The sequence below is a fragment of the Chrysemys picta genome, chromosome 1 (genome assembly GCF_011386835.1).
Source record: "Chrysemys picta bellii isolate R12L10 chromosome 1, ASM1138683v2, whole genome shotgun sequence".
In the NCBI taxonomy this organism is placed as follows: domain Eukaryota; kingdom Metazoa; phylum Chordata; order Testudines; family Emydidae; genus Chrysemys; species Chrysemys picta.
The window spans coordinates 95,513,356-95,652,507 of NC_088791.1; the positions used below are offsets into that span (position 1 = coordinate 95,513,356).

The 139,152-nt window shown below is 49.4% G+C and overlaps 7 protein-coding genes and 1 pseudogene across 26 annotated transcripts in view; 5 read left to right on the forward strand and 3 right to left on the reverse strand.

Moving 5' to 3' along the window:
- Positions 1-104: 104 nt before the first annotated feature.
- Positions 105-15,045, forward strand: IL2RB (interleukin 2 receptor subunit beta). Its single transcript, XM_005302450.4, has 10 exons — positions 105-523; positions 1,726-1,834; positions 2,225-2,345; positions 4,214-4,289; positions 5,028-5,136; positions 5,914-6,062; positions 6,597-6,777; positions 9,162-9,273; positions 11,183-11,267; positions 12,026-15,045. Exons 2-10 carry the CDS (start codon positions 1,753-1,755, stop codon positions 12,854-12,856), a joined length of 1,746 nt encoding a protein of 581 aa, XP_005302507.2. The 5' UTR covers positions 105-523; positions 1,726-1,752; the 3' UTR covers positions 12,857-15,045.
- Positions 15,046-22,402: 7,357 nt separating this feature from the next.
- TMPRSS6 (transmembrane serine protease 6) lies at positions 22,403-59,285 on the forward strand. 6 transcript variants are annotated; one of them, XM_042843578.2, is made up of 18 exons: positions 22,403-22,423; positions 27,778-27,925; positions 28,150-28,292; positions 28,476-28,543; positions 29,889-30,073; positions 35,300-35,341; positions 36,152-36,356; positions 38,727-38,863; positions 39,960-40,072; positions 41,035-41,144; positions 43,019-43,164; positions 44,101-44,199; positions 51,490-51,603; positions 52,299-52,415; positions 52,919-53,087; positions 54,467-54,741; positions 57,136-57,272; positions 58,233-59,285. In XM_042843578.2, exons 2-18 carry the CDS (start codon positions 27,778-27,780, stop codon positions 58,389-58,391), a joined length of 2,367 nt encoding a protein of 788 aa, XP_042699512.2. In that variant the 5' UTR covers positions 22,403-22,423; the 3' UTR covers positions 58,392-59,285. The 6 variants fall into 6 exon arrangements, with proteins under 6 accessions (XP_042699512.2, XP_023955821.2, XP_042699513.2 ...); XM_024100053.3 differs by lacking the exon at positions 22,403-22,423 and adding an exon at positions 25,492-25,624; XM_042843579.2 differs by lacking the exon at positions 22,403-22,423 and adding an exon at positions 25,606-25,866 and having other exon boundaries at positions 54,470-54,741.
- Positions 59,286-60,044: 759 nt separating this feature from the next.
- KCTD17 (potassium channel tetramerization domain containing 17) lies at positions 60,045-70,380 on the reverse strand. 11 transcript variants are annotated; one of them, XM_065563749.1, is made up of 7 exons: positions 69,783-70,054; positions 67,689-67,797; positions 65,647-65,738; positions 63,804-63,899; positions 63,262-63,387; positions 62,375-62,497; positions 60,045-60,847 (listed from the first exon to the last, which is right to left on the reverse strand). In XM_065563749.1, exons 1-6 carry the CDS (start codon positions 69,996-69,998, stop codon positions 62,423-62,425), a joined length of 714 nt encoding a protein of 237 aa, XP_065419821.1. In that variant the 5' UTR covers positions 69,999-70,054; the 3' UTR covers positions 60,045-60,847; positions 62,375-62,422. The 11 variants fall into 11 exon arrangements, with proteins under 11 accessions (XP_065419821.1, XP_065419819.1, XP_042699515.1 ...); XM_065563747.1 differs by having other exon boundaries at positions 60,045-60,938; XM_065563753.1 differs by lacking the exon at positions 60,045-60,847 and adding an exon at positions 62,174-62,202.
- Positions 70,381-73,306: 2,926 nt separating this feature from the next.
- MPST (mercaptopyruvate sulfurtransferase) lies at positions 73,307-78,737 on the reverse strand. 4 transcript variants are annotated; one of them, XM_065563717.1, is made up of 3 exons: positions 78,468-78,737; positions 75,279-75,916; positions 73,307-74,117 (listed from the first exon to the last, which is right to left on the reverse strand). In XM_065563717.1, coding segments are annotated over exons 1-3 (939 nt in total). In that variant the 5' UTR covers positions 78,470-78,737; the 3' UTR covers positions 73,307-73,818. The 4 variants fall into 4 exon arrangements, with proteins under 4 accessions (XP_065419789.1, XP_023955841.1, XP_005302499.1 ...); XM_024100073.3 differs by lacking the exon at positions 78,468-78,737 and adding an exon at positions 77,242-77,382; XM_005302442.4 differs by lacking the exon at positions 78,468-78,737 and adding an exon at positions 77,058-77,307.
- Positions 78,738-82,552: 3,815 nt separating this feature from the next.
- Positions 82,553-89,175, forward strand: TST (thiosulfate sulfurtransferase). The gene is made up of 2 exons (XM_005302441.5): positions 82,553-83,233; positions 88,668-89,175. Exons 1-2 carry the CDS (start codon positions 82,639-82,641, stop codon positions 88,964-88,966), a joined length of 894 nt encoding a protein of 297 aa, XP_005302498.1. The 5' UTR covers positions 82,553-82,638; the 3' UTR covers positions 88,967-89,175.
- Positions 89,176-89,316: 141 nt separating this feature from the next.
- Positions 89,317-98,213, forward strand: CIMIP4 (ciliary microtubule inner protein 4). Its single transcript, XM_005302440.4, has 6 exons — positions 89,317-89,868; positions 92,097-92,172; positions 92,798-93,450; positions 94,071-94,221; positions 95,983-96,093; positions 96,316-98,213. The coding sequence occupies exons 1-6, from the start codon at positions 89,860-89,862 to the stop codon at positions 96,405-96,407; spliced, it is 1,092 nt and encodes a 363-aa protein (XP_005302497.2). The 5' UTR covers positions 89,317-89,859; the 3' UTR covers positions 96,408-98,213.
- Positions 98,214-101,254: 3,041 nt separating this feature from the next.
- The window catches only part of LOC101952438 (cytokine receptor common subunit beta), a 43,745-nt gene continuing 5,847 nt past the window's right edge, over positions 101,255-139,152 (reverse strand). Inside the window, exons 2-18 of one of the 2 annotated variants that reach the window (XM_042843589.2) lie at positions 137,551-137,644; positions 136,900-137,029; positions 136,723-136,788; positions 130,596-130,741; positions 129,451-129,620; positions 126,561-126,690; positions 124,258-124,442; positions 123,524-123,681; positions 122,913-123,084; positions 117,816-117,951; positions 117,565-117,725; positions 117,022-117,167; positions 116,744-116,915; positions 108,456-108,555; positions 108,105-108,174; positions 106,326-106,429; positions 101,255-104,863 (exon numbers count right to left, since the gene is read on the reverse strand). In XM_042843589.2, the coding sequence (XP_042699523.2) occupies positions 103,606-104,863; positions 106,326-106,429; positions 108,105-108,174; positions 108,456-108,555; positions 116,744-116,915; positions 117,022-117,167; positions 117,565-117,725; positions 117,816-117,951; positions 122,913-123,084; positions 123,524-123,681; positions 124,258-124,442; positions 126,561-126,690; positions 129,451-129,514 (2,856 nt within the window). In that variant the 5' untranslated portion in view covers positions 129,515-129,620; positions 130,596-130,741; positions 136,723-136,788; positions 136,900-137,029; positions 137,551-137,644 and the 3' untranslated portion in view covers positions 101,255-103,605. Of the gene's footprint in view, positions 104,864-106,325; positions 106,430-108,104; positions 108,175-108,455; positions 108,556-116,743; positions 116,916-117,021; positions 117,168-117,564; positions 117,726-117,815; positions 117,952-122,912; positions 123,085-123,523; positions 123,682-124,257; positions 124,443-126,560; positions 126,691-129,450; positions 129,621-130,595; positions 134,483-136,722; positions 136,789-136,899; positions 137,030-137,550; positions 137,645-139,152 lie in introns of those variants that run through there. The other variant, XM_008179336.4, reaches the window with a different exon arrangement.
- The window catches only part of LOC122172496 (cytokine receptor common subunit beta-like), a 36,281-nt pseudogene continuing 35,805 nt past the window's right edge, over positions 138,677-139,152 (forward strand).

The window sequence follows — 139,152 nt, forward strand, 5'->3', positions numbered from 1 at the left end:
AGTCTTAAACCGATATCAGCATGTCCACGTGTCACTGTGGGCGTGTTTGTGTGCAGGGGGCACACACCCAGAGATATATCTTTGTGCTGCACTGTGCACAGACCAGTCTCCAATTCAGCCTAGTGCTGCAGCCTCATACCTGATTCCTTCCCGCCCCCTCTCATCACCTTTACCGTCAGGAAGTGGACGTGGTTTGGGGCTTTTTATTCTTGGCCTCACTAGCCATTTCGGGACTCCGGCGCTTAGTCTCACTTTGACAGGGCAAGTTAGATGCAGCTTCCTGTGCTCAAGGTGAAGAAACGACAGATCGCTGGCAAGCCCTTTGTGCTTGCAGAACTGCCCGGCTCTAGCCCCTGTCTATTCCCACTAGCAGCGCCATGTGCTGAACTGGAAGCCACCCTTGTCTCACCCCACCTCTCGCCATTTGAAGGCCGGCGCCTGAGTTCCACTGGACGGACTGGTCCAGTCCCTGAGGGCCATCTCTGGCACGACTGCACAGCTAAGGAGGCCATCGCATAGGAAGGTAATGGGGCAATGCTAAGCAGCTCCCACACGGGGGTGGCTGAACTGAGAAGCTTCTTGGAAGGAGTTTCAATCTGACACATTTTTCTAGCTGTTGGCAAGGTCTAATCGTTTATTTATCTCCGTCTCTCTTTCTCTGTTTCCACATCCCTCCTTCTCTCATCGTGCCCCACATCTCCCAAGAACAGGACGGTTGTTGTTTGTTTGCTCTCTTTCTCTGAACTGAAATCTTTTATCAGAACTGGAATCTGACCGTGCCCCATGGCAGCCCTCTGGCAAGCCATCGCAGGTCCTGCCCCCTCCCACAAGGTCCAGGGTTTGCTCAAGACCCCGTCTCGTTTTGTACAACAAACCCAGGGCTTCTCTTTCGAGCACAGAGAGGGCTATTTCCCCACCACCAGCCTGGGCAAAACGAGGTGCCATTGGAGGAGCTACATGAGTGTGGGTGAAGCCTGGGACTGTAGTGATATGGAGAGTGAATTCTCCTTCCAAGGCAGGGCTGGGTGGGGCCCATCCTTGGAGCCATGTGTGGGGTGTAGCTCAGGACTGTCCAAACATGGAGACTGGGGTGTATGAGTATGCTGAAACCTAGATCTACCGAACATGAAATCCTTTCTATGATCCTAATTTTTCCTGTCCCAGTCAGGTTCTTCAGACTCTGTCCACTAATCCCTAGCCCCTCCACTAACACCCCCCAACACCCACAAGGCCCGTGACCCCACAGCTAATTAACTACAAGCACTCTCTGAAGTCGCTAGCACTTAGGGTTGAAAAGAAACCCCTTCATAATGTAAACTGGGTGTGACTCCAGCAGTCCTGTCTGCCTGAGTCAGCAGCCTCCCTGAAACAACAGCTCTGAGTGGTGTGCTCTCATATTCATTTCAAGAAGGCATTGACTTTGTTTTCAATTTAAATGCTAGCATTGCAAAGTGTTTCACTGCTGAGCAAAGCACACAAGGAAGGAGACAGGTCAGATTATGGAGATGGTTGCAATCTGTTGAGTGGGATTTCATCTGGGCATCAGGCGTGGGCAGCTTGTGGTGTATGTAGAGCTTCAGTTGGGGGCAGACCTTGGAAGTGCCTCAGACCCCTGGTAATAGCACCAAGGGAGAAGATTACTGCAGGGACCACCTCCACAGAGAAGCGTGGAACTTTGTCATCCTCACCTGTGCTGGTGGGGGGGTGTCTTCTTCTCTCTTCCAGTGTGGGCCCCTCCTGTGTACGGCAGGGATGAAGCCTTCTCCTCCCCTTCTGCTTTGCTTCTGGCTGTCCATCCTTCTAGATGTTTCACTGGCATCAAGAATCACTCAGGGTAAGAAAGCATCCCCCTATGTCCCAGCAGGAGAATTAGGGAGGTGTGCAGGTGGGGACACTATTTATCCTTATGTGATATGGGAAGAGCATTGCAATTTGAAGGTTTGTCCATGTCTTGCAACAGGGCAGGAAGCACTAAAGCAAAGCAGCGCAAGAGTGACACAATATACAAGTTCCTATTGGGAGTTCTTCATTTTGGGGCATTGAAGAAGTGAGAAGGACCATAGATTTCTTCCATTCTTGTTTGGAGATGTTCCTTGGATGTTTCTTCCGGGCACTAGCCAGGCTATGAATTGAGCACTGCATGGAACTGGATGAAATGATCATTAATGCTTAATGGCTTTGTCATGACAGGATTGATGTAATGGCATCTTTTCTCCATCCACAGGACCCTCAAATCTAACTTGTGTTTATGACTCGCGGGCGACTCTCTTTTGCACCTGGGCTCCAGACAGGAATCGCACAGAAGCACCGTGCCGACTTGACGTTTTTCATGACACTGATGAGAGGTACGTGGCTGAAATTATTTAGCAAAGCCAGTGAATGTCAGGCTCTAATTGTCATCATGGCTACCTTTGATTCTGCACAAAAAGAACGGTTTCCTTGGATGTAATAAATGTAGGGCCAGATCCTCAGCTGGAGTAGCGTGATTGATTGCAATGGAGCTGCACGGATTGACATATGCTGAGGAGCTGGCTCTGGGGCCTCTTCCCTTCTCCCACCCCTAGGCTAAGTAAGACCTAGGCCAGCTACTCAAGTGTCACCCCCCTTTTCAGTGGAAATCCAGCTTGAGTTCTTCTTCTCCTTTCTGTTTCTGTAATTGATTCATTTTCCAAAGAGCTCAACTCTTTGTGGGATGTCCTATTCCCAGGCCATAGAGCAGGGGTAGGCAACCTATGGCACGCGTGCCAAAGGCGGCACGCGAGCTGATTTTCAATGGCACTCACACTGCCTGGGTCCTGGCCACCGGTCCGGGGGGCTCTGCATTTTAATTTCATTTTAAATGAAGCTTCTTAAACATTTTAAAAACCTTGTTTACTTTACATACAACAATAGTTTAGTTATATATTATAGACTTATAGAAAGAGACCTTCCAAAAACATTAAAATGTAATATTGGCATGCGAAACCTCAAATTAGAGTGAATAAATGAAGACTCGGCACACCACTTCTGAAAGGTTGCCGACTCCTGCCATAGAGTGAGGGACACTAATAACTGGACTGGGGTCTTGCCGGTCTGCCGAGAGAGGGGTATAGTTTTAATGGGCCACTAGACTCTTCTAGTGAAGGGATGGGCTCCCTCATAGATGTTCTACCTTAGGCAGCAACATGTGGCATTCCTGGGTAAAATAGTCTCCCCCCACAATAATATCCACTAACCCTTTCACCCTTCTCACTTCACCATGCTTACCCTTCCCTATCACCTCCATTACCTGTTTTGCACTGCCCTTGGTGGCTGGCAAGGGCTCGGTGGTCTATAGCTATGGGATTGTTGGTCAGGTGAGGAGTCAGCCCCCCTTTGGTGGTTAGGTGGGTGCTCATTTGAGGAATAGGTCTGCTTTGGTTCTTGTGGTTGGTGGGTCTCCACTGACTGCTGGTGGCTTCCCTGAGACAGGGTGGGTGTGTCCACCGTAGTAGTGGGTTCACCATGGCTGATGTGTGGGGTGGAAAGCAGAGCAGGTTTCCCTTGCATGGGGACGGTGGGTCAGAGCAAATGGGCTCCAGGCACCTGCCCAGTACTAGGTCTTTGAACTCTGAGCTGGGTGTGGGACTGGGCAGGCCAGCACCGGTGGGGAGAGAGGCAGGTGGCAGTGGTTAGAGGACTCCCACTGAGTAGAGCAGCAGTTTGACTCCATCTCCTCCCCTCCTCTTGCAGTAGTACCTTGCGGGGTGTGTAGGAGGGACAATGTGGTTCACCTTCTCGATGCTCCCAGCAGCACTGGGGAGGGATGCAGGAGGCAGTTCCTCTGGCAGCAGCTGCCACAGCGGTGCTGGGAATAAAACAGAGTGGGTGGGTGGCTGGCAGGGTTTTGCCTGTGAGAGCACCAGGACTCTGCAACTTGCCCCCCTGCCTGGTCCATAATATTTGGAATCTGATGACTTTCTGGGCACACTGTCAAAGACATCTGTTTGAGATGGGTTTTGGAGAGGGGCTGAGGGTGTGCTCCCCACATCAGTGAAGGGTCTCTGTAGGTGGCTGGCTGAGCTCCCGTTACCATTAGTTTAATGCTGCTGGGATTTCGTTGTATTGTAGTAGCAAGGACGTCTGGGTGCCTAATGCCTTGGATGAGTGTCTGTGATGATTTCAAATCTAAATAAATAATTACATGCATACAAGCCCCTCCAGCTCAGCAGTATTCTGGTCTTCTCTCTGACAGGAATCTAACAAGGAGTTGTGAATTTCCTAGTATGGCACCCAGGAGATGTGAACTAGCCTTCGATAAAGACATTGATGTAGGTAACCCAACTGAAATGTGCTGGCTAATAAAAGGGGCTGGGGGTGATCGGTATATGGGTTATCACTGTAATAACAGTGTGACACACACAAGTGCTGCTACGAGATAAAACTTTATTTCCTGGTTCCAGACCCCTGACTTGGGGCAGAGTTCCAAGGGGTTAATACTCTGGCCCCTGACAGAGGTCAGTATCCAGTCACCATCCCAGCCAATCTGTTACAAATCCCAGGAGGTGACACTCTAATACTACAGTGTATTTAGCTCCCTTCCTTGCATCACCAGGCACAGCCCATCAAGAACTACGCAGGCCCCAGTGCCTGTTTCCATGGATCAGTCCAGAGCCCTGCAGCCTGAGGTCACCGGACAGTTACAGTGCCCACAGAGTTATGTCAGGCATGCCAACACAACCTCCTCAGGCGCTGACCATGTGTACTCACAGGGTAATGCTCTCTGAGGCTGCGTTGTCGTGGCATAAAGGCAGAGACGCTGTGACGCAACCTGATTATCGCGTCCTGCAAGACGGATGGTACTTAAGGAGCAGCCCCTGCTACTCCTAGCCAGCTTCAATCTGCTTTACGCTCCACCCCTTGTGGAAAAAGAGATAACACTTCTTGAATATTTAACTCAGAAGGAGTGATGGTCGTGCATTAACGTAGCCTGTGACGATAGAGGCCTTAGAAATGTGAACGATACATAGCGGGGGGACTAGTAATGCTAATAGCAAATTTCCCTGCAGTGTCAGGTCTTCACGGTTGTAGACTCACTTCACCTGACTGTGTCCTGCCAAGCTGGGGAAAACGGGACAACTGTGATTCAACAGCAGAAATTCGGACTGTGGGACAACAGTGAGTGTTAATCAGTGTTTGATCCCCCAAGGCTTCAATCTGTGGTTAGATCTGTCCCCTGTGCCACCTTGTCCTCCCCGGGCATCCTATTTACCCCATGCCTGATCTCAGGCTTGCCTCATCTCCCTGCTCCACTGCAACTGTATGCTCACTCGGTCACGCCGTGCCACAGATTCGCCATGCCCCCTCCTGTTGCTTCCAGCATGGCACTGCAGCTTCCCTGAGCATTGGCTCTGACATACTGCTTGGTACCAACTACCCTCTGCCCCCAGCCTGGGTGCATTGATCTAGGGAGAAGAGCTTTGGCTGTTAAGGTGTGTGCTTTGGTGGCAACAGTTGAGCTAGATCCTTTGCTGGTGTACATCTATGCAGTGCTACTGACTGCAGAGGGGCAGTGCCCATTTACCCCAGCTGAGCAACTGGCCCTCTGTACTTAATGGGGAAAAAAATCCTAGCAAGACTACAGATTGCTTGACTCTGATCCTGCTCCGCTAACGTCATTGGGAATTTTGCCATTGATTTCAATGGGGGCAGAAGCAGAGCGCCCTGGGGAACAGGAAAAGAGGCAATATTCACAAAATGAATTGTTCGGGACAAATGATTGGGGCGGTTTCACAGATGCGCACACCCAGTGGAACGGCCCAGAGCACATCCCCGGAGAGGGGTGTCTGCCAGTGAAGCCACATAACAGAGAGAGAGCACAAACCGCTATTGTAGCCTTTGCTTCTGTTTCCCAGGGTGTGTATCCCAGCGCCTCTCTCACTCTTCTCTTCCCAGTACAGCTGAGGCCACCTGACAACCTCCAAGTGGTAAACACCAGTGACTCCAGCTGCAACTTAACTTGGAGAATTCCTATTTCCTCTCACTACTTAAAAAATAAACGGGAGTTTGAAGTGTGGTGCAGAGATCGCTCAAAGCCCCAGGAGGTGAGTGCAGGATCCCAGACTAGCTTCTCCTGCTGATGGGCCTCAGGCCTGTAACTAGTGGAGGAGGCAGAACCGCCTTATTGCAAAGAGCCTGCTATTCCCGCTTGTGCTCGAGACCCTTCCCCAGATGGCTGCAATGCCATCGCCTCAGAGGAGAGGCCAAAGGGGGCAGTGACTCCTACTTCAGTTTTATCTGCATCATCCACTGCCAGCATATGGTGATGGCAGGGAAGCAAAGGGAAGTTCTAGTCTGCCCAGTGCTGGGATGAGAGGCATCAGAATGATGTCCTCCCAGTATGGGACAGAGAAGACTGTGGAGATGAAAAAGGTAGAACGGGCCTCCTCCCACTGTGGAGCAGAGGGGCTATGATGTGGGCAAGGGGTGCCCTCCTGGTACAGCATTGGATAACCGATATGCTGGCTGTGAGAGTCCCAGAGCCAACTCTGCTCTAATTGGACAGCCGAGAGGTGTGATGGTGTGGACTGTGTGTGGGAGAACATAGCAATCACTCTGTAACTTTTATTCCATCCCAGACTGCCATGCTCCTCCCTATCAAGCAGGACCAGGAATGGGTGAGGATTGAGAACCTTTCGCCTGACTCAGAGTATGAGGCTGAAGTTCGCGTGAAGCCAAAGCATTATGGTTTGTGGAGCAACTGGAGCAAGACGCTCACATGGAGGACAGATCGTAGTGATGTGAATCTTGGATATTCAGGTAATGAGACTCAGAGGAGTGGGTAGGCCAAGGCTTGGAGATAGGTGAGGAGAGAGCAGGGCCCGCCCTAGTCCAAATGGTGCCCCAGGCGAGGGGTGTCTTCGGTGCACCCCCTGCCCCTTTGTTAAACCTTTGAATACCTTATTTTGTATTGAATGTGTAGGGCATATCACAACTTTGATGCACGATTTGCCTGCATGATTTATCGCTGGCATATAAGACGATCTGCATGATTTATCGCTGGCATATAAGACGATAAACTTGCAAGCTAGGATCTATAAATCTGTATTTATTCATGCCATATATAAGCAAATACAAAAATTCATTTCCTCTGAGCTTATAGAAACTTTTTAATTTTAAGAATAACTGAAGTGTACTAACATCAATAAATTGAACTGTGCACCAACACTGCGTGGGGCAGTATTAAATAGTATTACAGTAGGTGACAGCCTTAGAATGTTAACTCTAGTCCTTTAGTTCAAAAGAAGTAACAGTATATTCTTTTATATTATAACTCCTATAGATAGGCGTTCAATAGATATCCCTGGTGTTTCATTAAATATGTCCATTATTAGTTGCTACTTACTCTCTTCAAGTCTTAAAACAGAAGTAGACTTTCACAATTACACAATAAAACAAGGTTCACAATATCGCAGTTGGGCTCTCACATCACTTCCCTTCTTTCTTATATCTCACTGACTGACTGGCAACGCCCCGCCCCTTATATATCCACGAGGGCATGGCTGACAACATTCTAGGATGTTCAAGGAAAATGTAGTTCTCAGAAAGTCTGGAATGTTCCATGAGATTTTTACGAAGGTCCAGAACATTCTAGGGGGTTAGTCAAAAATGAATCCCCATCCGGAATACCTGAAACATTTTACTTCAAACATTCTATTTTCTCTTTTGTCGCTAACAACAAAAACAGCACCCCAAACCCGGCACCCCAGGTGGTCCCCTGGGTCGCCTGTCCCTAAATCTGGTCCTCGGGGAGAGGTTCAGGAGAAAGGGGAGAACAAGGGTTGGAGTTATGTGGGAGCAGGAAAAGTAGGGAGTGGAGGGATGCACAAATCAAAGTACAATAGAAAGACTGGAAATAGCTTGAGAGGAGCCTTTCCTGTAATCCTAGACCCAGGTCAGGTGAGCAGGGCCTGCTGGTCCAAAGGACAAGAGCCCCAAAGTGAAAGCCTGGCCCCATTGAAGCCAATGGGAGTCGGGCCAGGATTCCAGTCACAGACTCCAGTGGAAGCCCTCTCCCTAAGTGCAGCAGAGCAACTCCCTGACCAGGGGAACAAGAGGCCTGGGAAACACTTTCTAGAGGGCCCCTGTAACTTAGGAGCTTACGTCCCATTTTCAAAAGTGACTTGGGCCCTTCGGGCTTAAGGCTCACTGAAAATCAACGGGACCTAGGCTCCAAAGTGCCGTGGGGCCAGATGTTTAAATGTCCTTAGGTGCCTAATGCCTATTGAAATTAATGGGAGTTAGCTGTCTAAACAGCTTCTGCAAAATGTTACCCCAGGACTCTCCCGTAGGCAGTGCAGAACAGGGCTAGCTGTCCAGGCCAGTCAGAAGCCTGTGCAGCCTGCAACCTGGGCAAATACCATCTCCAGCAGGGGTGTCTGGTGAGTCCTCGGCTCCTTTTAATTTTAGTTTCTTCACAGGAAGTAGGCAGCTCGTGGGTCCCCCCACACTGAGGCAGGTAGTGATCTAAACAGAGCAGCTATGTTTAGAAGGGGCAGTGTGTTGCTGTGGCAATCAAACTTTGATAGCATATGATGTCAGTGAAAAGGATTCAGCTACAACCAGTTGTTGTGGCAACTGGGAGCCAAAGTTACCTGAGGTGGAGGAAACAAAGGGATCTTAGTAACATCTCAAGGACATGAGGGAGAAGCTTCTCCGAAGGTGTCCCACTGTGCCTCTCTTTCCTCTCCCTCTTCTCTCCTCTGCATCCTTCCCCCTCTTCCAAGGGGCTCAGCAGGTCCAAAACGAGGTGCACTGGCAGAGGGGACACAAGATGAAGAGTAACAGGAGTGGGGCAGGATGGAGCTAGGGTGCATTTGCAGAGCTGTGTAGGAGAGGGAATAGCAGGGGGGCGGCAGGTCAGGGATGAAGTGCATGGTCATTGCAGTCAGGACAGGAATAGCAGAGAGAGGCTGTAGGTGAGCTGTGAGGTGCATTGGCAAGGCTGGGGAGTGGGGGGTTCAGATCTGTTCCTGATCACAAAGGCATGCTGGCTGGCAGACTTGTGTGGCCAGTCACCCACTTATCTGACCGGGATCTCAAACCTCTTTGTTTAGAAGTGAAATAAAACCCAACTGGAGTGACTGGGGTACCCACTTCCTCTGTTCTGGCTGTCACTTTCTAGTAACTCTCTCCTCTTGCAGTACTTCCCCTGGGGGACCTCCAGCTTACGATGCCAGCCCTTGTGGGGACCATCTGCACCATCGTCTTCGTTGTCATCATTGTCTTGATCATCACCTCACAGCCATTGAAAAGGTAAAAGGGACATGAATGGTCCTCTCCAGTCCTGTCCCAGGCCCAGTGTGTCTTTCTGTCCTCATTTTCTTTTTCTCAGATGAGGCCAGAGTCCCTTAGTCTGATTTGGAGCCGAGTCATTCCGCCTCTCTGGGTTGCTACTGGTATTGTCCCAAGGGACGGCCTGACGTTGAGGGAATTCAGTGTTTGCACTATGATGTTGAGATACTGTGACATAGCGTGATGTCATAACATCAACAAGCTCAAAATAGCCACAGGACACTCTCTCTTTGGGCCAGATTTTTAAAGGAATTCACATTGAAATCAACAGGAGTTAGGTGCCTAAATATCTTTAGAAATCTGACCCTCTAGCTGAAATTCACCTTTGGGTAGAGGAACCAGAACAAGGCCTATGCACCTCTTAATCTCTCAAAACAGGGCTAAAGTGGGACATGAGCAGTGCGTGGACTGCATGCAGGCCCACTGCATAAGGTTTGGATTTCACCCTCTGATTATAGGTCATGGGACAGGCCCCTGCAGTCAGGATAGTTCTACAATATTTTGGTGGGATGCTGATTTAAACTTCTTCCTGCCCATCATTTTTGTCCTAATATTGTTCTTAATCAATGCTGAACGTGCCGCACGAGGGCACCCGGTACAGTAAGATAGAGAATAGCCTGACAACATCATGGAAATTGAAAGTGGCTTCAGATTTAGTCACCTCATTTCAGAAAGGGACACAACAGAATAGAAAAGGCACAGAGAAAAGCAATCTAAATATCAGAGTGGGGAGGTGCTTCCATATAAAGATGGATTACAGAGGGGGACTATTTCATTTGTAGAGGAGGAGAGATTATAGGAGTGTGTAAAATGATTATGGGAATAGAGAAAGCCAACTGGCCTCTCCTGTTTGCCCTGTGTCATAATGCGAGGGCAAGAGAGCACTCCATTTACAACACATATAAACACAGCTAATCCTCTTCCCTCGATGTATAATTAACCGGTGGAACTCAATGATGCAGGATGATGCTGTATAGAAAAGGATTAGATGTGCAGGAAGGAAAATAGCATCTGCAGTGATGCAAGCTAGTATAAATGTACAAGGACTATCAAATTCTCCTGCTTCAGAGCACAGGGGTCAGGAGGAATTTCCCTCACCATAGATTATTGCCCAGTAAAGGTGCATTAGGAGACCTTTAGGCATCTGAAGGATTTGGTATTGGCCACCTTGAGAGACAGGAAAAGTAGACCGGATGACTTGGCTCTGGTATGGTCTGGCAATACCAGTGTAGCTTGTTATGTCATGATGATATAAGGCATCATGAAGTGGTGCTGCAGTGTGAATGCCATACAACACTGCCATGCTGCATCCTGATGACAGGGCACAGAGACTGTGGCATTGCCATCTCATGCTGCCATTTCATGAGGGCACTGCAATCTCTGCATCACTGTGATGGCAACCAAGTGAGGCACAATCAGCTCATGGCAACAGGCCTTGGAAACCATGCCAGCAATTTGGAGCAAAGATGGCGTCTCGCCCAGCTTGGCAGCTACTGAAAGGAGTGGACAGGCCTGGACAACAGAGAGAGCCAGGCAAGGATGCTGGTGAATGGCAGCATTATCAGCTCTGGGGAAAAGGCTGAGGGAAATAGCTTTTGCAATGCCATTTTCTCTCTCAGTTTCTGTGTCCCCAATACATCCATCAGCAAATGTGGAGATTTTCTCAGGCTACTGGTGGGGGATGGGGATAAAGAGCCCTGGGGCTTGGTTCTCCCTTACTTACACCACTTTTACACCAGCATAACTCCAGTGACTTTAGTGGAGTTACTCTTCATTTACACTGGTGCCAGGGACGGAGGGTCAGGCCCCTGGAAGACCACAGGTCTCCACATCATGTTCACTTCTCTCTCTCTCTCTCTCTCTGGTGAAGGCTTAAGAAGGTGCTGAAGATTTACATTCCCGACCCGGACAAGTTCTTTCCCCCGCTGAGCACTGTGCACAGAGGCGACGTTCAGGTACGGGGACCAGGGGAAGGTGGGCTGTTCGTGGGAGGGGGTCAGAGAAGGACAAGCTGGGAGAGGAGAGGACTGGCTGCCTCCCTCATGCTGCAGATGGATGGGAAGGACGTTCAGCTCCCAGATCTAGTGTGTGCATCACTGGACCCTCCAGCACTGGCTGCTGCTGCGGGATTTGCTTTAGTTTTATGTTTGACCTTTCTAAGCTGCCACTTCTGCTCCATCTCTAATTAGAGAACCGAGAAAGTGCAAACCACCAAACCTCAGACCTCTGCTCTGCTGACAGGAAGGGCTGAGAGAGCACACAGGAGTATAGGAGAGTTCAAGCCTCTTGGAGTCCATCCCACCCTGCCTCTCTGCCTTCTTCTTCGCTTCTTCTAGCCCCTCCTCCTGCCATTTGTCATGTTCTCCCTCTCCCTCCCTTCAACTCCTCTCTCTTTCTCTATCGCGAGATCCCTTTCTCTTTCTTCCTCCCTTTCCTTATGAAGATCACGCAGGGAAAGCTCTTGAGGCTGGCTCCTTATTTTAAAATGGCTCAGAGCCTGGTGAGGGATCCCCAGGGACCTATTCCCCATTGGAGATCCCAGAGGAGCGATGATAAGGGCGTATATTCTGTATGGGAGATGTCTGGAGTGTATTCATCATGGGCATGAAGGAAAAGAGACCCTAGGCCTCTGTGTCTCTGTTGTGAGAGTGTTATACTGCTGCCACTTTGAACATAACCATATCTCTTCTGTGTTTCCCCCCTTCCCCTTTAGAAGTGGCTCTCCTCTCCATTTTCCACGTCTCTCTTCAGTGTGAGCAGTATCTCCCCAGAAATCTCAGAGCTAGAGATAATTCAGAAGGAGAAACAGGACTCCCAGCTCCTCCTTCCCAAGGCCTTTCTCACCTCTGGTGCCCCGCCAGAAACCAGCGGGCACTCACTGACCAGCTGCTTCACCAACCAAGGCTATTTCTTTTTCCACCTCCCTGACTCCTATGAGATTGAGCCCTGCCAGGTGTATTTCACCTACGAGCCCTTCGCCCGGAAGAGCAGTGGCAGTGAAGATGGTGATTCCTATGGAGCACTCCCCTCCCCAGATCTCTGCATGCTGGAGGACGACCTGCCACTCTTCTCCTCCGGATTTCTTCATTGCATCGAAGCAAACCAAGGTTTCCAGAACAGTTCTTTTGTGGGAGAGATTCAGAGCACAACCAATGGGCTTGGGGCACTTCCTGAGGCTCTTCTGTCATCCGAGAGCTCCTCCCCAGCATTGGTATTGGAGCAGGATGAGAAGGTGAATGGAAATGACACAGTTTTACAGCTCTCTGAATCCCAACAGAAGCCTGGCATGGTCTTCTCAGATGTCCCAGGGCTGCATGACAACGATACCATTCAAACCACAGAAGAGGCTGAGGACGCAGACCCTCAAATCAGTTCCACTACTACTATGGCAGATGCAAGCTCTTCGTTTTCCCAGCCCATGCCTCTGAGGCAAGGTCAAGCTGATGATCTCCACAGGACTGCTTCCTCCAGCCAGGTCCCAAACACTGGGGCCTACCTATCTTTGAGTGAGCTCCAAAGCCAATACAACCATCATTCAGTCTAAGATCTGCCTCAAGAACCTTCTGAGCTTAAGGCCTTCTCTGGAGGGAGAGATGGACAAACAGACAAACTGTCTAAGAGAACAAGAAGTTGAACATTAGTTTTAACAAACCCAATGGGACTTATCTTTTGAGTAGCATGGAGAGAGAGACCCTTGTACTTTTCACTGTTGCAAGGGAATGGGACCTTGGTGGCACATGGAACGAGTATGATCCAAACCTACAACCTGAAGGAAAAGTAAAGGCCCTAATAGGTCAGCTTTGGATTGGGGATGGGTGAATGTATGAAGGGATGAAAATCTAAGAAAAAGGATGCTCAGGAGGAGAGATGTGTGCATGGATGGATTCCGTGGTACAGACAACACCATGGATAAGCTGACAGCTTGGTAGATACTGTGGCTGGATGGATACCATGGAAGGAGAACTAGATAGACGAATGGGTAGACAAATGGATAGAGATGAAATTGAGAAAGTCAGAAAGGGGCATTACAACTATTAAAGTACATAGAGCAAATGGAGAAAGAGAAATTGGATTGCTCTGCAACTCGGCGTGAAGATAGTACCAAACCCTGAGGCTGAGCAGCCAAACTTTCCATCCCTCAAGTACCAATTTACAGGGCATGCAAGCATCTACAGGGGAATAGAAATACTTGAGAAGGTGGAGGTGGTGAACTGCTAGTGAGTGCTGGGGGCTGCTGAGGATGGAGGTGATGGAAGGTGTTAAGGGTGGTCCTTACTGATTGGCCCAGGGTTTAGTTCATTTCCTGCATCCTTCCCACTCCAGTCTGTGTGAAGTTAATGTTCTAATGAGTTTGGTCCCAACCAGATATCTGGGTTTGGGCTTGGGTCTTCAAAGACAATTCAAAGCCAGAAATGAGTCAAGGGATGTGATCAAAAAAACAATCCCTACTATCAGCAAAAAAATACTAGGGAAAATTCCCCCATCTTATGAGGTGTGGGGGAAGCAAGTGAGATGCTAGCAATAACATAGAACACAACATTTCCCATTCTTGCTGCAATCTTTTCATGAAATCAAAAGCCTCTTTGCCCTACAGACCAAAACCCTGTCATTCGACTGTGATAAGATAATTGCAGAAGAGTCCACCCCACATCCTGTAGTAAGTGGAAATCATTTAATTGGTAATCCCCATTCCTTCCTTTGCTTGAGGGGAATCATTGCTCAATTAGCAGTAAAGGCAGATAAATCAGCTCCAGATAAATGACTTCAGATCATCACCGTTGCCTAAAACCAAAACTCGGTCCATTCATTTGGCTCAAAAAAAATTTTGGATAGCATTTTGTAGTGCCTCCATATTTACTGATTTGGGGCAGAAGTGCTGAAATAATCCGGGGAGGTCGGGGATAGGGGGAAGACTGTTGATGTTGGTTCCATGGTATCTGTCCATCCATCCGTCTGACCATCCTTTGTATCTATTGTATCTTTTTCTTGACATCTGTCCAGACCTGTCTAGACATGGGAAATACCAACCTCATGCTAAAAAGACCTGAGCTCTCTCACACGAGATTTCCAAACCAAAGAAATTTGGATAAGCATCCAAACTTTTGAGGAACATATCCAAACCTTTAGGATACTTCTGTAAACCTTCCAAGATTCACCCACATTTAGTTCACTGTTCCCCATTTCCACACTAATGTTGAGTTTCCCCCTTTGTCCTGGTACTCCTGTTCCAGCACCAAAATTATTCCCCCAGTTTCATTCTCCTGAGCTATTAAATTGAACGCTTTGCTTGTCAGATAAGTGGGTGTCCAATGGGTTTGATTTTGTCCATGAAAGTGCTGCTGATACTGCAATAGGATGGAACCTGGCCTGGTTAGCATTGAGAAGGTTGCAGGGAGCCAATCCTTTCCTGTATCACTTTCTCCAAGCCACTGCACATGTCTCAGGATGCCTGTCATCCCACCATCTCAGAGACTGGGGATAAAGAAGGGATAACTGCTTCCCAGCTGAGTGAGGCCAAGGCCACCCAGTGTATTTAATGTGCTATTGGAAGCTCTCAAGACGCACCATAAAGAGTAAGCACTGCCAGGCTGGATGCTAGCTTAGGTGGCCAGTAATCCCATCGCGGTTCCTAGGTATTTCTTCATAAGCTTCTTAATCATTCTTGCTGCTAAAACGAGTAACAAAAAAACCTGCCTTTTTGTCAATAAAATAAAAATCAATGCAGTGTCAAAATAGCACATTTTTCATTGCCATTTGGTAGGGGAACTGGGATATTAACCACCGCTACTGGTTGGATGGAAGTGAGTTCTTGATCACAGTTCAGGGATCAGGAAGAGGGCCTGAGGGGGTTAGCTCTTGGTCACAGATAGTCTGCTGCCTAGACAATGAGTTCGGGGACAGAAAGGGGATTTGCCTTTAGCCAAAGATTGTTGGGCATTGGTAGATTAGGCTCAGGGAGCAGAAGGGGGTATTTTAGGGCATTACCCTTCACTCATAGATAGTTCAGTCATTGGGCCTGATCCAAAGCTAGTCTCCTGTGGGCTGAAATCCTTTGATCTAATTTCAGTTGTTGGGTTTAATGTGAGGGTGTGGCTGATGTTGGTGGCTATATAGGAGGTCAGATTAATTGTGCTCCCTTCTGGCTGCCTTATACTCTATGACTCTATTAAAAGAATGTCAAGACTCCCATTGACTTCAATGGGCTTTGAATTAGACCCTTTGGATAGCAAATGTAGGGATCAGATAGCGGCTTCAGGGGGATGAACCCTCATTCACAGACAGTTGGGTGCTGGAGCACTGAGCTCAGGGAGTAGAAAGGAGGAATAGTTTCCAGTCACAGACAGCTGGGTAATTGGATAGCTGCTTCAGGGGAAGGGGAAGACATTTCAGGGGAATTAACCCTCAGTCACAGACAGTGATAGGGAGGGTGGAAGTAACGTAAATTGTATTTTAGAACCTAGTCACTATGATCCTCTCCAGATCGACTCAGGAAGTATCGCTGGCAGCAAAATTGCCGCAGGCCACCGAGAATCAATTGGCCGACTAAATATTTTCCCACTTCTGAAAATGCGAATGGTTTTCAAGCATGTAAGCTGCTAGAAGTGAGACAGCAGCCACTCTGGGGTGTGAATGTGTGATGTGCTGTGGCAGGAAGTGCTCAGCATAAGATCTGAAGATAACTGGACCTTTATTCCAGGAAGCTAGGTCATGTGGTCTAAAATTGCTGCAGATGTGAGATTAGTTGAGTTGTGGCATAGAAGAGCCATTGCCAGTTGCTTCACGACCCTTTTCTGCTGAGTCCTGAAGAGTCCTTGGAAGTGCCATGAAGGTCTAAAGGGCCCCAAGCTGATCCAAATGTGGCATGGACAAAGCCATGTGACAAAGCCACAAAAAAAGGGCAACACAGTGTCCATCAATTATAGTTTCCTTATTAAATTGAACTCCAGCACCAGTGAAAAGTGCTGGGCCAGCAGTCCTGGAGTAAGAGTCCGCTATTTATCTTGAGCACAGGTACAACATAGATAGTAGCAATGCAGGTTTACACACACACACGCTACCCTGACATCCTACCAATGTACCTCATTTCTGACCTGCGGAGAGCTGCACAACAGCCAGTCCCCATCCCGCACCATGGGAAAGTGGAAATTCAGGGCCAAATTCAGCCTTGGTGCAACTCCTTTGAAGTCAGATTTACTTTTGGATCTGTGTTCTTGGTTTATTCATAGATACCACAGTGATGAATGTGGTACTCAGATTGGTTAGATTAGATGAATGTCTACGCATACAGCACTGCAGCGGCAACGCAGTAGTGTGTCTCATGAAGATGCTCCATGCTGATGGGAGAGAACTTTCCCATTGGCATAATAAAACCACCTCCTGACATAAGGCTGTCCACAGCGGCGCTTATGTCAGTGAGATGGTTTACTCACACACCCCTGTGCAACATAAGTTGTAGTGTAGAAATAGCCTGAACTCAGTACTTGGCCTCTCTACGAAGACCATAAACAAAGGCGAGGCAATTGTTTTCTGGAAGGAAGGATGGATGATCTTGTACTGAAGGTACTGGCCTGGGAGTCAGGACATCTGGGTTCAATCCCACTGTCACAAACTTCTCACGTGACCTTGGAGCACAATTTTCAAAAGCATCCAAATCACATAGGAGCCTAAGTCCCATTTTCAAAAGGAATTTAAGTACCTAGGAGCCCACATCCCATTTACTTTCAATAAGACTTAGGCTCCTAAGTCATGTAGGGGTTTTCTAAAATTTTACCCTTAGGTGCCCAAGTGCCAGATTTGTAAAGGTATTAGCCAGCTAGAGAGGCAGATAGGCACTTAAATGCCTTTAAAATATGGCCCTAAATCACTTTTGAAAATGGGACTTAGGCTTTTAAGTCCCTTAGGCACTTTTAAAATGTTTATCTTTAGTCTCTCTGTTCCTCAGTTTCCCATTTGTAAAATGGTCGTGATAATAACCCTTCCCTGAGTCCCAGGGTGTAGAGAGGATAATTTCATTAATGGTGAGAGGTGCTCAGATACTACAGTGACCAGAGTTGGATAATAAACGTATAGTTTTGGTGATCTGAGCACTTGTCCACTAAAAACTGAGGTAAAGACACTGTATAGTAACAGGTTTCAGAGTAGCAGCTCTGTTAGTCTGTATCCACAAAAAGAACAGGAGTACTTGTGGCACCTTAGAGACTAACAAATTTATTTGAGCATAAACTTTCGTGGGCTACAGCCCACTTCATCGGATGCATGTAGTGGAAAATACAGTAGGAAGATAGATAGATAGATAGATAGATAGATAGATAGATAGATAGATATAGTGATAGACCCAGACCAGTTGGGAACAGCAGAGTAGCAGAAGGGAGATATACTGGCCACTGGATAAATAGTTTTCTATTCCCTGAGTGACCAGAGCAGGGGCTGCTCCAGGCTAATAGACCACCTGACTCCAATAAACCTGCTAAGAGTCAGGTGAGGCAGTTAAGCACCTGACTCTAATTAAGGCCCTTCTGATGCTATAAAAGGGCTCACTCCAGTCAAGCCAGGGGGAGCCAGAGGAGAGGACGTGTGTGAGAGGAACTGGAAGCAAGAGGTGTGCAAGAAGCTGAGAGTGAGTAGGCGTACTGCTGGAGGATGGAGAAGTACAAGTACAAGTGTTATCAGACATCAGGAGGAAGGTCTGGTGGTGAGGTCAAAGAAGGTGTTGGGAGGAGGCCATGGGGAAGTAGCCCAGGGAGTTGTAGGTGTCGTGCAACTGTACCAGGAGGCACTCTAAACAGCTGCAGTCCACAGGGCCCCGGGCTGGAACCTGGAGTAGAGGGTGGGCCCGGGTTCCCCCCATATCTCCCAACTCCTGATCAAACACAGGAGGACTTGACCTGGACTATAGCTTCTACCAGAGGGGAAGGTCTCTGGACTGTTTCCTGACCCACAGGGTGAATCTGTGAAGGGAGCAAATCTGCCAATAAGCGCAGGACCCACCAAGGTGGAAGAGGAACTTTGTCACAACTGGTGTTAGGAGTGGGATTTGGGGTGCACAGCGTGGCGGAAGAAGGAGGGTGATTTAAAAAAAAAAAGGGGGGGGGGGAGAGGGTTTATTTATTTTTTCACTACAATGGATGACGTAGTGCGGGCACTGATACAAGCTACGGCGGCCCAGCAGGAGGCTACCCGTGTCCAGGCAGCCACCCAGCAGGAGGCAGTGCGGCTGCAGCAAGAGACTAATCACCTGCTGATGGACCAGGCTGCTCAAGACCGAGCTATCTTGCGAGAACTGGTAAGCCAGGTAAAGACCCTTACAGAGCTGAACCGTGGCCATGATGGGATGCGGCTCATACGGGCCAGCCATTGGCTGCAGAAAATGACGTGGGAGGATGACGTAGAGGCATACCTTCTGGCCTTTGAGAGCGCAGCCCTACGGGAGGCCTGGCCTCGAGATCAGTGGTCTGGCATCCTTGCCCCATTCCTGTGTGGGGAGGCCCAGAAGGCCTACTATGATCTGCCTGAAGAGGCTGCAGCAGACTACCCCCAGCTGAAAGCAGAGATCCTGGCCAGATCTGGGGTAACGACTGCAGTGCGGGCCCAGTGGTATCACGAGTGGAGGTACCAGGAAAACAAAACCCCGCGGTCCCAATTGTATGACCTCATCCATCTTGCACGAAAGTGGTTGCAAACTGAGTCCCGGAATCTGGAAGAGATACTAGAGGTTCTGGTCATTGACCAATACATGACGGGACTACCGCCAGACCTTTGGGCCTGGGTAAGCCAGAACGAACCCTGAAGTTAGTGAGGCATCCAGAGTAGACTGTCAACCCCCAGTCTTCTCTGAAATATCCCCAGATTTGTTCTCCACTCCTAGACAGGGTAGAAAGACAAAGGGAAAGGAGGGCAGCTAAGGCCTTGGGAACCCGAATACTGACCCAAAGCCAGAGGGTCGCTCTCGTAGGTAGGCGGACCCGAGCAGCTGAAAAGGAGGCCACCCAGGAGGGAGAAGCACCCGAGTCTGACCCCCACCCTAACACTTCTGAACCAGTAGAGGCAACAGAGACTGGCCCCCTAGATCTCAGGCAGATAAGCCCCGGGAGAGGAAATTTTGGATGGGACCAGGCAGAAGACCCAAGGTACGACAACATTAGGAAGGAGGTGACTGAAATAGATGGGGTCCCCGTGGAAGGGAAAACCCAGGGACCAGGACCCTACTTCATAATGAAGAAGGATCTCTTATACCGGGTTGCACCAGTACAGGGGCAGAAGGTACAGCAGATCCTAGTACCTCAAAAACACCAGAATGCTGTATTAAGTCTTGCCCATAGTCATCTTTTTGGGGGACATTTGGGGGTAGAGAAGACCCTGGCCAGGGTCCTACGACGGTTCTTCTGGCCCGGAGTACATGAAGAAGTGTGGAGGTACTGTGCGTCCTGCCCGGAGTGTCAGCTGCACAGTCCCCGTCCCCACTTGAGGGCACCTTTTAGTACCCCTTTCCATCATAGAGGTCCCCTTCGAGCAAATAGCCATGGACCTAGTGGGACCTCTGGAGAAGACAGCCCGGGGCCACCAATATATACTTGTCATTCTGGATTATGCTACTCGCTACCCAGAAGCCATCCCCCTGCGAAACACGGACTCTAAAACGATAGCTAAGGAGTTGGTGGGGATCTTTGCCCGAGTGGGGTTACCAAAGGAGATATTAACAGACCAAGGAACCCCATTTATGTCGAAGCTAATGAAGGACCTTTGTACGCTGCTCCATATACATACCCTGAGAACTTCAGTCTATCATCCGCAGACTGATGGGTTGGTAGAAAGGTTTAACTGAACCCTCAAGGCTATGATAAGGAAGGTGGTAAGTTGGGATGGGAAGGACTGGGACACCCTACTACCCTACCTTATGTTCGCTATCCGGGAGGTACCTCAGGCCTCAACTGGATTCTCCCACTTTGAGCTGTTATATGGGGGCAACCCCCGAGGCATCCTGGACATGGCCAAGGAAATTTGGGAGGAGGAACCCAGTGAGGGGAAGAACATAATAGAGCATGTCCTACAGATGAGGGACCGGATAGCCCGGGTCATTCCCATAGTGAGGGAGCACCTAGAAAAGGCTCAAGAGGCCCAGCAAACCTACTACAAATCGTCAGTTTCAACTCGGTGACCGAGTAATGGTACTGGTACCACGGCCGAAAGTAAGCTGTTGGCCCAGTGGCAAGGGCCCTACGAAATAGTTGAACCCGTAGAGGAAGTAAATTACAAGGTGCGACAACTGGGACGTTGAAAACTAGAACAGATATATCATGTCAACCTTCTGAAACCCTAGCATACCCGAGAAGCTTGCACAGTGGTTCAGGAAGACCTACACCCAGGGAACAAAAACCCTGGACCGGTGAGGGTGTCTCCCGATCTAACAGCCCAGAAGAAAGAGGTAACTGAGATGATCGCCCAATATCAAGATGTATTCTCAACAAAGCCGGGTCGCACAACTGGGACATATCATCACATCGTCACGAACCCTGGGGCCAGAGTAACAATGAGGCCCTACCGGGTGCCAGCAGCCAAAAGGGAGGAAATAAAAGCAGAAGTCAGGAAAATGCTGGAGATGGGGATCATTGAAGAATCTCAGTCAGTGGTCCAGCCCAATAGTGTTGGTGCCCAAACCTGATGGCACCACGAGGTTCTGCAATGACTTCCAGCGACTAAATGAGATCCCAGTTTGATGCCTACCCTATACCCCGCATAGACGAATTAGTAGACCATCTGGGGAATGCCTGGTACTTAACGACACTAGACTTGACAAAGGGGTACTGGCAGATTCCCCTAGCTGAAGATGCAAAGGAGAAGACGGCGTTCTCTACACCAGAGGGTCTTTTCCAGTATACGGTCCTTCCTTTTGGACCACATGGGGCCCCAGCTGCCTTTCAGCGCCTCATGGACAAGTTATTACACCCCCATGCCAGCTATGCTGCGGCCTACTTGGATGATGTGGTGATTCATACCCCAGACTGGGAAACCCACTTGAAGAAGGTGAGGGCGGTCCTTGATACCTTCAGGCGAGCTGGCCTTATGGCATACCCTGTTAAGTGTGCTGTGGGGTTCACAGAGGCCAAATATCTGGCTACGTGGTAGGAAAAGGTCTGGTGAAACCTCAACTGAACAAGTTAGAGGCCATCCAAAATTGGCCACGACCAAGTAGTAAGAAGCAGGTTGGAGCATTCCTAGGGGTGGTGGGGTATTACCGGCGTTTCATTCCCCGTTTTGCCACAAGGGCAAGTCCCCTAACTGACTTAGTGAAGGCCCGTGGTCCAGATCCAGTCAGATGGTCCGACGCAGCAGAGAGGGCATTTGCAGACCTATGGACTGCCCTCTGCAGTAACCTCGTATTGATAGCCCCAGATTTCACCAAGGAATTCATCCTTCAGACAGATGCATCCGAGGTCGGGCTAGGGGCTATCCTGTCGCAGATGGCTGGGGAAGAGGAACACCCAATTCTCTACTTCAGTAGGAAACTCCTTCCAAGGGAACAAAAATACGCAGTGGTAGAGAGAGAATGCCTCGCTGTAAAATGGGTCATGGAAACGCTGCATTACTACCTGCTGGGGTGCAGATTTGTCCTCGTGACTGACCATGCCCCTCTTCAATGGATGCAACGGAACAAGGAAAAGAACACAAGGGTAACCAGGTGGTTCTTATCCCTCCAACCTTTCCAGTTCCGCATAAAGCACAGAGCAGGGAGTCACCATGGCAACGCCGATGGCTTATCACGTGTACACTGTCTGGCGTCCCAAGCTGCCCAACCCCTTGGTGTTGAGCAGGGGGGAGGGATATGTGATAGACCCAGACCAGTTGGGAACAGCAGAGTAGCAGAAGGGAGATATACTGGCCACTGGATAAATAGTTTTCTATTCCCTGAGTGACCAGAGCAGGGGCTGCTCCAGGCTAATAGACCACCTGACTCCAATAAACCTGCTAAGAGTCAGGTGAGGCAGTTAAGCACCTGACTCTAATTAAGGCCCTTCTGATGCTATAAAAGGGCTCACTCCAGTCAAGCCAGGGGGAGCCAGAGGAGAGGAAGTGTGTAAGGAACTAGAAGCAAGAGGTGTGCAAGAAGCTGAGAGTGAGTAGGTGTACTGCTGGAGGACGGAGAAGTACAAGTGTTATCAGACATCAGGAGGAAGGTCTAGTGGTGAGGTCAAAGAAGGTGTTGGGAGGAGACCATGGGGAAGTAGCCCAGGGAGTTGTAGGTGTCATGCAACTGTACCAGGAGGCACTCTAAACTGCTGCAGTCCACAGGGCCCTGGGCTGGAACCCGGAGTAGAGGGCGGGCCTGGGTTCCCCCCATATCTCCCAACTCCTGATCAAACACAGGAGGAATTGACCTGGACTATAGCTTCTACTGGAGGGGAAGGTCTCTGGACTGTTTCCTGACCCACAGGGTGAATCTGTGAAGGGCACAAATCTGCCAATAAGTGCAGGACCCACCAAAGTAGAGGAGGAACTTTGTCACTATATATATATTATACATACATACACACACACAGAGAACATGAAACAATGGGTGTTACTATACACACTATAAGGAGAGTGATCAGTTAAGGTGAGCTTTTATCAGCAGGAGAGGAAAAAAATTGTTTGTAGTGGTAATGAAAATGGCCCATTTCCAGCAATTGACAAGGAGATATGAGGAACTGGGGAGGGGGAGAGGGAATAAGCATGGGGAAATAGTTTTACTTTGTGTAATGGCTCATCCACGCCCAGTCTTTGTTCAAGCTTAATTTAATGGTGTCCAATTTGCAAATTAATTCTAATTCAGCAGTCTCTCATTGGAGTCTGTTTTTGAAGTTTTTTGTTGTTGTAATATTGCAACTTTTAGGTCTGTAATTGAGTGACCAGGGAGATTGAAGTGTTCTCCAACTGGTTTTTGAATGTTATAATTCTTGACGTCAGATTTGTGTCCATTTATTCTTTTACATAGGGACTGTCTGGTTTGGCCAATGTACATGGCAGAGGGGCATTGCTGGCACATGATGGCATATATCACTTTGGTAGATGTGCAGGTGAACGAGCCTCTGATAGGGTGGCAGATGTGATTAGGTCCTATGATGGTATCCCCTGAATAGATATGTGGACAGAATTGGCATCGGGCTTTGTTGCAAGGATAGGTTCCTGGGTTAGTGTTTTTGTTGTGTGGTTGCTGGTGAGTATTTGCTTCAGGTTTGGGGGCCGTCTGTAAGCAAGGACTGGCCTGTCTCCCAAGATCTGTGAGAGTGATGGATCGTCCTTCAGGATAGGTTGTAGATCCTTGATGGTGCGCTGGAGAGGTTTTAGTTGGGGGCTGAAGGTGATGGCTAGTGGCGTTCTGTTACTTTCTTTGTTGGGCCTGTCTTCTAGTAGGTGACTTCTGGGTACTCTTCTGGCTCTGTCAATCTGTTTTTTCACTTCAGCAGGTGGGTATTGTAGTTATAAGAACGCTTGATAGAGATCTTGTAGATGTTTGTCTCTGTCTGAGGGGTTGGAGCAAATGTGATTGTATCGTAGAACTTGGCTGTAGATAATGGATCAAGTGGTGTGGTCTGGATGAAAGCTGGAGGCATGTAGGTAAGTATAGCGGTCAGTAGGTTTCTGGTATAGGGTGGTGTTTGTGGCCATCGTTTATTAGTACTGTATTGTTCAGGAAGTGGATCTCTTGTGTGGACTGGTCCAGGCTGAGGTTGATGGTGGGGTGGAAATTGTTGAAATCATGATGGAATTCCTCAAGGGCTTCTTTTCCATGGATCCATATGATGATGTCATCAATGTAGCGCAAGTAGAGTAGGGGCATTAGGGGACGAGAGCTGAGGAAGCGTTGTTCTAAGTCAACCATAAAAACGTTGGCATACTGTGGGGCCACGCGGGTACCCATAGCAATGCCGCTGATTTGAAGGTTCACATTGTCCCCAAATGTGAAATAGTTATGGGTGAGGACAAAGTCACGAAGTTCAGCCACCAGGTTTGCCGTGACATTATCGGGGATACTGTTCCTGCCACAAGTACTCCTGTTCTTTTTGTGTATAGTAACAGATTTAATTCTCAACTGGCCCGAGGCTAGATTGGAACCACTGACCTCCCACTGGAAGGCTATTCCTCACCAGCTAATAACAGACTAGTGATCAAATTCTCCCATAGCAAGGGAGAGCTATATCAAGGTAACCTCTGTCAACTAAGAGGCAATTTCCACTAACAATTATCACTGAGGTGACTCCATTTACTTTGTTGCAGTGTTGTTGTAACCATGTTGGCCCCAGGATATTAGAGCGACAAGATGGATAAGGTAAAATCTTTTATTGGACCAACTTCTAAAGCTCGTCTCGCTCACCAACAGAAGTTGGTCCAATAAAAGATATTGTCTCTCACCCACCTTGTCTCCCCATTTGATTTGGCCTTTATTTATTTATGGTTAAAGTGTAGTTACTTCTAGTAATCAATGAGGTGCATTTACAGAGCACAAGGTGCATGTACAGTGGGGTCCCTGGACTATACACCAGAAGGTGAGTCGGGTGAGATGTATTATCAGAGCTGTATGGAGAGCCTGGGGCTAAAGAAATGGGATGCTCCAAACTGGAGTGAGGGGCATTGGCAAAGCTGCGTGGGAGCCTAGGATTGGATTAGTAAGGGTGCTATAAGGTGAGGGTGAGGAGAAATGGCAAAGAAGAGACGGGGGTGGCTCAGAATTGGAGTGGCAGGGAGCATTACGGGTCAGGACTGAGGGGCACTGATAAAGCTTTGCCTAGTTCTTACCAGTGCTATTAGTTTGGACAGTGCTAGCCCCTGCCACCTCCCATTGTCCCTCCTTTGTACAGCCCACTGCCTTCAGCAAGAGCCCCCTTTCCCCCCTCCCCCGTCTGAACAAGCCTTTTCTTCTCAGTGCCATTTGTGCCTTTTATCTCCACTGGGACCCAGGAGTGTAACTAAGACAGAAAGCAGTTGCTGAGCAACTAGTTGCCCCACAGAGGGAATCTGTGATCTGTCTGCACCTGCCTTCCAGGTTAGGCTTCTCAGGGGATGGGGGACTGTTACCCAGGCTGTTTACAGCATCATCTTTTCACAGCCTGCAGATCCTCTCTTGGCAAACCTCCTTCCCCTCTGAGCCATCCTCCATTAGAGAAAGCTGTGTCTCTCCTGAGCACGCTCAGCCCTCTCTGTAGGGCCGGACAGGGCAAAGGCCAAAACAAAGACACGGCCTCACATTATTGATCGCCAGGGAGGCCTTGGGCTTGAGTAAACACATGTCTACCAATGTGTATGCGCCCGGCCACACGCAGAGCTGGAGGTTTCAAAGGTAGGTCTGTAGCTTTGGGGGAAACCCCAGTGCCTAGAATTGATCTTCTAGCAAAGGGAGGCTCTTTTTGATCAGTCTGTGGTTCTTTATGCGGCTGTTGTTTTGAAGGAATCCCTTGAAGGTGGAGTAGAGACCCTCACCTCCTCCCTCCTGCTCCGGGGCAGGGGATACCCCTGAGGAACGTCAGCTGAAAGGAGATCACAGTGAAGAGCAACATCGGTGTATTTCGATCTCTACTGCATGTGAGAGGGTTGTAGGAGACAGGAAGTGGTGGTGTTAATGGATTCACTGTTGTCTTTGTGCCTGCTCTTGTTAAGTTAGATGTTTCCATTGAGTTGCTTTTTTTTTTAAACACTCTTTACATGTGTCTCTGTATTTGAGGAGCAAAGCTGAGGGTTGGGAGGAGCCTCAGTATCGGAGTGAATAAGGAATGCTGGCTGCCCTTGTTGTTCTCATATGGTCATGCAGCACACACGTTAATACAGACTTCCATGTGTGCACAAACATGTGCATCCACATGCTTCAGCCCCCTAGGGACCTCCTCTAACAGGCACTCACATGCACCCCTCACCCCTGCACTCTAACACACCCAGGCACAGCCCCATGCATACACATAACTCACTAACATACACGTGTGTGTCCTCCAGGCAGGCAGAGCACCATGTAAACAGGCTTTGGAACATGCTAACACACACTCCGGCACCCCCGCACACCCCCTCACATTCACATCCAGGCACACTCATATGTCGACATGCAAATCCTTTGGCCTCTACTAGTATGTTATTGGGTGACAGGACTTTCACAGGGCCTCTTAAGGGACAGTAGAGGGAAAGTGTCTGAGGAGGCCAGCCCAGGAGCATCCAGTCTTGGTAGGCTATGGTACTTCTTAGCAGAGAATCACGGGCGATTACAGGAAGGGGAGTAGGCAGGAATAAGTCAGACAATCAGGTGTTGTGGGAGGAGGGGTAAAGATGGCCATCTGGAAGGTAGACGGCTGAATTACCATGGGGGGGGGGTCACCACTCCCTAGTATCCATCAGTGGGGAGGGGGGAGAGGTGGGGTAGCAAGGAGCTACTTTAGAGTGGGTTATGCAGCATTTGAAAGCATTCCTGTTGCCTTGCAGACCCCTGGAGCTCAGCAGTCTGCATAGGTGATGCTGTTGCATTCAGTGACATTTGGGGGCAGACGCAGGTATGCTGGGGAATGTATTAAAAAGTTAGGACGTACAGACACTAGAGGCACAGAGCCAGCAGGAGGATGGATAGGGCATGATCCTAAAGGTCTCTCTCAGCTTCTGCCTAAGTAATGACTGAATAAATTCCTGCGGGACTTCAACAGGAGTTTTGCTTGTGTAAGCAATGAGCAAGGTCCTAGGGATTTGGCATAGCTAGGGCCCTACCAAATTCATGGATCATTTTGGTCAATTTCATAGTCATACGATTTTAAAAATCGTAAATTTCATGATTTTAGCTATTTAAATATGAAATTTCACAGTGTTGTGATTGTTGGGGTCCTGACCCAAAAAGGAGTTTTTTTGGGGGGGGGAACCAGGTTATTTTAGGGGGGTCACAAAGATATTGTGTGTACAGGGGGGTTGCGGTACTGCTACCCTTACTTCTGCGCTGGTGGTGGCGCTGCCTTCAGAGCTGGGCAGCTGGAGAGTGGCAGCTGCTGGCCGGGAGCTCAGCTCTGAAGGCAGAGCCACCACCAGCAGCAGCGCAGAAGTAAGGATGGCATGGTATGGTATTGCCACCCTTACTTCTGTGCTGCTGCTGACAGGGTGCTGCCTTCAGAGCTGACTACCCAGCCAATAGCCATGTTCTCCGGCTGCCCAGCTCTGAAGGCAGCGCAGAAGTAAGGGTTGCAATACCGCAACTCCCAGGCAACTCCCTTTTGGGTCAGGATCCCCAATTTGAGAAATGCTGGTCTCCCACATGAAATCTGTATAGTAGAGAGTAAAAGCACAGAAAAGACCAGATTTCACGGTCTGTGATGTGTTTTTCATGGCCGCGAATTTGGTAGGGCCCTATGCATAGATAACAAGGGGATGTACAAATAGGAAGAGGAGCATATAGATGATAAAGGACACATAGGAAGGGAGCAAGGGATGCAAAGATAATATAGCCTGATCCTTGGTCTGCTGCCTGACTAGATGCCCATGATGGAGGCTGAGGAAGATGCACACACCCCATCTGAGGATGAACCCAAGAGCAAGGCTCGCAACTGCCTGCGCTATGCACCCCTGTGGATAGTCCTTGTGGTGTTGGCTGGAGCTGGAGTGCTGACCTGGTATTTCCTAGGTAACAGTTCTATGGTGTTTTGTTCTTTATGCTGGTGTTCATGTGTCCTAGCAAGGAGGAAGCCGATTTAGATGCCAAAGAGAATCAGTGACTCCTGGATGGGTCGCCATGTGTCAACCATCTGTGCACTGATTCCCTAGGGAGCTAGCTAAGTTCCCCCACCCACCCAAAGAACCCTGTCCTCCACATCCATGGGTTAATCTACCTGTGTCTTTTGTTGTCAGACTACAGACCACGACACTTGGAATCAACCGTCCTGCAGTTCTACTCCGGCAGCCTCCGGATCCTCAATTGTCAGTACTCCCTGGACCTTGGACGGCCAGAATCCAGAGCCTTCTGGACTGAGTCAGCAAAGCTACAGAAGATGGTGAGGGTGGTTTCATGTGTGGGAGCTGAGGCTGAGTGGGGGAATGGGCCACAGGTGCTTCTGTGAATGGAAGACTAGGTGGGTTATACCAAAACAGAGGGGGCTGGAGCACTGGGTGGGTTCCATGGGAAGTTTGCTGTTGTACTCTTGCTGGTTAGTTTTCAGTTGGCATTCTTATTACAGCTGAGGGAACTTATTCGTGTCACGGACCTGGATCCATATTACAACTCCAGCACAGTATATGCCTTCGGGTGAGTGTTACATCCACATTTGTTTGCTTTTCAGGGCTCTGTCTCTCCTGTCCTATGCGAAAGTTACAGCTAGGTTGTGATCTTGTCAGATGAACAGATGGCTACTGAACAAGAGCTGCTGCAACCTCCATTCTTACTCCACCTGGGCTCTGGACTAAAGATGATTGAAAAATGGAATTTCCATCCCACAGGAAATTCCAATAATTCAACGTTTGTTTTCAGCCCAAACTGAGATGAAAAGTCAAAATATCGAAACTTCTTATGGAATGAAAAGTCCAGAAAAAAATTAATTAGGAAATGTCAAAAGGTTTAGTCTCAGCATTTTCTATTGAAAGACTGTTTTGACATTCTTGAATCGAAATGATTCATTTTGTACTGTCAACACACAATGAAACCCCACAAAGACCATGGTGCATCCTGGGAGATGTAGTTCTTCACAGGGCAGGGCACATAAGGGAGAGGTGGAGTGGGGGGGACTTGGAACTACAACTGCCTCATGGCACTGTGCTGGCTACGGCAGATGTGGAGATTAGTGTCAACATGATCCCAACATTTTGTTTTGATTTTCCCAATGGCAAATTACATCAACAGCAATCTTTGCCAACAGAATTTCTATTTCAGAAAAAAAAACTTTTTCCAGCAGGAAAATGTTTCATTCACATTTTTTCACTCAGGCCTACAGTCACTCCCCAGCTTGGGCCATTTTCTCTGTCATTCAGCTGAGAAACTACGGTGGTTGTGATCTCTTGCACTGTATCAATGGTCCCTGCACAGGATTAAAGGCTCATTCTGATCAGCTGAACAGAGTCTAGCATCAGTCACTTGTCACTACTGGGAGATGGGACATGGAGCCTTAAAGGTCAACATTTTCAATTTGTCAGCAGTGACCACAAGTCCTTTCCACCTGAAGCACATTCAAGTGGATTATAAAAGTTTAATGATCTCATTTTAGTTTCTAATGGGCAGGTGTCCAGATAATTAAACCCACCATTACCAGTGGCACAAGATGGCTTCCTCAGCAGAAAGACCAACTGAGGCTGAGGCACATTGGTGGGGCAGTGTGCTTTGGGACGTTTGCACTGATGTGTCTGATCTGTAGCTAAAGAGAGGAGGAGATCTGTCTCCAGGGCTGTCAGTGAGGTGACTCTAGGGTGACCAGACAGCAAGTGTGAAAAATCGGGACAGGGGGTGGGGAATAATAGGAGCCTACATGAGAAAAAGACCCAAAAATCGGGACTGTCCCTATAAAATCAGGACATCTGGTCACCCTAGGTGACTCTCACCAGTGCTGAACTCACTTGAAATGAAAAGGATGAAGGAAATTAATGTGCTATCTCCCTGCTAGGGAGGGGTCCCTGACCTTCTTCTTCTGGTTCACCCTTCAAGTCCCCGAGAGTCAGCACAAGGAGATGACTGCTGAGAGGGTGAACATGACTCTCTGCAGAGAGCTTCTCGCCAGCGCCAACAGTACAAGCCGCCTCTCCTACCAGACAGAGTACAAGGTTGATCCAGACTCTCTGGTTCTGCTGGGTGAGTATCAGCCACCCAAGTGTGACCTAAACTTTCAGGATTAGGGGCTGAGGCCTATAAGTTGCTGCAGGCAGGTTGAGAGGCTAGACTGAATGGCATTACTGAAAGGGAAGGAGAGAGGAAAAATAGAGGAAGGGTAGAGTGTATGCTAGAGGGAAAAGCAGAAGACTGAACAGGACAGGGGGATGAATTACAGGTGTTTCCTCCTTGTACAGGACACACTTTTCATGAAGTTTGCTTATTCCCCTGAAGAATTATAGACTCATGGAGTAAGAGATGGCAGTGACTGACTAGGCAGCATCTTGTCCTTTCCTCTGCCTCCTCCTTCAGCTTTGGCAAGCACAGAGTTGTTCCCTGCACTATATGCTTTGTAGCTTTACTCCAATGTCCCAAGCAACCGGGCTTCCATGACGTTCCTTGGGAGACTATTCCGCTCTCTGATAGACTGAGAACAGAACTGAATGCAACATACTTAGATTACAATTGTTTTTGCTTCATGATGCTTGTCATATTTCCATCATTTCAATTCCTTATATTGACTTCAAGATTTTTTTTAAATCGGTGCAAAAAATAGAGATCACGGCTTGTTAAAGTGTCCTGGGAATGAGGGCCTGGCAACTGCCCTTGATATTTCAGGGCTTTTATAGGCCTTGATCCAAAATCCATTAAGTCAGTGGAAAAAAATGCCATTGATGGCACTGAGGTTTGGATCAGGCCCATGGTGTGATTGCTCCCTCCTTGCTCTGTGATGTGATACCTCTGTGCACAGAGCCCACAATCAGGGCCAGCTCTAGGCACTAGCAAAGCAAGCACGTGCTTGGGGCGGCACATTTCCAGGGGCGGCATTCTGGCCATCCTTTTTTTCCTGAAAAATCCACCAATGGGCGGATCAGGCAGTGCTAGGACCTGGGGGCAGCCAGGCTGGCTCTGCACAATGTGCTTTGCTCGCGGAGCGGCTCCCAGCCCGGCAGAGCCAGGGGGAGTGGGTATGAGGCGGCGGAGAGGAGCTGCTTTGACAGATGTGGCTAGTTGCTGACACCCGGGCCAGCGGGCCAGGGAGCGCAGACCAGCCTGGCCGCTTAAAGCACAGTGGAGGGGGGAAGTGGCTCAGAGCAAGGCATGCCCTGGGGGGAACCAGCCCAGACAGAACCGAAGGGAACGGGAGGCAAAGGTGTCCCAGGGCAGTGGTGGCTGGCGGGGCTGCAGCTGGGTGGAGAGGGGGAAAGTCCTGCTTAGGGGGGCAGCCACTGGATTATTAAAAGACAGACCTGCCACAGGAATTGGCCCCAGATTATGGAACTCACTCCCACACAAGAGATGTATGACAACAGACATCACCACATTCAGAACTAAAGGTAAAACTCAATTCTTCAACTTGTTTTTCTTTCAGTAAGTTAATGGTACACACACGCCACACCCACTTACACTCAAACATATACACCAACAACAGTAAAGAACCCAGGAACCAACCAATCCTTCCTCCTGCTGGTTCACAAGGAGGAGAGAGATTATTTCTGTTTTCAAATAAACATCTGCCAGTAGATAGATATGTGGACTACCATAGCACACTTGTCCTTGGGGAGAAAACTATTGTCAGAAGCTGAACTCAGTAGCCAGCGTTGTTGGCAAGAACAGGCTGATGTAAGCACACTACACAGGACTCTGCACACACTATACTGGTGCACATTGCATTCACCATCCATTGAAGTTTTTCTGGTCTTTACTCTCAAATATCTTAATGGTTAGGCCTGAGCCATCTTTGAGCCAACTGCTCCCTTGTGACCAAGATCTCTTAAGCCTCATTTTTGCTAATGAAACTAACAGGAGCTGAAGGTAGACTTAGCGGTAACAAGCCCACCACTATGAAACTCCCTCTGTTTCACAAAAGCTGAGGATGACTAAAAAGTTGACTGTTTTTAGAGAAAAAGTGTAAGGCCCATCTTTGTCATGATATTAATGATAACTTTAAACCAAAATCCACTCAACTCTCACCTCCTCTGGCTGTGTTCAAAATGCTGTTGAGAAAAGCTGAAAGATTGGAGGCATTGCAGAAAGTTCTGCAAAGGGGAAGAGGGGAAAAAGAGTTCGGGTCTACAGATAGGACACCCATGCGGAGTAATGTGTTTGTGTTAGGTACTCAGATATGCGACGAGTGTGGCATAAATATTTAGCTAGGTACTTTTGGCAGAAAATCCTCAGGATATTTATTTGGTATGTGTTCCCAGCATGTGATTGGTAGGAACTCCCAGAACTGTAGAATTATAGGGATAGCTACTCCCTAAGCCAACAGATGGCAGTGTCAGGACTGCCACTCAACCTCCATGGAAATACTCATGTGAATAACATTACTCACGTGTATAAATGTTTGTAGGATCCAATCCATAAGTAGATCAATGAAATACTGAATTTATTTTATAGCCAAGGATTCCAAATTTTTTGAGGAGTAGTGGTTATTCCTTGGATTATAACTGGTGACAAAAGGAGTTTCTGCTGACTGCAGTGCTCTTGGTTATAAAATAAATTTAAGATGCTAACATTTCCAGTTCCTCAGGACTAGAGGGGCAGCCAAAATTTTTTTTGCTTGGGGCAGTAAAAAAACCTAGAGCTGGCCCTGCCCACAATGACTGTTTGTTTAAATTCTGCCCTATTGCATTGCAAACTCATCTCTAATTTGCTATCGTTGTTACTCCCGGGGTCTCTTTCACTATTGCCAATTCAAAGTTTCTCATTAAATAACATGTTTCCAACCATTTCCCCCTAGATACATTATCTGGCATTTTTCCCAAATTAATCTTATTTTGGTATATTCCTACCCTATTTCTCACTTCACAGGGTCCTTTTCTCTGTTCTCATGGCTGTTTTTTAATTTAGTATTGGGGAATGTCATTAAAATGCTTTTTACTCCCTCTTCCAGATCATTAATGAAGATGTTAAATAAGACCAAACCTAACGTCCCACTGAACACGTCTCTCCATTTAATAAATTGCCATTTATAATTATTTTTTATTTGCAGCTTTTCAGTTTCTGGTGCACTGTATGTGACAGGGCTCACATTCGAGCCAATTTAAATTAAGATTTCATGAAACACATGCCTAACGATTCACTAAAAATCAAGCTATATTGCATCTTCTGCTTTCCCTTTATCCACTAATTTAGTAATTCTATCAAAAACGCAATCAAGTTTGTCAGTACCATTATCTTCTAAAGGTTTCCAGTTTTTTTCCTTTCATTCCCTTCACATTTGTTCATTATTTTATTAGGGTCTAAAGTAAGATTTGCTCAATTCTAATTGCCATGATCATCTATTGGGGTTTCCCTGTTTCTCCGTGACATTTCAAAAGTAAATGGCTGTAGTTGAGTAAGATTTGATAGCTTGGGAAGAAGTAGGTCTAGTGCCTAGAGCAGGGGGCAAAAATCAGGATCTTCAGGATTCTATCCCTGGGATAGACATGGCCTTGGCAAATCACTTAATCTAGGTCTTTGTTTAGCCATCTGTAAAGTGGGAATAAAATGATAGTTAACAATTCCTTTACACTTTCCAACCTCACAGCTTGTTGAGGTGTAATTAATTGACAGCAGTAAAGTGTTTTAAAACCCTCAGCCAAATGCTCCTATGTGAAGACTCTTAATATTACTAAATTTGTTAGCTGCCTCTCTTTATCATAGGGTGCCTATTTTATCAACCCACTGATTTGTATGTGGTCAGATCTTCCAAGTCTTCCCTCACTTTTTTACTAATAGCTATTTGTAAGCCCACAATCTCTCTAGCCATAGGATTTCAGCCCCTTTTCTTTCAGGAACTCATTTGTATTTCTCTAGAATAAAATCTATTTAACACAGGTTCAAAAATATAATCACATCCTTTCACCCTGACTCAAGGTCCTTTTTTTTAGGAGCCAATCTATTCCCTATAGGATTACCCTCAGCAGGCCATCTGCCTAGGAATCATATATAACCTGGCCTCTTTCCCCTGCTCTAGGAACTCCTGAAACCACAATCTTCCCACCCACCAGCAGCCCTCCACTCAACAAAGCTCTTGCTGGCCTTTATGAGGACCAGGTGATCTACAAACTATCACCTGATCACTGCCTCTTAGCATGAGCTTGGAGGCAGCTGATCAGTCACAGGTGGGGCTGGGCCCAACTCCCCTAAATGGGCCAACCACACTCTGACACTATTTTTTTTTAAACAGGTTTGTGGATTGTCCTCTCTTTATGTTCTTTTTTAAAGGGACATTTTATAAAGCAGTTCAATAGTCCATCTATTGGACATCACTCATTGGAGGCTTTGTTCTCTCTCCATCCCTGTCTCTCTGAGACTACAAGAAACCCCAACTGTTTTCAATGGAAGTTATTCATATCCTGCAACAGGAAGAAGAGGACCCCAAATTTCTTAATTCCCCATAACTGATTTTCTTGTTAAAGAATCCCTTTGGACTGCAGTATTCTGTTAACCTAGTATTCACTGTGCCAAACTCACATACCTTGTGGTCACTTGTACCAATCCTCCCTGTTATCGTCACATTTTCAGTTTTTTTTTTTTCCATTAGTAATCCTCTTTGACAGCAGATTCAAAGCCCACTGAAGTCACTGGAAAGAATCTCCCTTCCTTGAGGCCCTGAGTGAGAAGAGCCCAATCCCCTTTGGGATTTGGATCCTTCTACCCCCACATCTCTGCTCACCCCAAGGGACTTTCTTTCCATCTAGAGTAAGAGAGAAGAAAGGAGGAAAGTGGGTTGGGTCACAGGCAGGTAGCCAGGGTAGAGCCTGGGAGGCGTGGGAAGCAAGGCGCTTACCTGGGGTACTAGTGCTTGACAATGAGCATGGTTAGGAGTGGAAGGGCCTATGGCCACGTGGGGTGTGGCTAAAGAATGGTGGCCTAGGTTAATGACTGACTTGTGTGGGAAGAAGAGAATATGCCTGGGAGAGGATCAGATGATGGCCAAGTAAACAAGAGAGGCTCATGGCAGGTTGGGGCATCATGGTAAGAGGGACAGGGCCCAGGATAGGTTGGACAAGGATGGAGGAATGGGAGATAGAGGAGGTGACCAAAGTAGATCTTGATAACAGGCATAGTAAGGAATGAAGGCACCCAGGGTAGTGCTTGATGGGGGGACCACTGGGCACAGAAAGGAGGAGAGGGGCCCATCCTGCAGCTTAGATTTTAGGTACTACAGATTCTTATGTTTTTTTCCCCCCTTTCTTTTATATATTTCCTTTCCAACAGAATCCAGTGTGAAAGACATAGTAGTGCTGAAATCCACTCTGGGTAGGCCATCCTTTCCCTTGCTTTTTGAGTTCATTTTGTTTGGGGGGATTTGGTGAGGGGCCAGAATTATTTTGTTTACGGTCCTGAGATGTGAGATCAAGGAAAATGAGGGGAAGAGGATTGTATTCATGAAGCACAGATGCTGCACACAGTGAATAACACTTTCAAAAGCACCACTGTGATTTAGCAGCCTAAATCCCATTGACTTTCAGATCCTCAGAGGCGTTAGGTATTTATCTCAATGGAAGTTAGGCACTGAAATATCTTTGAGGATCTGGGCTAAGGTGCCTAAGTCACATAGGTGCGTTTTGAACATTTAACCCGGTGTCACAACAAACTCTCTGGCTAATAGCTGGACATTTGCGTTCAGGCTCTGCGTGTGCATACATGGTGTGCACTTGGAAACTCACTCTTCCCTTCACTTACAGTCCCCATTCAGAGCTGCCAAACCAAAGAGAATTAGAAGTGTCCGTAGAACAGGCAGCATGTACTCTAAATGGGATACACAGTAAGTGGAGGACGGGGCCAGGAACAAGGAAAATGGGTCAAACAGAAGGGAAATATGAGAATGAGAGTCTGCCTAGAAGAAGGCAATAATTAACTTGGAGTAGGCTAGTGAGAGGGGACTGGTGTCACTGGGAGGAACTAGGGTAAAGTGTGAAAGTAAAGTGAGATCACTGGGAGGAACTGGGCTAACACAGAACCTAACTGGCTTGTATTGGTCATCATTAGGGTATCTTGTTGGTAAGAGTCCCTTCCCTGACACTCAGCTAACAGCACTCTGGGGTTCTGTTTGTCTCATGGATTCAGGTTGCTACAGGTACAGCCACATCAGGGCGGAGGAAGTCCTCAGGCTGAAGGGCCCTGATTACTTGGCCTCCAGTTGTCTTTGGCACCTCCGTGGTCCCAAAGGCCACATGATCAAACTACGTCTGGAGTGGACCCTCCCGGAGTGCAGAGACCGGCTGGCCATGTATGATGCGGCCGGGCCACTGGAGAACCGTCTCATCACCTCGTAGGTAGCTTTCATATGACAGGGATATAAAATACAGCAAATGGTAGGAAGAAGTCGAGTCAGTTGGCGCTACTTACCCTTTCGGACAGTGCACCAACTCACCTGTAGATCCCACTGCTGTGGGATATTAGTGAGGCAGCCCTTCAGTTTAGTAAAAAAAAATAAAAAAAATGTTCAACTAGTTGAAGTGTTTAGATGAATAAGAACAGCAACTCCACAGTGACAGTGGTAGTGGAACAAGAGATTGTGCTTCAGAGACCAAGGAGTTTCATGAGAACATCACTTGATATAGGACGACTCCTCAGAGCAGCCCAGATCTTAGGGTCAGGAACCTTACAAGAGGATCCCTGGACAGATCCTTAGCTAGTATAAATTGGTGTAGCTGCACCCATAGGCGCCGACTCCGTGGGTGCTCCGGGGCTGGAGCACCCACGGAGAAAAATTAGTGGGTGCTGAGCACCCACCGGCAGCTCCCCGGGTCCAGCTCACCTCCACCTCTGCCTCCTCCATGAGCGCGCCGCCACGTCCTGCTTCTCCCCCGTCCCTCCCAGCACTTGCGCCACTAAACAGCTGTTTTGCGGGACAGGGAGGGAGGGGGGAGGAGGATGTATGCAGCGCACTGTGGGAAGAGGCGGGGCTGGGTCGGGGATTGGGGGAAGAGATCCAATGGGGCAGGGATGGGGCAGAGTTGGGGCAGGGACTTTGGGGAAGAGGTTGGAATGGGGCAGGGGCAGGGCCAGGGGCGGGGAAAGGGTGGAGTCGGGGCAGGGGGCGCAAGCACCCACCGGCGCCAGAGAAAGTTGGCACCTATGGCTGCACTGACTTCACTGTAACTCTGCTGATTTTACACCAGCTGAAGCTCTGACTAAGATTCCTTAGGAATGGGGTCTGATCCATATTAAGGTTAGAGGGAGAACAGAGGCTCCTGAAGGCTCTAAAATGACTGATTTATGGATGAGGGGTGGGGGATTGCCCAGCACTCAGGTGCACACACCCTCTGGAGTGTAAACCCAAAATTACACTGTCTTGTGCTGGGTGGAGATCTATATAGCATAAGTCATGAAATTCGCTCCCCCTCTCAGTGTGGAGGAAGATATGCACAGCTTTTTGCCCTTCCAGTTATGAATTACACAAACTGGTTATAGAATAAACAAAAAAACAAGTTTATTAACTATAAAAGGTAGATTTTAAATTATTAAAAGGGATAGCAAACAGATCAAAGCAGATTACTGAGCAAATAAAACAAAACACACAACCTAAGCTTAATACACTAAAACAACTAGTTAATAGTAGAACATTCTCACCCTAAATGTTGGTTTGCGCAGGTTGCAGTGTTTCTTGAAGGTAAACTGCACTGCTTGCAGCTTAAATCTCTGGGTATTCCTCTCACAGGCTAGACCTTTCTTACCTGCGCTCCCTGCCCCCGCAGCTTAGTTCCTTTGTTTCTCCAGGTGTTTTCAGCAGTCTTCCTTCTTGGGCTGGGATGCAGTGAAGAAGAACCAAGATTAATTCACTTCCCAGCCTTAAATAGGATTTGCATATGGCGGAAATCCTTTGTTTCCCAGTTTGACCCCCACCCCCTCCTACTGGAAAAATACCAGCAGTCCAAGATGGTGTCCAGTATCAGGTGACATGATCACATGACCCTGCAATGTCAAAGCAGCATCCTAGGAAGCTTCTCAGGAAGGAGGGAGATTAGTATCTGTAAAGTCCTATTGTCCTTCCTAATGGTCCATGCAGGCTGATTGCACATTGTCTGGTGGCCATTCCCCAAGCGTAAACACAGTTGTAGTTGTTATACTCAATATTCCTAACTTCAGATGCAGAAATGATATATGCATACAAATAGGATAATCATATGCAGTAAATCATAACTTTCCAATGATACCGCTCATGACCCATCTTGCATAAAATACATCTTAGTTATGCCATATTCATATCTTAAGCATATCTCTATGAAGAATATGTGGTGTAGCGTCACAAGAGGTACCCTGTGGTCTCAGAGTCCTCATGAAGGTGGTCTGGTTTGAGACAAGATGAAGGTCCTAACAAGGGGTGGGGGCATGCTCCCCCACCCTGATCTGAGCCCTTTTCTCCATGCTATGCCTTGATTTGGTTACTAGGCCCAGAGCTTCAAAGGTATTTAGGCTCCTAATATCCATTGATTTTGATGAAAGTCAGAAGCCTAAACACCTTTGAGGATCTGGGCCTTAGTGTCTAGCAACATACTGAAGTTAAAGGTCTGAATAATCTCATCCCCTCTTTTTCCTCTCTCCCCGTCTCTTGCCACCACTTCGCTCCTCTCCTTTCCTCACCTCCTTTACTCATTCCCACCCTCTTTCACATTTCCTGCTATCTCTTTCCTCTCAGATTCTATGGCTGCAGCCGTCAGGAGCCCATGGTGGAAGTCCTTTCTTCGGGCCACGTCATGTCTGTGGTATGGAAGAAAGCAATGTACAGCTACTACGATCCTTTCATCCTCACCGCCCAGACTGTGCCCTCTGAAGGTGAGGAAGGCTGGAGGGAAAGTATGGAGAATGAAGGAGCTAGGAGAGCTCACACAGTGCAGATCCCTTGTCAGTTAGCCTCACACGTATTCTACAGGTCACTTCACCCACCATCCCAAGATGCTCCCACTGAGATGGAACGTGACAGCTCTTTCGCATAGAAACACCACACAACGGTTTGGGATAGGAATTAATTAAAGATTGTGTGGCACTTAGATGCTCCAGTGATGGCAGCCAAAAAAAGGACGGAGATAGATAGAAGTGAGGAGTCCTGCATTCAGCTAAAGCCACAGGGGAATTTAGGTCAGCAGAATGGACTCCTATTGGAAATTGGCCAGGAGAAGGAGGTTAACAACCTTACTTTGCACAAAGTGCCATGGGATCTTCAATAACCAGGAGTGGTCAGGGCTTGGGTTGTCCTGACAGAAGACAACACTAATGTCTCAGTAACCCCTAATGCCAGGTTGGAGCAATGGCACTGAGTCAGAGGGAAGAGCACCGCCGGTTACAGCAGCACCACTGCTTTGGACACCTCTCTGACGGTCTCCCACGCTAGTGCAAGCCAGGCTTGACCCCTGCTTAGCTCATGAGAGCACAGTGTGTAGCCTTTCCCAGTTGGGCTTTCCTCGTTTTCAGTCACTTACTCATTTTTGAGCTGTACTCACTGCCCTTTTCTCTAGCTCTGGTCTCTTGGTATCTCCTGCACTATGATCCTTCACCCTACCGTCCCCAGCTCTTCCCGACATGTACACACTGTGGCATAGCAATGTAGTGTGCCAAGCAGGCATCCACACCTGCAGTTGATTCCCTCAGCTGTCTGCCTCTGAGGGGCCCTCTCGTCAGGAAGTAGCTCCCCTGGGATGTTTCTGGGGCTCCCAGCAAACCCAGCTGGGAAAGCATGATGTTGGCCCCACAGAGAACACAGACCATGAGCACAGCAAGCAGCCTCATGTGTCTCTAGCAAACGTGTAGCCTGCGCCTTCCCCCATTCTTCTCTGGAGGGTGGGGCATGTCCCTTTTTTCTGCAGCAGGTGAAGATCCAGTTTTCCCAGCTGACGTGTGTCTGTGGGGGGTGGGGGGGTGTCTGTGTTTTCAGACTGCCAGGTGAATCTAACACTGCAGGGAGGCCTGGAACTGCAGGGGAAGATCAACACTCCACACTACCCGAGCTACTACTCGCCCAACACACAGTGCACCTGGCTCATGATGGTGAGCCCCCTGGCCCCTCCTCTTTCCTTAGCCAAACCTTTCCACAGTAGTGGCTTTGAACAGAACTCCATGGCATCCTTTCCCCTTCACCACTGCTCTGTGGCAATGCCCTCTCCACTCAGACTCAAGTGGCACAAGGGGGCTGAGTGCCAGGCGGTTTCATCTCTGCAGACCCTACTGCAGAGGGTCTCAAACAGAAGGTCATGAGATCGCAGCCATCCAGCTCTTCCTGTAATGCTAAATGGGAGGCAGTCCCCGCTAGATTCCCACCTAGATGGGAGAAGGTTTGAGGGGAGAGGTTTCCTGTAAGAAAAAGGCTGGGAATCATTGCCCTACAATACTTCCAATTCTGGCTTTGGTTCCCAATGAACTGACTCTTGTGGCTCTCCTCCTAGATCTCTACCCTGGACTTGTGACTATCAAATAAACTCACTAGGCAGTCGCCTTCTGTTCTTCAAATCCGGCCTGTCTCAGTTCAACCAAGACCCAGCATTAGAGTAGCAGGGATGAGGAGAGAGGTGCACTGGCACAGCTAGGTGCAAGGCCCCAGGATTGGAACAGCAGGGTTCCTGCATGTCAGGGCTGAGGTGCTTTGGCAGAGCTGAAAGTAGGATCTAGGGCTGGAACAGTCAGCCGTGATGGAGGTGCATTGGGAAAGGTGTTTAGGGAGAGGTAGGAGTGGTCTAGCAGGGAGTGTTGGAGGACATGACTAAGGTGCTCTGGCAGAGGTCTTAGAGGCAGGTCTGGAATGACAGAGGGTGCCACACTTCAGGATTAAGGTGGGCAGTGGCCTGGTGCCTGTGTAGACTGTGCCTAATTCTTGCCAGCTGGGCACTGTGAATTCACTGCTCTCCCATTTGTGTTCATTTTGCCCATTTCATGCCTATGGTCCCCTTTGGTTGGATGGAAATGTAGTTTTCTGCTGCTACCTCAGTTCTGCTCTTGGACCACTCTCCATGCAGGTCCCATCTCTTGACTACGGAGTTGTCCTGTGGTTCGATGCCTACACGCTGAGGAGACAGAAGTATGATCTGCCATGTACTCAAGGCCAGTGGATTATTCAGAACAGAAGGTGTGTGCTCATGTTCTTGCTGGATTGTCACTCTCCACCTCCAACCCCAGATTACTTCTGCATGAGTCTCAATTCGCCCCCAGCCCTCTCCTGTTTAGCCAGTCCCCAGGTCTGAAGGAGGAGATTCCTGCTAGGAAACATTTGCCAGCTCTAACTTCTATCTACTTGCTCCCACTCAGTCATTTGATCTGTGCCATTAACTGTAACAGCTACTACTGTGCTGATGGCACTCAGTTGTCCATATCTTTTTCAATACTCTAGTGACTCCTCCTTGTCCACTGACTCTGCCTATCTCGACCAAGTAAATGTATGGCTTTGCCTCAGCTTCCTTCAGAAAAGCATCTTAGAGAGAGAAGTGCTTCTTTTGGGCAAAGGCAACATCCCCAAACCTCTCCAATGTCGCTATCAACGTCTCTTCTTCCTCGTGCTGTGTAAAGCAAACGGTCTAGTTTCCCCCACTGTTTCCCTGGCATCCTCCCACACCTCCTGTGTTTGCAAATGTGCCTATCACCACCTCTGCAGTAGCGTCTGTGTGTGCTACTGCCTCGAATCCTCCTCCGCACAAATCTGCCTCTGAGTCTCTGCCTCTTCCTGCTTTGCCTATAAAAACTCCCTTCTATAAAAGCTTCTTTAGGGCCTCCCTAAGCCCAGCTGCCATCATGCACTGGCTGCCGCTGCCCACCTTCTCCCGCGTACAAAGAAGCCTGGCCACTGTACTGACATCCTCAGACCCCTCCAGCTGGCCCCGCTTTCATTTCAGGAGCCTGTTCAAAATTGCCCTCCTATTTTAAAACCCTGTTTGGGCCTTTTCCAACCTACCTCGCAGACCTTGTCTCTGCTGCTCACCTGACCTCAGCCGCCTCTGTCTTTGGACCTGATCCAGGGAGTTGTTCCAATGACCTCAGATTCTCCACTATGGCTGTGTCAGCCTGTCATCAGCAACAGCTGTCTTGTATGTCTCATTTCACCAACTTCCCCTCTATTTGCATCCCTTCCTTGCATGTACTTTTTTCTTCCTTTCTCCCTAGTCCAACCTCTCTTTAACTCTTATTTAACCATGTGAAGCATCTAGGATATGATGTCACAGGAAAGACAATATAGAAATAGCATTGGATTAGACAGCCTAAATTCTGCTCTTCCCCAGACAGGTAGGTGGAGTCATCCTGGATTTATGCCGAGGTAACAGAGCAGAATTTGGGCCAGTGGACTGTGTATAAAATATGGCCCGTTTGCAGAAGAACACCCATGACACCAATTCCCTGTGCCTGTTTTTTGTTACCAAGTGCATAATATTCTCTTCAAAGCTGTTCAGTCTGGAACATCCAGAACCATTACACACATCGATCACTAACTTTAAATGGTGTTTATTACCGCTTTCATTTCAAATTCTCTCCATCTTACTCTTAGAATGTCTCTTTTCCTTTCCCTCCATCTCCATCAGTCTCTAAGACTGCTTCATTGCACATTTCATTTTCTCTGGCCCCTGATCTTGGTTACACTAGTGTAAAACCAGTGATGTCTCTGGAGTTGCTCTGGCCTCAGCACGTTCCAGCCAAGTAGCTAAGTGCTGGTGCAGTGGAGAGGAATATGTGGTGCCGGATGGCTGGTCTGCTGAAAAAGCCTGGCTTCCCCTGCATTTCCAAGGGCATCGCCTCGCTTTCCTCTATCACTACTTTACATCCCCAAAACATACGGAGGGCGTTTCCCCATCTCTGCTATCCCAGTCCTTGTGGTTCTCTCTCTCTCATGGACCAGACTCCAATTCCCAACTGCCACAGACCCTTCCTTCCCCAACACCCTTTCCCCTTGAAGATCTCTTTTTTTTTTCTCCTTCACACAAACTCTGCGATGTCCTGCCTGTACTTCTCTATCAGGTTGTGTGGCCTGCGGACCCTGCAAGCCTACGCCGAGCGAATTCCTGTTGTGTCCTCTGCCGGCATCACCATCAGCTTCACCTCTCAGATTTCCCTAACTGGACCCGGAGTGCAGGCTGCCTACAGCCTCTATAACCAATCTGATCGTGAGTACAAGGCTTCTTATAGCCTAAAGACACCGACTGAGAATGTGGGCTGCATCTTTCACTGCTACCCAGTCACCAGCAGCTTTCTCAAGCTCCTGGCACGTGTTGAGAGCCACACATGCCAAGTCCCAGAACAAGCTCACCTATAGGTACATACACACGTTACCCTCACGAATACACGTGCACACACCACACTGAACCGTGGACACACAAACACTCGATCATACACAGCTCACAGAGGTATTGAGGGACTGTACACCTAGGCACAGGCAGACTCACCTCTGCCTCTGTATTACTGAGCTGGCCTTGGAATTAGATGCCTTAGCTTATTTTAATTTGAAATGACTGTTTCAATCACAGAGGCTCCTGGAGAGTTATTTCCTTCTTTCCCTTGAAATCCATGTATGTGGAAGACAGAGAGAAAGACACAGCCTGACACACACCCACATGCGCGCATACACACTCTCTCCAAGTCGGTCTTGTCTTACTGTGCAGTACAGTGCACATGGTCCCTCTCTGCATACTCCCCGCATGTCCTGGGGACACCTTTTTCAGGTCCCTGACCAGGGTTTTGTAACAGCCCCCAGGGAATTTATCCCCATATTCCACCCAGCATCATGCACGGTGTGGCAGGATGTAATAAACAGTGTAGCTCCCAGGAGTTCTGGTGAGAGATTGCTCTTGATTTCCTGGACCCTGTCATATGACCTGCATCGGTTACAAGCGGTCAATACCCGCATTGCCTAGCCAGGGTCTGTATACATTGATTCCAGGGGCTGCTGTTACACAAATATAGCAAGCGCTGCATGAACATCCCTGCAGATCTGGCAAGGTCAGTAAAGCTTGTAGTCACACATTTTCGTCACACACTTCCGAGTGTTTTGCTTTTAGGCGGTCCTGTAATGGGGACTAAACATTCCCTTGTGATTTTTTTAGCCTGTCCCGGGGAGTTCCTCTGTTCTGTCAATGGACTGTGCGTCCCAGCCTGTGACGGGATTAAAGACTGCCCCAATGGACTGGATGAGAGAAACTGTGGTGAGTGGTCCATTATTTCTACCCCCTGTCTCTCCTCAGCAATTTGCAGCCCAGTTCAACCCTCTCCTGCACAAAGGAGTTGGTCTCCATGGTCCAAATCCAACTCTCTAATGGGGATCTCTGGGGGAGACAGGAAACCCCCTCAAAGACTTCACTGAATCAATCACGGGGTGAAAGTAACAAAGGCATTTGCCTGGTTACATACAGGCAGTGAATCTTCAGTCCACCAGAGTCACACTGCTTCAGTCTGTTAGGAAGTGATACTGAAAGTTTAATGTGCACCTGGCTCTTCCGTGCACTCTCGAGGCCATATATCCCACAGATAGCTGGCCCCAGAAATGGGGCAGTAGAAAAAACAGACAGTTTCCATACATCAAGATGTACAAGTTCCGCAAATAAATCACTGTCCAACCTACAGCACTACACTACCCCCTCACTGCTAGTACAGTGCATGCCTGACAACCGCTCTCTCTCACCACACTGAACCTCAGTCCTGGCTTACAGCCCCACCTGCTGTTCTAGGCCTGGGTGTCCCACGCTGCTCTGCCAACACACACCAGTCTTGGCTGCCCATAATATATGTAGTGCTTGCTCAGTAGAGCTCTGGGTCGGGGTGCTCTGCTCACCGCTGGATAGCGTCACCCACTGGCCATTCTGGGTATTAGCTCCATCAGGCCAACACCCTTTCCTGCAGTTGCACTCCATCTCTCTCTTTCAGTCTGCAGCCCTTCTCTCAACCCAGGAGCTACTGCTTCCTCTTCAGGACTTAGCCCTCCAGCCAGTTCACTAAGGTCCTCCCCTTCCAGGGTAGTCTTTCTAAAATCTCTCTACAAGCAGCATCAGGCAGTCCTCACACTGCTGCCCAGACCAACTTATTCCTACACTGACTCCAGCAGTCTTCATATCCACTGCCCTTAATGGTACCACTCTGCAGTGGATGGTAGGGAAACCCAGGCCCACCCTCTACTCTGGGTTCCAGTCCAGGGTCCTGTACTGAACAGCCAAGGTCTGCATTTCCACCGCCTTACTGCTCTCACTCCCGGACTCCTGCCTACTTGGCTTCTTCTCCCCCTTCTTTCTCCTTTACCTCAGGGAGAGGGGATGCAGGCTTCCTCCCTGTTGTCCCCCCACCACTGCTGCCGGTCTCGTGTCTTTATAGAAGCCCCGCCTGTTCCCTCACAGCTGAGCTTCCTTCTAATTAGCTTCCCCCAAACAGCCTAAAACACCGCTGTTTGCAGTTTAATTGGCCGATTGGGCCCACTTGGCCTAATTCAGCTCTTGCAGGGCTGGTGTGGGGAGTACACTCCCCCCCCACACACACACAGATTCTTTGTATTTTTAAACCACTTGCAAATATCACCTAACTAACTCTCACAGCTGTCCTGGGAAGTATTCTTAGTATTACTACAGATTGGGGGGGGGGGAGGACAGAGAGGAAGGTTAGATTTGTCCAGGGCCACCCAGCAAATCAGTGGCAGAATTGGCACTAGAACTCTGGCATTCTTAGGTCCTAATCCCATCCTCAGGGCATTAGACCATGGTGCCTGTATGCAACGCTGCCCATGCCTGTTAGTCCTGGCATGCAACAGTCCCTCCCTGCTGTTCCAGGCCTCCCATGAAGCTCACAGTCCTGTGCTCACAGGAACATAAGAATCACAGTGCTGGGTCTGACAAGGCTCTATTTACCCCAGGATCCTGTCTCTGACAGTGGCCAGCGCCAGATAATTCAGAAGAAGGGGCAGAAAACCTTATTGTGGAAAGTTATTGAATAAACCTGTCCATGGAGGAAGTTTCTTTCTAAATCCATCAGTTAGTGCTTGATTTGAAGCATGAGGGTTTATTATCTCTAGTTGTCATGTCTGTGTGTCCCCCTCCCCGTGTCTTATGTAGCTGTAGATGTTCTCATTCTCTATATAAATATCTAATCCTTTTTAGAATCCTATTAAGATTAATTCAAACTAGAACAGGTGCAGAGAAGGGCTACAAGGATGATCAGGGGAATGGAAACCTGCCTCATGAGAGGAGACTCATGGAACTTGGCTTGTTTTGTTTAACCAAATGAAGGCTGAGGGAAAATATGATTGTTCTCTGTAAATACATCAGAGGGATAAACACCCGGGAGGGAGAGGAGTTATTTAAATTAAAGGCCAATGTTGGCAATAAGAACAAATGGATATAAACTGTTCATCAATACGTTTAGGCTTGAAATTAGATGAAGGTTTCTAACCATCAGAGTGAGGTTCTGGAACAGCCTTCCAAGGGCAGTAGTGCTGGGGGGTGAAGGGGAAACATAACATCTTTCAAGATTGATCTTGATAAGTTTACAGAGGGGACAGTGTGATGAGACTGCCGTGAGGGTTATTAGCAAATATCTCCAAAGGCCGGTGATGGGACACTAGATGGGGGGGTGGCTCTGCATTACTACAGAGAATTCTCTTCCAGGTGTCTGGGCTGGTGGGTCTCGCCACATGCTCAGGGTTTAACTGACTGCCATATTTGGGGTTGGGAAGGAAATTTCCCCCAGGCTATATTGTCAGAGATCCTGGGGGGGTTTCACCTTCCTCTGCAGCGTGCGGCGCGAGTCACCTGCAGATTTTAAGTAGTGTAAATGGTGGAAGTTTTAAAATCAAGATTTGAGGACTCCAGTAACTCAACCAGCGGTTAGGGGCCTATTATTGGAGTGTATGGGCGAGGTTCTGTGGCCTGTGACATGCAGGAGGTCAGACTAGATGATCCTGATGGCCCCTTCTGGCCTTAAAGTCTATGAGTTCTTGTCCTCAGTGATATCTTGTGGCTGTGAGTTCCAGGGGCTAATTATGATTTGGATGTAAAAAGATAGTATTTCCTTTTTCAGTTTCAAATGTGCTGCATTTCAGTTTCACTCAATGTCTGTGTCCTTGTATTATTAAAGTGGGTAAATAGAAGCAGCCTGATTTACCTTCTCTATCACCTTCATTGTCCTGTGTGCCTGTCAAGCCCCCTCCGTTTCATCTCATCTCTAAAGCAAACAGCCCTAGTCTTTTAAATCTCTGTTTTTATTGTCCCAGATTTTTCCAGGCCTCTAATAATCTGAACTCCTTGTGTAAATTATTACATAAATAATAACTATAATGAGGCAGCGCCTGGAGGCCCCAGCCCCATTGTGTTTGGGCCTGTCCACACAAGCATAGCAAGAAGACAGTCCCTGCTCCCAAAGGACTTACAATCTAATGATAAGACAAAAGACAACAGGTAGATGCAACAAACAGCAAGGGGAGCACGAGGTAACAGTGAGCCAATCGTAATACAGATCATGTGCTGTGGCCCATGCTTACCAACCCCCGAGCCACTGTTGAGCGGTTTGCAGGTAAGGTAGGTTTAAGGAAGGATTTGAAGATGTATAGCGTAATGGCTTTGTAGTCTTCTAGTTTTGTTGTAGATGGGCTAACCAGGACTGGGCACAGTATTCCAGGTGAAGGCGCACCTTTGATTTATAGAACAGCATTAGACTATTTTCAGTATTACTCTCATTCCTATTCCTGATACATCCGGACTCGTTGCTTGCCCTTTTTGGGTATGTCCACACTGCATGCTAAGCCCAGGCTATAACTCAGGTTTGAGCCCAAGTCCCCCTTCCATTCATACACAAATCAGTCTGATTTGGGTCAGCAAACACTCAGGACCTGGGTCCTAGGACCATCCTGGGGGGTGGTTCAGAGTCCGAGTCCTGCTGTGACTCGGATCCAAGCCCTGTCATTTTGCAGTGTAGATGTAGCTGAAGCCACAGACCCAGTTCAGAATGTCTGCGTAGTGCAGTGTGGACACATTAGCACAGCTCTGAGACCTGCGTCCAGCAATTGTAAGCCCAGGTTTACAATGCAGTGTGGACACTGAAGCGCAGGCTTGGCAACACCAAGTCCACAAGCCCACGTCCCACAGACCTGGGTTTACAATGCAGTGTAGACATACCCTTTGAGCCTGGCTGTACACTGAATGGAAGCTTTCAATGAGCTATCTAGGATGACATCCAAGACTTTTTCCTGCACAGTTAGTTAATTTAAAACAGATCAAGTTTCTTCTTCCTAGATGAATTACTGAGCATTTGTTAACAATTTGTTTCATCTGCTATCGAGCTGCCCTCTGGAATTCACTGCAGTCTTCTCTAGTCTTGACTAACCAAAATAATTTTGCAGCAGCTGCAAATGTTGCCACCTCACTGCTCTCTTTTTCCTTGGCCATTAATGAATATACTAAACACCAGTCCTAGCATGGAACCTTGGGCACGCCACTATCTTCCGCAGGGCCAGATGAAATTCATCCTGAAGTGCCTGCTTCAGCTAGTTCTGTAATCTCGGAACTGTTAGTAATTATCTTTGAGAATTGATGGAAGGCCGGAGAGGTCCCAGAGGCCTGGAGAAGGGCAAACAGTACTTATCTTTAAAAGGGGGAACACAGAGGACCCCAGACATTATAGACCAGTCAGCCTAACTTCAATACCCTGGAAAGATACTGGAACACATTATTAAACATTCAATTTGTAAGCACCTAGAGGATAATAGGATTACGAGGAATAGCCAGCATGGATTTGTCAAGAACAAATCATGCCAAACCAAATTAATTTCTTTCTTTGACAGGGTTACTGGCCTAGTGGATAAGCTGTGGACATTGTATATCTTGATTTTAGTAAGGCTTTTGACACAGTTCCACATGACAGTCTCATCTAGGGAACTATGAATTTACTATAAGGCAGGTGCACAACAGATTGAAAGACTGTACTCAAAGAGTAGTTATCAGTGGTTTGCAGTCACACTGGGGGTAAGTGTCTAGTGGGGTCCCAGAGGGGGTCAGTCTTATATCTGGTATTATTCAATATTTTCATTAATGGCTTGGATAATGGAGTGGGGAGTATGCTTATAAAGTATGCAGATGACACCAAGCTGGTGGGGGGGAGGGGGGTGTTGCAAGCGTTTTGGAGGACGGGACCTTGCTGAATTGGAGAATTGATCTGATTTCAACAAAATGAAAGTCAATACAGACAAATGCAAAGTACTTCACATAGGAAGGGGAAAAAAATGAAATGCACAACTACAAAATGGGGACTAGCTGCCTAGGTGGTAGCACTGTTGAAAAGGGCCTGAGGGTTTACTGAGGATTGGGGCCTATCCTATAGCCCCCTCCTCCTACCGGCCCAGGTTTTGCTCTTGCTGAGCCAGCTCACTCCCTGGTGTAATTCTATCTGAGCTCTCTCAAGGAATCCAGGGAAGCAGTTTCCAGCAGCCTTAGTTTTTTATTTTAAGCCGCCTTAACAAATCAAAGACCCCTTCAAAGTCTGTGCAGGCTGAGCAGTCCCTTCCCCAAATCTGTCCCTCACACCAGTAAGTGCCGCAACCCACTTTCCTGGCTCTTTCCTCACAGCCTCAGGAAGAGAAGGACTTCACACAGTCTCCCTTCTGTCCATTTGGTTTCTGGAGCAACCCCTCTGTGCAGTTGCTCCAGCAGCCATGAATTAGGCACACAGTCCCTCAGCTTTTGGGAGGGTCTGGCCATCTCGCCCTCTTTTATGAGGATCAGCCAGTTACGGTCCACCTCTTTTCCCAGGTGCAGCAGGTGAGGCTAATCAGCCAGCCAGCCAGTCAGCTAGCGGCAGGCCTCTGACCCCAGAGGAATGGTATCCCTTATACTGTCACAGGGATATGGTGGATCACAAATTGAATATCAATCAACAATGTGATGCAGCTGAAAAAAAGGCTAATATCATTCTGGGGTATATTAATGGGAGTGTTGTATGTAAGACATGGGAGATAATTGTCCCACTCTGCTTGGCACTGGTGAGGCCTCAGCAGGAGTACTGGGTCAAATTCTGGGTGCCACACTTTAGGAAAGATGTGGACAAACTGGAGAGAGTCCAGAGGAGAGCAACAAAAATGATAAAAGGTTTAGAAAACCTGACCTATGAGGAAAGGTTAAAAAAAACTTTAGAGAAAAGAAAACGGAGTGGGGACCAGATAACAGTCTTCAGCTGTGTTAAGGGCTGTTATACAGAGGATGGTGATCAATTGTTTTCCATGTTCACTCAAGGCAGGACAAGAAGTAATGGGCTTAATCTGCAGCCAGGGAGATTTAGGTTAGATATTAGGAAAAACTTTCTATCTATAAGGATAGCTCTGGAACAGGCTTCCAAGGGAGGTTGTGGAATCTCCGTCACTGGAGGTTTTTAAGAACAGGCTGGACAAACACCTGTCAGGGATGGTCTAGGTTTAGTCGGTGCCTCAGCACAGGGAGCTGGACTTGGTGACCTCTCGAGGTCCCTTCCAGCCCTACTCTTCTATGATTCTGTGATTAACCTTCTTTAAATCAAGATGGGGCATCTTTCTAAAACATAGGTTCTAGCTCAGCCACAAGTTACTGGGCCTGAAGCAGCAGCCCCTGGGTGAAAATTCATAACCTGTGTTACACAGGAAGTCAGACTAGATGATCAGAACGGTCTCTTCTGACCTTATAATCGCTGACTCTGTGGAACCTTTGCCGTGATAAAAAGTTACCATGCATTTCTACTCTCTGTTTTCTGTTGCTTTCCTGTGCTCAGTGCATTAGTCCATGTTGCCTCTCCTATAGCTCTGCCAGTGCACTACAGTCCTGACCCACAGCACCTTTCTGATGTGCTCTGTTCGCTATACCACATCGGTGCTCTGCTGATACACCTTAATCCTCGTGCACTCCCTTAGCCTCTCTTAAACAAAGGTGGCCAGTCTTGCCAAAAATGGGGCTGTCAGATGGCCACAATATGTGACTAGGCTGAGATTCTCCTCCTCCCCCAAATCATTTCACACATGACTTGTCCTATATTTGATGCCAGGACTGCAGAGGCAAAATGGGCTGGTCTCTTAACCCTCACATCACTTGGGCCTCCCAGCCTGGGTAGACAGACTGGCGCTAGCGGGGCCGAGCTCGGGCACTAACAGTAGCGGTGTGGATCTTGCCACTCAGGCTCTCACGCTCACGTGACCCCTGGCTCTGAGCTCGGGGCACCAGCCTGAGTCTCCGCCGGAGCCGCAACGTCCCCACTGCTATTTTCAGCACGATAGCTCGAGCCCTGCTAGCGCCAATCTGACTGCCCTGCCCTGGTGGGGCGGCTCACTGCCAGCTGCAGTGCAGACATACCCAAAGTCCCTTTCTCCTCTAGCCAAATGCCACATGGTGTTTCCAGTTTTGGCTAGTGGGTGGGTATTGCTGAGGGATAAGAGACCCGCTCTTTCCCTTTGCCTTGCTTTTCTGAATCCCGCCCGTTTCCTCCGGGTGCTTTGGTCTTAGTGTGCTCAGCGAAGTTCCAGTGTCAGGAGGACAGCACTTGCATAGAGTTCACCAAGGTCTGCGACCAACACCTGGACTGTGTCAACGGGAGCGACGAGGAGCAGTGCAATGAAGGTAGGGATGGGAGACTTCTGGGTAGCGATAAAGTTCCCCCTATCAGCTAACAATGCATGCAGTGTTGTTGTAGCTGTGTCAGTCCCAGGATATCAGAGAGACAAGGGAGGTGAGGTAATACCTTTAATTGTACCAGCTTTTGTTGATGAGAAGTTAGTCCAATCAAAGATGTTACCTCACCCACCTTGTCTCTCTAATAAGCTATTGATAAGATTCCTCTGCTGAGTCTCAGATCAGGACCCCGCTACCAGCTAACACCAAAGTACAGCTAGTAACATTCTGTCTCTTAACCTACCAGCTAATACAGGGGTATTACTGAGGGAACTCCCACCAGGGCCGGCTCCAGGGTTTTGGCCACCCCAAGCAGCCAAAAAAAAAAAAAAAAAAGCCGCGATCGTGATCTGCGGCGGCAATTCGGCGGAAGGTCCTTCGCTCCGAGCGGGAGTGAGGGACCGTCCACCGAATTGCCGCCGAATAGCTGGACCTGCTGCCCCTCTCCGGAGTGGCCGCCCCAAGCACCTGCTTGCCAAGCTGGTGCCTGGAGCCGACCCTGAGTCCCACCCATCAATCTAGGAGTTCACCAAGGCAGAAGGTTGACATGGGTTTTTTTGGCTGCTCCATGCTCTCCACTGAAATACTCCAACCCTCATTCAAGTCTCTCCCCTTTACTCCCCCATCCAACTTCATCTTTCCAGGAGTCCCCTGCGGGCCTTTCACTTACCAGTGTGCAGACAGGAGCTGTGTGAAGAAACCCAACCCTCAGTGCGACTCCGCCACTGACTGCAAGGACTCGTCTGATGAGAAGCACTGTGGTGAGGAGTGAGAAGGGAGGGCACTCTCCTAGGCACTGCCAGGGGGAAGCTCCCACTCCTGGAGTTAAGAACGGTGCTGGCTGGGCCCTGCTGTGAGGAACCTTGTTCTACCAGAGCCTTGGTTGGCACTGCTGGAGTCATGGTTGCCAGTAATGGGGCACTGCTCCGAGAAAGTTCATATTAACAGAACACCAACTGGCACGGACTGGGCAGTGTCCCAGCTGGTGCTGATTGAGCTCAAGCGTGTGGGAAAGGTAGTGCGGGGTTCACCTGTGTTAATAATAGGGAAAAACCTCACACTGGAGTTTTCAGTCGCCTCAGCCTTGATGTACTATAAAATGGCTCCAGCCAGTGCCAGGCAGGGTGTAATTGGCCAAGGGTATAAATGGTGTAAATGGCAGACTGGAAAGTCAGTAAAACAAAGGGGAAGGGCAGACATGATATACAACGGCCCCTTCTATTCTTTCTCCCCTGAGAGACTTGCTATGTCTTCCTCTCCTTAGATTGTGGATGGCAGGCCCCTCTGAACCGGATTGTGGGTGGCGCCAATTCCGTAGAAGGGGAGTGGCCATGGCAGGCTAGCCTGCAGGTCCGCGGGAGCCATATTTGCGGTGGAACGCTGATTGCCGATCGGTGGGTGGTCTCAGCGGCTCACTGCTTCCAGGATGACAGGTAAATGGTGAGGGAAGAGCTCTGTGGAGGAGACCGAGTTCAGACTGCTTTCACATCGAAGCCAGTTGGGTCTCAGCCTAAACCAACTTGGAACCGTGTCACAGAATGGCCGGTCACTTCGGAACGATTGACGATAGTGGCTCAGAGCTGCAGCAAGGAGGTCAGGCCTGGGAAGCCCTGCTGGAGATGTGTGTGTATGAGGGCAGGACTGTGGTAGCAGGGAGGTGCGGAGGTGCCCTGGGAAGGCATACAGGGGAGGGAGCTTGCATACACAGACGAAGGGTAGAGGAAATGGCTGCAACAGCCCAGCAAATTAATCTGGCGGAGCACTAGCACCGCTTTGCTAGTTCTGTGTTTTGTAGGGTGGGGCTTGTTTTATTACTATTATTATTTTGTACTGGGGTTAGAGGTATGGAGGAAGAAAAGGAGAGACGGGGAAGAGGAATAGTCACAGTTGGGCATGTGCCCAGCCAGGACCAGCAGGCTGGGGTTCAGAGGCATCATGGCAGAGATGAATCTTAAGGAGGGATTTGATGGAGGATAAGGTGGCAGCTGTTTGGAGAGTCTGTCAGGGAGTATTTCACATGCATTAGGGGCAGCACAGGAGAAGGCATGGAGGTGGAAGGGACCATGTGTCTAAACAATAGGCCTCTTACAGTTTTCCCCCCAGTCTTCTTCACTATGTTTTCCTCTCTGCCCTTCACTCTCCTGCCTGGAACATGTTCTCCCCTCTCCCATAGGCATGCTAGCTAATCTATCTAAACATCTCCACTGCTCCACCTCCAATCCCCACGTCTCTTGGCTTTTCCCATTAGGAGGTAGGTGCTATTTAATCTATGCTCCCATTTAGGGCTGTTCCTCCTTGTAATGTACCCTTTCTCAACCGAAGGATATGTCTTCACTAGAAACACTACAGCTGGAGCTGCGCCACTGGTGTCGCGTGTAGACACTACAGTGACAGAAGGGGTTCTTCCATCGCTGTAGTAAATTCTAGTTAGGTCAATGGAAGAATTCTTCTGTTGACTTAGCACTGTCTACACTGGGGCTTAGGTTGGCTTACCTACATCTCTCAGGGGCGTGAATTTTTCACACTCCTGAGCGACATAGCTAAGTCGACCTACGTTTTCAGCATAGACCAGCCCTCAGATATGTCTTTCCCCTCCTTTACATCGCTCCCTCTCTGACCTTTTAACAGAGGTTTCACTTTCCCCATGCTCTCTTCCTTTCCTTTGCCCGCCCATTGTCTCTCTGATTTTCCAGACTTCTCCTCACTTCCCTCACTCGCCTTCATTTCCCCTAATTTCTCACTCTCCCTTTTCATGCTGCACGCCCCACCTCTCTGTCTAACACTGACACACTTTTTCTCCCCTTGCCCCCAGTAGATTGGCTTCCCCGTCCATCTGGACTGTCTACCTGGGCAAGTACTTTCAGAACGTCAGCAGCCCGAATGAGGTGTCCTTCAAGGTGAGCCGCCTCCTCCTGCACCCATACTATGAGGAGGACAGCCACGACTACGACGTGGCCCTGCTCCAGCTTGACCACCCAGTTATCAACTCGCCCTTCATTCAGCCCATCTGCTTGCCCACCCACTCCCACCTCTTTGAACCTGGCCTCCGTTGCTGGATCACTGGATGGGGGGCTCTCAAGGAAGGAGGTACATGCAGGATGTCTGCTGCTCTTGTTAGGATCCTCTTTCCTCCAGGGGCTACATAAGGGGGGGAGTTTTTCAAAGGCACAAATGGCAGTTAGACACTCAGCTCCCATGGAAAGTTGGGCTAATTACTCATTGTGCCTATGAAAATCTCCTTCCAAATAAATAAATTCTGTTGTGATGCTAGGAGTCTCACATCAAGGCTTGGTTGCTTCAGTATGGGATAATGTTCTTGGCAAGGATCTGATGCATGGTCCCCCAAACAAAAGTCAGAGAATGTTCCAGTTCCGAGCTCCTTGAAACATAATGGAGAGCTTTGATTTGCCCTTGCCCCCTTTACCGAATGCAACTGCAATCTACCATAATCAGCCTTGCCTCAAGGTGCCCTCCAGCTCCCCCTAGTGGATCATCATAGTGCATCATGCAGAATTATCACATATTGATGTAACATCACAGCATAAAGACACAATAGCATGAGGCCCCCAAAAGATGAGAGATTTTAACTGTCTGGGCTTGCAGGACCTAAGACAGACTCATAACCGTATGGGTCATCCTGGGAGGACCGGGATGGGAAGGTGCACTGCTCTGGGACAGCTCTCAGCTGGAGGCGTTGGGTCCGAAGACCTAGAGAAGGGTCTTTGTCAGCAAGTGATGGGAGCATGAAGGATTTTTGTAGCTATAATTCTTTACGGAGTGTGTGCATGGCGTATTACACACACAACAACATAATCTCCCAACGGACGCAGTGGAAGCCCTGGCTTAAATTTTCAAAAGCGGCTGGTGCCCCTGACTGTCAGAAAGAGCTGAGCTCCTGCCCTCTGAAAATCAGGCCCCTTCAAGACATTGAGCATCCCAAATATGGAGGTGCCCAAAATCAGGTGTCACTTTGGAAAATGTAACACCCCCTCCTCAACCTAGGTCATTGAAAAGTACACTGGACAAAGCACTAGTAAAAGTATAGTAAGGAAGACTCCTACCCTGGCAGGGAACTGGGCTAGATGGCCTACAGTGACAGGTCCTGTCCATCTAATAGCTATAATTCTCTGACTGATGAAAAGCGTCCAAATTCTAACCTGTTGTAGGCTGGTACAACTCCTTTGGGAGTGTTGAACCCAGTTATAGCAGGTGTCAGTTGCAGTGCCCTGCCAGTGAGCTGAGTGTTTAATTGAGACAGGTAAGTATGAAACCTGGGGAAAGAATTCCCAAGGCAATGAGAGGGCAATATTGGCATGAAGATCGATGCAGGACAGCTTTGTGAAAGGAGTGGGCGAGGAGGAGCAGGAGCTCTCTTGGCAGATGAAAAGGCTGGAGCTGTTCCAGACTTGGAACACAAGGGGCGGCATGAGAGACACTGTGGAGCAGAGGTCAAGGGAAGGAGCCAGAGCGCAGTAATGAGAGAGGCCTGAGAAGAGCAGAGCTGGCTGCAGGGACGACACTGGGCCCAGCGATAGCCCTGCACTTGTGCAGGGACAGGCACCATCACACAGATGGAGGGGCTGCAGCTTGCACTTCCTCCAAGCAGCAGCTGCAGCAGCCAGTGCAGCCCCCAAGGGCTGTCCTAACTTGTGCCCCTGGTGAAACGGTCACTACAGCCTGCTGCTCTCGTACAGTACTGCCCATGTGTCTCCTGTTCCCCTCATGGAGCTGGTTGGGACAGTCATGGAGACTTAGCAGGTTTGGATGAAGTTTTCATCAGAAAGATTCTGCCTTATTCTGGGATGAAAACATTGCTCTGAATCAGACAGGACAGGAACTTGAACCTGAGTCTCCCATCTCCCTAACCACCAGGCCACGAACCCACACTACTTCCTGAATCCTTGAGGGGGCCATTTAGGGATCTGGGGCAAAAATTGGGGATTGGTCCTGCTTTGAGCAGGGGGTTGGACTAGATGACCTCCTGAGGTCCCTTCCAACCCTAATATTCTATGATTCTATGAATCGAAAAGTTCCGGTTTGGATCCAAAACCAGACAGTTCAACACAATTCTGTTTTCATGGGGACGTTCAGAAGGCCGTGTTTTCAGTCCACTGTGGGACGAAAACAAGTTTTGAAAGCGCAAAAGTTGCTGCAAAATGGAATTGTCCTCCTTCAGACAGTTCTACCCCCCTCGTGCCCCGCTGGTGCAAAGGGGCTGCAGTGTAATGCTGAATAGGACCCAGTTGTGTAGAGCCTTGTGGGTGAAGTGAGAAGCTTGAACTGATACAGTAAAAGGTGAGAAGCTAAGGTAAGGATTAGGGGAGGGGGGGAAGATGTGACGCAAGTGGAGGACAAGATGGTGATCCGAGTGGCAGCTCTTTCCATGAGCTGGAGAGGTGAGATGTGGCCGTGGTATGGGGATAACAGGAAGAGGCAGGGAGCTCTGCTGTTACTCACCGGCTGTTCTTGTTCCATATCTAGGGCAACTGAGTAACATCCTGCAGAAGGTGGATGTGCAGCTGATCCAGCAGGACATCTGCAGCGAGGCTTATCACTACCAGATATCTCCCAGAATGCTCTGCGCCGGCTACCGCAAGGGCAAGAAGGATGCCTGCCAGGTGACAGAGGAGACGTGGGACACTTCCACCTTAAAGGGGCATCATCCAGCAATGGATGGGGGTGGGAGGGGTGGGGGGGTCTTTGTCCCCTGAACATGCGTTATAGCTTTGAATTAGGAGTATATTGATTCCAAGAGATTAGAAGAAAGACCTTCTTGCCCCAACTGTAGGTCACATCCTGCTCATGCTTATCCTCTGGTGCAAACGCAGAAACTTTTCAGTTTCTTAGGATTACGTCCAGTCTCCCATGAGCTCCCCACAGTGATGGAACCTTGGTGGAGCCACACGCAGCTCCATAGGGAAGATTATCCACTTCTTCCCATGGATCCTCGGCCTAGTCAGGAATGCTGGTGACACTATAGCTTGGATTTTCCCTTTTCCAATTTCAGGCCATTACGTCCTTGTCAGCCATTCCTCCGCTTTCCTACTACGAGCACCTTTCCTGTCATCTACCTGAAGACTGTTCCCATAACTCACCCCACCCCAGCATGTGCTGATTGGTGCTGCTGCTCTCTGCCTGCTCCTACATTACCCTTCATCCCCAGGCAATTCCACTGGCACTCCATTCATTTTAGGATCCAGTTCAAATTTGCAATTGGCAAAGCCCTCCCTAGACTTGCTCCAGCCTGTTTCCTTCTGAGGACCTTACACTGACTAGAAGAATAAGCAAGAGACTTATTGGGGAAGGGGACACACATGGCCGAGGATGTGCCAGTGGCCAATACCTTTCCTTAGAAGACTTGGATTTCTGATGCTATCCTACACCCATCTGCCTAAGATACTTAGCTCCATTGGGGGTTCTGCCAAGGCCTTGGGCAATGGGATGGAGGGGTTGAATTGCAGCCTGAAGATGAGAGGAAGAAGGGGAAATGTATTCTCAAAGCATGTGCGAGTTCTTCATCATGCTCCACCCCCATCACTTTAGTGTCCTGATGGTTCTTTGTTTCCTTCTGCCTCTAGGGTGATTCTGGAGGTCCCCTCGTCTGCAAGGAGCCCAGTGGCAGGTGGTTCCTGGCTGGCCTGGTGAGCTGGGGGCTGGGTTGCGCACGTCCAGATAATTACGGGGTCTACACCAGGATCACCAGGGTGCTAGGCTGGATGAAACAGACAATGAGCTGAGGGAGTCCCCCTGTGCCTTCCCCACTAGGCACAGGCTGCTCGGTTACCTGTTCCTGACATTGATCACTTGTCTCCAGAGTGTTGGGAAAGACAGAGATTATGTTTTGGGATGGAGGAAAGTATATCTGCCCCTGGGGGTATGTGAGGACATGTGGGAAGCCCCTCCACCCTCTCCAAGAAATGCCCAGTCTTGATTAAGGCCAGGCACACAAAGATCTCTGGTACATTAAGGGGAGGGAGGATGGAAAGCCATGGGTTCTGAGCAGATGCTTTCTGGATAGGAGAATGGGGGAGATGAACTTTACAGAAACTACATAATTCATCCCCAGTCCCAACGCTGGAACATTTGCTGCAAGAAAATCTGACTGATGTAGATAGAAATGAGATTCCAGTAACTGTGATATCAATCCGTCTCTCTCTCCTTCCCTGCCATTCATTCTTCTCCTCCCCACACTTCCCCCCACCACGCCTCCTCCTCTCCCATCTCTATAATTGCTTCTTTCCTTAGCTAGAGGGTGTAGTTAGGTTCAACTGGGCAATTATTTGTCTATTAGAGCCTCCAAGACATGATCCATCACTTTTCCCAAGTACATGTCACTGCCTCAGTGCTGTAATTTCACCATCATTTTATGCTGCAATTGGACTCCCTCCAGGCAGAATTCTTGGCCACTGAGTACATAACATCTGTGCAACCTCCTACCCGCTCTCTTGAATTCATTTAATACCTTTAATACAAAAGATCTTCCTAAACTTCCATCCTCTGTTGCCAGCAAAGTGAGGGGAGAAGGCAGCAAGCAAAGTATTTTAGATGGTGATGGCTATGTATTTATGAAGAAATATTATGGGCCAATGTCTGGAATTGGGAATAAAAAGCATTATTTTTTTGCTCTGCAATTTTCTCTGTCTGGGTTGAGAATGTATCTGTCAGCCTAAAATTCCATATGCAGCAACTTGATGAGACCAGATGAGAACCACAAAAAGAGACGAACACCTCCCTCTCAGCTGCAGCCTGGGGACAGCATGAACCATCTATAATCTGTGTGGGTGCTTATACAGTTCACTGTGGTGTGAACTGCAACAGGAAGAAGTTCCCCCATCAGCCTTGCTATACACACTTGGGGAAATACACAGACAGTAAAGGGAGGCCCAGCCAGGCTCCCTGGGAACTGTGGGAATGTCTGTCACTTTAGCCAGGAACCAGGAGAACATCCCTTTCCACCCGAGAATGGAAAACCATGTGTGCAATAAATATCAGTATTTAGGTACATTAGGGTCAGAGTAGGTGACCAGGAGCACAGGCCAGGGCCAAGCCTCCAGGCTGAGCTGCACCCAGCAAACAACTTTTGTATCATGCCGTGTTTATGAATTTTATCCTGGGCCGAGTGAACAATGGACACAGCTTCCTTAGCCCAACATCATTTCCACTGGGACCATAAGTCTCCTGGCCTACAGAGTGCTGGGTACAGGGACTCCAGTCACACGCACTTCCTGCCTCACTTGCCAGTCGGGAACAAAGGGGTGGGGAAGGAAGACTGGCTCCAAGTGGATGAGTTCTAATGTCATCATGCAGTTAATCTGAGGCCTCAATTCTAGCTCTGAAGTCCTTCCCATGAGCACCAAAGTGCTGTGGAAAAAAGGAGAGGAGACAGCCAGTAATGGACAGGCACATTTATTCAGGAGTTATAACACAGCGGAAACACCCCACGTCCAGAAGCACTGGCAGGCATCTCCTTCCTAGAACAGTCAGAAGCTACATCAGAAGCCAGGTACGCCATGCTATACTCCTGCCTCTTTCTCCTCCATTGAAATTAAACCTCTCACTGCAGGGCCTGTGTGTGTATATTACCCAGCAAAGGGTCAATGCTGCCCCTTTACTCCTTGTGCTAAGCACAGGCTATCTGGAGAGAGGTAGGGATTCCCCATTTGCCCCCTGGTGACAAGCAAAGCTCAACTGCCCTCCCCAACAGTGGCTCTGACAGTAAATCAAACATACAGGCCTGAATCTAGTCAGCAGGTGGGGGTAGGAAGGAAGCGTGTAGCTGCTGAGTTCTGGACTCTCCAGCACGGGTAACTGTGACCAGTGCTTAATTTGTAGTGAAAGAGGTGCCGGGGCTCAAGCAATGATTTATTTTCAAAACTGATGTGGCAAGTCCAGAGATGCCAGGGCTATGAACTGCCAAGCCTAGAGATGCCAGGGCTGAGCTCTGGCACAAGTTAAGCACTGACTGTGTCCCTAAAGAAGGGGAATCCTGTGGGCCTGGGGAGATTGCAGGGTGTGGATTACATCCCCTGCAGCAAGTCAGACACACAGGCGGGGGTATCTGCCTTTCTCAGGGGGGAGGCGGGCGTGAGCTTCAGAAACGATATTCCAAAACAGAACTTTAAAAACAAAGGCAACAAGTTGAGGGTGAGGAGTGGAGTCGCTGCGACGCTTTCCCCCAGAGGGCTGCCATAAACTACAGTACAAAAATAAAGATTTTTAAATGGAAATTAAAAGGCTGGAGTTGATCGTCGGTATCACATCCTGAGGCCTCTGGCTTGTAACAACTAGAAAACGAGAGAGAGACAAAGAACAAAACCAAAGGCAGAGAGAAATCAAGCATGGAGGAGAAAGGGAGAGCAGCACAAATCGAGAGGAAGAGGAAAAGCAAAGTGATGAGAGAACAGAAAAGAAAGAGACATGAAAAAGGAGGGAGGGAGAGAAAGAGAGAGGAAGGAAAATCCATGTGAGTAAAATATACTGACTCAGTATAATACTCAGGCCCCACAGCTGAGGGCAGAGAGACCCCTAAACAGAGGGATGGAGAAGGCCTGGCAAATACCAGAGAACCAATGACTCCCCCTAATTGTAGGGGTGTGGGAAGAGGGGTTCAGGAACCTCCAATTTAGCACAAATTCTGTAAACAGCCTAAAAAGAGAGAAGCAAGGCTCCTTCCTCCAGGCCTCCTCACGCCCTTCATCCCCTCCACCACACAACTAGGGCGGTGAGCCCAAGTTCTCTCTCTCTCTCTGCCAAAAATTGGGGTGCACTTCACACAGAGCTGCCTAGTTTCTATTTTCACTCCCAGAACGCTTACCCTGTCAGAATCTGCTGGGAAACACCCAGCTGGCAAAGGCTGCTTTTAAAGGCAGGGAAATATATGGAAATCCTCATGCAAAATATTCTTCCAGCTACCAGGAGGAGGATTAAACAGAAGCTGCTGGGGAAAAATCCTGTGTGCACATATGCCAGGCAGAAATACAACACTCTCCCCAGCTCCCCCTCTATCTTCCTTGCCCTGGTTCTCATCCCTCTCAATGTCTCACAGCTTTGCTCTTCCTTCTGCTACCAGAGCCTCTAGTCCAGAACTGTAAGGCCTGCTTAAAAAATAAGACACACACAAAGAGAATCAGGAAAGCACAGAGTAAGGAAATAATCAACCACTCCCTGCCCCCACCAAAGACCTACAAACCAGGGTCAGATCCGTAAGAGGGGAGGAGATGAGAGTCACTCATGCAGAGCTCAGAGTCATATCTGAGAGAGCAGACAGGTACCATACCTGCAGAGGAGGAAGAGTGAGGAGCAGGAGGAGACAGGATCCTGAGCAGGGAGCACACAGGACACCAGGAGTGGAAGGTGGGAGGGGAGGCAGGAACCTAGGTGCATGAGGAGAGAGAGTGAGGGAAGAGGGGAGTGGAGGAAGGGATTCTTGGGGAAAGAACTGTGTGGAAGGGAGGAAGTAGGAGAGAGGTGACAAGAACCCCATGGGCGGGAAGGGAGCAGGAGAGGGAATCTGGACAGAATTAGCAGAATCCCAAGTAGATTAATTTGCTGCAAATAAAAATAAAAAAATAAAAAGTTAAATATAAAGTAGCAGCCATGTGTAATAGATCTCCCGCCTCCACCACTGAGACTTCAGCCCCACTGCATCCCCTGCTCCCTGGAGTGGTTCCCTCAGCCTCTTCCCTAGTGCTTCCCTGACACTAGCTGTGTGGACTCTCACCAGATGGGAACAGACGGCTTTATGGTTGGGTTTTTATTATTATTTTCCTCAGGGATTTGATGCACCTTTCTCCTCTGCCTCCTCCTCCTCCTTCTCTTCCTCCTCTGGATCCTCCTCTGTGCTCTGCGGCCCAGCATGCAGTACAAAGGGAAGAAAGATCGGAGACACTTGCAAGACCTGCCATGGTGATTCTTGCTCATGCGCAAGGGCTCAAAGTAGCGGCCAGATTTGGGTATAGGGAGGAATGGCCTGAAGACCTTTAGGGTTCAGAGAAATTCAGGCTTCCTCTGGAACCCTGAGCAGGGATTGTCCATGGGAATCAGGCAGGTACGTCTCCCCGCATAGAAATGCAGAGGCCTGTCAGGGACCGATGGATTTTGGTCCTTCCCATGTTCTGTGTGTCTGTATCTACCAAGAAAGCGTGCCCCAACGGAGTTTCTCCCCTCCCTCTCTGGCCTGACGGTGAGGAGAGCGCCTCCCATTTCCACACACCACAACTCAGTGGAGAAAGCGTTCCTTACTCTCCAGAAAGAGGATGTTGTCCTCTAGTCAGCAAACAAAGGTACCCACTGCAAAGCATTATGGGTATTCCCACACCGATGGGTCTGATGATAGTGACACACTCAGCGTGGGTAGGAAGAGAGATGAGGAGGCAGACTGGGGAGGCACGAGAAGGACAGGGGTACCTTGTTATAGTGATTTGCCACACACACAAGGTCCTGTTCGTTAGGAGGTAGCACTTCATGACTCTGAACAAAGGGACAGGCCATGACATTTCACCACCTGGTTAGCCCACCGCTGAGGGGGAGGGAGGAAACAGAGAAGAGGCTCTTATGGTGATGAAGACAAGCCATTAACAAGGACGGTGAAGTGCAGGTTGGTCTCACCTTGGCTTTGCTGCTAGGCTCAGAGCTCAGGCCATTGGGTGAGTTGTACAGCTCTTTGGAGACTACGCACAGGAACTCTGTCTGGTCCTCATTCCCATAGTTATAGGATGACCCGATATTCACCAGCTGGAAGTGACAAAAGAGAAAGTCAAAGATCTCACACATGCTTCGCTACATGTCCACTTCTCACTGGGAACAGGGATATGGACAATGCCCTCAGGGAGCATGGAGTCAGATACTTATGTGCTACTCCCGTCAAGAAACCAGAGGGACTGAGGACTAAACAGAGGCTGTGACACAGAGAACTGGGCGGGGGTGTGGGGGGGGGACTGCTGTAACACAAAGCACTGTAACCTCACGCAGATTCCTCCAGGCTCCCCAGAGAAGAGGTGGCAGAGAGATGGGATCTACTGGCACTGAACCTGGTGAGTAAGCAATACCCACAGTGGGAGTGGTGTATTCTGGCGCCTTGATGTTAGAGCATGTTCCCTGTCTCTCCTCTAGCACACAGCTCCTCTTCTACCCCACACATCCTGCTCTACCTGCTCAAAGCGCCATCCATCTGACATAGTGGAAACCATCTGAGTGAGCTCTTCTTCCTGGCACTGCAGCACCCGGTACACATGCTTCGGAGGCACCTGTGAGGAAAGTGAGGCACGTTGCTGAGGAACTCTGCCTTCGAGGCAGATGTTCCGGCAGGAAATTGAGCCAAGTGGCTACATACCCTCAAAAGATTCTGAATGTTATTCTGTGACAAAAGCGGATATACCTGTGGCTTGGATTATAAAAATGAGGGCCCTACAAAGAGGTATACCCGCAACCCAACTTCATATTGCCCTGCCCAAAAAGGGGTGGTATGAGAGGACAAAGGTTTCTGCAGGATCACATCTCATGCGCAGCAGGACAGCACATGGATTAAAAGGATCTACTGGGAGGAGGGAAAGGGTCCAGCACCCAGCATAGGCCACACTCATTCTTACAGGAAGTTTGCATTTGTTATCATTGTTAATAAAAGCCATTGATACAGTGCAGGGGTTCTCAAACTGGGGGTCAGGACCACTCAGGGGGTCAGGAGGTCATTACATGGGGGGTCACGAGCTGTCAACCTCCACCCCAAATCCCGCTTCATGTCAAGCATTTATAATGGTGTTAAATATATAAAAAAGTGTTTTTAATTTATAAAGGGGGGGGGTGTCGCACTCAGAGGCTTGCTATGTGAAAGGGGTCACCAGTATAAAAGTTTGAGAACCTCTGACATAGTGCCATAAATGTCCACTGTGCTCAAGTGTGGAGGCACAGTCTCTGCTTCAGGGAGTTCACAAGCTAAGGCAGATAAGACAAAACGTAATGCAAGTTCGGACATGGGATCACTGCACAAGGAAAGAGACTATGGAGAGATTACTGGTGAAGCAAAGTAGTAGCTCTGCTGCAGGATTCCTGAGTGACCTTGGGGAAAAAACCAATCCACCATCTCTCTGTGTTCGTTTCCAATCTGCAAAGTGGGGGTAATAAGCCTGGTTTTCTCCCACCCTTTCTCTTGTCTATTTAGACTGCAGGTCTTTGGGGGCAAGGACTGTCTCTGATCGTGTTTGTACAGTGCCTGGCACAACAGGGCTCTAATTTCAGTGTGTGTTACGGTAATGCAAATAACAAACAATTTTTAACTCTTATTATTCCTGGAATAAATGGGTATTAAAGAGCAATTTGAAGGAGGTAATCACAGCCAAAGATGGAGGAGTCACGGCTTAGAGAATTTCCCCACCACAGACACCCCCTCCACCTCCCACAGCCTCAGTGACTCCCCACCGATATCCCTCTGCCTCCCACAGTGATAGTGCACTAAAAGGAACAGGCTGGCTTCTTTCTGGAGTTGCAGGCGCACACAGACAATGCACTTTCCACCAACTATCCCCTTCCCACACTGAAATAGCCCCTGCAGCTAATGCCCTGTCTGGAGGTTCAGAATATAGCACCCTTCCAGATCAGACAAGCGCAGCATCCAGTGCCACCTCTGGGACTTCCATTTTATTTTAACTACAATGAAAGTTTCCTACTGGTGGAAGATTTCATGACACAGCATGTATCAGTGGAATCATCCCTGTGTATTTATGTGCCAGCAAACATCTCCCATTTATGTGACAGGGCCAGCTGGGCTGACACACCAGGAATTAAACCAAGAACCTCCAGAACTAAAGGTATTGGCTGCTACAGCTTAAGCTAAAGCTCTGTGGCTGGGGCTGTAACAACTCATTTCTTCTACGGATAGTCACAGTGGGTTATTTTTCCACGGCACTTCCCCACTGTCCCTCCCATATTTGACCTCTCTTCTAGCTCTCCATCCCCTCTCCCCCTCCCCCAGCCTTGTCTCTCCATTTTCCCTCAGACCTGTGTTACGGTGTAGTTCTTCTCCTCCAGTCTGTCCTTGATTATTCTGATTAAAGGGCCGATGTTATAGAATTCAGCTTCTTCTAGAACCCCTAGAAACACAGAGAGTGTAAAAGACATGGGAATAAGTATTTGTCCTTCTTAGTCCCATTTCCCAGTACTCGGAGCTTCCTGAAGGGAAAGCCCCATCTGGCTGCTTCAGGAATTCACATGCCTGTACCGAGAACTCTCTCCCCTGGGGAGAAAGGACACCACAACATACTACATGAACAGTTCTCTGGTGCCTGGAAGCTCTTACACCTGGGGATTGAATTCAGGCCCCCTTTATTACTGTACCAAGGGGAGGCGCAGGGGTGACTAACCTAGTTACGATGTCAGGGCTCTACAACTGGAGACAGAACCCTAGGTCTCTGGTTAATGTTCCCAGGATTCATCCTACTGGGAAGTGCTCCCATATCCCTACCCTGGCTGTTATTCCAGGAGGAGGACACTACCCAGGCTTGCAGGTTATTTTCCCAGGGCAGGTTCAGAGCTCTACCTATTGGGCCCTGAACCCAGGCACCCTGATTATTGACCCAGAGTGTCTAGAGAACTAGAGTGAATTTAGGCCCCGAGCTACATAAGGGCTCATTCTTGCTCTGTTGGTTACTGTCCTGTGGGCTCTGTTCAGCAGGGATTAAATCCAGACCCCTCAGTTACTAAGTGCTACCCACTTGGGAGTGAATCCTGGTTATTGTTGTAGGTATTGCGCCTAGTCTTCTGGTGCCCGCCCTGGGCCTGTTGCTGATCTCTGAATAGCACTTTACCCCAAAGCAGATAAACAAAGATGTGTGTTTCACTTCATTAACCTACAGTAGCTGCATCTGTCCGCTCCCCTGAGACATACATGATCATGTTTGCTAACAGGGAGGGCGTGGGGCATTTTATGTGTCCACAAGGGAGAATGATGCCTAGGAACCAGCATTCAGTGACTACACAGGTTCCCTCTTGAGATCAGAACATAGACAGGGCAAGCAGGTGAGATTTATTTGCCCTCAACCATCCCACGTAGGCCTAGGGTACACAGAAAAGTTATACTGGCATTGCTACGTCAGTCAGGGATGTGAAAAAAAACCCACACCACTGACTGACATACCTATGCTGACAAAACCCCTTGTGTAGATGCAGCTCTGTCAACAGAAGAGGATTTCCATCAACAAAGCTAACTTTGTTTGCAATGACAGAAAAACTCTTTCTGACAGCATATTCATGCCAGCATAGTCTCCATAGTGTAGACATACCCTGAGAATCCCTCAGAGCTTCTCATTCTCCCACCCCATTGGTCCCTCTCTCATACACTGGGAGAAATGGCATGCTGGGGAGGAAATTGATAATAAAGCATTCTCAGTCACTTAGGACTCAAACCCTATGGGGCTAACACCAGGGAAGGCCATCCATTTCCTACTTGTTAATTCATCAGAGATCCTACTGGGCATCACTACCATAGAATATCAGGGTTGGAAGGGACCTCAGGAGATCATTTAGTCCAACTCCCTGCTCAAAGCAGTACCAATCCCCAAATGGCCCCTCAAGGATTGAACTCACAACCCTGGATTCAGCAGGCCAATGCTCAAACCACTGAGCTATCCCTCCCCCCTAGCTACTCCTTTCCCAGACCCAATGACAAAAGCTTCATGCTGCAAATAGTGGAGCACTGGTGAGGAAATCAGTGTGCACAGGGTTGAATCAGCATGGGTTCACCCTATCATAATATCATACCATCACTAGCGATCAGGGGAAACTCCAGCAAGCTTTTTCTCCTAACTCTCATTCATTTTATTGTATGGCAAATGGGGCACAAAGAGTTCCCTGGGATGAGGGCTCCAAAGATAGCTGTCTTCAAAATCCTAGCACAGGGGAGGGGGCCTGCCACTGCGGGGGGCGATTTTTTAGACAGCAGAATTGGATATGGTCAGGATACTGGGTTAACAGCACCTACTGTAACCCACCTCCAAGAGAGGGATTCAGTGTTAAGAGGGAGTTTACTGGGTTTCAACACTCACCCTCCTCAGCCATGTCTTTATTCAGTACCAGCTTGCCATGACGCAGGAAATTCAGGATGGGTCCAAAATATGTGGGGTCCCGGTCTATAAGGTATGCACCAGTCTCATCCTAACAATAGAGACAAGCCATGATGGGAAGAACCCAGCGGGAAAACTTGCCACTGCCCCTAACTTCTCTAGACAACGGACTATAGTAAAACAAGAACTGTAGTAATCCTGGTTTATATTTCTATTAGGATGACCAGACAGCAAGTGTGAAAAATCGGGATGGGGGTGGTGGGTAATAGGATCCTATATAAGAAAAAGACCCAAAAATCGGGACTGTCCCTATAAAATCAGGACATCTGGTTACCCTAATTTCTATAGCTCCTTTGGTCCAGTGGACAGAACTGAGGGTAAGGAAACCTGGGTCCTTTTGGCTGTTGATTTTAGGGAATTCACTTAATCTTTCTGTGCCTTGTTTTCCCTGTGAAAAAGGGGGATAATGATTAGTGCTGGTCAGGAAACAGTTTTCCAGTCTTGTGAGAATTTTTGAGATTTCAATAATTTTTTCCACCCTGAATTGGGATGAAAAGTCAAAATCTCAAAAAGAAAAAAAAATTGTGAATGGAAAATTCAAAAAGAAAAACATTCAAACGAGAGATCAAAACATTTCAGTTCAATTTTGACTTTGTCATGTTTAACATTTTTAACCTTAAAATAACTTAAATTTCAAACCAAAAATAATTTTAATCAAAAACCCAATACTTTCCATTTAGAAAATGTCAAAATGGGACATGTCAACAAGTTCAAAACGTTCTCCCTCCCCCATCCCCAAAAACAAAAAACAGGAAATTCATAAAAATGGATCCTTTCCCAGGAACAGTTTTGATGAATCAGCATTTTCCAAGGAAAAAACATTTTATCAAAAAATTCCTGACCTGGTCTAATAACGATACCTATTCGCCTTCATAAAGTGATTTGAGAGCTACATATTAAAAGTAGCATATAAGAGCGAACTTTTGGATCCCAAACCACTTCCCAAACTACATCCACATAGTACCACAGAAAAGCAGCCACCTCTAGGATGGAAGGCTGCAGCCAACTGGTACCCATCACACTGCAAAACAGTAGGGAGAAGAGGCATGTTGGAAAGCAAAATGGGTTAAAGCCGTTCTCTAATTTAAAGTACCCTGGGACTTTTAACGTTCAGGCAGAACCTTGTTGTTATAGATCTCATCCTAAATGCACATGCAGAGCAAACTGCACAGTACTCTCAATTTATCTCCCTTGAAAGAGCAAAGGGCTGAAACTGATCCTGCTGGGGCCTGAGGTTCTTGGTATTTCACCCCTGAGGTGCAGACCCCCAAGCCTTTCCTATATATAACATGATTCTATAAGGCTAGCAGGGAGATCCAAGAATAAAAAGATGTGATGCGGACTCTGGTCTCAGCAGGGCTCCTACCTCTTCAGCCTGTATTGGGAGGAGGAGAATGGAAGAAGCGCTCTGTGTAAGCTGGGAAGCTTGTCTGGTACAATAAAAAAATATACCTCACCCACCTTGTCTCTGTGATGGGAGGCTACTTATTGTGGCTCTATGTGGTAACGCCATGTCTCCTTGTCAGACCTGAGTCCCACCCACATAACTGGGCATGTGACAGTGGGAGAAAGGGGGGCGCCTCTTGTGGGGCTGGTGCGAGGAAGCAGAGGAGACCGGTGCTGTGTGTGCCACACAGCACCGGGGTGGCAGGCCTGTTTGGTCCCCACTATTAAGCCAGAAACTCCTCCCATTCCACAGAGGGGACGGGCCAACCCCCCCAAGAGGCTCTGGCTGGATGGAACGCAGGGAGTGAGTTCCCCGGGGGGACAGGGACGGGGTCTCATGCCAATTACCCGGTCCTGTGCGCGCCGGCCACCAGTCTGTCTCTCCAGCTCCCTGTTGATCCTGCACTATAGGACCTCGCCTTCCCCGCCGGGGTTAGCTCCTCCCAGCCCGGCCTGCGCTGTGCTTTGATCCCACCCCGGTCATGGCTCCGCGCTCCCCTGCTGGGCACACGGCAGCCACAGACACACACCCAAGGCGGGGCGGCCAGCAGGCGCCAGCTCGCCGCTTACCTGGTCTGACTGCAGCTCCTCCCCCTGGCACAAGCGGCAGAGGAACGATTTCTGCTCCCGGCACAAGGTCTGCCTGGTGGTGAGGAAGACCGTGCCCCCGACGTTCAGCCGGACCCACTTAGCCCGGCTGCTGTTTGCGGGCTGCGGCGGATGGCTCTCCCAGGTCAAAGACACCCTCTCTGGAGCCTGCGTTTCCTCCCCTCCTTCCATCCTCATCTCTCCCTCTCCCTCTCCGTCCCTCCCAAGCTGGAGACGCCACTGCAGGTGTGGGCGCTGGAGGATTCTGGGATCTGTAGTTTATCTGGTGCTCTCCACCCCAGAGGTGGCTGCATTTCACTGGGACTCAATGTGGTAGCTATGAGATCTTTGGGGAAGAAAGAGTCTGTCTGAATGGCATGTTTGTCATTACTAGTGATGGGCACAAAGGACAAAACCCACCTCCTCATTCTGAACATTCCCCAAATCCCAGGGGTCCCAGGATAATGGGGTTTGCCTGGGGACCTTTCTCTGGTCGCTGCTGTTCAGTTGATAGCTGTAGAGTATTTTGAAATAATATATAAACTCTCTTAATTACCATATTACATCATCGCTGCAATTGGTCACCAAAGAATCCTGGGAGCTGTAGTTTTGCATGGCCCAGTCTCCCTGCACCAGGATCTGCAGTGTAATCTAGGCCACCATTGCTGCTGTAGGTGCTATAGGATTCTGGAAGCTGCAGTTTACATACCTCCAGAGCAGGGTGTTGCAGTGGTGCTTTGGGTTGAGGAGAAAACTGCTCTGTGCCCATGGGCTGGATGTGGCTAACTCTTCCAATGCAGGGGGAGGGATAGCTCAGTGGTTTGAGCATTAGCCTCCTAAACCCAGGGTTGTGAGTTCAATCCTTGAGAGGGCCATTTAGGGATCTGGGGCAAAAATCTGTCTGGGGATTGGTCTTGCCTTGAGCAAGGGGTTGGACTAGATGACCTCCTGAGGTCCTTTCCAACCCTTATATTCTATGAACTAGATGGATCTTTCATGTTCCTCTTTTGCCCAGCAGGGGGTCTAACTATTATAGCATCCATTTCTCTGTTATTGCAGCAAAACACTCAGAGGATTTGGACAATTTCTGTCATTAAGACTATGTGGGTGCTCATGGGTGTAGGGGACCAGTGTGCAATATCAAAGCCCTGTTGTTGTTTTAATTTTTCTGCAGTAATAATCACCTAGTCAGTAAGTTTTCCCTGTGGTTGCTACCCCACCACCACTTCTAAACTTGCCTTGCATAAACTTCCCTTTCCTGGATGGGTGTCTCTATGTTCATTCAGTCCCAGGCCTTGCCCCCACCCCCGTCCAGGGGATTAATTCATTCACAACACCTGCCTCAGTCTCTTCTGAGTGCCCCATTCCAGTGGGGAGGGGGGGGAGGAGAGGGTTTGAGAAGGAAGAGAGGGTGCCCTTGTGGAAGTCAAGTTACACATGACCCCTGGCCCAGGTGAAACACAAATGCTTTATCTATCCACTCAACCATGCTTCTACCATGCACAACAGAGGTCACCTGACTTATTAACTGCAGCCACCTTTGCCAACATTTCAAACAGTATTCACATCGGGCAGAAAAATGCTGGTAGCTTCCCTCCGGAAGGCTGACACTGGCCCAAAGCCACCCGACCCTTTTCTGCCAGGGCAATATCCATAAAGTGCAGTGCTGAAACGTAGACAGATATCTATTAACCTTACAGTTGGGTCTTTTCTTGAGTCATCCTCACTGCCCCTCCCCCCTTATTTTTATTCCATTTAGGAAGCTAGTTCTCCGGTACAATTCAGTCCCCTTATGCCATAGAGGGGGCATAAAGACAATAGTTTTCCCCACAGGTGAGTAACCCAGCCTAAAAGGGGTTCCCTGGAAAACAGAGCCAGCCGACGCCACTCCCTTTACAGGCCCCAGTGTAGGGAGTGTGCTGGGGGTAGGAAGGAGTGTGGCTGGAATATGCTGCCCTCTAGCTATTTTCAGCTGCTGAGTAGCTCCTAGGCCACCTCTGTAGCGGAGTGTAAATTTGAACAGCCTTGAGTCTCCTCTAATTTACAGCAGGAGACAGATAGGCAGGCCCCTGGATGCACAAAGAATATAAACTGTAGGTGGCTTTTGTCACTTTTGTACCCCTGCTCCTCATCTCTGTATGGCATACCTTGGTTAGAGTGGAGACTCAGGCCCAAATCCTTATTGTGTCATCTGTTTTTTTCCTCTTATCCCACCCTCCCAATCTCCTCTGTCCCACTTCCTACCCATCTCTTCCCTCCTACAGTATGCACCAGGGAAGGTCTTTAGTCATAGCACGAGTTCTTCTGTCAGCACTGGCCTCTGTTTGTTGCCCAGACTTCAGGACCTGGCCCACCCACAAGAATGACATCATCATGGGAAGAAGGGCAAATTGTTAACACCTAACCCACCATATGTAATGCAGCCCAGCTGCTCCTTGGGAACTGATCAGGAGACAAACACCCCCTCACCCACCTCTCTCTTCAGGCTGTCTAGGATAATGGGTGTTATGATCAACAGGGACCTTTCTTTAATCAAATATATTGAAGCCAATGTGCTTGTAGAGGTGTAACCAAGAGCAGATTAACTCTCTGAATGCACTGAATCAAATACCCCTGACGTTTGCTGGGGGAGATTTTCAGCTCCAAGATTTCAGGCAGTGGCCTTGTGAAAATGACTGCCATTATGGGTAGTTCTTCCCTAGGGCTTCAACTCAGCAAGGTATTGAAGCACATAACTAATTGGAAGCACGTGAACAGTCCTGTGGAAGTACCTGAAGAAGAGCTCTGTATAAGCTCGTCTCTCTCACCAACAGAAGCTGGTCCAATAAAAGCTATTACTTCACCTACCTTGTCTCGCTAATATCTCGGGACCAACATGACTACAACAACACTGCTTACAATGGGAGTATGCTCTTATGCCTAGGGTTAGGCATGTGTAAGTATCATGCTGAATTGGAGCGTGGCATCTGAAAGTCACACAATTGCATGGCTGCAGACGGAAACAAACAACAGAGAGGTATGCTGTCCCTTTCTTATGTGATCCACAGGGCTCTCCCAAGGAAACTGAAATATACCTACCAAGGATGAAACAAATACTGCATTCACTTCATCAGAACAGCTGCCTTCATAGAGAATAAGGGTATGTCTACACTAGAAGTGTAATTTGCCACCTGGATAGACATACATGCGCTAGCTGTGATCAAGTTAGCACACTAAACACAGCAATGGAGCTGCAGCCACATGAACTGCACGACAGGCTAGCAGCCCCAATCATGATCCAGTCTGAAACTGCAGGTACGTCCTTGGGATGTCTCCTCACGCCAACGCAGCTACACTGCTGGTACAGGTATGTCTGTCGGAGCTGGATTTTACACCTCCAGCTCCACTGTAGACATATGCTGGATGCATGTAGCTGTGCTAACTAAACACTCCCTGTGGATGCCTCTGTGAGCAGGGAAGGAGAAACCCCAGCTATACTGTCCCGGGTTCAGTTCAGGAGAAAAACCTTTAAACTCATTAAATGTTTTTATTATGTAACCTTTTAAATGGATACTTAAAAAAAAAAAAAAAAAAAGGAAAAGAAACAGGATTTCAAGTTCCCCAGGAACAACAGTGGATGCAAAACTGGCTGAGAACAAATCAGAGTCCAAACATAAGGAGAAACCTAAACTGCTCCTCCACTCATCTTCCTCACTAAGTGTCCAAATAGGAGAGATCATCCCAGCTGATGAGTTCAGCCTGAATCAATTATTCCACCATCCCATGGCAAGTGCTTCCCCCCACCCCAATAAGATACTGTAAAAAGGCATCTTCCATGCCCAGAAAAGTGAGGGGTGGGGTTTGTGGGTGAGAAGCGGGAGGGGAGTAGGGGAAAGGGGCTAGAACCATGTGTGTTTAGATTTGTCACCCAAGACCGTCACTCAATACCACCATGATTTTAAAACATGAAAGGCTAAGACCATCTCTGAAAGCCTGTTCCAAGGCAATTTGTCTGCGCTGCAGGGGCAGAAGCATTGCTTCAGAGGGTCTTGCCTTTGCCCTCAGAGATGACCTCTCCAGGCCGCGCCCGCATGTACCACTCCACCCAGGCACCATCGTAGACAGCCACATCTGGCTTGCCACAGAGGTACGCCCCCAGGGTCACATGGCAGGCAGTGACTCCTGAGCCACATGTGGCTACCACTGGCTTTGAGAGGTCCACTTTCTTCTCCTGGAATAAGCTGCGGATTGCCTCAGGGGTCTTCTCAAAGCCAGCTTCTGTGAGGAAATCCAAGAAGGGGATGTTCACGGAGCCAGGAATATGACCAGGCTCAATTCCTGGAGGAAGAGGAAGGAGACCAATGCAGACAGGAGTTAATCTTTACATCACAGAGGGTTCCACCGCACAACCCCTCGACTACCCTCCACCCATACTCGTGCCACGGCAACCCTCCCTCTACGGCCACTGCACAAGGTTATGCGAGGGTTAATGTCTGTACGTTTGACCACAAAGCATCATATCAAAACTAAATATTATTAAAGGGCTGGGGTGTGTGGGAGCTATCTTCTCTTCCACCTCCCCAGGTCCCCGAAAGATTGAGTGCACTGTTGCCTCTGAACCACGGGACTCCGCATTCATACTAAAATACACAGCTTTCTTCACTTCTTGTATGGACGGAAAGTCACTTTCTGGGGTGCAGCTCTAACAGCTAGGGGTGGGGATAGGAGCACCCTCTTTCAGCCACATGTGTTAGTCACAATGTATGCAACACCCCTTCTATATGCCTGATTTGAGACTCAGCTGTGGCAACAGGTGAATCAGCTGAGAGGAGAGATGGTTTAAGGGTGAAGGCAAGGAATGGGACTCAGCAAATCTTATTTCTATTCCTTCCTCTGCCACAGACTTCCTGTTTGACCTTAGACGTGTATCATAATCTCTGTGTGCTTCAGATTCCCAGCAGGAGAACAGCTATAATAATCCTTCCCTTCTCCCACCATTTGTCTGACCATATAGGCTGTAAATGCTTTGTGGCAAGGCTGTCTCCTACTGTGTGTTTGTACAGCATGTACCAGAATCGGGCCCTCTATGCACATACCAGAATACAAATCATAATCTACAGTAAATCTGGCTGTCAGACGGAGAACTTCACTGCCAGGGTTAAAGTCCTCATGGCTTACTGCTGGCACAGATGCTGAACTACTAAACATCTTGTGTTTGGCGTCATAAGGCCTTGCCCCAAGGCGAATGTGTTTTAAGCAAGCATTTCCAGCAGCATATGGAGAACAGAACAGTGGGAGTGGCAAATAGACATAGGTAAGCAGAGACAGCAACCACAAAGAGGGATAGATATCAGCCAAGCATCCTCCTCTTGAAACTCATCTTTGGAAAAAGTGAGTTTCCAGCCTCAATCTTCAGCTGGGAACGAGAGTCATGTTTCTGGGTTTGTGCCTTAAATGGACCCCATGTTTGTTACAGTGATGGCTAAGCTGAGGCGTTACCTTCCCTGGGCTCTGCCTCCGTCCCTCTGAACCGCCCTGCAGGGCGAGCATCAACAAGCTGAAAGCGACGTGACTCTATGTTCTCCTCTATGTCCTCATGGGTCTTCACCAGGGACTTGTCCAGGGAGGCATGGAACTCCACAGGAACTGCTCGGTTCTTGCCAGAGCTCAGTGGGTACCCCTCCCGCTGCCAGTTCTTCAGTCCACCGTCCAGAAGGGAGACGGCATGGTGCCCAAAGGCCCGGAACATCCACCAGACACGGGGAGCAGAGAAGAGACCCTGATCACTGGCATCATACACGACCACGTGGGAGTCGTTCCCCACGCCCAGCTTGCCCACATACTCTGCAAAGTCATCCGCACTGGGCAGCATGTGGTCATATGGCGACGTGCGGTCACTGCATAGGTCGATGTCAAAGAAAGCTGCACCAGGGATGTGGCGCTCCTCAAACTCATGCCGGGGGTCACGCTTCATCTTTGGGAGGTACCAGGATGCATCCAGGATCTTCACAGCCTGCCCAGCCTGAGGGGACTTGATGGTTTCTGACAGCCACTTAGCTGACACCAGTGCCCGATAAAGGAACTGTTGAGACATTGCTCCTGAGTCCTGGCCAGATTCAGACAGTCTCTGGGGTTTCCTGAAGGGGGGAAAAGTCAGGAATTAGTGACAGAAGATATTAGGGTGAGCAACTGGGGAAAAAAGAGATTAGAGCTCTTTGGGGGAGGAATTGTCTTTTGTTCTGTGTGTACAGCACCTTGCACAATGGGCTCCTGAGCACTGCAGTAATACAGATAATAAGAATAGTAGAAGAAAAGAACTTGGGCCCCAGGTTACAGAATACAACCCCACCTCTGCTTCACTTTGTGCACACCGGGGTAAAGTCAGCTCTGTTGTAACACCACTGGGGCTACATTAGAAATCGGTCTGGTGGTCCAGAGATCATGAAATGAGCCCAGTTAAAGACACAGAGAGAAATCTAGGGAGAGGAACACCTGCCGAGCCTGCCTGACACCAAGCTGAGTCAGCTGCATGTGGCAGGAGCCTGAATTCAAAATCAGGAAGCGAGAACCCTGTGTGAGGCACCCTGGCACCTATGCCCCTTGGGGCTAGAAAGCTGTATATATCAGAGCCAGCACTCTGAACCTCACAAAAGGGAGCTCTGAATTAAGGACTGCCACCACCCCATTCAAAAAGCTGTTCATTTCCCTGGGTCCAAGTTTTGCTGCTACACACTCTGCCAGCACCATGACTTTCCTACAACTCCCTGCTCCACAGGAGCATGAGAGGAAAGCACAGCTTTGGGAACAGTCCTTGCCTCAGTGACAGGCTGAGAACTCCAAGCAGAGAAAGGGTTGTCCCCTAGGACCTGGCTGATCCAGCAGCATCCCCCCGCCCCTGCCCTGGTGGTATGGACCCTGGGTTCCCACTGCCAGAGGTGTTACACAGAAGCAGACAGGAGTGGCTGGTGCCCACTCAAGGCCACTCCCCTGCCTGACCATCCCCTACAAGGCACTAACTGCCCTGGATACCCCCCATCAGATTTTAAGGGGCAGTCTCCGCTCAGGGCTCCAGTGGAAAGCATGCTAGCGTGCCAACAAGCCCTGGCACGGCCTCCTTCCAACCCTGAGCCTGGGGATCGGTGCAATAACTCCATGCCCACGAGCGGAGCAAGGGAGTCCTGGAGGCCGCTGAGCCCACGAACCCGCAGAAGTTACTGCCATCGGGCGTGTTCCTGCCCTCGACTGAGTGACTCCCGGCCAGCAGGCTATTGCCCATACCTCCGTGCCCCTCCTGGGTGGCTGCTGCTCGGCGGTGTGACTGACATGGGCTTCAGAGCACCTCCCCCAATGCGCGGCGCTCCCACCCCCTCCGCTCCCGCTATACGTTCGCTCCGGGGAGGAGACAAGCGCCACCTCCCACCCGGCTGCCCAATGGGGGAAAGGGCTGCCCGGGCAAACCAACCTTTAGGAGGCCGGGGCAGCGCTGGGGGCAGATGGGATCACGCACCAGCCCTCCCAACCCAGAGCCAACCCGCAGCAGCTCCGCTCGGCTCCCGGCTCCCAGCCACCAGCGGGTGGGCTTGCCGGAGGGAGTGGCCCCGCTCAGCACTCTCCCGGGGAGGGGGGCGTTTCCACCCCCCCCCCTCCTGCAATAATGGTCCGAGCCGCCTGCAGGGCGAGAAGGAAATGAATCAAACAGGCTTTTGGCAGCCAGGGTGCGGCGCTGGGAGCTGCCGTCGCTGCTGAGTCACGGCAATAAATGTGCCTTGAGTGGAATGCAAAGGGAGCGAGGCGCTGCAAGGCTGGCCTCGCCCGGGACAGTCACCTGCCCGCGCTGCACGTGTGGACTGGGGCTTAGTCACCCAGGGGTCCGGAGCGAGCTGCGTCGGACACGCTGCCCTCTGCACCCCCCTTACCCGGCTTCCAGCCCCGCTTCCCTCCCCGTGTGCTTGCCACCAATCCCGCTCTGGAGCGCTCCCTCGCTGCTAGGGTAGCCCTGCCTGGGGGCGTTTCCCGCAGGGGATTTAGCACTGAGGGGTTTCTCTGAGGCCGGTGGGCCTGGGAACTGCTCCTCCATCACCAGGATTCTTCCTAGCGCAGGAGGACTTTGTGTCCAGCGGTTTCCTTCATTAGGAGGGAGTCTCCTGGGCTTGCTGTGTAGTGACATGTCACCGGGTCTTTAGCTCCCGTCCCTTACACTTGTACTGTGCCCATCACCCTGTCTGATCCCACAGTCCTAGCTTTCTGCAGAGCCCCTTACAGTTTCTTCTGTGGGGAGACAAGGTGGGTGAGGTAATATCTTTTATGGCAGTGGCACTCAACCTTTCTGGACTTCTGTAACCCTGTCAGGAGTCTGATTTGTCTTGCATACCCCTAAGTTACACCTCACTTCACTGTTTGCCAGAAGCTGGGAATGGGCAATCAGATGGCTCATCACTTGATGATTTCCTGTTCTGTTCATTCCCTCTGAAGCACCTGGCATTGGCCACTGTTGGGAGACAGGATACTAGGCTAGACGGACCTTTGGTCTGACGCAGTATGGCCATTCTTATGTTCTTAAAAACTACTTGATTACAAATCAGACATAAAAATACAAAAATAAAAATACAAAAGTGTCACTTGCTGACTTTCTCATTTTTACCATATAATTATAAAATAAATCAATTGGAATATAAATATTGTACTTACATTTCAGTGTATAGTAGATAGAGCAGTATATACAAGTCATTGTCTGTATGAAATTATAGTTTGTACTGACTTCGCTAGTGCTTTTTATGTATAGCCTGTTGTAAAAGTAGGTACCTATCTAGATGAGTTGATGTACCCCCGGGAAGACCTCTGCATACCTCCAGGGTACACGTACCCCGGGTTGAGAACCACTGTTTTATGAGATCAGCTTCTGTGGGAGAGAGAGACAAGCTTTCCAGCAGCACAGAGTTCTTCTGGTACCAGTAGCTCGAAAGCTTGTCTCTCTCACCAACAGAAGCTGGGTCCCATAACAGATAGAATGACAAGGTGGGTGAGGTACTAATATCCTGGGACCAATACGGCTACAACACTTCACAGTTTTTTCTTTGAGATTTGCCCTTTGCCCTAACACCGATTTAGCCAGTCATCTGACTGCGCTGTCAATGACTCTGGAGTCTGGTTACCTCCCTCCCCCACTGTCAGGGTTTCAGATTTATGTCCCACAGGAGGCTGAAGATGGTTCCTTATTCCCAGTTCCTTACTGGTGGTACAGCTCCTTATTCATGGTTCCCAGGGGCTCCTTATTCAAAGGCCAACATTATTTAAAATATATCAGGGTAAGAGTCAATGTTTAGAAATGACACCAAATTGTGATGGAATGTGATAAAGATACATTAGTTAATTATTAATTACATAAGCAAATAGGCTGGTATTTGACTGCCTGTACGTGACAAACTAAGTCTCCAATCACCTCAAGTGACATGTGCCTGTGACCAACAATCTGTTCTGAAGGAGCTGGGACAGGCTGCTGCCTGACCCAAAGTGTAGTTCCTGCGCCTTATGCTGCTACATGTCATGGTCCTGCCCCACTACTACCTTGTAAATAGGGCTTGAATAAAGAGCTGGGATTTGACTGACTGCACATGACAAAATAAGTCTCAGGTCACCCCAAGTGACATGTCTCTATGACTGTCAGACTGTTCTGAAGGAGCTGAAGCATGCTGCTTGCCGACCTGAAGTGTTCTTCTTCAGCAGTATGCTGCCACATGTCATGCTCCCACCCCATTTCCATTTTTTTACATGGAGTTTGGATAAGGAGCTGGGGCTTGACATGCTGTACATGACAAAATACATCTTTGGGGCACCGCAAGTGATACGTCCCAGCAACCGTCGGACTGAAGAAGCTGGAGTGTGTGATTCATTGACCTGAAGCTTTGTTCTTGTGCAATAAGATGTCACATCTCCACCTTACTTATATTTTCTATATGGAGTTTGAAAAAGGAGCTGGGTTTTGACAGGGTATAGCTGACAAAATAAGTCGTGGGTCACCCCAGGGGACACAGTCTCTCAACTGTTAAACTGGTCTGATGGATTTGAGACATGCAACTCCCTGACTTGAAACTTTTTCTATGAGAAAAATTGTGGCCCATATCACCAGCCCTCTCCCTCACCCCCCAAACACATACACACCTTTTAGAAGGGAATGGGAACAGGAATGGCAAACCGGACCGTTTCAGAAGGTGAATATGTGGATCCTATGCTTGCAGCTACAGGGACTTGGTGAGTGCTGTGTTTGTTCCATCTGTTTGTTTGTTCTCAATCAGGGTTGTATGGCTGGGCTATGGGCCCCTGAACTGCCTGGATGAGACAGATCTGTTTGTGTCTCAGTGAGGGCCTGGTGGCTGGATTTTGAACAGAACTAGTGTTTGATGTCTCTGAGTGGTTATTCCCGCCCTGTTTGCGAGGGAAGTTGCTGAACACTGAGGCTTAATATATATCAGTTGCCAGGTGAACAAGAGTGACAAACCAGATAAATCTGAGTGGGGGTTTACAGAGGGATTGTGAAACCAGTTTTAGGTATGTCTTTACATAAGGTAGCAGATAGGGATGATGAGGGAACAACTGCTGTGACCTGCATTGGATGTGCTATGTTTTCCTCTTTGCTGGACGCCACAATAGATTTATCTGAGGCAATGAAGACTTCTTGGACAACCAGATTTGGAAATCATTGTCACAGACACCACAAGGTGATCAGTGATAAGAGACTTGGAGAAAGTAGAAACCAAAGAGGCAGTCTGTGACCAAGAGAGGAAAGAGAGTCAGGAGGCATTCAACCCAATGAGAAGTATCAAAATATTTTCAGGTAGCAAATCTACTATATAAGAATCTTTTCTCTGATGAATGGAACAGAAAGCTACAGGGGACATACCTGATGAGTGTCCTTACCATATGAAATAAGCAGCTACCAAGAGAGGTTCTTCAGCCATCCTAAGAATGCAAATAATCAACATCAGCGACTCCATATTAAGAAGAGCAGACAGAAAATTAAGCAAGGGGCAGAAGGACAATAGAACGGTATGCTGTCTTCCTGGAGTGAAGATATGAGAGGTAACTGTAGAGTTAGACAGGTTTATGAAGTTGTCTGGCAACTGATGATGATACACATTGGAACCCATGACAAGCATCACATAGAACTACCCAGATTATAGAAGACCTTAGACATCTTGGAAGTGAGTGGAAGAAAAGGAAAGTTTAAGTGATCTTCTTGGAGATCATACTGGTCCCTTGAGTGAGAGAAGGCAGAAAATACTGGAGGTGAATTGTTGGCTGCACGGTTGGTGTGAGGCTGAAGGTGTTGGATTTGTTGAACCTTTCAGTGGGAGAGAGGCCGTACAATCAGGATGGGCTGCATCTCACAGGTAGGAAGCTAACCTTGAATGCAGATGAACTGGAACAGCTAGGAGGCCATTAAACTACCAATGCAAGGGGAGGGTGCTAAGGAGGCAAATGCAGTACAAAAGTTCAGACTTGACATCGTGAAAAAATTGGACTGATGTGGCAAAGAGAAGACATTTTTCAATTCAATTCAATATATATATCAGTGCTAGGAGTCTGGGTAACGAGTAACAGGAAGTAGAAATTCTCAATGATGAGAAAAAAAGTATATAATTGACATTACTGAAACCTGGTGGGACAATTCACATGACTGGTTATATCCTGTTTCGGAAGTATAGAGTTGGTAAAAGAGGTGTGTGCCTTACAATGAGAGATTTAGAGAGCTCAGTCTGTTTAGTGTATCAAAAAGAAGATTGAGACATGACTTGATTATGGTGTATAAATACCTTCACATTAGAGGTCTGCACAGGCCTAAGTTTTAAGCCTGACTGGACTTGGACTCTGAGTCCAAGAGGGTCAAGTCATTTTCCAACCCATCCTCAACCCCTCGAACCTGAGACAGCGCCACCTCCTGTAACCTGTCCACGTGGTCGACACGAGCCCTGTGGCTGCTTGGCACGCTCACTCCGCAGCAGATACAGTGCAGCAAGGTGGTGGTGACTGGCAGGAGCGGGGCAGGCAGGGACAGAAAATGAGGAGCGGAGCTGACCCAACCCAAGCCCAAGAGGGTCGGGTTGTTTTCCAATCTGACCTGATCCGAACCTGACACTTCTCATCGGATCCCATCGGGTTTGGGTCAGGTGCAGGGCTCTACTTCACATGGACAAAATATTGGGTACTAAAGGCTCTTTAATCTAGCAGAGAGAGGCAGAACAAGAACCAATAGCTGGAAGCTTAAGCCACACTCCATTTAGGGCACAGGAGGCAATCACCTCCCAACTTTAGGGAAATCTGAACTTCACAGCTGCCCATATTTTGGCGAGTGGCATATCTCAGGGCCCAGCTCCTTCATGGCAGTTTGATGGTCACAGGGACATGTCACTTTGCGGTGATCTGAAATGTTTGTTATATACAGCCAGTACCAATTACTAATTTAAATGTTTATCACATTCCATCATGTTAATTTGATAACAGTTCTAAAACGTTAACCGTACATTGATACGTTTTAAAAATAATTTTGGCCTTTAAATAAGGAGCTGGTACCACAAATAAGAAATAAGGAATAAGGAACAAATCCACCAGTCGCTTGCAAAAGTGTTCTGGGACTAGCAGCTAGCAAGGGAGGAGGGGTGCAGGGGAGGAGGAGGGAGAAGAGGGGGTGGAGTTTTTAGAGCTGTCTCAATCCAGACAGCTGATTGGCTGAGAACCAGATACCAGAAGCTGGGATTCCGGTAGACTTAGCTCCTCCCCATATCACCCCTGTGGTGGTACAGTTCCTGCATTCACATACAGTGCTAAGCTCTCAGTTCACGGCACAAACACAGTCTTGGACACAATGGTGCAGCAAGTACTGTACAGAGCTCTGGTCTCCACCAAGTGGCTCTCAGAATCTGTCCTGGCCAAACGGATTGGGCCCAGCCTGCGTGTGCTAGATGCATCCTGGTACCCTCCTGGGGAGAGGGATGCACAGCAGGAGTTCCGAGACAGGCATGTACCTGGCGCCTCATTTTTCGATATCGAGGAGTGTAAAGATAAGTCGTCGCCCTATGAGCTCATGCTTCCCAGTGAGGCACACTTCGCCGACTACGTTGGGCACCTGGGGATCAGCAATGACACGCATGTGGTGGTGTATGATGGGGATGACTTGGGGAGCTTCTATGCACCCCGAGCCTGGTGGATGTTCCGAGTCTTCGGGCACAGAACGGTTTCCGTGCTGAACGGTGGGTTCAAGAACTGGGTGAAGGAGGGTCACCCTGTGACATCAGAGATCAGCCGGCCAGAGCCAGCAGTGTTTAAGGCCACCTTGGACAGGTCCCTGCTGAAGACCTATACAGACATGGTAGAGAACATGAAATCCAAGCGGTTCCAGGTGGTGGATTCCAGGTCTGAGGGGAGGTACCGGGGGACAGAACCAGAACCAGGGAATGAAGGTAGGAGCAGCACTTGGCGTCTCTTTCAACTACAGCTGGATGTTTGCTCAGGCACTACCCCTCCTCCCTGCTAACAAACACACCTTGCAGTAATGCATGCTCGCAACTCACACCTCTCCTCACTGACACTTGCACTAATGGCACCCAAATTTCAGCAAACAGATCAGAATCTACTCCGAGTTCAGGGCTGTTCAGATCTAGGGTTTTCTTTGGACCTGTTATAAAGATGAGCAGCTGTGAAGTTCAGATCCAGTCACAAACTTCCCTGAAGTCTGGAGGTGTTTGTCCCCTGTGCCCTATTGCCCCCTTGCAGAGTTAATCATACTGCTGTTGTGGGAGAATAGGGCCTCCTTATCTAATGTTAACAGATGCACACATAACTGGTTTTCATGCTTGCACTTTGCCTTCCTTGTACACACCAGAAAAATGCCCAAGCTGCTATAAGCACAGCTCATTTTTCCTTGTAACATGAGAGATCTGTTTTCCCTTGAGGGATAAATCCAATTCCCCAGTCGACGGAGAACTTGCTTGACTGGCTGTTTGCCCTTTGGATCCTTACCATATAAACCCAACCATTTTAAAGAGAGAGAGAGAGTCCCAAACTCTATCCCAGAGGCTCCTCCCCTCCTCCCCTCCCTTTCCCTGACAAGCAGCATGGTTTGCCAACTGTAACTTTATCAGCCTGAACAAAGAGCTAGAGCTGCCGCAGTGGGAGTGGGGAGAGACTGTGTGTCTAGGGAGAGTTTATATAGAAACATGCCTGGAATGGAATTTTGCTCAATTTGAAGTTGAAGGAAAACACTCTTATTGCCAAATCTAAGCATTCACATAGCACAAAAACAACCATAGGAATCATAGGAATAACTTAAAAATCATGAGAGCTCTTTAAATCCCAGGATTTTTTGCTCCGCCTTCTGATTTCTGAACACCTAGCAGAAAGCCTGTCAAATTGTGCATATGCACCAAGATTGTTGTTGTTCTTATTTCTAGAGAGCCAGACGTGTGTGCAGGGTGTTTTACAGTTAGAAAGTGAGAGAGGAGCCTGCCCAGAGTTTAACTTGTGCCAAGGTTTGCATCTCTGGGGTTGGCAGTTCATAGCCCCGGCACCTCTGGGCTTGCTGCTTCACTTATGAAAGTAAAAAAATTGCTTGAGCTCCAGCACCTAATTGCTTCAGCCCCAGCACCTCTTTCATTACAAATTAAGCACTGGGCCTGCCCCAAAAAGATTACAATCTAAGGTCCTGATCCTCCAGTCGGATCCATGCAGGCAGACCCCTGAGCCCATCCAGAGCTCCATTGACTTTGGTGGGGCTGTACATGGGCACAGGGCTCCACATCTGTGGATCCAGTTGCAGGACTGGGATTTAAATGAGACAACACAAGGTGGGATGAGCGGAAGAGGAGGTACGGCATGACAAGGGTTACAGCAGTGAAAAATCATGAGATGTGCTTGTGGTTAGTTCCCTTTTTTAGTGTCTTAAGATCTGGGATTGCATCTGAGTTCAGTAAGTGGAGGTTGAAATTCAATCTGAAATGCACACAAAATGCTCCTCGCTGGTGACAGATGGATTCCACATTCCTTCTCCCTGACCCCTGGAGTGGAAGTAGGGAGTTGTCATCAGCCTGCAAATGCTGTAAGAACTCCAACATTTCAGTGACTATTCATTCCGAGTTTTGAATTAGTTCCCTGGGAGCGGGTTGGTCCCCCTTTTGTGTTTGTTTTCTGCAAGTATTCCAGCAGAGGAGCCTTCCAGGCACATATACACACCCACAGCACAGCATGATTGATAAGTTGCTAAAAGCTGTTTTCAAATCAGTTAACACCCAGAGTGCAAACTGCACATTGTAAAATACAGAACTTACATTCAACTGTGCAATCTGAAATCTATGCTGTTGTTGGCTGATTACACAGGTCATTGCCATAGGGCGTAGCTACCCCATAGTGCCAAAGTGTGGCACTGCCAGCACGCCCTGCCTCAGTTTCCTTCCCTAGGGTGGATTTCCTCAGTTCTCCACACACCAGTCTGTGCTGGAGATATGGCATAGCCCTCTGTCCAAATCACAGACAGGGGAACAAAAGACCAGCTAAAAGGCCCAACAAATAAAAAAGCTTTTCTTCCCTTCAGCCCAGCCTCTGGACTCTGTTCCCAACCCCTTTTTGGGCTACCTGTGCCAGTGTTTATGGCTCTGGCATAGGGCCCTCCACCCTCAGGCTGGTTCCCCTGAAATACTATTTTCAGCCCCTTCTGGGCTCTGTTCCTTGCAGCCTTCCCTATTCTGATATAGGGCACTGGGTTCCCTGAACTCTATAGACCCTGGCTTGAGGCCTTCCATAGGAACCTGCCCCACTCCCTGTGTTTCCACCAGCAGAGTGAGCTCTCTCAGTCCTTTTATAAGGCCCACATGATCATTAAAGTATCACCTGACCCTTTAGTCCCACCCCCTCAGGTTGGGAAGCAGATAATTAATTATGACACAGTTGTTGCTCATTTGCCCTTACAGGGACTAGTCACTCTGTGACAGTCAACCAATCAGGAACTGAAACAAGGGCATGTGGCTTAGAGAAGAAGTGGCCTGGTCCTTAGGAGACCGAGGTTCCATTACTGGCTCCGCTATTGACTTCCTTAAGTCACTTCACCTCTCTGTGCCTCAAGGCCCCATCTGTAAAATGGGGATAATTCTCTCCTTTCTCCCACCTTTTGTTTGTTAGACTGTAAGCTCCTTGGGGCAGGGACTGTCCTTCTCTATGTGTTTTGAAACAGCATCTAGCACGATGGGGCTCTGATCTTGGGTGGGGGCTCCCAGTGCTACCATAAATCAAATAAACAATCATAATAATTAATAACTAATTTACAAGCAATGTCACATTTAAAATATTTGGCACAAACCACCTGATCAGCAAGAATTATTTGCTTAAGAACTCATGAATAAATACACTTGAGACTCTCTCTGTTTCTTGGCAGACAACAGAAAAAGAGGGTCAACTTTCCAAATTAATTGTTTGTTAGGAACTATTGCCCAGATCCCCATGGAGGGCACGTGAACCCCCCCCTTTCAAGGAGGCTATCCCCTGTGCTGCCCCTTCTGCTTGAGGCCCCCCTCTTACTCCACCCCTCTTCCACGTCCCCCCCCTCGACCCCCGGAGCCAGAGGAGCCCCACTGTGGCCAGAGGATCCCAGCTGAGCTGCCCCAAACCCAGCCTGCCTGCCCCAGCCACTCCAAGTCCCCAGCCGCCGGCCGGCCCAAGCCCCCACCGGCTTCGGGGGAGAGGCAGAATGAGGGTAGGAAGAGAAGCAGCGTGGGCAGGGGATGAGTGGGACGTGGGAGGTGGGCCTCAGGGCGGAGCGTGGGCAGGGCCACGGCTTGGCTGTTTGGAGAGACTTAGCCTCCCCTTGCCCATGCAGATCCCTGTCATCCTTCCGCTTTTCTTTTCTCCTGCTACTCTTCAACCCCATCCCCTGTATTCTCTGCCTCCTCTGCTTCCCTGCCCCTCCCATTCTCCAGAATTTCATTGCTCCTTGCGCTCCATATACTGCTTTCTGCTCACCCTGAAAGACCCAGGGAGGAGAGAGGGATGGGACTCAGAGGACATTTCTATGCTATTTAGCAGCTTGAGGATTGAGCGTCTGTTTTCAGACAATATTTGATTAACTCACTTTGTATTGTTTTTGCTAGGTGTGAACGCACACTGAGACTGCTCTGATGGACACGCTGTTAATAATTAAAAACATAAATCAAAATAAATCAGATCTCTAGATGTAGGCCACCTGTGGGCTTGGGTCAGGAAACACCCAAGGACTGAAACAGCAGTTCAAATCAATATATATTTCTTAATTAAAAAAAAAGCCAGGAGTGCAAATTGTTCTCAGCTCAGCATTTGCCAGCCAATGCTCAGCCTGTTTTCAAGGGAAGTGTGTGGATACTGCTGGGAGCTGGAGCCAGTTTCTAAGGCGCTCAGAGGAGACAAATCAAGAAGCAAATGAGACGAATAATGTCCGTCTGGAATAGTGGGTGATCACACAATCACAGAGCAGCCTTCCAAAGGGACCTAGCACTGTCACAGATTCTGCCTCCCAACCCTCTAGCTTTACCTGTGGGACAAAATAACATGCCACAGTCTTTGCAACGTCACATTGTGATGCTGCATCCATGAGTGATGAAACTGCAACATCATCACATAGAGACACAACATTGTGATGCTGAGTTATGTTGCAAGGTCATGGCATTGTGAGGCCTGAAATTAATAGGTGACTCTGTGGGATGGGGGACAAATCTATGACCATCAGGACCATCCCGCTGAATTTGGGACTGGTAGTGACCTGACTTTAAGACGTAGATTATTATCTGATTGTCCCACAACATGTCTCTTTCAGGCTCTTTGGAGATTCAAACCTGTCTCACTCACTGGAGACTAATTTCAAGCCAGTGTTTAAAGTCTCCTTCTCTTGTAGGGCCTGATCCAAAGCCCATTAAAATCAATGGAAAGACTCCCATTGACTTCAGTGGGTTTGGATCAGGCCCATAATGGAGTTTGCTGCGTGTTTCAGTGAGGCATTTAAAATCTCATTCATCATTTTTGAAGCCTCTCTCACACGAACGGCCTTACCCTGGGGTCACATTCTCAGCTGGCACAAATTAGCAGAACTTCCTTGAAGTAACTTACACCAGCAGAAAGTCTGACCTTCATTGACACCAATGCAGAGTAGATTTAAAATGTGACAAAAATCTAAATTCTCCACTCATACTAGTGGTGATGTTTTACCCGCACTTGGCCCTGCTGTAAATGACTAGCCAGTGGTGACCCTAAATGCTCCAGACCTGACAACTCTCTTCTCTAGAAGACCATCTGTGAGCGACACACCCAAATGCGGGGCTCAGCACAGTTTTCATGATATTTCTGGCTTCTGACTGTTCGCATCACCTCCACCCAACATTGCTGGCAGCAGAAATAATTTCATAAACTCTGGGAGTCAAATTCACCACTGACATAAGCACATGCAACTCTAGTGAATTTAGCCCATATAGGCAATGGTAGAGGCCACTGGATCTTCCAATCTGATCCTTTCTTACATATTTTGTTGGGTTTCTCTTTACACCAGGCCATGAATATCTGCTCTAGCCTGCTCTTGAATTTCAGCAGTGATGGTACCTCTGGCCATGAAGAATCTTAGGCCCAAATCCTCAAAGGAATTTAGGTGCCTAACTCCCCTTGAAATCAATGCACTCAAATACCTTTGAGGATCTGGGCCGTAGCGTCTTAGCCAAGGTTTTTACTTCTGTAACTTGTAGCTTGTCACTCTGTACCCGCAATGTCATCTCAGAAGTGAAGTAGTCCCTTGAAGGGATTTATAGGCTATGAGCGTGCCATGTTATGTGGATGTCTTTTGAATGCTCTCCTCACACGTCCTTTTCTCTCTCCCTGGGGGTGTTTTAGGGCTTGAACCAGGTCACATCCCCGGCTCGCTGAACATGCCCTTCTTTAAATTCCTCACTGAAGCCGGCTTTGAGAAGAGCCCAGAGGAGATTCGGAGTATGTTCCAGGAGAAGAAGGTGGACCTCTCGCAGCCACTCATTGCCACGTGCCGTAAGGGGGTCACGGCGTGCCACATTGCCCTGGCGGCGTACCTCTGTGGCAAGCCAGATGTGGCCATCTATGATGGATCCTGGTCAGAGTGGTTCCGCCGGGCCCCGCCAGAGCACAAGCTCTCTGAGTGGAAGCGCAACAAGGCATAAAGGGGGAGAGGTTGCAATGCAGTCCTTGAGCATTCATTGAGAGTGGGGTTTGTCAACTCCCTTCATTCAAGGGAGCTGGAAACGAGGGGAATGAATGTAATAAATTCTCTCTCTGTTATAGTTAATCTAGTTTTGTAAGAACAATTAATAGGTTTTTGGTCTATCTTTCTTTTTTAATCGCGCCACTGAATAAAATCTCTGCCTTCCGATTATGTGTCTGTATGTGCCTCTAATCCTCCCCAGTGACTGTGGGACCTCATCATTCTGTGATGTTACAATGTGCGGCTGAACAGCCACGTTCCACGGGGGAAAGTTATGCTCTCCCATGAGAGGTTCTGAGAAATCCCAGCTGGGTTAGGAACTACTGAAGCCAAGTTACCAACTCCCCCAAAGAAATGGGTAGCACAGCCTTGTGGGGAAAGCACAGGGCTGGACATCAAACATGGTAGGTTCTAATCCTGTGTGACCTTGGGCAAATCACTTAACCTCTCTTTCCTATTCTGTAAAAGGGGGGTAATGACACCTCCCTCCTGGGGAGTGTATGAGGCACAGTTAACACCATCTGGAGATGCTTGGGTGGAAAATGCAGTAGAAGTGCTAAGTCCTATTAATTATTATTTTATTATGTGAGCCACTAAGGATCCCCACACACGTGCTGAAAACTGTTGGGCCTGTGCTCTTTCTGAGACATGAGCTTTTTCCCCCAAAGATAAAACCGAACTGTGCCTTGTTTATTTTGGTTCCCATAGTAACTACAGCTCATAGATGGGGAGGGTTGTTCCCTAGCAACCATCCCTGATGCTTACTCTTAGTTCCACCTCTTTGCCTGCACTTCTGGACTTCAGCAGGACCTGCCTGGTTAGACGAATCACTTTGTCATCTCAACTGAGACCATGGAACAGGTGAGAGAGACATTTATAAGAAAGGCTTCACCTCTGAGCCTCATTCTGGAAACTCAGTGCCCCCTCCACCCCGCTTCAGAGACATTGAAACTCAGACAGACACACAAACAAAAAAAGGATGAGCCAATCAAAGACAACATTTCATATGTATTGCCACATTGCTTTTCAGGCCTGAGGCAGCACAGTGATCGCACTGTCTTTTTGATGCCAGTCCAGACCACATGTGGCAGGCGTGTGGGGCTATTCTTGGCCACCTCTGGCAGCTGATCCTGAGCCCCATTTGGCATGCGATACCAGGCCACTTCTGGCAGGTGTATAGTTCATCTATAATAATAATAGTGCTTTTCCCAGCCAGAGACCTTGTGAGAATGGCACAGCAATACCTTCAGCAGCCTGAAAAGGTTAGTCTTTAGCTCCATTGGGACAAGTCCCTTATTTCTCCTTGGTCAGTGGGAGTCAGAATGGCAGGAGAGTATGAACACGGTGAAAATACCCGAGGAATTATGCTAATAATTTATGTGGCATCTTCAGAAAAAGGCAGAGATAAAAGTTTGGTCATTTTATAGCTCTGTGGTCAGGAGTTGTTTTTTTTATAACATGTGCATGTGGGTAAGGAATGGTGTCCCTAGCCTCTGTTTGTCAGAGAGTGGAGATGGATGGCAGGAGAGAGATCACTTGATCATTACCTGTTAGGTTCACTCCATCTGGGGCACCTGGCATTGGCCACTGTCGGCAGGCAGGATACTAGGCTGGATGGACCTTTGGTCTGACCCAGTATGACTGTTCTTATGTTCATGTACAGTGCCTAGCACAGTGGGCTCAATCTAGGAGACTCTGGATGAAATTCTGTGGCTTGTGCTATCTCGGAGGTCAGGCTAGATGATTGAACGGTCCCTTGTGGCCTTAAGAGCTATCGATGTTTGAATGGGGCCTCGAGTTCAGTCGGAGCCTCTAGGCACTGCTGTAAGAAAAATACTAAATACGAATAATAATAGGTAATTAGTTCAAATCCCAGAAAAGAGGATCTGCATGTGAACTTTAAAGTCACTCAGCTCGCCGGAAGCTGGAGTAATCAGAGTTACTAAGGAATGTGCTTTGCGGTACAAGGAAAGCAGTGGAGGCAATACCCCAAGCCTTCTGAGTCAAAGGGTGACCCACAAATGGGAGACTTGCGGGCCTGCCCTCTTCCCATGGACATAAGAATAATGGTGGTAACTTGATTCAGCTCTAGGTGGGAAGCAGGAGTTAACATAGGAGCTAAGTGGGGGAGATCCATTTAGTTAACACCGAGTCCTGCAATCTGATAAAAATACAATTAAAATGCTCTTAAAAGAGATTGAAAATAATACAGAAAAAGAACGTAATTCTGTCCCATGGAGCAATCATGTGCCCTCACTCAGGGCCTGATCTAATGGCCAGAAAGTCAATTGGACTGTTGGAACAGGGCCTTGGGAGCCCTGCATTCGGGTTTGGCCAGCCAACGTGTAAGATGAATAGGGGGCAGAGAAGAGCAAGGACAAAGGTTAGAGGCGTGGGTGGGATTTGCATATGACAGCTCCTTCCCCACAGAATGCAGTCAGTCTGGGGAGTCTGCTGCCATCGAAGGGCACAGAGTAAAATACAGTAGCTGTTTTTTTTAACAAAAGGGCTGGCTAATTTGTTGACAAATAGCATTTGCAGTTATCGTGGCTTGGGTGAGGGTAGTCAAAGCAAAGCATAAAATGATCACTGCACAGGTCAGTGCTATGCACATCCCCTCCCCACCTTTGTCTTGTCTGTTTAGACCTTAAGCCCTTTGGGGCAGGGACAGCCTCTCACTGTGTTTGTACAGCACCTGGCACAACGGGGTCCTGATCTTGGCTGAGCCCTCTAGGAGCCACTGTAATATACATACCAAATAATAATGTTTTTAATGCCCTCTGCCTATGGCAAATGGCATTCTACAGACATTGATTATACACCATTACAGGCTGTAGCCTTTTGGACCAGTCCTGTAGAACACTGTATCGTTTTTTTGTAAGAGAGGATTATGGATTTGATGAACCAATCGGCTGCTCTGGCGTGGTAATTCCTAGACTGATCCGGTGCAGCAAATTCTATGTTAACCTGGTGTGGCACCCCGTCTATTTGGTTGGGCCGTGTCTTACTTCTGACAAACAACCAGCCTAACCCAAATTCTTGGCTCCTGCTCTATGCCTACCTAACACAGCCTTTGTTGTTCTTTCAAGGAGGTGCCTATGACCTCAGCCTCCCTTACACCTGCTGCAGCGAAACATGAGTCTGTGCTAGCCCACGACCCATCAGGTAAGAGACACAGTGGAACAGCTGCTTTGTTCACTAGCCCTCACTTTGCACTCAGACGTCTGACGTAGCTCCCACATTCCATGGGGGTTTTCCTCCACCCTTTACACCCCACCAGGGTTCCTGTGGGATTGCTTGTTTGCATGAATGTGTCCTGATTGGATATGCATGTGTCTGAGTGGATGATACACTTGGGTTTGTGAACTGATTAGCTACATACACCTATGGGAATGAGTTCTCATGGGCATGCCTGCACTGCTTAGGAATGTGTGTGTGCGTATGCAAGAAGGCATTCATGTGGGTGCATGACGATTAAAGGCAACAGATGTGCATGTGTGACAGGACGTATGCCTGCTGAGGTGTGAGAAAGTTCAAACCTGGGTTTGAGGGGACAGGCTGACTAGCTACACCTTTGTGTGTATGTGTGCTTCTGGACACGTGACAACATATATGTGCCACAGGCATACCTGAGCTCCTCGCACAGCCTTCTCCCAGCTCAGGGGTAGTAGATTATGTACACTGTACATTTTGGTGTAACCACGATGCTCTGCAGTGCAAGATCATTTATTGCCACACTCCTCTATCAAAATGATGGCAAATTCGTTGAGCGTTTCCTTCTATCTTTAAGTGGAACCTGGAGATGGCAACAAGGAGCGCATCCTGGCTGGGGCACGGGCCAGCAGCAAGAGAACCTCCTTGAAAAGTTCCAGTAGAACCTCCTGGAAGATCTCCAAGAACCCTACAGATAGCAGAACACCCATGAGTTCTCCTCAAGTCAAATCCCAGGCATCCCCCTCTGCACAGCATCTACACACCAGAAGCTATAGTAAACAGAGTCTCCGGGCCAAAACTCCTTCTGCATGGCGTCATCTCACCAGAGAAGAAGGAGAAGAAGGCCGGGATGTCTCAGGTGCCAAGGAACCAGCAGTGGGGCAACATCAAAGAGGGAGGACAGGAAGTCTCCTACATCTTGCAAAGTCTACCCAGAAGGAGGCAGAAAGTGTCCAAGCCTACTCAGATGGCAAAGAACCAGTAGCAGGGCAACATCGACCGCTGGGGCCCAGGATGCCTGGATCTCCCCGAAAGACCACCAAGACCAGCCACAAGGAAGTGAGGGAATTCCGGAATGGCTTAAGTGCAAAGGAATCCTTAGCATCAATAGGGCAAGACGTGAAAGCAGAGGGGAAGCTCTTTCAGGAGAAGAAAAGCAGCATAATCCCAATTAACATCAAACACAAGTTCGGGAGCAGCATCGTGGATGATCTCGTCACCGAGGAGCAGGTTGTGGAAGAAGTGGTGACACTGACACATGAGGAGTGGGAAGGATACTTTGGGGGGGAGTGATTGGAAGTACAGCACCTGGAGGAGGGTGTTTTAGGGGGAGGCATTTTGGCTTGCAACTGGGGGGCAGGTCCAGTGACAAATTCCATACCCAGAGGCACCAGATCTTCAACAATTTCTTGTGTTCTCTCTCTGTCTCCCCATCCTGACTTATCTCAGCATTCTCTTTCCCTCTCCCTCCTTGCACTCATGATGAAGAAGCAGAGGGTGAAGGCCAATTAGAGACATCAATAGCATTAGAGGGTGTGAGGCTGGGGGTGGGGGGTGTCACAGCACCCACCCCTGGGCCAAATTCAGACCTGTTGTAAGAAGATGACACTCCATTGATTTCAGCTAAATCGCACCCATTTATACTAGGTCTGAATTAGCCTATGTATTCAGGGTGCACCCAGAGATCAGGGGTACATGCTGGTGAGAGAGGTACACTCAAGAACAGCGCTTGCCCCTGGGGATCAGGATACATCTAGGGCCTGCACTTAGGGCCGGAGGTGCCTCCAGGGAGTCGGGTGCACTTGGGGTTTGTGGGTCAAGACTGACTCCATGATGTTTGTGCTTGCCAGGCGCGTCGTGCTCTGTGTGAGGCTGGACTGATCGAGGGGCAGAAACGACTCAGCAACCGAGCCCCTAAGACACCAGAGAATCCCATGGCCACCACATCCTTTGCTGATTATTATGAACTGGGTTACAACCTGAGGTCAAACATCTTCCAAGGTGAGGGGCCCTCCATTTCTACCCTGAGATTTCCCTCTACTATTTGCATTGCCCCAGGGCTCCTACATTGGTCTTTGTGTCTCTTTAACTATACCTCTCCATCCCCCTTCTCCTCCTCCTCCTCTCTCCCCTCTTGTTCAGAACACTCCAGTAGCAGGATACAGGGGGAAAGAAGGGATGGCTATGGGTCCCCTTTTTACCCATTCCCCTTTTTCCTTATCTTCCTCTCTTCCTTCTTTCCAACCAGCAACAGCAAGGGTCTAGCACGACCCATTTCCCCGCCACTCGAGAGCTGCCTGGGTGGTAGCTTTTGCAATCAAATGTCCCATGTTAATAGCTCCAGTTCAAATCACATGCTTGTTCCTCTTTGAGGCCTTCTCAGACATGCTGTTCTGAAGCCTCTCCCCCAAGTCTCTGTGCCTCCAGAGTCTTCAGTGATCCCTCTATCTCATGGGTGAGCAAACTACAGCCCGGGGGGCGCATTTGGCCCTCCAAACATTTTAATCTGACCCTTGAGCTCCCGCCAGGGAGCAGGGTCGGGGGCTTGCCCTGCTCTGCGCAACTCCTGGAAGCAGCGGCATGTCTGTCTCCCCTCCCCCGGCTCCTATGCGTAGGGGCAGCCAGGGGGCTCCGCACACTGCCCCCACCCCAAGTGACAGGGCAGCGCGCACTGCCTGGCTGCGCCGCCGCGTAGGAGCCGGAGGGGGGAACCATGCTGCTGGTTCTGGGAGCTGCTTGAGGTAAGCACCGCCCAGAGCCTGCACCCCTGACCTCCTCCCACACCCCAACACGCCACCCCAGCTCTGATCCCCCTCCTGCCCTCCAAACCCTTCGGTCCCAGCACGGAGCACCTTCCTGCACCCCCAATCCCTCATCCCCTGCCCCAACCCAGAGCCCGCATCCCCAGCCAGAGCCCTCACCCCCTCCCACACCCCAACCCCAATTTTGTGAGCATTCATGGCCCGCCATACAATTTCCATACCCAGATGTTGCCCTCGGGCCAAAAAGTTTGCCCACCCCTGCTCTATCTGATCAAATAGATGTACTGCTCTCATCAACATGGTATCAGAGTGCCTTTTGTGCATGCACCCAATGCCTCACGAGCCGGATTATGATTATTATGCAGTGTGCCCGGTGGTAGCATGTAGGAATCTCAGTCAAGAATTGGCACCTTTGTGTAGTCAGGTAAAATGAAGACTGGTCCTCCCTCAGGAAGCTCAGACTTGGCATCAACCAGTGGATGACAGCCAAAAGCAGGTCTGGGTGGCTTGGGAGGAGGAGGTAATAATGAAACCAAGAAGAACTGAGCAAGGCTAGAAGGGACTGAGAGAAGTCACAACTCACCATTGCCTCGCCAGGGTCGGATGGGAGTGATCTGGAGGGCCCACAGGTTTGAAAGAGGGATTTAAGATGGTGGCTTTGTGAGTTACACCGAGATATTGGGAGCAGGAGGGGAGACTGCACATAAGTGCTTGAGGGAAAAGTAGACCTTGGGACATGACTAAAAATGATGCTCCACCATGGGCCTGCTCTACCTATGGGCAGGAAGTACTAGCAGACAAAGTGCAAGAATGCACTGGACAGAGTCCAAGCAGTCACAGAGCCATACCACAGACCCCATCAGAGTCAAATCTGAATGAAGGTGCTAATGTCAGTGGTGTATCCCTTTTCTCTCTCCCTTTTGGCCGTGGGTGTACATCACTTGTGCCAGCAGCAGAGGGGTTCATGGTGGTAAATTCCCGCATGGTCGGTTTCTTGCAGGTGGCCCAATAGAGAGTAAGAGCCTGATGAAGGATTCCTATACCCCAGATGTGATTCAAAGGGCAGTCAGAGACCCCAAGCACTGGCACGGAAGGAAAACCGATGACCTAGGTAAGACTTCGGTCATGAGCAAGCAACTGATGCACTTCAGAGCTGGGCACGGACTCAGAAAGGGAGGTGATGGGTTAGAGATGGGCATTATCACAGGAGAAGAGCCATTGAGCTAGGGCAGAGCACTGCCACAGCAGGTGGAAATCATTAAGGCTGGTTCTTACCCACACGGTATCATTAGGAGTGAAGCAGCGATTGAACTGTGGTTTGTCTTCTTTATAGGACGATGGCACCAGAAAAATGCCCTAAACCTTAACCTGCAAAAAGCTTTGGAGCAGAAATACGGAGAGAAGACCAAAGGTACCAAATCCTAGAAGGCAAAAGACAGAGAAGCAAAGCGCTCTCCGAAAGGGACCCTGCTCTCCCTAGCGCTAGAATAAACCTCCGTGCAGCCTCGATCGGTGTGCTTGCTGAGCATCAGCAATATGAGTGGCAGGAAGAGACCTGGGCAATCAGCCGGCAGAAACACAATGGCAAAGCCTCTTATCCCAGGAAAAGGGAGGGAGAGTCTTTGGGGGCAGCAGTGTGTGAGAGGACTGAATGGCCATGGAAACAGTTCTCATGGAATCCCTGCAGGGGGAGATTGGGGGTGGGGGAGGGCACTGGGGGGAGCAGTATGGGGGTGCAGAGAGGAAGCCCAGGACTGAAGGAACAAGGAAACTGACTATCCAGCAGACTGGGGACATTGTTTAAGAAATAGCAGGGCTGGAATGTGTGTGTGCGTGCATGTGTGTGGAGGGAGGATGCCCATGACTGAATGACCATGGATGGCACTTTGATGGCTGCCAGCCCCTTTTCCGTCTCTCGCCTGGATTCTGTACACAGTTCTCCTGCACAGCTGGAAGCACAGTGGGGGCTTGGTGAGATATAGAAACCAGGCAGAAAGCCGTCAGTCTGAGGGCCCTTTCTGTGGGAACACATTCTCGCAGGTGTTTTCAGGGGGCCAGTCACTCTCAGTACAGCATCCAGGTGCAACTCTTGTCCCTGTCGGGGGCTGAGACTGTGAGGCAGGAGGCAATTTCCTTCCCTCTCATAATTCTGGTTGTGTTGCTTTAAGGCGGCTAGACTGAGACTCGCTTGGAGAGCTCCTGCATGGCCAGCGACCCACAGTGACTGTGGGAAAACCTGCCAACACTCACCTCAGCACTGGAGGCCACAGATCACCCAGCCAAACCCAGGAGCTCCAAAACCCAAACCAATGCCAAAAAGCCCATCCCACCAAAAGGGAGCCAGAAGGCTGCAGAGGGACCCCTGGGGGCCCCTGGAATTCTCACTCTGAGGTGACCCAGCAGCATGGCGAAGGATCATTTTGGGGTCTTTTATGACAAGCTGTTCCTACTTGTCCAAGTCCCATCTCCCACCATCCCCTATAACAACGTCTCTCTGTGGGCAGGAAGGTGCCAGCATTGCATGGTGCTCTGAGGTCCAGGTCCACCCGCAGATAGTAAATCCAAATGGGAATTAATCACTCAGAAGGGAGGAGATGAACCGTGGCAGGCAAGGGGGTGTCACACAGTAACACTGTCTGCTGGTTGGGGGTGCCATGGTGGTTTAAGATCTGCTCACAGCTGTTCAGTCTGACACGGTTCCTCAGAGAACCCAAGGGCTTCTAGTGTTTGTTCCTTCCTGCTGGCTCTACACAGATCACTACTTGCCAAAGTTTGCAAGGGGAGAGGGGCCCTCTCTTTCCCCAGCCACAGATGCTGGAACTAGGGGTGCTGCCACACCCCCTGGCTTGAAGTGGTTTCCATCAGATAGAAGGTTTACAGTTTGGTTCAGTGGCTCTGAGCACCCCCCACTATGCAAATTGTTCCAGCACCCCTGGGCCCAGCCACACCTCCAGGCTTGTAACTGCTGATTATTTTGCCACAGATGTAGGGTTACCATTCGTCCGGATTTACCCGGACATGTCCTCCTTTTTGTGTTAAAAATAGCGTCCGGGGGGGAATTTGTAAATCACTAAAAATGTCCGGGATTTCCCCCCATGCAGAGCGAGGCGCGGCTGGGAGGGCTGCAGGAAAGTCAGCCGCTCGCATGGGGCTCTGGTAGCCAGAGCCCTTCCCGCGCAGCTTGCCGGGCTGGACTCCGGAGCAGCTGTAGAGCTCCTCCTCCCCTCCTCCCTCCCTCCCTCCCTGCATTCTGAGCCGGCCGGCCTGACGGGCCATTTGCATCGGCCTCAGCAGCTCCTCCTCCCCTGCAGCCCAGTGCCCCGCTCCGGCAGCACTGTGCAGGGGCAGGGACCGGGTTGTGTGTTGCGCTGGGGAGCGCAGCCACATGTCCGGCTCCGCACAGAGCCCAACACCATGTTCTGAGCGGCAGAGTAAGGGGGCCAGGGGGCAGAAAGATTTTGGAGGGGGCAGTCAAGAGACGGGGGGGTCGGGAGTTTGGGGGGGCTTTTTTTGGGGGGGGGGGATAAGGTTTTGGGCAGTCAGGGTACAGGTAGGGGTAGGGTCCTGGGGGACATTTGGGGGGCGTCTTAGGAGGGGGCAGTTAGGGGACAAGGAACAGGGAGGCTTAGGTAGGGGGTGGGGTTCTGGAGGGCAGTTAGGAGCAGGGGTCCCAGGAGGGGCCAGTCAGGGGACAAGGAGCGAGGGGGGGAGTTCTGGGGGGGGCTGTCAGGGGACAGGGGTGGGGAGAGGGATCGGAGCTGTCAGGGGACAGGGAGCAGAGGGGTTTAGATGGGTCGGGAGTTCTGGGGGGGCTGTCAGGGAGTGGGGAGTGGTTGGATGGGGCGTGGGAGTCCCAGGGGTCTGTCTGGGGGTGGGGGTGTGGATAGGGATTGGGGCAATCAGGGTACAGGTAGGGGGTAGGGTCCTAGGTGGCCAGTTAGGATGGGAGGAGGGTATCAGGAGGGGGCAGTCAGGGGACAAGAGGCGGGGAGGCTTAGGTAGGGGGTGGAGTCCTGGGGGGCAGTTAGGGGCAGGGGTCCCAGGAGGGGGCAGTCAGGGGAAAAGGAACAGAGGGAGGGTTGGTGGTTCTGAGGAGGGCGGGAAGTGGGAGGGGCAGGGGCGGGGCTAGGGCAGGCCTCCTCCCATCCTCTTTTTTGCTTGCTGAAATATGGTAACCCTACACAGATGTGAACTGATTCTGGGCACAAATTAGGGCTGTTTCCCCACTATCTGTCACTGGGATTTGGTCAGAGCATGCTGACTGCAGTGGAATGCCAGAGGTTGGCAAATAGACGAGGTTAAAATGTAACCAGCGGTAACTATGGGAGGATTATCTCCCACCCTCAATAATTAACCATGACAGGTTCTGCTGTTCCAAGGTACATGGTGTGGGGGAGAAAGAATTGCTCACTGACTAAAAATGGGGGCCAAAATGCCGGTCACAGAGATCTCCTACTGGGCTTCCTCCTGCTTCAGCATGGAGTGCACAGGCCTCAGCACGCTATCTCCAGACAAGTAGCAAAGCACCCTAGGACATCACTCTGCACACTGCATGCCTGGGCTGATGCAGAAGGAGGCTACATGTGCCAATTAAGTGCAGCCCTCAAGGCACCCAGCAAGTTAGTGGTGGAGCCCGTGCTGCTGCTCCAGCATTCTGATTGTAAAACCTCAGCGCCGAATCCTGCCACTCGTGAGCCTTAGAATAGCACATTGGGTACAGCGCCACACAACATGAGCAAGCATGGCGAAAACAGAATCTCAGACAAGCATCTGCCCTGATCAGAACGGAGTCTGCTGCCAGCCGAGGCCGCTGCCCTGTGCTTTATGCAAACAGAGGCAGTGCATTCCTGTTTGGTCGAGGCCATGAGTTTTGGATAACCAATTTCTCCTATGCAGCTTACAGGAAATTGCTCACACCTGAGAGCCAGGTAGTGAGTCAGTGAGAATGGCTGATAATTATTTATTCATATAAATAAGGAAAGGGTCCAATGATTAGTTATGCCCACCACTGGCCTATGTAATTTAGGGTTACCATATTTAAAAAATAAAAAAAGAGGACACTCCACGGGGCCCAGGCCCTGGCCCTGCCCCTTTCCCAACCCCGGCCCCGCCCCAACTCCGCCCCCTCACCCAAAGTACCCGCCCCCTCCCCTGAGCGCCCTGCGTTCCCCCTCCTCCCTCCCAGCCACGCGGAAAGGGCTGCCCGAGTGCTACCAGCTTCACGGTTTGCCGGGCAGCCTCCAGACCCTGCGCCCCCGGACGGCGCTTCCCCAGCGCAGCTGGAGCCTGGGAGGGGAAGCACCCAGCTGGGGGCGCAGGGTCTGGAGGCTGCCCGGCAAACCGTGAAGCCGGTAGCGCTTGGGCTTCGGGCAGCCCCCGTGCCTCCGGACCCTGCGCCCCCAGCCGGGCACTTCCCCTCCCGGGCTCCGGCGGCTGCTGTGCTCCCTGAACTCCTGGGCTCTGTAAGCCCCGAGCTGCCCGAGCACTATTGGCTTCGGGCAGCCCCCATGCCTCTGGACCCTGCGCCCCCGGAGCCCGGGAGGGGAAGTGCCCAACCGGGGGTGCAGGGTCCAGAGGCATGGGGGTCGCCCCAAGCCGGTAGCGCTCGGGCAGCTCGGCACTTACAGAGCCCAGGAGTCAGGGAGCATAGCAGCCCCCGGCGCCCGCTCTAAGGTAAGCCAGGGAGTATTTTTCCCGGACATGTTCGGCTTTTTGGAAATTCCCCCTGGACGGGGGTTTGATTACCAAAAAGCCGGACATGTCCGGGAAAAATCGGATGTATGGTAACCCTGTGTAACTGCTTGCTTATATTACTACCTGTATTGGCCTTATCCTTCCTCCGGTTAGTCTCACACTTGTAGAGTCTTGCCTTAAATTACATTGTAATTGTAAGTACTTCGGAGCTGGGATTGTGTCACCCTGTGCATGTGTACAGTGCCCAGGCCAACAGGGCTCCCACAGGCCTACAGAGATTATCTGGGATACAGAAAACAGGGCAGCCCAGGGACACAGCAAGTTGATACACATCCGGGCATCTGGGTGCAGGGGCAGAGTTAATACATGGGGGTTTTATGGTTTCATTCTAGTGCCTACATAAAGACATTAAAAAAACCACAGCACAGACTGGCAAATGTGGCCTTCTCCATTCATGAAAGGTTCAGGGCTGGATTAACAAGGTGTGTAACAAGTCAGGAATGAGTTGGGCTGGGAACGCTTGGTCAGCCTGAGGCAGTGCTGTCAGCCCCTTGCTTTCAAGAGCAATGAATTCACTATTCACATATCTTAAAGTTTAAAAACAAATGAGTTTCTCAGAATTTAAGTTATCCAAAAGAAGAATTACACTGAACAACGCAGGCTTGGCAGCATCCAATTTACATAGCAGGAAAAACAGAAACATACTCCCAGAACTGCCCTTTTCTCCTTGTAGCGGATTGAGACTCACTGCAGCGGTGCCTCCTGTTGGTCATCTGGGAATTAGCTCTTTTCCAGCACACAGCGTGCCCTCTGTAGGCCAGTGTCTCACCTGCAGCTGTCTCCGTGTCCCTCCTGGACCCCAGTGCCCTTTACCTCAAGGGTTCTACCCCAGCAGTACTCCCACACTGGGTCTCCCCTCCCCAGGGGAACCCCCAACCCTCTAAGCCCACCTTGCCTCAGTGGCTACTGCCAGCCATCATCTAGCCCCCGCTCACTGGGGCAAACTGCAGTCTGTAACGGCCACTCTTCAAGGGGTTAGGACCAGCTGCCTCGGCCTATTCCCAGGCTGCACCTCTGTAGCCCCAGTATCTTTCTAGGCCTTCCCCAAGGCCTGCAGGTTTACTAAGCTGGAGCTCCCTTTGCCCTTCCCCAGCACTGCTCTACTCCAGGTACCTTACTCCCAGGCAACTAGCCCTTCCCACTCCAAGACTAGAGTGAGACTCCTCTGTAGCTCCTGGCCTCCCATCCTCTTATCAGGGCCAGCTGTGGCCTGATTAAGCCTGCCACACCTGGGGCCAACTACCTCACCAGCCTCCCTCAGCTGCTCTTAATCCCTTTTACTTTGGAGTGGGGCAGCCACCCCATTACACTCCCCTTATCAGCCATGTCACACAAATACACAAAAGTCAGACTCAAACATCCTACCTGGTAGGTGACACATCCAACTCAATCAGTAACAGAGCTGACCCATGGATTGAGAGAGATGATTTTGCTAGATCTGATCACTAGGTGGCAGTTCTGAGCCAATGTTTTTCCCTTGCTGAAATGAACAGGAAAGAACTGAGTTCTCTTTCCCTGGCACCGTTAACACTCACCAAAGCAGCTAGCTAGCTGCTACCCTCTTCTACAAACAGCCAGTGTACTGGGAATCCAGCATGTCATAGTATTTGAGCAATTAGAGACAGAGATCCATTAGACCATAGTTTGTCTACCCCCACAACCTTTCCCCTGCCCCAACTCCAGTTTTCCCTGCAATAATATATATCCTCCCTGTCTTTGTCCAGTCTGGTTTTATGTGTCCTGGTGATGGGGCTTCCACCACCTCCCTTGAGACATTATTCTGCAGGATAGAGTCACAGGTAGGAAAGGTTTCTTCAGCTGCAGCCAAGTTTCCCCATTGCTGTTTCACCCCTTTACTCCGACCCACCTTGTCCCATCCTTAACAATTCCAATCCCTCCTTGGTATCTACATCCTTCCAACACCAATTCTTCTGGATGAGTATTATCTCTCTAAATAACCTAGATCTGTTTTCAGAATGCGAGGTATTTCATTCCAGGTGCTTGCACCAGAATCTTATTCATGACATGACATTTGATCCTTCATGCCGTGAAGTTTGTGTTGAACTCAACATTACATAGCAGCAGAAGCATGGCAAGACTAACATGATAATGGCAGGAGGACTAGAGCTCCGTGTAATGAGCAGATCTCTCCAATGGGGATAGGTTTCCTGGTTTCTCTAGCCAAGTACACTGATACCGCTGAGGAGGACATGTTCTGATTCAGGTCCGGCTCCAGGCACCAGCTGAGCAAGCTGGTGCTTGGGGCGGCAGATTGTTGGAGGCAGCATTCCGCCCAATCCTAGGGCGGCACGGCCGCTTTTTTTTGTTTTGTTTTTTTGTTCTCGTTCCGCTCCGGCGCCCTGTAGGGGGCAGCGGTGCAGAGAACCAAAGCGCCCTGCAGGGCAGTCCTCTTCCTTCCCTCCCCGCCGACTGGAGCGGAGCCCTCGCGGCCGGTGGCAGGAGGCGGCGCAGCGGGAGGGGCCGTGTGGCAGCGCCCCTGCTGTAGCCCTGGCCGCCCCCTTCTCTCTCTCTCCCGCCCGCTCCCTCCCCCGCCCCCCCCAGCTGATCCTCCTGCACCCGCGCTCTGGCTGCGCTGCAGGTTTTTTTTTTTTTTTTTGCTTTGCTGTTCTGGCCGCCCCGTTTTTTTTTTTGCTTGGGGCGGCCAAAAAGCCAGAGCCGGCCCTGTGCTGATTGCCGTCTGCCACCCACTTTGGAAGAAGGAGGGCTGGGAAGAAGAATTGCCCTTTGTGTTTTTCCTGCCTGGGTTCGGGACGGGAAACAGTGATGACAAGAAGAGGCAACATGCTTCGAGTGGGGGACTTTTCATCCATTCACCTGCTCTCTTGCCCTCACCAGTCCTCTCACAGCGCTAGCACAGTTCCTTGGCCCTGACAGCTGGTTCCTGTCCTGCCCACGGAGGCAACACAAAGTAATCGTCACACTTCAGGGTTTTGAAGAGCTGAATGGCCTGCATGTGAAGTGCAGGCTCTTGCTTGCCATTGACAGATCCTCCATCAGAGGGCGGCTTTCCAAATGCCTGTCTGGCTTCTGATGTCTGATCAGCCAGGGGGTCTTTCTCACCCACGGGGGTCTTCTCACCAGGTTTGAGGCCAGGAAAGAAGCAGTATTCCCCCACCTGACGTAGAAAAACTGGCCCGGTGCCGTCGGGGTTGAACATGACCACATTGTCCTCTTGCCCAGGCTCTGCTTTAGCAAAATCAACCCCCTCTGAGAGAATGGGTGGGGAAAAACTGATGGGTTCTGGGGTACCATAGAGTGCCTTGGGGAACATAACATAGCTCTCAAATCCAGAGAGATTGGCTGATGCTGGAGACGGAACTGGGACTGTGACACCAGGTTTTTCAGGGCCCAACTCAGGGCTAGGGGGGCCCTCCGTGGCATGGGACAGTTGTGGGTTGGATGACAACATGGCAACAGCAGTGAGCATTCCCTCCGGCGGGGCCAGTGCAGGGGACAGATGGGCAGAATCTCTTGCTGACATCAATGACAGATCTTCCGTGGTGACGTATCCCACTGGCCATTTCTGACAGGAGTTGTTTAAGATGGCAGCAATCTGTGACTTTTGACCTTCGGTGTCCCCTTGTGCCACTTCCTCACCTGCTGGCTGGCCTTGTGACCCTTCTTGCCTTCCAGCAAGGGGCTGCTTCATCTCTTTCTGAGCAGGAAGCGAGACGGGATGGAGCTGACCTGCTCCTCTCTCCTCCCCCACCAGCAGGGTCTGGGAAGAGGCCCCCTGGGGTAGGGACACATACTCCAGGGACGCTAGCTTCCCCCTGGTTCCCAGTGGGGCAGTTTCACGGTCCTGACGAATGTCAGGCAGAGAGCACCCATGGGGGAGGTTCAAGTATGGACCATTAAAGTCAAAGCAGGACATGGGTGCCTGAGAAGCAGTGACCTTAGCACTGCTCCACCAGGGGAGCGTGGCTGGTGACAAGGACTGACTGGTGCCCTGACTTGAATGGCAGCCAGCCGGGGCTGCAGGATGTGGAGCTGGAGTTGTCATTTCAAGAGTCTGATATGGGTTCTCTGGGTCCAGTGCACCAAGGACGCACATCCTCCTATCGGCCACGGCTGCAGGGAGCTCTGCTGAACTAACTTTCATCGGTCTGCAAGGGGGAAACAAGAGGAATCAGAGATGTCACCCTGCAGAGAACATCACATACAGACAGGGAGTGGAGCTGAGGGCCCCTAGGAGAAAGGTCTTCTGGGGGTTAGAAAGAATCTTTCCTTTGGGGCAGATTATCGCATAACTGCCTATGGCAGAGTTTCTTGTGCTTTCCTCTGAAGCAGCTGGCACCGGCTTCTGTTCCTGGCAAGATACTGGACTAGATGGACCATTGGCTGGACCCAGTCTGGCAGTTTCTGTGTTTCTGGAGCCTAGGGAGCCCAAGCAGCACATCACCCTACAGAGACTGTGATCACCACCACCCACATTATATAGCACCAGCCCTTTGCCTGGCACTTGGCAGAGATTGTAAAAAGACATGGCCACTGCCCCAAGGAGCTTACAGCCACTGAGGTAGAAGCTAGCGAAAGGGAGGGGGCAGGCAAGGAGAGATGGGGGTTCAAACAAATACAAATAATGGCCTGCGCTTTCCAAACGTGACCAGTGATGGCGGGACACCCACCCATGGGCGGTGGGTATCAAAGGCCAGGGGAGATTAAGCCTCCCCTAACCCAGGCTGTGGTCTCGCCCATGCTCCACCCTGAGGCCGTGCCCTTGCTCCCCGTCTCCCCTGAAGCTGGCAGGGGCTCAGCTCCTTCCGCTGGCCTGGAGCTCGGGGCTTGTGCTGGCAGCCAGGGGCTGGGGTGGCCAGGGGCGACTCAAGGAGGGTGAAGAGCTCTTGCCCCCAGCCTGGAAGGGGAGAGGATACCTGGCTGCAGCCCTCTAAGCCCTGGGAGAAGAGGTACAGCTATAAGTGTCTCCAAGTTGGGACTCAGGCTATTCTAATTGAATACAGCCTTCCTCAGGCTACTCTTCTTAACCCAGAATCCCTCACAGCATAGAGCATGATGGGTACCCTGCCTCAGACAACCTCCCTACACCAGGAGCAGTGAGGAGGGCAGTCTTGGGCTTCTTACATTGGCCCCACACTTCTGCATTGGATGAATTATCCTCTGGCCTATTGCAGCTCCTGCTGGCTCTTGTATGCTGCCAGAGCCAGAATCAGCCCCAAGGGTGGTGAGGGCCTCACTTCCCGGTGACAGGAAGACAGGGCGTGTGCGCGAGGGGGCGTGTGTATATCGGTGTGCTGGGGGTGCTTATCCACCTCCATTTCCTGATTGGGAAATCAAGGGCATTGAGGCAAGCCCATTTCCAGAAGGAGAGATCAGGGAGGAAGGGCTCAGGGTTTGGGACTGGTGTTTCCAGGGAGACCAGGGGCTGCAAGTCCATCCACTGACATTTCCAGATGTGCATGTGGAGGATGTGCCAAGGTTTATCATTCACACCAGTTACATTTGCCACCCCTGCCTGATGAGATCAGCCACCCACAGGAACTGAGATGCCACCATCACCGAGTAACGTCTCGGAGAGTATCACCACTGAGCAGTGCACCGACCACTCACCCATCCAGCACTTGGATGAAGCTGGCCAGGTCCGTCTTCTCGGAAGGGCTCTGCTTGCCAAAGTCCAGCTGGCTGCTCGACAGCGGAATCCCGAGCGGTATTTTCTGAAAAGAGAGAAGGGCAGATAGCACTCCTGGCACACAGAGGTTGATTCCCTGAGGTCAGTGGGAAGCCAGAAGCCCCATAGTGGAGATACCACAGTGTGTGGTAGCACTTTAACCCCTCCTGGGGGCAACATTGCTCCTGGGGACTGGCGGTTTGATGAGGGGGAGTAGGTCTGGAGACTCCCTGCTGGAGGCCTCATGGCCCTGCCTCACCACCCCCCAAAAAAGAGCAGAGGAGAAGTCCTCCAGGCAGTCTAGAGTGGCTGCAGGGGAGCAGCTAATCAGAGGGGCTGCTGGAGTGACCAGTCAGGGGGCACAAGGGCCATATAAAAGGAAGCAGCAGGGGCAGAGCAGTCAGTTGCTGCCAGGAGCTTGAAGAGGGAGAAGTGGGTGCCTGGCTGGCAGGAATAGGGTGACCAGACCACAAGTGTGAGAAATTGGGACAGGGGTAGGGGGGTAATAGGAGCATATAGAAGAAAAAGACCCCCAAATCAGGACTGTCCCTATAAAATCGGGACATCTGGTCACCCTAGGCAGGAAGAGCAGCAGGACCATGGGCAGCTCGGTGCGGGCAGACTGAGCCCAGAATCTAACCAGACCCGGCGAGGGTATCATGAGAAGCCCTGCTGGTCTGGTTGAAGATTAAGCCCAGGGAGAGCTGCCAAAAAGACATTAACCAAGGGTATCGAGATGGGCCCCTTTGGGGCTGTTAAAGAAGGTAGTGCCACTGGGGGGAAGCCTTGGTTCTACAGCCCCATACCAGGGCTATGAGCAAGAACTAGAGACTGTATACCCTCGAAGTGGGGACAGTGCGTGTGACTCAGCCGGGGGTAGGGGGTGCTCTTGAGAGGCAGGTACCACGCCATTGTAAGAACTGAAAAGAAAGCAGGGTCACACCCAACCAGGAAGGGGGCACCCGCGATAGGTGGGTGCTGCCCTGTTCAAAGCTGAATAATTACCATCATGTATCGGCCAGAGAGGGGGCGCTCACAAGCATAAAGTAAAACACAGTGACAAAAATACTGCTATCTCCTGGGCTTCTCCGATGCACCGATGGGCAGTGTCCTCAGACAATGTAATGGGGTATTTACCCCACATGTGCCGTGAAAGGGTAAAGGCTTGAGAGGGCAATTAACCTGCCTGCTTGAACCTGGAGGATGGGCCGGGCCTAATTAGAAATAAAGCCCAGGTGGGGAAGAGAAGGGCTTGTGGCCATAAAGAGCTGAGTGAGGCTAGTGGGAGGAAGGAGACCCACGGGAGAGGAGGTGGGAAGTAGCCTGAGAGGGAGGAGGCAGAGCAGAGCAGACAGGCTACTCCGGGGGTGAGTGGGAAGCCTGACAGGAGACAGGGACCCTGAAAAGCACTAACCTGCCTGAGCCCCTGAGCGAGGGAAGGAGTGTGCCAGCCCCTGGACAGCGGTGCTATTGAAAGCACAGGACCTGGAGACAAGCTGTGGGGATAAGCTGTAGTGGAGGCAGGCCTGTGAGGCCGAGGTGGCCAGCTGAGCCCAGCCAGGCTGAGGGTTTTGTTTTGTTTACAGTTCTATTGGACTTGATAAAGAACTCGGTTGGCCAGAAGGGGAGGACTCTGTCAAGTCATCTGACCGGAGGGCCGGGATACTCTTACAGCTGGAGTAGGCCAAAGTGTAGTAGGGGAAAGCTCAGTTCTCTCTTACCTGGAAGTAGCTCTGGAGCAGCTGACTCCTGCCAGGATTTGGAATCTTTTCCTCCCATTTTTTCTTCTTGCTGTAAGAAGACAGAGTTTGCAGGGTCACTTCTCTTGTGGGGAGGCTACACCTGACACACAGCCTTACTCTGGGCCCCCTTGTCAACCCAGAGGTCCTGAAACTCCATGGCCCTACATTCAACCTGCTGTCCGACACGGAGAGAGCTCTGCACTGCACCCCAGGCATATCTCCAGCTCAACTAAGCCCTAGTTCAAGGATAGGGGTGTACACATGCAGCACCTCCCTGCACTCACTCGACCAATGTGTCTGGCGGATCTCCAACTCCCAGTGCAGACTTACCTGAGTAGGCATCTATAACCACACCAGACAAATGCTATCAGCATGATGGTGAAGACTGGGACCAGCAATGGGAGAATCAGTTGTGACCCGGCTGAGGCAGCTAAATGAGAGAGAGAGAGAGAGAGATAAAGAGACAGCAACAGAAAATAGCTTCATTCTATAGCGAACCTTATGTTCTGGATGCTCTGGAGGGATGATACTGAGGTCAGGAAAATGTAGGTTGCCTATCAAGTCACGTGTCCTAACTGACAGGTCTGTTAAACCATGGAATATTCACCCAGTTCTAAAGGGGATGTGATCCTCAAGCCCCTGTTCTCCCCAGTCTCATGTTAGGGCTATTTAAAAAAAAACCTAAAGAAATTCCCAGAGCAAAGAACTTTGTTAAAGCGAAGTTCAGGCTGAGGGCTTGTCTATACTCTTGGCTAAATCAGCATTGTTGCGATCAGTGTAGAGGTGTAGATTTAGTGGGTCTGGTAAAGATCTGCTAAGTCGATGGGAAAGCATTCTCCCGTCGACATCTATACGCCGCCTTCCTGGGAGGCAGACGGTAAGTCAGTTGGAGAGTGTCTCCTGTCGACACAGCATGGGCATCTGGGGGTCATAGTGGACCACAAGCTAAATGAGTGAACAGTGTTGCAAAAAAAAAAAAAGCAAACATCATTCTGGGATGTATTAGCAGGAGTGTTGTAAGCAAGACTAGAGACGTAATTCTTCTGCTCTACTTCGCATTTTAGGAAAGATGTGAACAAATTGGAGAAAGTCCAGAGAAGAGCAACAAAAATGATTAATGGTCTAGAAAACATGCTATGAGGGAATATTGAAAAAATTGGATTTGTTTAGTCTGGAAAAGAGAAGACTGAGAGGGGACATGAAAACAGTTTTCAAGTACATAAAAGGTTGTTACAAGGAGGCGGAAGAAGAATTATTCTTCTTAACCTCTGAGGATAGGACAAGAAGCAATGGGCTTTAATTGCAGGAAGGGTGGTTTAGGTTGGACATTAGGAAAAACTTCCTAACTGTCAGGTTAGGAAGCACAGGTTAAGCACTGGAATAAATTGCTGAGGGAGAGTGTGGAATCTCCATCATTGGAGATATTTAAGAGCATGTTAGACAAACACCTATCAGGAATGGTCTAGATAATACTTAGTCCTGCATGAGTGCAGGGGACCGGAACAGATGATCTCTTGAGGTCCCTTCCAGTCCTATAATTCTATGGTGTAGACACTCCTGTAAGCTGACCTAAGTTTCATCAATTTCAGTTACGTAATTTACATAATTTATGTAACTGAAGTAATGTAACTGAGATCGACTTAAAGCTTTAGTGTAGACCAACCCTCTGAGAACAGATCAGTAACGTCCAGGTGAAGTTCCTTACAAGAACATTGCAGATATCAACAAAAAAAGACTTGCAGTTAAGTGTAAATGTACAAGAAACACAAACATTTGAGAGTCTGGAAATTCACTATTAAGGCCTATTCAATCACCTCTCCTATTTGTACATGTTCAGGAAGCCAATCAGGGACCAGGAAACACACCATGATACCTAGTGACCAATCACACAGCCTGAATTCCAAATGCTGAACAACACACCCATGAAGCAACGTTTCTCTGAATGACCAGAGAAACCCCTGTAGGTTCCGACAGATTTGCTTAAAATCAGTTGCAAAGAGCCCATCTTATTTCACAGACATGAAAATGTTGTTCAGAATGAACAGTTCAACCAGCTCCACTGATTGATCCCTTTCTACCTTCTAACATGGATCATTCCTTTCCTTCTCCAGCCCTCCACTTAGATCCATGAACTTCTCTCACTGGCCTCCAGCCCCATTTTCAGCCTGACCAGTGGGATCCAGTCTGCCTGGTTCCTCTTAAAGGTAGTAACCTGGAAACTTCAAAGGCTGCAATGCAGACATACAACGTGGTGAAGATTACAGTCATGTGACCCTCCTGTGACATTCTATACCTTTGGGGAGCATGCTGTAACCCCCATATTCCTCATTTTCATATAATCATGATCTGAAGTATAAAGCATGCCTTGTAAGGTATCAGGGGAAAGGTCATTTCTCTATCCATATATGTATATTGTAACAAAGTTCCTCCTCTATCTTGGTGTTTCCATGGCCCATTTTACAGCAAGGCATTCTCTTTCCACCACTGCATATTTTTGTTCCCTTGGAAGGAGTTTCTGACTGAGGTATAGAATTGGGTGTTCCTCCTCCCCGACCACCTGTGATAGAATGGCCCCCAACCCTACTTCCGATGCATCCGTCTGCAGGATAAACTCCTTGGTGAAATCAGGGGCTATCAGTACGGGGTTATTGCAGAGGGCAGTCCGTAGGTCTGTGAATGCTTCCTCTGCTGCGTCAGACCATCTCACCAGATCAGGCCCACGGGCTTTCACTAGGTCTGTCAGGAGGCTTGCCCTTGTGGCAAAGTGAGGGATAAATCGTCAGTAATACCCCACCACACCTAGGAACGCCCGGACTTGTTTCCTGCGACTTGGTCGGGGCCAATTTTGGATGGCCTCTAACTTGTTCACTTGGGGTTTTACCAGACCTTTTCCCACAACGTAGCCAAGATATTTGGCCTCTGTAAACCCTACAGCGCACTTGGCAGGGTTTGCTCTAAGGGCAGCTCGCCTGAAGGTATTGAGGACTGCCTCCACCTTCTCCAGGTGGGTTTCCCAGTCTGGGGTATGAATGATCACATCGTCCAAGTAGGCAGCAGCATAACTGTTATGCGGGCATAATAGCTTGTCCATGAGGCGCTGGAAGGTAGCTGGGGCCCCATGTAGTCCAAAAGGGAGGACAGTATATTGAAAAAGACCCTCTGGTGTAGAGAACACAGTCTTTTCCTTTGCATCTTCTGCAAGGGGAATCTGCCAGTACCCCTTTGTCAAGTCTAGAGTAGTCAAGTACCGGGCATTACCCAGACGGTCCACTAGCAAATCTATGTGAGGTATGGGGTACGCGTCGAACTGGGATACTTCGTTTAGTCGCCGGAAGTCGTTGCAAAATCTTGTGGTGCCATCAGGTTTGGGCACCAGCACGATTGGGCTGGACCACTGACTGTGGAATTCTTCGATGATCCCCAACTCCAGCATTTTTTTTACTTCTGCTTTTATTTCCTCCCTTTTTGCCGCTGGCACCCGATAGGGCCTCATTGTTACTCTGGCCCCAGGGTTCGTGACGATGTGGTGATATGTCTCGGTTGTTCAACCCGGTTTTGTCGAGAACACATCTTGGTTCCGGAAGATCATCTCAGACACCTCATTCTTCTGGTCTGGTGTTAAATCAGGAGACACTCACCTGTTTGGAAGGCTTATTTTCCTGGGTTTTGGACCGTTGTGCATGCCTCTTGTGCATGCCAGGGTTTCAGAAGGTTAACGTGATAAATCTGTTCTTGTTTTCTGCGTCCTGGCTGCCGCACCTTGTAGGTTACTTCCCCCACGGGTTCAACCACCTCATAGGGCCCCTGCCATTGGGCCAGAAGCTTGAGTTCTGCCGTGGGTACCAACACCATAACCCGATCCCCTGGTTGGAACTGTCGCACTTTTGCCTGGCGATTGTAATGGGTTCGCTAGGCCTCCTGTGCCTTCTCCAAATGTTCCTGTACAATAGGGGTAACCCGGGCTATCCGGTCTCGCATCTGCATTACATGCTCTATTATATTTCTCCCCTCGTTGTGTTCCTCTTCCCAGATCTCTTTGGCGATATCTAATATGCCACGGGGGTGACACCCGTATAATAACTCGAAGGGGGAAAACCCAGTTGAGGCCTGTGGTACCTCCCGGATAGCGAACATAAGGTAGGGTAGTAGGGTGTCCCAATCCTTCCCATCCCGATTTACCACCTTCCTTATCATAGCCTTGAGGGTTCGGTTAAACCTTTCTACCAACCCATCAGTCTGTGGATGGTAGACCGAAGTTCTCAGGGTATGTATATGGAGCAGCGTACAGAGGTCCTTCATTAGCTTCGACATAAATGGGGTTCCTTGGTCGGTTAATATCTCCTTTGGTAACCCCATTCGGGCAAAGATCCCCACCAGCTCTTTGGCTATAGTTTTAGAGGCCGTGTTCCGCGGGGGGACGGCTTCTGGGTAGCGAGTAGCATAGTCCAAAACAACAAGTATATATTGGTGGCCCCGAGCCGTCTTCTCCAGGGGTCCCACTAGGTCCATGGCTATTCGCTCGAAGGGGACCTCTATGATGGGAAGGGGTATTAAAGGTGCCCTCAAGTGGGGACGGGGACTGCGCAGCTGACACTCCGGGCAGGAGGCACAGTACCTCCACACATCTTCATGTACGCCAGGCCAGAAGAACCGTCGTAGGACTCGTGCCAGGGTCTTCTCTACCCCCAAATGACCCCCCAAAAGATGACTATGAGCAAGACTTAATACAGCGTTCTGGTGTTTCTGAGGTACTAGGATCTGCTGTACCTTCTGCCCCTGTACTGATGCAACCTGGTATAAGAGATCCTTCTTCATTATGAAGTAGGGTCCTGGTCCCTGGGTTTTCCCTTCCACGGGGACCCCATCTATTTCAGTCACCTCCTTCCTAATGTTGTCATATCTTGGGTCTTGTGCCTGGTCCCATCCAAAATTTCCTCTCTAGGGGTCCAGTCTCTGTTGCCTCTACTGGTTCAGAAGCATTAGGGTGGGGGTCAGACTCAGGTGCTTCTCCCTCCTGCATGGCCTCCTCTTCAGCTGCGCGGGTCTGCCTACCTACAAGAGCAACTCTCTGGCTTTGGGTCAGTATTCGGGTTCCCAAGGCCTTAGCTTCCCATCTTTCTACCCTGTCTGGGAGTGGAGAACAAATCTGGGGATATTTCAGGGAAGATTGGGGGTTGAAAGTCTGCTGTGGATGCCTCATCAATTTTAGGGTCCCCATCTTTCTCCAATCCCCCTACTGGGAGTAAGTTTCCAAACCCTGGGAAGTCCCTCCCTATGAGCACCGGGTATGGGAGTTTAGGGACTACACCTGCTGCTACCTCAGTAGTGTTCCCTTGGATCTCGATTTTTACTGGGATGGTGGGGTAGTAACTAACTGTCCCATGGACACATGTTATCGCCGTATGTTTAGCCTGCAGCAGCTGACTACGCTTCACAAGCTTCCCTGAGATAAGCATGATAGCACTCCCCGAATCAACCAGTGCCGTGGTCCCTACCCCATTTAGTTTCACTGGTCTGGTATACATATGTGGGGTTAATGAGACCCCCACAAGGTGGATTAGGGAGCATGGATCTGCCCAGTTCCCCAGGTTACACTGCATAAGCTCCTCAGCATTGGGACACTGTGCAGCTATGTGTCCCCTCTCCCTGCAGGCATAACATCTGTATGGAGCCCTAGGTGTTCCCCGGTCTCTTGGTTTGGGCAGTCTAACATCACGATCCTCTTCTCCCTCAGTGCTCCGACTCTTTGTGGCCTCTGATGGGCCTTCAGCCTCTCTCTTTTTCCACCTGGGCCCTCCTGGTGGCCCAGTCACCCGAACTTTAGGACTTGATGCTACTAGTTTAACCCGGGGTGCCTCTTCCTTAACTGGTCGGGTCAGCTCCCTCACTGTCCTTCGCCTCTCTACCAGGGCGACAACCTCATGAAAGGTGGAGGGTTCGTTCTGGCTTACCTAGGCACGAAGGTCTGGTGGTAGTCCCCTCATGTATCAGTCGATGACCAGAACCGCTAGTATCTCTTCCGGACTCCGGGACTCTGTTTGCAACCACTTTCGTGCGAGATGGATGAGGTCATACAATTGGGACTGCGGGGTTTTGTCTTCCTGGTACCTCCAACCGTGATACTGCTGGGCCCGCACTGCTATCGTTACCCCAGATCTGGCCAGGATCTCTGCTTTCAGCTGGGGGGTAGTCTGACGCAGCCTCTTCAGGCAGATCATGGTAGGCCTTCTGGGCCTCCCCACACAGGACTGGGGCAAGGATGCCAGACCACTGATCTCGAGGCCAGGCCTCCCGTAGGGCTGTCCTCTCAAAGGCCAGAAGGTATGCTTCTACATCATCCTCCCACGTCATTTTCTGCAGTCAATGGCTGGCCCGTATGAGCCGCATCCCATCATGGCCACGGTTCAGCTCTGTAAGGGTCTTTACCTGGCTTACCAGTTCTTACCTCCTGTTGGGCGGCTGCCTGGACACGGGTAGCCTCCTGCTGGGCCACCGTAGCTTGTATCAGTGCCAGCACTACGTCATCCATTGTGGTGAAAAAAAATAAACCCTCTCCCTTTTTTTTTGTTTTTTTGTTTTTTGTTTAAATCACCCTCCTTTTTCCGCCGCGCTGTGCACCAGTGTGACAAAGTTCCTCCTCTATCTTGGTGGGTCCTGCGCTTATTGGTGGATTTTCTTTCCTCAGAGATTCACCATGTGGGTTGTGGAACAGCCCAGAGACCTTCCCCTCTGGGAGAACCCACAGTCCAGATCAGTTGGGAGGTTTGGGGGGAACCCAGGCCCGCCCTCTACTCCGGGTTCCAGTCCAGGGCCCTGTGGACTGCAGCTGTCTATAGTGCCTCCTGTAACAGCTTCATGATAGCTACAACTCCCTGGGCTACTTCCCCATGGCCTCCTCCAAACACCTTCCTTATTCTCACCACAGGACCTTCCTCCTGGTGTCTGATAACACTTGTGCTCCTCAGTCCTCCAACAGCACACCCTCTCACTCTCAGCCCCTTGCACCTCTTGCTCCCAGCTCCTCACACTCCCACCACAAACTGAAGTGAGCTCCTTTTTAAAACCCAGGTGCCCTGATTAGCCTGCCTTAATTGATTCTAGAAGCTTCTTCTTAATTGGCTCCAGGTGTCCTAATTAGCCTGCCTGCCTTAACTGGTTCTAGCAGGTTCCTGATTACTTTAGTGCAGCCCCTGCTCTGGTCACTCAGGGAACAGAAAACTACTCATCCAGTGACCAGTATATTTGCCCTCTACCAGACTCCTGTACCCCACTGGTCTGGGTCTGTCACAATATCATTAATGCATATGAAGTTATTATAATTGTGTAGTATGGTTGTCACTAAACCATGCTGTAAATTAGGAGAATCAGCCAGATATTAGCTCCCCAGAGGCAACAGCAAGGAAAGTAACCAGCGCCCGGGCAGGGTGTCAAACAACCCATCAACAGCCATTGTCCAGCAAGGGAGCTACAGTGCATGAGGCCACACCAGGGGAATTGCTCTCCTTGGTTGGAGAGATTCAGTAATGCTCACCTGACTCTGAAAGGGGAGGGGGGGGCAGGGGGCAAAGCCAAGAGAGGAGAAAGGACATGATAAAAGGGAGAGACATTTGGCATGCTCTTCCTCTCTCTTCCACCTACATCTACAGACACCACATCAAGCAACTGAAGCACTGATCAAAGGGGAGAGCCTGGCTGAAGAGCAACCAGCCAGCCTGTGGTGAGAAGCATCTAAGTTTCTAAGTACATTGAAAGTGTTAAAATCAGCTTAGAATGCATTTCGCTTTTATTTCATTTGACCAAATCTGACTTGTTATGCTTTGACTTATAATCACTTAAAATTTATCTTTGTAGTTAATAAATCTGTTTGTTTATTCTACCTGAAGCAGTGTGTGTGGTTTGAACCATGACAGAGTCTCCCCTTGGGAAAACAAGCCTGGTACATATCAATTTCTTTGTTAAATTGACAAACTCATATAAACTTGCAGCATCCAGCGGGCATAACTGGACACTGCAAGATGGAGGTTCCTAGGGTTGTGTCTGGGACCGGAGATATTGACTAGTGTCATTTGGTTGCAAGTAGCAGGGAGCAGCTTACATGCCAGAGGCTGTGTGTGAACAGCCCAGGAGTGGGGGTTCTCACAGCAGAGCAGGGTAAGGCTGGCTCCCAGAGTCAAGGATTGGAGTGACCTAGCAGATCACCAGTCCATATAACACCAGAGGGGAATGTCACACCTCCCTAATTTTCCTGGGAATCATGGAACTAAATCCACTGTACGACACTGACAATGTAGGCAGTTCATGCTTCTAATCTTCCTTGTGGAGGCCTCCTTCCCTCCTCACCTAGTGCATCCACTTCCTGCCCCTGATTTTCATATAGTTTTCTTGCTCCTATGGAGAATGGCAGCCCTGGGATCCCATTCAGATAAGCCAATTATACTCCTTCTCTGTGATATGAAGCATGCAGCCAGGTACCAAGGGGACCCTGGTCAAGCTCTTTGCTTAAGTAAGTGTATGAAACCTCAGTTTCCCTGAAACTCCAGCCAAGGGACCCGTTTCTCTAGGGAGGGAACTGACCCCCTCCCCCAAAGCCCCAAGCCAGTAGCCCAGATGGGATGTACCACTCTCAGTTTCCCAGGTGCACTCCTCACTCCACTCGCTCCAGGGCCCCTTGTAGCTATCCGAGTGCACCCTCGCCCGCATTTTTCCCCTATAGTGTGTGGAGGGCTCCAGCATCTGCAGGGTGATGATGAAGGGAGGCTTGTCATTGCTGATGTTTACAATCTGGGCATTCTGGGAAGAGAAGAGGAGAAGAGATGGAGGAGGGGTGAGGAACTCTCTGTCCCATCCACCCACCTCCCTGGCAGAGTCCTGGGCTCCCAACAGTACCATCACCTACCTCCAAGGAGTCAACAGTCTTCCAATATAAGAATTCATATCTCTGGCCTATATGGTCATAGCTTAGGATCTGTTTTGTCCATCTCAGCTCATACTCCTGGTCTTTCATCTTTGTCATTGTCACGTTGACAGGTGCAAGTGGCTTGACTAGAACACAAACAATGCATTAGGAACATGCATCCATCTCCCAGCTTATCTTCCTGCCCATTCCCTTTTCCACTCTGGGTTGTGGGCAGGACTAAGGATATGCGGGTGCGAAACTTGTTGCCTGAGCAGACTAGCACCAAGGACTGCTAATAGCAGTGCCCTCATCTGACACATCTCATCTCCACACGCCCATTCTGTGCCTCCTCGCAGCAGTGCTCTGTCGGTGCCAGTCAGGAGCTCCAGTGCTGGGAGCTTCCTTTACCAGCTCTCTGTCCCACCCACACATCACTGTCTAGCTCTTTTGTTAACCATTCCACCTCTGTCAACCCAAGCGTTTCCTAAGCTGGAGGAGAAACCCCCCGATAACCCTGAGCAGAGGATCCAAATGGGCTCTCACTGTTTTGGGAGGCTTGAATCAGTTTCTCCTCCTCCTTGGGCCGGACAGTTATGAGGTACTGGCTCAGCCTGCTGGGGTTGGTGACATTGATCTCACAGCTGTGGAGCAGGTAGTGGCTGCCAGGCAATTCCTCCTCATGGACTGGAGAGCATTCTGTCTCTCTGGGGAAGAGAGCAGCCAGGCCTGAGTGAGCAGGAGGGATGGTCAGATACAGGACGACAGGCATAAGTTGCCATGGGCAGGTCACTTACTCTGATGCCGGTGGGGTTCTGTAGAAGAGCGCGAACAAGACAGAGCTGGTGACTTCTGTCCTCACTTCCCAGCTGCACATTAGCCGATCAACCCCATTGAAGAGGCAGCGAAGGTTCTTGGGCTGAGCCTCATCCCCTAGTGAGGAGCCAGTGGTTAGTGTAGCTCTGGGAGGGGCAGGGTTGGGAGGGATGGGGAGGACAGTGGAGCGGGGACTGATTGTAACATTGAGGGAAGAAGGGAATACTTTTAGACCTGATCTTCACTACAGAGTTAGGTTGATGTAAGGCAGCTTACGTTGACCTAACTTAGGGCAGGTCTTCACTACGGGGGCGGGGGTCGATTTAAGATACGCAAATTCAGCTACGCGAATAGCGTAGCTGAATTCTACGTATCGCAGCTGACTTACCCCGCTGTAGGGACGGCGGCAAAATCGACCTCTGCGGCTTCCCGTCGACGGCCCTTACTCCCACCTTCGCTGGTGGAGTAAGAGTGTCGATTCGGGGATCGATTGTCGCATCCCAACAGGACACGATAAATCGATCCCCGAGAGGTCGATTTCTACCCGCCGATTCAGGCGGGTAGTGTAGACCTAGCCTTAGTAAATGTCTACACTAAAATTTCATTCCTGCTGATTTAAAGCACCTGCTATGCTGATTTAATAACTCCACCTCCGTGAGCAGCATAGAATTTAGGTAGATGTAGTTAGGTCGAAGCATTGTCAGTGTAGACCCTGCGTTACTTATATCAGCCATTTGTGGTCTTTAGGTGTCCCACAATGCCCCATTTTGACCGCTCTGGTCACCATTTTGAACTCCATTGCTCAGCAGCCAGGTACACAGGAAGCCACCCCTCCTCTTTAAAGCTTTGTGAATTCTTGAAGTTCCATTTCCCTGTTTGCCCGGCTTGGAGAGCTCACCTAGCAGCTCTAGAGAACGCCTAGCAACTGCCCTGCTGACCATGCTGGCTACATGCTACAGACGCGCTCCTGCCTGGAGTATACTGGGGATGGGGAGGGAGTTGGATCTCTTGGGTCTGTCAGGAGAAGAAACTGTGCAGGCACAGCTCTGAGCTAGACATAGAAATGTCAACATCTAGGAGAAGGTCACTTGGGGCATGGAGGAGAAGGGCTACAGGAGGGACCAGCAGCAGCACAGTGTGAAAGCCAAGGAGCTGTGGCAGGTGTATCAGAAGGCAAGGGAGGCTAACAATCACTCTGGTGTGTAGCCGCAGTCCTGCCATTTTTACAAAGAGCTGCATGCCATCCTCAATGGAGACCCCACTACCACCCCCAAGAGTCCCGTGGATATTTCAGAGGAGCCCGAGTCACAGGCCCCTGCTATGAACAGTGAAGAGGAGGTGGAGGAAGAAGAGAAGGAGGAGAATGGAGAACAGGTGTCTGGGGTTCCAGCCTCACAGTGAGCCAGGACCTGTTTTTGAGTCCTGGGCAGTCCAGCCAGTCCCTACAGTCCAGCAGAGATGAGTCTGATGCAGGGGAAGGAACCTCTGGTAAGGCTGCAGTTTGCTTTGAAATTATTGGGTTGGAACCACCGAAGTAGCAGGACACATCTGTTGATTTACTCTTTTTTTACTTATGCTAGAAGAGGTAGTGAAATAACCAATAGAGGAAGTGTTGCTATCCGCTTCTCATCCCCCTCTAGAGTTAAGAAGAAGGGTCCCCACAGAACAGTTTGTTTATGTGCACCAGGATGTCCCAGGAATCCTCTATAATGATCTTGAGGTTGTCTGCAATCCCCTGCTGAAGGTTTCTGGGGAGGGCTGCCTTATTTCTTCCACCACGGTAGGACATTTTCCCACACCACTCAACAGACATCTATTCTATCTCTGCCCTCCACCCTGGTGGAAACGTTCCCTCCTTTGCTTCACAGATATTACGCAGAACACAGCAGGCAGCTATAACCATTGGGATTTTTTTCATTGAGATCAATTGGGATGGAGTGCAGGGTAACAGGTGCCTATAAGACAAAGCCTTGAATATTGGGATTGTCCCTATAAAATCGAGACATCTGGTCACCCTATTCTCCACTGTCCATGCAGATCTCATTTTGGTGTCTCTGAGTTGGAGTGCTGGGGCGAGCTCTGTACATAGATCCAGGAATATGGCCTTGCACATCCGAAAGTTCTGCAGCCACTGCTCATCATCCAAAACCCGCATGACAATGTGATCCCACCAGTCAATGCTTGTTTCTCAGACCCAGAACCAGCTCTCCATCATCTGCAGCTGCTCCGTGAATGCCGTCAACAACTTTGAATTGTTTCTTTCTATGTCCCACAGTAATCTAGCCTCCAAGGAATGATCATAGAAACCACAACTGCATTAAAAAGGCAAGAAGAAAAGCAACAGGACAGTCTGCAAAATATCTTCAATGTCTGTATACCAATGCAAGGAGTATGGGGAATAAGCAGGATGGACTGGAAGTCATGGTATATGAAGAAAATTATGACTTAATTGGCATTACAGAGACTTGGTAGGACACCTCTCATGATTAGAGGGATATAGTTTGTTCCAAAAGGAAAGGTATGGGTGGAAAAGGAGGCAGCATTGTGCTGTATATCAAGAATGTAGACACTTGCTCTGAGGTCCAAGAGGAAGTGAATGGCAAACATACTGAGAGTTTCTGGGCGAGGATAAAAATGGAAAAGCAGATTAGCAATGTTATGGTGGAGGTCTATTATACGGCACCAAATCAAGAAGCGGAAGTGGATGAGGCATTCTACAAGCACGTAACAAGATTAGCTAACACACATGAGCTAATATTAATGGGGGATTTTAACTTCCCTGATATCTGCTGGAAGACTATTACAGCGAAACATAGTATGTCCTGCCAATTCTTAGCATGTGTAGGGGACAGCTTTCTGATTCAGAAAGAAACAACTAGGGGGTCATCCATTTTGGACCTGGTGTTGACCAACAGGGATGAATTAGTTGTGAACATGAAGGTGGCCGGGAACTTGGAGGGAAGTGATCATGATCTGATAGAATTCAAGATCCTAAGGAAAGGAGGACATGAGAACAACCAAACAAGAACACTGGACTTCAGAAAGATAGATTTCAACCAGCTTGGAGAAATAGTAGGCCAGGTCCCATGGAAAGACCAATTAGGAAGAAAAGGAGCCAAAGCGTGCTGGCCATTCCTAAAAGATGTAATATTAGAGGCTAAACATCAAGCTATTCTAATGCAGAAGAAAGATAAGAAGAGCCACAGGAGGCCAATGTGGCTGCACAAGCAGTTTTTTACCTATCTAAAAACCAAATGGGATACATCCAGGAAATGGAAGGAGGGCCGTGTCACCAAGGAAGTTTACATGGGACTAGTGTGAGTGTGTAAGGACAAACTCAAGAAAGCTAAGGCAAGAATGAGTTGCATCTGGCACGGCATGTTAGAGACAACAAGAAAGAGTTCTATAAATGTGTCAGATGAAAAAGAAAAATCAGGGATGATGTGGGCCTGCTGCTCAATGGAGGTGGTGAGCTGGTAATGGAAGATAGTAGGCAGTGAGCAGCTATGCCTTCCTTTGCGTCAGTCTTTCACAAAAAATAACATGTGACTGGATGACTAGTGAAGTTGCCATAGATAATAAAGAGGAAGGGATGCAGATCAGAATAAATAAAGAACACGTCAGAGATCTTCTGACTAATTGGAATGAATTCAAGTTAGCAGGGCCGGATGCAGGGCTGGTATAACCACTAGGGAAACTAGGCCAAAAAGCGGTGCCCCAAATTTTTTTTTTGCACTACAGTGGAGTCACATCTTAGGCGGGGGTTAGGTTCTAAGGTCAGAGCATAAGAGGAAAATCATGTATAGTGAAAATTACCATAAGGTACAGTACATACAGTATACACTGTATGCACTAGAACAGGGGTCCTCAACCTACAGCACATGTGCCAAAGGTGGCACGTGAGCCGATTTTTTTTTTTTTAATGGCTGGCCACCGGCCCGCTCAGCCCACTGCTGGTCTGGGGTTCCGGCTGGGACCCCGGCTGGCAGCGGGCTGAGTGGGCCGGCGGCCGGGACCCTGGCTGGCAGGAGCCGGCGGACGAAACCCCAGACCACTCAGCCCGCTGCCAGCCCCGTTCAGCCCACTGCTGGCTGAGTAACGGAACCCCAGGCCGGCAGCAGGCTCAGCAGCGGCCGGGACCCGCCCCCTGCCATTAAAAAAATAAGCTCACGTGCCACCTTTGGCACACATGCTGTAGGTTGAGGAGACAGAACATTATGGGATGCAGATGAAATTATGGGATGGAGAATACTGCATTCTGGGATGTTGAAATCATGTTCCCAGTCACCGCTGTGCCACTCATTTTGGCCCCAGGAGGCACTGCAAAACCTTCCCCAAACCCCCTGTGCTTGATGGTGGCGAGTTGCACACTGGGATAGCTACCCATGGTGCACTGCTCTCTGCATCGATGCAAGCACTGATGATGAGGATGCGCACCACCAACACAAGGAGTATAGTGTGGACACACAAATGTGATTTAATTTCTGAGGAGGCTGTATGCCAATATCACTTGGGTCAACATCATTTAGTAGTATAGCGATGCCCTCTGTTTCAGGGTTTTCTATGAGAGCCCAGAGCATTATGCTGGTCCATTCATCCAAAAGATACAATCCACATATTGCAAGAGACAGAGAGACTGACCTCTCCGGAGCCCACATCCCAAAACCCACTATCTCCACTGGCACTCACTGGCCCTATTGCTGAGAGGCCCGATACTGAGCACACCTAGAAGGGCCCCATCAAGGCGAGGGGTTTCAGGTGCAATGGCAGGGGAAGTTTGTATAAGGAGCTTGTACTGCCCCTGCCAGTGCTGCACTGGGACTGGTACCTGTGCCATGGGACTAACCAGAGCACTGAAGTTTCCGCAGCTACTGCTCTGGTACCTGTCAGTAACACTAAATTCACTTCAAATAAGAGAACACCAGTGAAACTGGACCATTTTCATCAAATTCCAGAGATTCTCCAATGTCATCAGCTCAGCCCCCAAATCCTCTGGAAGCGAAGCACAAAATCCCTCTGCTGCCAGCATCTCATCACGTCCCTCCTTCCCCCCACGCCCCCTCGGCCTCCGGAATTACCTTCCTGGGACTTCCAGGACACGGCAGTGCTCCATTCGCTGGACTGCCCAGACCAAGCAGCGCCCTGGCTTGGCTTGGATCGCACACGAGCTTCATAGGTGCTGCCTGGCACAAGGGCATCACGCCTCAGCAGGCAATGGGAGGATTTTGCGACTGACACCGAGGAAGATTTCTGTCAGTGGGGAAGAGATAGTGAGGAGTCAGGGGTGGTGGAGAGAGATAGAGAGACTTGTTAGAGAGGCATGGGAGGATCCTTTTCTTGGGCAATTCTACTTAGCCAAGCACAGCCAGCGCTGTGATCCCGGGGTAACGTGGAGCCAGATACTGCTTGTGCAGGGCTCATTGCTCTCATAGTGCAAAGGCTGCTTTTTACTTGCTAGATCTCTGGCCATGACTAGCCAAGGCCGGACGGCACAGGGTTTGTAAGATGCACACATACCTAGCTACAGTGTGCACGGACCCACCGTCTGGGTCATTCAGGTTTCAGAGGATCGGCTGGGGTCAGCGGCAGCCAAGCAGGTTTCAGAGGATTGAAAAGGTTTGTTTTCTACCCTCTAAAAGGTGCAACCAAGAACAGCACATGCCAATGCCTAAGCACATCTCATGCCTACCTCCCAGGATTCCCACTCCCGCTTGTAGGTCACTTCAAACTCCAATTCATCATGCACCCAGTGGCTTTCATTAGTCCCTTCAGCTGCTTCCCAGGACAGCAAGAAGTCACCTGCTTCTGTGACGTTGATCCAGAGCTTCTGAGGTGGGAGGGGCTGGACTGGAAATGAGAAGGGACAACACGGGTTGCGGTTATTGGTAGATGGGGATGGGGAGTGGGCAGAGGGCCTGTCTAATACTTATCCTGTTGGCACTTGGCAGTGTAACAAGTAGAATTGCCAAGGCCATAGTGAAAATGGTGGTGAACAGAACAGAAGGGTAATAGGGACATGAGTGCAGTATTCACTTAAAGGTGAAGACATATTACTTATTACATATTACATTTTTCTGAGTAAAAAGGTTTGTTTGAGATCACTTTTTCCTAATGGCAGAGACACTTGGCCAGAGCAAGAGGGTGGGTCAACTTGGAGGAATATGTCTGGTTTTTCCATTGTAGGCTGGAAGGAAGGAATCCATCCATCCGTCATCCTCTAAGTGAGAAACAGAAACACAGGCCTCACAATGGAAATGAAACTATTCCTGGCAGGATAATAGGCTGACATGCAGAAGTAAGGTTAAAGGTTAGTGTTCAGGATTCTTGACTAGGGTTAGGGGATCAGGGCAGAGGAAGAAGTTTTAATTTCACAGGATCTCAAATATTCCTGGAGAGAAGAGAGCGGTGGTGTCTTGCCCTTACCATTCTGGAACAGGCTGACGTTCAGCTCGGCCTGCAGCAACCGATCGGGTTTGAAAGTGTAACTGTCGCGCAGCCCAATAGCAAACATGGTGCTGTTCCTGTGGCAGCTCCAGCAGACACAGGAGTCCTGGCAGATCGGCAACTCCTTGCCTCCCTGAGGCTCACATGGGATCTGTGTGCTTCTCCTATGTGCAGAGAAAGTGGGTGAGGAGGAGCTGATTTAGGTACAGATAGAAAATCCCAAATTAGGCTCCTGAAATCTTCCCCACATTCTGTTCTAGTCTATATAGATTCTTATGCTGCACTCATCACCGTAGCATCTGAGCACCTTCGAGTAGATCATTAAGCAATGTGACTTCACATCTGTCATCTGTGGGTGGGTCTCATTCTCTCCCCAGGGGGAAAAGCATGTGAAGTGCAGTGTCTTGTGTTGGTTGGGATTTTTTTTTAATATACACATGTTGCTGTGTATTTCTATTAGCAAAGGCATGTCAAAGAGATCGCCTTGCACTTGGAGTGGAAGGTGTGAGGTTGTGACTGTTGTTAAGTTCCCATAGAAGTTGATTCCACAGTCTCAGACTGGCCCCTGAGAAAGCTCTATCTCCAGCACAGATGAGAGTTAATCTTAGTGACAAGAGTTCCATTGTGCCAGAGAAGTGGAGTTGTCAACCACAATTTTTGTCCCAGAACATTAGATGGCCCATTAGATGGCTTGGGCCCCAACCCTGGAGAGCCTTGAAGATAAGGACAAGACCTTTAACTTGATTTGAAATTCTGTGGGAAGCCAGTGGAGGACAGTGGTGGTGAGTTCCCGATAGGCCTGTGTTGCTGAGGAGACACGCTGCAGTGTTCTGTACTAGCTGGAGTTTCCTACACACTGAAGGTTTCATGCCCAGGTACTTTGCCTTGCTGTGGTCCAGCCAAGAAGTGACAAAGGTGTGAATAACTGAAGCCAGGTCCACCAGGATGGGACCGAGTCCCCCAGCCAACCAGAAATGATAAAAAGCATTACTTGCTGGCACTGCTATGTGAGAGCTTAGGGTCAGCGAGGAATCCAAGAGTACTCCTCAATGATGGACTGAACTGACTGATTGTGGGTATGTGACTTCAGCCAAAAGAGACTGCACTGTGGCTGCAAACACTTCAAAATGCTTTCCTCTGCCCACCAGCTTCACCTCTATCTTGCTCTGGTTCAGCTTCAGCCAGCTGTTCTTCACCCATGAGCTGGTCTCATCCAAGCACTGGGCCGTCTTGGTGGTAGCGGCGTGCTTGTGTGCGGTGAAGGATAAGTAGAGAGCTGTGTCTCATGGGCACATTGCTGGCACTAATGTCCAGTTGTCTGACTAGTTCACGCTCATCCCAGGATCATCCTCACAGCTCATCTTCTGATTGGACTCCAGAGCATTCTCTCAAGAGTCAAGTCGTTGTACGGGTTCTTTTTCCAGGGGTGATGGGCTCACTTAGGTCCCAATCCAAAGCACAGTGAAGTCAGCGGGAGTCCTTCCACTGACTTCAATAGGCATGGGATCAAGCCACTAATGATTTCAGCATCTCTTCCCGAAAAGGCAATAGAGATGATACCTTCCTATTCCCCACCAATTTCCCCCATTCCTAAACCCTGACCTTTACTCTCCCCATCTCCCCATCTCTTGCTTTCCACATCTCCCTCTCTGCCCACCACATCCGTCCAGGCCTGATGGCTCAGTTCCCCTCTCTAAAGGAAACAGATGTGGTGGGCAGATACTGGAGGTACACAGCCCAGTAACTCTGGGCGGAAACCCGATTGCACAGCTTGGCATAACCACTTCTCTCTTTTCAGTCTCTCCACCCATCCTTATTTTGCAGATGTGACCTCACCAGAGCTATGTTCCTTCTGACCCTGCAACAAAGAAGATCCAGGGGAATGTTTGGGAGCGGGGAACCATCCCTCTCTCTTCTGCTGATGAATGAACCTCAACACAGCTGTACTCTAATGCCTATTTCTTCACTCCAGGTACAGTAAGCTAACAGGCCCTGCCGTCACTCACACCTGGGATCCCCCAGAAAAACCAAGGGAGAGTGATAGAAAAACTAATAAAATAAACTGATCAGCGCACCTTCCTGTATCTCCCCATCCTCCCAATGCAGACCTAAAAGAGTCTCCAACTTCCACCCCTCAGCAGGACCAGCACAGGTGTCCATGTGCTCCTCAAAGCCGGGCTGTCAGCTCGGATCCCTTTCCCTCCTCCCATTCCCACCTCTTAGGTTCAGCAGCCAGAGGCCTCTTGAGTCCTTCTGCAGCAGAGCAGGGGTCAGGCACTTACTTGTCTATATTGTCCTCATGGTAAAGTGTCACATTGAGGAAGCGACGTGTCACTGTGCATTCCTGCCACGTGCAGGTCGTCTGGGAGGTGTAGTCATTGTAGCAGCGCAGGCTCTGCATCGGGAGGCTCTCTGCAGGGGGAAGGAAAGCACAACGCTGTGGGTGGGTCATAGAGAGGGGCAGTGAGGAATAATGGGATGTGCACACCGGTGCCATGGCGGGGAGGGCAAAGATGGCGAAATGGGGCACAAATGGGTAAACTCTCCTGGGAGTCCCTCCCATGTCAGTTAGCTCACGTGTCAGGGATGTCATGGACAAAAACCTCCCGCTCCCCGATGCTCACAATCCAGAGGCTGAAGAAGAGCAGTTTACATACCAGGAGCTGTGGTAATGAGAGAATCGTCCCTGTGCATTCACAGTCTGGCCAACTTGTGTGAGTCTATCATGAGTCTCAGACTACTGAGTGTTTTTCTTAAAGCCCCAACATCTGCACTGAGGTTATTACCCGAGACTCTCACTTTTCATGTACAAAAAGTAAGTGTCTGACCTACACGGCTGGGAAGAGAAGCTTGAAGGATGAGCCCTAAATACGCCAACACCAAATGACAAATCAACCCCCCCCCCCAGCTGTATTCTCATTCAAATCTCATGATATTTAAGTCACTCTCAGGATTTTTTAGGCCTGACCCTTGATTTCTGAACGCTGGGGGTTGGCAGTTCTGATTTGCATTGTGGGAGTTGCCCTGGTGGTGAGCACACAGAACCCTCGTTGAAAGCCATGTTCTTGGTGGGTGCATGAGCATCCTCACAGTGTCATTGGTCAGACGACCTCCTCTGCATATGGGAGTGAGCCCATCAACTGCCTCCATTCCTTCTCCTGAACTGCTTTATTATTGTTGCATTATTTCAGGAGGTGTCGCTCGCAGTAATGCACTATATGACATGTCATATGATGTCAAGCCATGCCACAAAATACCTCTAAGGCCCAAGTGAAGGACTTGGCAATGAAGAGGGCTGCCCTGGTGTGAGAATGGGATTTGGACCTGAGAATGGATCACATAGCTTAAGAGCCTTGGAGGTCAGATAGGCCTGGAGACTTGGGTGTCTTTCCTTGAGTGTGTGAGAGGTGAAAGCCCTGCCAATAGCACATTGGGCTGGGGAGTGTGATTGCCCCAGCACAGCAGACATCAGACATGCACATCCACCGCTGGAAAGAGAGATGTGCATGAGGCACCTCCTCTGAAACCCATTTTAGGCTCTGTACGGGGTCTGGGCTTGGTGCAGAGCTGGGACAACAGGGGCTCAGAGGGAACATTGTGGAATTTGGAGAAATTCCTCCCTTTCTAAGGTACACTGACCTAGAACCAAGCAACAAACAACTAGCTCAAGGGTGGGCAAACTACGGCCTGGAGGCCACATCCAGCCCTTCAGATATTTTAATCCGGCCCTTGAGCTCCCGACGGGCAGCGGGGTCCGGGACTTGCCTTGCTCCGTGCGTGCTGCGGCTCCGTGTGGCTCCTGGAAGTAGCGGCATCCCCCCCTCCGGCTCCTAAGCATAGGGGCAGCCAGGGGGCTACGTACGCTGCCCCTGCCCCAAGCTCCAGCTCCTCAGCTGCCATTGGGAACCGCGGCCAATGGGAGCTGCAGGGGCAGCGCCTGCGGACGGGGCAGTGCTTCGAGCCACCTATCTGCACTTCCACGTAGGAGCTGGAGGGGGGACATGCTGCTACTTCCAGGAGCTGCTTGAGGTAAGCGCCACCTGGAGCCTGCACCCCTGACACGCTCCTGCGCCCCAACCCCCTGTCCCAGCCCTGATCCTCCTCCCACCCTCCGAATCCCTCGGTCCCAGCCCAGATAACCCTCCTGCACCCATAACCCCTCATCCACAGCCTCACCCCAGAGCCCGCACCCCATCCGGAGCCTGCACCCCAACCCCCTCCCCCAGTCCGGAGCTCCCTCCACACCCTGAACTCCTCATTTCTGACCCCACGCCAGAGCCCTCATCCCCAGCCAGAGTCCTCCTGCACCCCAATCCCCAATTTTGTGAGCATTCATGGCCCACCATACCATTTGCATATGCACATGTGGCCCTTGGGCCAAAAAGTTTGCCCACCCCTGAACTAGCTCTAACTGTGCACAGATGGGAGATTAATCCTAGAAACAGGAGCAATCAATAGACATGACAGAGGGTCCTGTTTGTTCTCTGCAGTGGTAAAGAAGGAACTAAGGTGGTTCAGAGGGATGGACACCCCTAGACGTGAGCCTTTGACACTGACACTGGTGACTTGCTCTGTCTCCCTGCCCCTCACATTTCCCCCCTCCTCTCTGTCTCTCTTTCACACACACCTCACAGTCATCCTCCTATTTGTCCACACTTCCAAATGGATATTCGTTCACTTACACTCCCACCTGAATCTATGTATCGTTCTATCCCTCCACTCTCCTTCAGGGGTCTGTCTATCCCTGCACTGCACCTCCAGTTCACCCACCTACTCACCAGCCAGCTTTTTCATACATTTGCCCAACAGCCCACCTGTCCATCCATCCATCTACTCACTCTCCTGCTTTTCCATCCATCCATCCACTTCTCCATCCAACCATCCACTTCTCCATCCATCCATTTCTCCATTCAACCATGCACCCTCGCATCTGTAATTCCATCCACATTTCAATCCACTTACCATACCACCCATTCACATAAACAATCACCCTCTTGCCTGTCAGTCTAGTCACCAACATACACATCTGGAATGGCAGAGGGAGCAGTTGAGCAGAGGAAACAGGGAAAGTAGGAAAGGGAATGGAGAAGAGTAAAGGGACTGGAAGGAGGGGAGGGAAGATGATAAAAAGGGCAGGGGGGAAAAAGAAGAGGAAAAGAAACCAAAACTCACCTCGAGATTCTCCGACCCTGAAAGCCCAGCACAGAGCCAGCAGAGCACTGCAGAACAACTTCATCTTCACACCAGCCTGCGCCCACCAGCTCAGTCCTGCTCCCTGTGCTCTGGGCTGGTCGCTGGCCTGGGGTTCTTGCAATCACACTTGTTAACTCCTTCTTTGTCACCTGTTGAATGTGGAAGCCAAGCTCTGATGGTCAGGTGGTTGGGACCTTCTGTGAGACAGAAAACCTTCCCTCCTGCACTAAGGGGACCTTTCACTGATCCATCAAGGCCACAAGGGACCATTAGTCAGACCTCCTGTAGGACATAGGCTGGAGAATAAAATTGACTTCCAGGACCGGTTCATTGCAGGAGAGAGGGGAATTCAGTCTCCATGTTCATTCACCACTGGGATTCCCCCGCACACATACACAGCTCCCTCATTTGTTTGCAAGCCTGCCCTGGAGACTCACCATCCTACCCTACCCCGCCCCATCTCCCCCACTCATATACATCTCCCCTCTCTTGGGATGAGATGGGGATTCAGTCTTCATGTTCCTTCAGTTCTGGGCTTCTCCCCCATATGCTTCTCCTCCAGCAACACCCCTCGAGAGAATTGCTTTGAAGTGATTCCAAGTGGCAGTTTGCAGCCAGCTCCCCTGGAATTGCTTTGGGACCCAATCCACAGACATAATCCCAAAGGAGATTTATTGTCTCTTTTTGTGGGATCTAGCATTGAATTCAGTGGTGCAAAAACCATGGTCAAATTCTCCATTGGTGTAACTCAACTGAAGTGAAAGTACTTGCACCACTGGAGAATGTGCCCCATATTACTGCTTGCTAAAGAGTATAACAGACCCCCCCCCCCCCCCCGCCGCCTTGGGCACAGCCACAGAGCCAAGCCTCTGTGCTCTGGGGATGTCTGATCTGGGGCTTTTCTCCACTTTGGGAAAGTATGGAGAAGAGGATCCACCCAGAACAACCCCCAGCTTCCTAAATGCCATTTCCTTTGATAGAATATGAGGTTCTAGACAAGTGAACATTCATCACAGAGACGAGATCTATGACTAATGGCTCCAGAGCTCATGAGCCCTTGTCTGTCCGGGGACAGGCTCTCTTTGCCACATACCCTTCCCCCAGTAAAGGCAGAGTTTCCTCACCTGAGCCAAGAGCTGCTGGTGGGACAGCCGCCTCACAGCAGGTGGATCACTGACCCTCTCAGTTCTCACTCCCTGGCAGCTGGAGCGTCTTTACACATACAGGAATCAGCAATGACCATGACTGTCCAAGACTGGAATGGATCCCCCTGGGAAATAATGAAGCTGGGGTATCCCCTGCACCTTTTGCCCTCTCAGGGCTTCCACACCCTGTATGCCTCCTTTCAGGGAGTAGACACAGCCCTGAACACTCTGAAGTTGGAGTGTGACACGCAGACTCTGAACTTCCTATTTTTGTAGTTTGTTTGACACCCTCGGAGCGCCTTCTGAGGCAGTTCTTAAAACCTGGGCGGGGAAGGGAGTATTTCTCTTTTCATTGTTATATTGTATTGTTTCTGATTAAACAGTTTCCAGGAATCAGGACACATTGTTTTCTTGAAATCAGGAGTAATACACTGCTAAAAGAAGCTGTCCTTTGCTTCCTATCTCCTTCCCCCTCCCCCTGCCCCCCCACTCGGACCCTCGGGAAAAAGACAGATGTAAAAGAGAAGTAGTTCCCTCCCTTCCTGTCCCCTGTTTGTTTCATCCACATGCTGTATCTTCCCATAACCTAGATTGTAGATCTTTGGGGGCAGGGATTACTCTTTTCTACATTGATCCCTGGAGTTCCAGTGAATTCAGTGAGCTTTGCATCATACTTTAAATAATAAAGAGAGCACAAGAGGAGCTAGAAGAAAATTAGAGGGTAGAAATGTAGGATAACTCACCCAAGAATCCCACATGGTTTTAAATACAACTTCCTGTAACTACCAATTAGTCTTCAACCTAGAGGCCCAAGAAGTGGGCTACGGAGAGTTGTGAGTGTCAAGGATGGGGCCCTCTGAAGCCTAGCAGCCCTTTGGCATGGGTTATAAGGGTCAAGGTGGGGCATGAAGGCAAACTGGGGGCCAGCATTCCTCTGAGGTTGGCTGTAAAGGCATTTATAGGCCACGGATGGGGCGCTCTGCAGTGCAGTGCCCAGGGAGACTGTGTGTAAGGGGCACGGCGTGGGGTGACTGGCGACAATGGCAGGCTATACAAGGTTATATCAGACTGAGTGTTAGGGCACACTGGAGTCCAGCAGCCCCATGAGACAGATTGCAAGGGACCAGAATGAGTCAGAGTCAAGAGCAGAGCTCCACTTGCTACAGGGCACATCTGCACTTCAGGCTGGGGTGTGATTCCCAGTTCAAGGAGACATACTAATGCTAGTTTAAAATATAATGCAGACCGCAGTGTGAGCAGTGGGAAGGGCTAGCAGCCCCAAGTATGTACCCATCCAAGACCCTAGGCACAGTGAAAGTATACAGGAACAAGACCCCGGGAATGGTTCCCCGCATAGCTTATCAGAAGGGACTTTTGTGGTCATCTAGTTTGACTGCCTGTCTAACTCAGGCCATAGGGCTTCCCTGAATTAAATTCCTTGTTGAACTAGTGCAGATCTTGTAGAAAAACAGCCAATCTTGATTGTAACATTTCCAGTGATGGCAAATCCACCATAGCCCTTGCTAAATTGTTCACTGATGAAAATGTTAAATAGTGTAGGGCCAAGAACCAATCCCTATAGACCCCACTAGCAATACACTGATGATTTCCCATTTACAGTTACATTCTGAGACCTATCCATTAGTCAGTTTTTAATCCATTTAATGTACCATGTTGATTTTGAATCAGTCTAGTTTCTTAATCAAAATATCCGGAAGTACCAACTCAAATGCCTCACAGAAAGCCAAGTATATTTCATCTACACTATATCTTCATCAACCAAACTAGTAATCTCATAAAAAATATCGAATCTGACAAGATCTATTTGCCATAAACCCAAGTTGATTGGTATTAATTATATTACTCACATTTAATTCTTTACTAATTGAGTTCTGTCTCAGCTGCTCCATTAATTTACCTGGGATCAATGTCAGATTGACAGGCCTATAATACCCAGGTCATCCTATTTACTTTTTAAAGTATTGGCACAACATTAGGTTACTTCCGGTCCTCTGGAACTTTTCCAGTGTTCTAAGACTTATTGAAATTCAACATTAACAGCCCAGACGTCCTCAGCCAGCTCTTTTAAAATCCTGGACCTGCTGATTTAAAGATGTCTAACTCATAGGCACCGACTCTATGGGTGTTCCAGGACTGGAGCACCCATGGACAAAAATTAGTGGGTGTTCAGCACCCACTGGCAGCCAGCTCCCCCTCCTGTCCCAGCGCCTCCCCCTCCCTCCCAGCGCCGACTGCCTGCCGCAATCAACTGTTTCGCAGCGTGCAGGAGGCTCTGGGAGGGAGGGGGAGGAGTGCAGATGGGGCATGCTGGCGGGAGGGGAAGAACTAGGTGGGAAAGAGGTGGAGTGGGAAGAGGCAGGGCAGGGGTGGGAGCCTGGGGGAAGGGGGTGGGTGGGGGCGGGGCCTGGGGCAGAGCGGGGGGTTGAGAACCCCCTGGGCCCAGAGGAAGCCGGCACCTATGGTACAGTAGCTGCTGTTTAACATCCTTCTGAGTTACTATTAGAATGGAGAGTCTTTCATCTTCATCATACAATATGAATACATCACCCTGCTTCCCACCCCCCAAAATACAGAACAGAAATGGTCATAGATAGGGCTCTACCAAATTCACGGCCACGAAAAACACGTCACGGTCTGGCCCCGTGAAATCCAGTCTGACCCCGTGAAATCTGGTCTTTTGTGTGCTTTTACCCTATGCTATACAGATTTCACAGGGGAGACCAGCGTTTCTCAAATTGGGAGTCCTGACCCAAAAGGGAGTTGTAGGGGGGTCGCAAGGTTATTTTAGGGGGGTCATGGTATTGCCACCTTTACTTCTGCACTGTCTTCAGAGCTGGGTGGCTGGAGAGAGGCAGCTGTGGGCCAGGCGCCCAGCTCTGAAGGCAGCGCCCCACTAGCAGCAGCGCAGGAATAAGGGTGGCAATACCATACCAGGCCAGCCCTACTTCTGTGCTGCTGCCTTCAGAGCTGGGCGGCCAGAGAGTGGTGGCTGCTGACTGAGGGCCCAGCTCTGAAGGCAGCAGCGCAGAAGTAAGGGTGATTGGCTGATTGCGGGCCTGCTCTGCTTCCAGCAGCTCCCATTGGCCTGGAGCAGCGAACCGTGGTCACTGAGAGCCGCGATCGGCCGAACCTGCGGACACGGCAGGTAAACAAACCGTCCCGGCCCGCCAGGGGCTTTCCCTGCACAAGTGGCGGAACAAGTTTGGGAACCACTGGTCTAGATAATATCTAGTACTGCCCCAGGGCAGAGGACTGGACTAGATGACCTATCAAGGTCTCTTCCAGCTCTGCATTTCTATGATTATATTGTCTGTCCAGCAGCACCTAGCACACTGATGGCACTGTATAATTAATATATACAAATCCCATACAAAAAGCTACATATAGGCCCTGATTGAGCAAAGCACTTCAGCACATGCTGAACTTTAAGCACATGAGTTAGCCCTCTGGTTTCCATGGGACTACTCACATGCTTGCAGTTAAGCACACGCTGAAGTGCATTGCTGGACCAGGGCCTAATGGCACATGCAAGCTCCAAAGTTGTCTGCACAAGTCAGGAAATTCTCTAGTTGAAAGGATATGTCCCATTGTTACAATTAACACCTAAGGTAACTGTTTCCCCGGTATAATCAGAATTGCTGGGATATTTTGGTTCATTGGTAATGCTGAAAAAAATAAATTGTTTTGGAGTCAAATGAAGCCTTTTGACAAGACTGAAATGTTTCATTTTGATCTACCCTCTTAAAAATAAAATTAGAGGGAATTTGGAAACAGTTGTTTCAAACAAAACCCAAAGCATTTAGTTTCAAAACTGTCAAAACATTTTATTTTGATTTGGGGGGATTTTTTAAAAGTTCTCCCTCTTAAACCCCTCCCCGCCACCCACAAACACACTGAAATAATTCAGTGAAATTGACATAAATGTGTCAAATATTTTGTCACAGAACTGCATTTTTTTGCCAGGAAAAACGTCAAAATTTTCATCCAGCTATTAGTCAGTGGATCAGTTTCCCCTGTTTGTGTGGGTTTTACACGCAGCAACAAGAGAAAAAACCATTAAAAAAACCCCAGGAAAATGTGATTGCAAAAAACACCAAAATTTGCAGGTGGATTCAATCCTAATCCTAACCTAACGCTGAACCCACTCTTAATTGTTTTTTTTTTTTTTTTTTACAAATGGAGTAGATTTCAAGTTAATGGCATCCCTTTAAAATTACACACGCAAGCTGCATGCTGCCTATTGGTGCAAGTACATTACAGTACCATCTTCGATTATACGATTGCACAGTATTTTTCAAATATATCATAATTTTTGTATAATCTAAGAAACATAAGTAGCCCTTGTTAGGAGCAATATATGACTTTCTTGGAGGAGGATTATTTTTAACAGCCCTGCAACTGAAAACCAATTATTGCAAGAAAAATTTTATAAAAGTGTTTTCTTCCATCCAAATTCCTCATGCTAAAAATGGCTAAACAGATTTTGCTGAAGCTTTCAAAAAAAATTTCACTTTCAGGCAAAGACCAAGCTTGGGAAATTTCAGCCCCATAAGTAAACATGTCAGAAAGTTATAAGTGACTGAGAAAAAGGAGTTAAAGGTTCAGACTAGCTTCTACTCGAACTGTAGCAGGGTTTGATATAATAGCAATTTGCTGGTAGCTATGTCATGTGAGGCTGCAAAAGTTGGTTAAAAAAAGGAGGAAGCCAGAGAAGGAGTGAAATTTGATTGAGCAATTACGTCATGGAAATTATCATCAGTCATCATGGGGCCCATTTCCTAAAAGTGGTAAGAGTTACAGAAAGCCATGGGATTTAACGCATTCAAGGAGGAACCTTGACAACCTCTGGTTTTATGGTAGGGAACTTAAAATATTTTGGCCTGGAGAGAGGAGGAAGGAAAGCTACTTTGCAGTCTCTACACTGGAACAATACATTTCCCTCAATGCTTCCAGGAGTAGCTCTGAGTTCCCAGCCGGTCCCCCGGTGACACAAATAGTTACAACCCCCCCACTCCCCACCTCGAGGGATTGCAATCAAGGCATATATAATAAGCAACATAGCAGCTGTCCCTTTAAGCCTAATGTGGGAGCACAGTGAATTCGCTTAACTCCTCTAGGGGCTGGGGTATGCAGAATGCTGCTGCTGCAAGAAGAGGCTAGCCTGTAGCTGGGCACTGAGAAGGTCTCTGTCTGCAACAGGCTCCTAAATAAACTGGTTTGGACTCCCAGCATGAACAAAGATTTCCTTCAAAAGCTGAGTCTTGTGATTAAGAATGTAGGGGGACTGGAGTTTCCCACATGGCAGAGAGACAGAGATCTATTTAAGAGCAGGATTCTGCTCTGTACAGGAGGGCCAATCATCTCTGCATACACACAACCAAAGGACTTGCAGGAGGGGAGAGCAGGTAGGTCTCTGATCCACCTGAAACACTGACAAACCTCAGACTCCCAGCAGAGGCGAGCACACACCAGGGGAGGAGGTGTCTCAGGACTTTTGTTTTCAGAGAGCTGTAACTCTTGAGTCCTTTAAGAGTAAAGTCTCTGTGGTTAAGAAATTCCTCTGCTAAGTCTGCGTTCCTCGCTTTTCTGCCATATTGTCCCCTAAGGGGTTAAACTAGAATCCCTGAGTGACCCACAGCCTCAGAGGAGATCTGGGGAGCAGGACTAAATAACTGGGGTGCTCAGCAGGTCTCAGACACCAGTTTAAGGGTCTAGGGTGGCTGGACAGCGGTGCCCCACATCCCAAGGGTGTCAGACAAAAGGCCCAAGCCTGGGAGTGTGTCCTAGACTCCCACAGCTAGAAACAATTATTAGACTCTGCCCAGGCCCACTTGGCTTGGAAGCACATGGAACCCAGTCATTGGGTCCATTCACAACAGACTAGGGACCATACAGAGTGGTACTGGGCCAGGTTGTGACAACTGCCAACTCTCCAGAGTAATAGGGAAGAGTATGTCAAGCCCAGAACACTGGGATGGCTGGACAGACCCTAACGCAGCCAGGAGTGGGAGGAACTCAGGAAATATGCCTGGGAGTGAATCTCTGCATCCAGTAGTGGCTGCACCTCCATCTGCCTGTGCTGTACCTCATTAATGCCATGAGGTCCTTGAACAATGGGGTGCTGCTCAGGTCCTCTTCCACTGATATGTCCCTAGAAGAGGGAAAAGACATTGTCATCTCACTTGATCAGAGCAGATCCCTGACTGGGCTGCAGGAGTCTGGGCATCTCTCCAGCAGTCACATGAAAGCATCATCTCATTACCTGATGCCGTGGAGAGTGTCATCCTGGTAATAGCAGCGCAGCCAATTGATAGTGCCCTCCTCTGGGGGTAAGTCTTGAATGATCTTCACAAGAGCACATGGGAAGATTCCGGTGGCATCGTGGACAGTTCCTTGGGACAAGTGGAAGGAAAAGAACGACAAAGAGGGCACTATTTTTGCTACATGTGATCTGCTGTGGAAATGTATGTCATATACACAAATCAGACACCTCCCTCAGAGGCTGTTCTCTTTCACAGAGCAGAGATACCATATCAGCAATCAGCTTGCATGCACCCCCAGCCTGGTCTCACAATTTTGCGGTATTGCCCAAGTCCCCTTTTAGATAGGGTGGTGTGAGTGGATGAAGTACAGTACGTACCAAGCCACGTAAACAAAAGCAATCTAATCACATCTAAACAGGAGTTTCCTTCTGCTTTCTGTGGCCCTTGAGCATGCTACTCACTTCTACAGAATCCAGATGGTATGACAGGGAAGGAGTAGAAGTGAAACCCAAATGCCAGAGAAGAGAAAACCTGAAATCCAAACACAGCCCAGAAAGTAAGAACCCTGCAATTTGGAGATGGAGGCTTAGTCCCTAGTAGGCTAATGGCTTATGCACCCCGACAGCTTTGTGATCCAAATTCAGTCTCACCTCTAGTCTTTGTTGATCCTGCTGCATGGATAGATCAAGTTTCCCTTCTTGAAGTCATCTCCAGTGTACTGATTCTAGGAAAGTCAAACAGTGCCTAGGGGAAATAACCAACATTTACATGATAAACTCACGGTTTACGACTGCATCCTGTTTTCCTGTCCTGCTTCCACACAGGAAAGAGGTTACTTACCTGTAGCTCGCATTCTTGGAGTATATTGCCCATGCAGACCCCTGGTACTGAGATGCACACTGAGAGCTGGACCCATGAGGAAAGCATAGATATGCTTCTATAGGCGGGAGGGGGGGGACTATTCACTTGTCCTAGACTATTATTATCACATCCCTGAGACAGTCTTACAAGAAGATACTACAGCTAAACAGGTGATTGTGCATTTCAACACCATTTTTGCTCGACATGGATGTATCTGACAGTATTATAAGGCTTTGTGCGAAGTTTAGTGGACATGAGTTTAAGTAGTTTGCAATAAAGTGGGGGGATTTGGCAGCCGACTGCCTCCTTATTATCCCCAATCCAAGGGGCCGGTGGCAAAGTGAGTCAAAATAATCAAGTGCCTATAGAAAAAGGCTGCAGAGCCAGACTCTGATCCTACTTAGAACTGTTTAATCACAGAATGGCACCACTGAAGCATAGGCTGTCACCAGCTGCTAGCTTGTTATACAGGAAACTAAAACCAAGAACCCCTCCATTGCTAGAAATTGATGTCGAAATCACTGGGGACTGGAGAAGTGTAGAGATAAATAAGGTAAAATGAAAAAATCAGTATAATTTGGGGGCCTGGGAGCTGCAACCACTTTGTGAAAACGGCACTGTGCTTATCTGTGATAGAAGACAATGGTCGCAGACGTTGTCACCCCAGATGGACACACACTAAAGAGGAGTAGGTGACACTGTCTGCAAATTTTAGAAGGGAGGGAAATAAGTGGTAGTGAGTTGCTATTGATCTAAAGCTAATTGAAGTCACTGAGAGCCCAGGGGGCAAGGTGCTGCACACATATGTAGTGAAAAGCAGTCACTGCACCCAAAATCTTACAGTCTTATGGTAAGCTACAGCGGGGTGGGCGGGAGACAAATACAGAACTCCTCTTGCTAGCGCTACTTCCCTTTTCCTTCTCTCTTCTTCGCAAGTGTCTGACTGGATATGGGGGCAAGGAGATGGGAAGCAAAGGCCAGTCTCTGTTAGCAGCGTACTACTCTTGATTCCTAGAAATCAACGTGTCCTGATTCCTCCAAACCGGTTAATAAGAATCAGTGAAAGGTCACAATGAAATGGGATAGATTTCCTCCCCCTCTCAGCTTTTAAGAACTGCATCTGTGGCAGGGACCCGGTGGGTGTGAAAACACCAAAAATAGGAAGTTCAGAGTCCGAGTCTCACACTTCAGCTCCACGGCGTTCAGGGCTGTATCTGCTCCTTGAAAGGAGGCATATAGGGGTGTGGAAGCTGAAGTTCAGAGGACAACAGGTATAGGGGATACCCCAATTTCATTATTTCCCATGGGGATCCATTCCAGTCTTGGACAGCCATGGTCATTGCTGATTCCTGTATGTGTAAAGACGCTCCAGCTGCCAGGGAGTGAGAACT

Coding starts and splice junctions, on each gene's coding strand:
- IL2RB (XM_005302450.4), top strand. CDS start 1,753: ATGAAGCCTTCTCCTCCCCTTCTGCTTTGCTTCTGGCTGTCCATCCTT. Junction 2,346..4,213: donor TTTCATGACACTGATGAGAG/GTACGTGGCTGA, acceptor TCTCTCTGACAG/GAATCTAACAAGGAGTTGTG. Junction 5,137..5,913: donor ATTCGGACTGTGGGACAACA/GTGAGTGTTAAT, acceptor TTCTCTTCCCAG/TACAGCTGAGGCCACCTGAC.
- MPST (XM_024100072.3), bottom strand. CDS start 77,055: ATGGGCAATAGCCTGCTGGCCGGGAGTCACTCAGTCGAGGGCAGGAAC. Junction 75,917..76,981: donor GATGGCAGTAACTTCTGCGG/GTTCGTGGGCTC, acceptor TCCCCCCTTCAG/GAAACCCCAGAGACTGTCTG. Junction 74,118..75,278: donor GGAGGCAGAGCCCAGGGAAG/GTAACGCCTCAG, acceptor CTCTTCCTCCAG/GAATTGAGCCTGGTCATATT.
- CIMIP4 (XM_005302440.4), top strand. Junction 92,173..92,797: donor GCTAGCCCACGACCCATCAG/GTAAGAGACACA, acceptor TCTATCTTTAAG/TGGAACCTGGAGATGGCAAC. Junction 94,222..95,982: donor GAGGTCAAACATCTTCCAAG/GTGAGGGGCCCT, acceptor GGTTTCTTGCAG/GTGGCCCAATAGAGAGTAAG.
- TMPRSS6 (XM_042843578.2), top strand. CDS start 27,778: ATGCCCATGATGGAGGCTGAGGAAGATGCACACACCCCATCTGAGGAT. Junction 30,074..35,299: donor AGACTCTCTGGTTCTGCTGG/GTGAGTATCAGC, acceptor CCTTTCCAACAG/AATCCAGTGTGAAAGACATA. Junction 51,604..52,298: donor CGAGGAGCAGTGCAATGAAG/GTAGGGATGGGA, acceptor TCATCTTTCCAG/GAGTCCCCTGCGGGCCTTTC.
- TST (XM_005302441.5), top strand. CDS start 82,639: ATGGTGCAGCAAGTACTGTACAGAGCTCTGGTCTCCACCAAGTGGCTC. Junction 83,234..88,667: donor ACCAGAACCAGGGAATGAAG/GTAGGAGCAGCA, acceptor GGGGTGTTTTAG/GGCTTGAACCAGGTCACATC.
- KCTD17 (XM_042843581.2), bottom strand. CDS start 69,998: ATGAGGATGGAAGGAGGGGAGGAAACGCAGGCTCCAGAGAGGGTGTCT. Junction 67,798..69,782: donor AGGAGCTGCAGTCAGACCAG/GTAAGCGGCGAG, acceptor CTCTATTGTTAG/GATGAGACTGGTGCATACCT. Junction 63,900..65,646: donor AGAACTACACCGTAACACAG/GTCTGAGGGAAA, acceptor CTTTCCTCACAG/GTGCCTCCGAAGCATGTGTA.